General features: G+C 40.2%; 3 protein-coding genes and 1 non-coding gene across 12 annotated transcripts in view; 2 read left to right on the top strand and 2 right to left on the bottom strand.

The window, feature by feature from the left end:
• Positions 1-623: 623 nt before the first annotated feature.
• Positions 624-94,320, top strand: CTNNA1 (catenin alpha 1). The gene is made up of 13 exons (XM_011382330.2): positions 624-915; positions 3,345-3,548; positions 49,909-49,989; positions 51,093-51,245; positions 66,546-66,638; positions 77,254-77,410; positions 85,525-85,725; positions 86,383-86,534; positions 89,151-89,261; positions 90,377-90,558; positions 90,724-90,829; positions 92,277-92,411; positions 93,137-94,320. The coding sequence occupies exons 1-13, from the start codon at positions 676-678 to the stop codon at positions 93,422-93,424; spliced, it is 2,103 nt and encodes a 700-aa protein (XP_011380632.2). The 5' UTR covers positions 624-675; the 3' UTR covers positions 93,425-94,320.
• On the bottom strand, positions 34,632-42,063 carry LRRTM2 (leucine rich repeat transmembrane neuronal 2). Its single transcript, XM_011382236.2, has 2 exons — positions 39,095-42,063; positions 34,632-38,757 (listed from the first exon to the last, which is right to left on the bottom strand). Exons 1-2 carry the CDS (start codon positions 39,096-39,098, stop codon positions 37,211-37,213), a joined length of 1,551 nt encoding a protein of 516 aa, XP_011380538.1. The 5' UTR covers positions 39,099-42,063; the 3' UTR covers positions 34,632-37,210.
• Positions 85,893-85,948, top strand: LOC111732580. The gene has a single exon (XR_002777610.1). It is a non-coding gene; the product is annotated as a small nucleolar RNA SNORD52 (small nucleolar RNA).
• A 10,969-nt stretch (positions 94,321-105,289) lies between the features above and the next one.
• Positions 105,290-144,179, bottom strand: part of SIL1 (SIL1 nucleotide exchange factor) — a 169,213-nt gene continuing 130,323 nt past the window's right edge. For all 9 annotated transcript variants that reach the window (XM_011382242.2, XM_011382238.2, XM_011382239.2 and 6 more), the window contains 3 exons: positions 110,186-110,282; positions 109,574-109,738; positions 105,290-106,083 (listed from right to left, as the gene is read on the bottom strand). In XM_011382242.2, the coding sequence (XP_011380544.1) occupies positions 105,727-106,083; positions 109,574-109,738; positions 110,186-110,282 (619 nt within the window). In that variant the 3' untranslated portion in view covers positions 105,290-105,726. The remainder of the gene's footprint in view (positions 106,084-109,573; positions 109,739-110,185; positions 110,283-144,179) is intronic.

Genomic DNA, 144,179 nt, shown 5'->3' on the forward strand with positions numbered 1-144,179 from the left:
GGTAGTCTTTGGGGTAGGGGAAAGGTGGGGGACATGTTGTGTACTGAGAGAATAGCCTGCCACATCCTTACCTTACTGGTCTGCATAGTTCGTGAACACCTGTGGTTTCCCATTCCAGATTTCACAGAATTATTCTAATGAATTTTTGTAATTTAATAAAAAAGACACCCTCATAATCTTACTCTGTTTAAATGTGCCTGAATGATTTTTCTATTTTGGTTGGAATAGGTACATATGTCTTTATATAGTCATAATAAAGGTGCTAGTCAGTTTTATGTTTTGCTTTTTATTCAGTGCTGTGCTAGGTACTTGACATGCATTATCCCATTTAATCCTCAAGAAAATTATGAGAGGTATTGTTATTGATCCTACTTTACAGAAGGTGAAACTGACCATAGAGAGTTAAAATAGGATCACAATAGCGAGGAAAAAGTAGTACTGGAGATCGAAATTCAGGTCTGTGTGGTTTGGAAAATTTGATACTAAACCATACTGCCTCCTTAGCGATGAACTTTCAAGCCAGACTTAATGAAAATATTGTGTCTAATTAGTAGAAAGCCTTAACTTTTCAATATTTACCGACAAAATTTTATGTGAATTGATCCACGTAAAGACTGTTCCGATTTCTTGTTTTACTCTTTATAGGAATTGAAAGATGTGGGTCATCGTGATCAGATGGCTGCAGCCAGAGGAATCCTGCAGAAAAACGTTCCGATCCTCTATACTGCATCCCAGGCATGCCTACAGCACCCTGATGTTGCAGCCTATAAGGCCAACAGAGACCTGATATACAAGCAGCTACAACAGGCAGTCACAGGCATTTCCAATGCAGCCCAGGCCACTGCTTCAGACGATGCCTCCCAGCACCAGGGTGGAGGAGGAGGAGAATTGGCCTATGCGCTCAACAACTTTGATGTAAGTTAAGCTTGGTAAGAAACTTTAGGCTCTTGACCATCTCCCAAAGTTAACAGATTTCTGGGGAAATGTGATCAAGCTTTCTGATGAAAGCTCACTTTCTACTTAGATTTGCAATCCAAGTTTAAAGAACTTTTTTGAATCATTTGTCTACTTGACTTGGCTGAAAGCATTTATCCTTTCTTTCCTTTTTTAGTTTGAGTTAAACTTCTGAGTTCTTATGTAATTTGTGTTTCCTATGAGGTCATTCTTTATTGGGGATATATGAGTTCAGTTCATTTCAACCAAGATTTTAACCTTCTGGCAGATATAAAAGCTATGAGATACAGAGGCAAAGTACACATAGACTCACAGTCTGGTGAGAGATATAGGCATTATAAGTGTCTACAACAGAAGTGCCATCATAGTTTTACTAGTGTAGATTTACTTCTCATGACTAAATTGTAATAGACAAAACTTAATCAAGTGGAAGCAAATTTGGAATTAAAATATTTTCTTAGCATAATGCCATTATAATTACCTTTTATAGATGATGCCTATACATCCTGTGTACATGCTGTCCTTCTCATCTATTCTAATCTTAATTTTGGGGGGTTTTGCCTTAAAATTTTTTACCCACAATGCCTCATGGCTTCCAGTAGATGGCAGCAGTTTAAGAGTTTTTTTTTTTAGGGTTTTTTTTTTTTAATCAACTAATTATTGGGTTAATTTTTAAATTTTTAATTAACATAAAGGAAAATTGCTTTCCAGGGCCAGCATCTTTTCACAAGTGGATATGCTTTGAAGTAAAGAATCAGTATAATGGAGTGCATTATAGTTTTTTCTTGCCTTTACCTTTTCTTTTCTTTGTCTCATCCCTTTACTTTGGCTTGGGTCACTGATCCTTGCCAATATGCATGGCTGATTTCAGACTTCTCATAAATCGTAAAAACAGTGCAATGTTAAGCCTGAAGAATGATATTAGAACTAAATTTTTACTTTTGAACCTTAAACATTACATGACTTTATAGCAGACTGTTAAGATGCATATTGCAATTTACTAGCACTGTTGTTCCCCCACCTCTCCCCTCTACAAATTTGGCAATATTAGATATTGGCCCTTTTCAAAACAATAAGGGTTACATTTTGCTCAAAGTGAGTAATATTTATCAGAGGCTACTTAATTCATAAATGATGATGTTGGACTAAATGACCACAGGACAATTGTAACTCTATGACTCTATTAAAATTCTGTGACCATTCTCATTCCTGATTCCTATTAGTCAGAGCACATTGTATGTTCACTTTTGACCAGAGAAATCTTGCAAACTTAATCTGGTTAAAAAAAAAAAAAAAAGATGATCTAAAATGTAGGTTAGTAACAAACTCAAGGTACTGCATACTAAATTTTGAAACTGAGGGTTCTTTCGGAAGGGAAACAAGAAATGTATACTTATTAGAGAAAGGCAGGCTTTTTAAAGAAAAACCTTGGCATTTCAGTTGAAATCAATAAAATAGTCCCCATAAAGAAAAATTAAAGGCACAGTACTTGCACAGACATTTACTAGTGTAAGGATAAATTGTATCAAGTGGAGAAGTTGATGACAGGCCAATAGCTGCTGTTCTGGGTGCAGCTGTACCTATAGCTTACTTTTGACTTGCCCTCACTTATCACTGGTAAAGCTGAATTTAAATGGAGTCAGAGAATTGAAGGGGAGACAGAAAAAGGATTTATTCTTATTGGAGCTGTTACATCATAGAGTGGCTTTGTTGGATATTGCTAATATCTCTTACAGAATACCTGGAGGTTTTTGAGCAAAGAAAGTCTCAAATTTAAACATAACAGGATAAATTTGAGACTGAATTGTTCATAAAATTTGATGAGATATGTAAGGTGAGGAAAATAGATTGAAATTAATTATAAATGCATTTCTTTCTGAAACTTTGCGGCCAGAAATCCATGTTTTGTTTATTATTATTTTTTTGTGGTGAAACAGTTCTGCTAGTGTTATGTAGCAGTTTTATATTCCTAGAAAAAAAGAGTTAACTTTTATTTCCTCTATAATTCTCATTTGGTAACTCAACTTACTAATACTGTATAGTCTGTCCTTTAGATGTTCAGATTAAGTAGTTTGAACATGATTTTTATGTGACATATATGTGCTTGCATTTGGTGGTATACTTTAACCAGGCCCCATTCAGCTGGGTAGTCCTGTTTCTAGTGCCTCATTTGAGAAGTGATCCACCATGGGCCAACTTATATGGGTTGGCCCCTCATCTGCCAAAGAGTATATACAACTTTCAAGCATGATAATTTTTGTGTTAAAGCTTGATGTTTGTAATCAGTACTTTCCTCACCTCGAATAGTGGAAGCAACAGAGATTAGCACCTACTCGAATAGTGGAGGTAATAGAGATTAGTACTAACATTCAGTAATGCTTCCTCTGCAGAAACAAATCATTGTGGATCCCTTGAGCTTCAGTGAGGAGCGCTTTAGGCCTTCCCTGGAGGAGCGCCTGGAAAGCATCATTAGTGGTGCTGCCCTGATGGCTGACTCATCCTGCACTCGTGATGACCGGCGTGAGAGAATCGTGGCAGAGTGTAATGCTGTCCGCCAGGCCCTGCAGGACCTGCTCTCGGAGTACATGGGCAATGTGAGTATCAGAACTTTTCTTTGAAGAGGAGTTTTTCATAACAGATGTTGTATCTGAGATGTATTAACTATAAATGTCAAATAGGTTGTTGGCCCCTTGACTCTTTTGGGTGGGGCAAAATTTTCAAGGAATAGATACTTTCTATGGGCCCCTTTCCACCCCAACTTTTTATTTCAAAAAATTTTAAACTTACAAAAATAGTACAGTGAGCACCCATTTACCCTTTATCTAGATTTACTGAGTAACATTTAGATACCAGTGCACGTTTACATGTATAAATGTATGCCATGTGTGTTTGTACACATACATACACATCTTTTTTTTCCTATGAAATATTTGATAGTAAGTTGCAGACATTGTGTCACTTCACTTCTAAATATTTCAGCCTGCATCTCCTAAGGATAATGACCTTCAATACACCTAAAATTTTGTTATCATATCTAGGTGGCCATTTAATTTTGAGCAAAACTGAATGCTGAAAATGATATGTAATTGGTGGAAGTTTTTCCATGTACCACATAGAATGTTGTAAGAGCAGATAATTGCCAAGTAGACATGTATTAGGCAGACTGAACAATGTTTTTGAATTTTTAGGGTTTTTGTTTAAAAACCAGTGCTGTGAAATTTGATACCTGACTTTTTTTTTTGCCATAGAAAATACTGTACTTCTTGACTTTTTTCCCCTCTCTTATCATTGCCTTCCTTTTTCCTTCCCTAATTTTTCCTCTTTCATTCCAGTTATTTAATGCTAATTTAGGGTTACTATAATTTAGTCCTTGTACCCAATATTTGCCTGTGGAAAAGAAGGAATAATAATGAGATAAAAATTATATAAAGTCGTTTTAAAGGGAAGAGGGACAATACAAATTAGTTCTCACTTTTGATTTTTCCCTATTTAATACTTTTGAGGAAAAGATCTTGGTACTTTCTCATTGGTTCTTTTCCCATACATCTTTGTTTACTTATATGCCTGTATAAGTGAACAGATTAATAGTGAGTCATGACGGAATTCCTAGGGTGAAGATGAATGCTTCCCTGTGTTTATCTTGTTTCTACTATATTGTGAAATTAGTGAAGCATATTGAATTTTCTTAAGCCATTGCCATGTTTTGATTGTATGCAGTCTACCTCAGAAAAATGAGATTAGAGGCTTAGTTAAACCAAATGGAAAAATTGGTTGATAAGTCACAGTGAAAATGTAGGAGATATTTAAAAACCATATCTAAACCTGAAGAGCAGAAAATAGAAAAAATGAATAATTTGAAGACTGGGTCACAATGTTGAAGTTTTATACAGAGAAACAAAGGACTTGCGGTATGCATGTGGATCAGTTATCTGCTGTCACGTGTAGTGCTGAAGTGGTGCAAAGGTGTCCCAAAGGTGGGGAAGACTATGTGGTGAGTCTGTTCTCATTGTTCCATACTAGAGCTTCCTAACCAGTCTACAAGATATCCCTTGAGTCTTGGGATTGGTTAGATTTCAGGCTAGTCATAACCTGATTCTTTCTGAAATATCAGACAAATAGTACTTTCCGTTTGTGCCATAAATATAAAGTGGGAAACAGTCATTTATACGGAAGACATGGAGAAGACCGTAACAGCACTCTTACATAACATTTTATTATGTAAGTGAAAACTAAAACAATGATTGATGTTTGGCTGAAATTTAACGATTATAGTGGGAGTTTTAAAAGAAACTGTCTTGAGGTTCAGAAATACATTTTAAAAGATAGTGTCTGGGCATGTTTCTCCTAAAGAAAAAATATTTAGTTTGCTATATCAACTTAGTAACAGTGAGCAGGCTAGGACCTGTCAAAAAGTGATGGAGTTGAGGATAAAGGGGGAGGACAGTGAAGCATACTTGAAAGGTTAGAGCAGCGAAATGGTCTACAAGAAGCAAAAGCAACTGGGGATGTATTTTTGCTTATTAATGAAACATTAGAATCATTTAGAACCTCTGATAACAATTAGAAGAACTTGACAGTGTCTGCCTGTCACTCAGTTCATATTATATATCACTTGCAAAGTAGTATGCTGGGCACTATGTAAAAGGATTGAGGCACTGATTCTTTCCTTCTGAAACAGGTTTTCTCCAGGGCATTTATTGAGAATGTTATTGTAGGTACTACTAAAATTGCAAGGAGGATGAGATTATTTCTAGCTGGGAAACCTGAGAGGACTTCATGGAGCATTTATTTCATATTCTTTAAGGTCAATAAAGGCAAGAATCTTTAGGGTGATTTTTAAAAGATGGTTCACATTAAGTTTTGATTATTTCTCTTATGTAGAGAATTGAGACAATCTGGATTAACTAAAACTCATTCACGGCATAGAACTTTGTAGACAGTGGTAAAGTCCAGATGGGCTCACATGTTTTTACTTTTTTCATTTCCTAGATTCTCTCAGTAATGTCATTTTTATAGCTATATACTCTCAAATATTTTCCATATCATTTGAGTCTTCCTTCCTCATCCTGTGTTGCCACTTAATCAAGTATTACATTGTTTTTTACTCTAAGGCAATGATTCTTAACTTGATGCACATTAGAATCCCTGGGAAACTCTCCCAAATCCTGATGTTTAGGTATACCCCAGTTAAGTCAATTACTGGATTGAGGTCCAGGTGTCAGTATTTTTAAAAGTTTCCAAGTGATTCCAACGTGCAGTTAAGGTAGAGGAACTGCTCTGATGATCTCTTGCATTTGTCGTTTTCTGTCTCCACTGCCTTTGCCTTATTCCAGGCTCTATTCACTTTTTCCATTTTCTAATTTATTACGCCTGCTCAAGCCAGTCCAAGCTCATGCCTTCAGTAGGACATTGTTCATTATGTTTTTGAAATTCCCTTCTCACCTGTTTAAGCCTAACCTGTTCTTTCTTCAAGGTCCATGTTTTTTTCCTCCCATCTCTTTGCAGAAGGCCATTTCAAACTGCACTTTTCTATATTATTTCTACATTATTTCTTTGCTTGAAGTTTTGCAACTAATTGTTTACTTTCTTGAATTGTTGCTTAACACTGTTTCCTTTAACCATGTAATTTATGCAACTAAGTTTTAAGTGTGTAAAAGATGGGAACTGTTTTAAAAATATTCTTTTAGAGTCTAGTATAATGCTAGAAGACATACTTAGTGCTTTGCTTAATGAACTCATGCTGACCTGGGAGATGAATAACATGAATAATTTTGGATGTTCATAGTTCTAAGGATTCATTAGTGAAAAACTCTAAAGATTCTTGCCCATATTGACCTTACAATTCTAGAAGGTTATGGGAGAGGAGGCCATCATGGGTGATTTACCTCTACTTCCTGTAGCTCTTTCAGTATACATGAATTTGTACAAAATTAAACCAAGTACTCTGAAATAAGCAGTGAGTGAAAGTGATATTTTAGATTAGAGTGGAGTTAAATTTAATTGATCAGATGAGGGTCAAATTCCCTTTTAAAGGTTCTAAGGGCCAGGAGTCCAGCAGCCTTATATCTCCTGCTTGTATTGTGACTTGAAGAGTTGGAAGGTAGTCTTGGCTCTATTGCTAACTTACTTTAGGATGCTCTAAGAGATATTGATGTTAAAAGTAATGCATTTGTTCCCTACTTAACATGGAAATGCCTCAGATACATGACAGTAGAGGTTTAACCATTCAGTTGATCTTTGTAGCTGCACAAATGACTTTCAGGTTTCCTTGAAATGAAATGCGGTTATTGTGGTTAAGTTTAATTTGTTCCTGCCCTGTCAGCCTAGGGTTACTCTGCCAATTCTAGAGAAAGTAAAACAGCTTGGATGGGTGTCGTAATCTGAAAAGGTTTAAAGGTAAATGGATTGACATTAAAAGGAAATGTAATTGAATTTGAAAAAAAAGTTATTGCCACTTTGTCTATATTTTGATAATTGAAAGTCATACATGTACATTAAATTACTAAATCACTGTAACTGTTAACATTTAGGGATATGTATGTCCAGTTCTTTTCCCCTTTCTTTTATATAGCGTTTTTTAATTTTAAAATAGTTTTTGACTGTTTTAATGTTCTCTGTATATAAACAAAATATTTATATAACGGGTTCAAACTATTAGGCTAATGGATTAAAACAAACTAATGGGTTAAAATTTTTGTTCCTTAAACATGTAGCTGACGTTGGAGCCCACTTATGGGTTATAATGTTCTCCGAAGTTATTTCAGTGCCACTGAAAAACCTCCTCCTGAAGAGCGCTGTACTTTATACAGCCGAATTCTTTAACACTCTTCATTCTGCTGAGGGATATGCTGATCCTTAATAATGCTTTCTTCTTTTGTTTTTCCAGTGGTAGAATTTATTGGGACCAAACTTATTTACCTCTATTACCACATTCACCTCCAACCCCTGACCCTTCAAAAATCAAATAACTGTCCCCCCCCACCCCCCCGCAAAAAAACCCAAACTGAAAACATTTAACACTGTATCTGAAACAGAGGACCCTCAATCTTTGAAATGAATTCCGTTTATTTTTGGCCTGAGCAGTCTTGCCCAGCAGTTGGGTTTATGTTGACTGACTAGAGTTAGGGCTTGTAATGGGTAAGAAGCAGCACACACCTTGGGCTTGAGTAGCTCTAGCTTGTATCATCCTGTGTGGTAGCCAGTAACTGTATGTGGCTATCGAGTGCTTGAAATGCGACTAGTCCAAATGAAGATGTACTGTAAGAATAAACTATGCATCAGACTTCAAAGACTTAGTATATGAAAAGGATATAAAATGTCAGTGATACCTTATTGATAATATTTTGGATATACCAAGTTAAATAAAATCTATACTTACACTTAATTTTACCTTTTAAAAAAATTTGGGGCTACTAGAAAATTTAAAATTTTATATATATTTTCAATTTATATATATATAGTTTATTTCTGGCTTGCATCATATTTCTCTTGGATAGTTCTGACTATTGAGTAACCAACCAGCTAAGGTGAGTAGGTAAGAGTTTAGCATCAGCTTCTTCTTTGAATGTCCAGAATGGCACAGTAATCCATACATATAGCTTATATTTTCTATACCTAAAACTGTAGTTCTGGGCAGAATAAAATTGGAACAGCTTAGGACCCGGCGAGGATGATGGTGCGTAAGGATAAATTTTATCTTTGCTCTTGCCCCCAAACATTGGATGCAGTGTCTGAAGGATCTTAAAAGAGGAATGTAATAACTGGACATTTTTTGTATTGTACAGGGCATGTATTTGAGGGGTTTCATTATGTTAATATATCAGGTATAAAATTTTATTTGATTTGGATAATAGTTTGACGTAGAATGTATGAAGAGGATGCAGTTAATGTTCACTTTCAAAGATATATTGTTATTATAATGAAGGGAAGCACTTAATTTAGATGCTAATCTCAGTTTTGTAAATGCTTTCCTGGAATCACTTTAGGATAGCCAGAGTTTCCCAGCCTTGGAAGGGCTCCACTGAGAGCTTGTTACTGCATTATTTTCTAGCTGCATTTTCTTATTTTCAAAACTAGAATAGATTAATATTTTTCTAATTATGGGAATTCTGTGTTCATTATGTATCTCACCTGTAATTCTACCACCTATTTTTAGTGTATAGCATTACAGACTATGCTGGGTGTATATGTGTATACACACATCTTTTCTTACTGTTTCTCCTTTTTCTTTTTTTTTAACAAATATTATCTGTAGTATTACACTGCTTACCATATGCCAGCTGTTGTGATAAGACATACATTATTAACTATTTTACTCCCATAATAACCTTAATCCAGTTATTTGCTTAAAAATACATATACATATGGCTGACATTTGAACTCAGATTCCTCTGACCTGAAGGTCTGAGCTCTTACTACTTTTATCATTGAACATCCTTTCAAGTCAGCATATACAATTTTATATCATAAACTTTAATGGTCAGTTGTTTTCTACTGTATAACTTTTATAAATAACTGTTCTGAAATTAAATATTCCACACTAAGTAAGATAGACCTCTGTCTGTTATAGATGCTTGAAGTGAGCAGGACGGGAAAGCTTTTTAGTGTATCCTCTCATGCTAGACTCTCTGCAGTTAACTTGCACGTCATGGATGTTTCAGTTGGCTCTGTCATGTGCAGCTACAGTAGCTGAGTTTTGTTTTACAGTATGCTGCGATTTTCGTCTTTGTTTGAACCCTTGGTTTTCGTGCAGTAGACACCTGTATTGCTAGTCCATAGTTCTGTAGCTTTTTTTAAACAAAAAAAAACCCCTCCCCTCTACCCTTTCCCTATAGTTCTGTAGCTTTGCTTCAATATGATTTTATTGATTTGTTAGTGAAAGCTTTTCTGTGATCTGCCTGGCATATTTGGGAGATTTTATATATAAATAGATGTTGCATTGAATGCAAAATCTGAGCATATGTAGAACTTTCGTCTCCTGACAGAGCAGCATTTATTTAACTTGAAAATCTTATTTGTCAAAAATTAATGTGTGATTTTATGAGTGAAAGGTTTAAAAGACCTTCTTAACTCTGAAGAAGACATCTCACCACATATATTTTGTGCTGCTTTGTAAGAGGTACTTCCTATGTATCTAGCATTATGAATTGCAATATTTAACTGGCAAATTCTTAACCTTTTATATGCAAAAAGATGCATGTTTATGTATTAGATGAAATGGTGCTGGCCTAATGGAGCAATAATGGAGTGGTCTCTCGAAATCAGGATGATGGAGCAGACATGGAAACCTGCCCAATGTCAAGCTGCAGATGGATAGGGTTTTAGCCTCCATAAGATTGCTGTTAGACTGTTCTTGGAATTACTTTCTGTTCATTAGACGTCAGGCAGACTTGAAGATTTCATATATAAAGAATGTTTCTAGATTAAAAGGTAATAACCTCTAAATATATCATAATATTAGTAATTATCACTAGGTGGTGGTATGATAAACAATATAAATTTTCTTCTATATTTTCCCCACATTTTTGCCAGCTTATGACCATAACGATACAGAGTTTCAAAATAAACTTAGACCCTTAGTTGTATGTGTCTTGGATTTTTAAATTTTGTTTATAATCATATACTATATTTTCAGAGCTCTATTAATATGGGAAAATTGAGAATTTTTCATCTCAGTAAGGTCTTGAATCATCTTTTTGAGGTAACATTCATTCAAGGCTAGTTTGACTGAAGTGGTGAGTTGTATTTTTTTTTGTTTGTATACTGTAGTGTACATTTCTAACAAGTCTTGATCAAAACAGTTACCTCTGTGAAAGTATTTGTATTATCCTTTTCTTGAACTATATATCAAAGTGATTTTTGACCATGGAAGTATAGAATTGTAAAATTTAGAATATAGAAATGATATTAGTTATCTAGTGCAGGGGTTAACAAATATAGATCTCAGGTCAAATCTGGCCTGCCACCTATTTTGGTACATAAAAGTTTTATTGGAACACAGCCAAGGCGTTTTTGTTGACTTACCACCTATGGCTGCTTTTCTATTATAATGGAATAGTTGAGTAGTTGTGACAGAGACCAAATGGACCCCAAAACCTGAAATATTTGTTGTCTGGCCTTTTTCAGAAGTTTGTTGAGCCTAAAATCTAGTCCGGCCAACTAATTTTTTCACAGGTTTTAAATTACAAATTCAATTTCTTTAATGGCTATAAGATTGTTTAGGTTATCTGTTTCTCCTATAAAATTTGGAAGTTTGTGGTTTTTAAGGAATTGGTTCATTTTATCCAATTAGTTAAATTTTACATGCCAAGAAATGTTTGTAGCATTCACTTATTATCCTAATATTTGTGGAGGGGTCTGTAGCCATATTCTCTAATTCATCCATAATGTTAGTAATTTGTATCAGCTCTCTTTTTCCTTTGTCAATCTGGCTTCAGGTTTATCAATTCTTTTGATCTTTTGAAAGAACCAGATTTTGGTTTTATCGATTTTTTTTTTTTTTCCATTTTCAACTTCACTGATTTCTGCCCTTCGTTATTTCCTTTCTTCTGTTTCCTTTGGGTTTATTTCCTTCTTTTTCTAGTTTCTTGAAGTGGGAATTTAGGTTATTGGTTTGAGACTGTTCCTCTTTTTAAATGTAAAGATTTAGGGTGGATTTCCATATAAATCTTGCTTTGTCTGCATCTCATAAACTTTGATATATTGTATTTTCATTTTTGTCAAAATGTTTAGTGGATTATTTGGAAGTATGTTGTTTAATTTTAAAGTATTTGGAGATTTTCTTATGTCTCCATTATTGATTTCTAGTTTTAATTTGAATTCAGTATGGTCAGAGAACATACTTTGTATGATTTCACTTATTTTGTTTATTGAAGTTTGTTGTATGACCCAGTGCTACCTTTGTGAATGTTCTATCTGCACTTCAAAAGAATATATTTTTTTGTGTTGATGGAATTCTATATCTTATTTATTTATTTATGGTCTGCTTGTTTGTTTATTTATGGTCTGCTTGTTCTGGTGATTACTGAGAGACTAGTGTTGTACTTTTCAACTATAATTGTGGATTTGGCCTTTTCTTGTTTCAGTTCTGTCCATAGTTACATTCAGTGGGATAGACAGGGTGGAATATGTTTACCTCTATCTTAACCAGAGCTAAAATCTAACCACCCATTTTCCCAATAGCCTAAAACTAGAAAAGTAACTTGGCCATGATCTTAGCTAAGAACACTTGAGAAGTTCCTGATTTTCAGTCCAGAGCTACTCCTGCTGGTGCTCTTCACATGTGATGCCATGGAAGATGGAGAATAGATGATGCTTCCATAGAATAGGACTCATTAAAGCTTGACTAAGTAACCTTTCTGCTTTCTCAGTGGTGCTTTCTCAACTGTGAAATGGGGTTAGTAATAGCTGCCCCTCTACCCGACCTTGTTAAAAGGCACAGAGCACCACTCAACAAGACCAAGTAAAATAATGACAGTGAGGTAATGGTGGTGGTTTTGCAAAAAATATCAAAATACTTTGAAACAAAAGAGCAGAAAATGAAACGTAGCCAAGAACAAGGTGAATGGCGATCTGGATAGGCAGACTAAGGCTGCTTTCCTGTCTCTTGCTGCAGGTTTTTTTGGCTTTGTGTGATAGCTCCATTCCTTGTTCTGTACTTGTAGCAAAGACTCATATTGGCAGTCCCCACCACCAGTCTGCAAGATCTTGTAGTTCAAGCATCTTATCACAGCTGACAAGGGTCTTTTTCCTCATTTGGAGTTGGGGGGGATACCATGTTCGATGTGAAATTATCAATTGCTATACATGTGCAGGTTGGTATTAGGAAATATAGTTGCACTTCCTTCTTCCTCATTTATTCTTTTTGGCCCAAGGAATAGGCTTTACTTTTGGCAAGGTTGTCATGTGTTGATAAGAAATTGATTCATTTAAAATGTTGTAATTGCTTAAATGTAGCAAACTAGGTGTTTTGGGAAGTTGTTTATTTTACAATAGAATGCTCATATGAAACAAAATGTAAAAGTTTATTAATCATAACATTCTGCCCTAATATTTTATATTCGTTGATCTTAATTTTTTAATTAGGTATTTTAGAGGACTTAAGGTAATAAATAAAAAATCATCGAGTTTCCAAACTTCTTGCAAGAGACAGATAGATTGCCCTGTCTGCCAGGAAATTTCCTTTTCTCTGATTTCAAGGCTGCTCTCCTCAAAGTTACTTTTTTAAAAAATATTTCTTAGTCATAATATAAAAATAGAGGGGTGAAAATTTGTGGAATGTGATGTTTTTCTTCTCTGAATGTTCTTATTCTTTTTATTTGGGTGAATCTGTTCACATCTGATGACTGCTAAGTAAGTACTTAATAGTCACTAAATAGCTTATTTATTTTAAAGCGAGATATTGGATATTTAAAACCAAAGACTGCTGAGAACTGATTTTGTTTGGTCATTCACTGAAAATGGCATTAGGACCTTTTTGTAATGGCATGAATTAGAGAGACATACTATAAGGAAGATGTGTCCTTTATGCAGAAACAAAAGTGGGCAGTAAATTGTCTTTCGAGTATTATTTTAAGATATGTTGAAAAGATTGTCTTGTTCTGGTTTTATTCCGTTGCAGATATTCTAACTTTTGGTTTTATAATTTGCAGTTTGTAAATAGTATACCAAGTAGAATGCAGTGTGGCATCTTATTTCAAGACTTCCTTGCTAATTGTCCTCTAAATTTAACTCCAGAGCATACTTGTCCTGAGTTACTTCTCCCTGCTTTGAGAGAGAATTATTGGTTTTGTAGATTCAAATATGAAACTCATCTTCTAGGAATGAAAATAATTTTTTTTCCTTGTACTTGTGTCTATCTGTACATTGCTTTTTATTACCTGATATAAAGTAACCTGAAATCTTTTATAAGAAAAATCGTAAATATTTGACCAGTGATACTCAATTATAATCTTTAAAGCTAATAATAATAAATATATTTATTGCTGAGAAGCGGAACACTTGTTTATGTTGTGTTTCAGATTCTGTATTATTGGTGAAAAATAGATAAAGCCATTATATGTGGGAAAATTGTTTGGTTTTTAAAAGTTGGTTGTTCATATATACCCTTATTTAGTGATTTCTGTTGTGATAAATGATCCCATTGCCCCCCTCACCTTTTCAAAGCTCATTTTTCTTAGACTATTAAAATTTCTTAATTGAGGAAATGGAATCAAAGCTTTAGGAAGACAGTTGTTGGATTTTTCTTTTTCAAAGCAATATTAAATTTTGTAACATTCGGGAAAAAAATCTAATTTTAAAACTGAAATTTCTAGTCACAGTGTTTTTAAAAAACTGACTCCATTTGCTAGCTCTTATTTGGCACACTCTAGAAACTAAATCTATTCTTTTTGACTAGGTTTTCCCAGCCAGTGCAAAGTTAGCCACTTTCTTAATCAAGCCATTGTCTTAAAATCAATCAAGAATTACATTAATATTAGGGTTCTGATGATGAACATTAGTTATTATATTTTTGCTTTGAGGTTTTTAGTCTTGGTAGTTCTTTTAATCCTCGAGATTTGACAAGATTTGAACATCTAGATACAAACAGATTTATGGGGAATGGTACATAGAAGAGAATGCCTTATGATGACACAGTGTCTTAGATTTGTTTAAAAATATTCCAGCAAAAAAACTAACAGGTGATAAATGAAACAAGAAAGCAGAAAATTGATGGTTGTTAAAGCTTGGTAATGTTGCATAAGGAAATTCATATATAATTCTCGGTCCTTTTGGATATGTTTGGAAAGTCCCATAATAAAAAGTTTTAAAAAGATAATATGTATCATCATTGTGGTTATTTGAATAGGTGTCAATATGTTAGATGTTTAAAGGCAAAGTTCTTGTTATGTTTACAGCCCTTCTAGGAGGATTTGTGTCTTGCAGCTTCAGAAAGGCCTTGTTTTACCTTATCCAGCTCCCTTCTCAAACCTTTGTTCATAGGCTGACCAGTGATGTCTCTTAGGCCAATTATATTCTCTTGGGAATTTGTATAGGGGAAATAATGGGAAAATGATGCAGTTAGTAAATGGGAATTGAAGCAAGAAATTATGCCATTAAATGGAGTCAGAGTCATGAGGGGTCATGGCAAAGTGAATTTGTGGGTGAGCAGCAGCTATGCATTAGATAGGCAGCATAGAGGGTAAGAATAGGTCGGGTATTTGAGATCAGAGAATGGTGCAACTAGCTAAGGAGGGGATTCTAGGTATCCTGTTTGGCTTCTCCTAAAGTCGGTTGCCCAGCTCTGCTTGGTTTATTGTGAGCTTGTGTCCTTGAAGTAAAAAACCTTTTGTCACTAGATTGGATTTGAATTCTTTGTTTCTCCAAAAAGAGTGTAGCTAGTATAGTCATTGAATGATGCAGAGTCTTCTTAAATTCATAGTAAGTACTTTTTAAGGTCAAAAATGGTCATTGTTTGATCACCTAGGCATTCTATAGTCTAATTCCTCAAGCTTTATCACAACCCTTTCTGTCCTGAGTCATATTTTTAAAGCTCTATCATGCATATAGTAAAAACCCTTTTGCTTCTTATCTACTTGACTATTATATAATTTAGTACTGATGGTTACATTGTTGTTAACTAAACTTTGATTGAATGGAATTTAATAAATGGCAGTAATTAGGGCTTTGGTGGGGGCACAATTTGTCTTCTGCAGGTTTCCTATTGAGAAGTTGCCTAAACACAATTTTAGGTGGCTTAAACACTATTTTGTTAGCCAGCATGATTTCAGATTCTTACTCTTGCTGTTATTAAGACATGGCCTATAGCTAGAGAAGCCTTGTTTGAATATAAACATTCTATCCACTATTGTCTTTCTCTGTTTTTCTTTTTTTGGTGCTGTTTTTGTGGGCAAAAATAAGAACAAGGAGATCTGGCTTGGAAGAGAGAATACTAGTACAATGGAGATTTAAAAAAGAAAAATAAATGAAATTGTTTTATTATAAAGCACTGGAGCAAGTGTAAAACTATGTTAAATAGGATATACAAAGCCAGAAAGATAGGATTGGCATTGATTGGCATTGAGGAGTGGGCGAAGGGAGAAACTAATAGATTTAGAATAGGGAATTAATGTACTGGGATTGGCAAACCTCTTGTCTCAGTGAGAATGAAGAACCATTAAAGAACCATTTTACAAAGAAGACTGGCTAGAAATAGTCCTCTTTCCTCCTGTTACTGAGTAACTAACATTGCCAGAGGTCTTGGGAAATGTTTTCTTTTTCTTCTTTAATTTGCTTATGTGTATAAAGTTACTGCTCAGACCCTAGTGATAAGGGTTTTATAGAGAGAGGTGTTTTGATCATATTATTATTTTTATATTATAACTTCTCCAATTGGCAGCTTTCTTGTAGGGTAGATTTAGCCTTTGATACATTTCTTCAGGCCCAAGAAAACCTGCTAAAGTAGAAAGGAGTGAAACTATTCCATTTAGCCTCTAGACAGTGACACATTAAGGCTAATGACTGCCAAAAGGAAATGTCAAACACTAAGCTAGTCTACTTTCTTCGGCAGCTGAGAATCCGGTGAATCAACAGTTTTAGGCAGTATATATTTAATGTGGGTGGAGGAAGAGAGTGTCTAAGGGCCTGTTAAGTTCAGCATAGTTGGATAAAGAGCCTGTTTCTACTTTTCTAAACCCAGAAAAAGGCATGTGCCACAGAATGAGGGTTTGTATTTGCCATGTATGTAACATTAGAAACATTTAAAAAAGTGTTTATGGGCTTCGATTTTATGTATCTGAAAAAAGTGTTTTTGGGTAAGTGCTAAAAAGCGGTGCATTCATATGTGTGAGGGGGTGTACTCTAGAGTTTTGATTACCTTTGTATTCTTTTTCACAAATAGGAGTTTTCTGAAGAGCCTTCAAAGAGAATAGATAAGTTTTGTGATACTGGAGGTATAAGGAACAAATTTAGACTGAATACTGAAAATTACTTTTAAGAAGACAATAAATTTAGAGCTTTTAAACTTAAAATCAAGTATGTTCAACATGTCCTGGATATTTAGCACTTAAATATTTACGTGCAAAGATATGATAGCTAAAGAGTACAGGGTTGCTTTTTGAGACAATGGAAATGTTCTAATGGTAGTGGTTGCACATACCTATGAATATACTAAAAAACATTGAATTGTGTACTTTACTGGGTGAATTGTATATGAATTATCTTAACAAAGCTGTTTAAAAATATCACATGCTGTTTCACATGTATGTATGCTAATGATGTGCTGAGTATTTTAAATTATACTTCCTATAAGAGTCAAGGCAATTTGTTTATCTTATATGAAGTAAAGAATGCTCTCATTTTGAAATGAGGCCCATGTCCATTATTGCCATCAGAATAACTGGCTACATTAAAAGCCTACATTGTGCACAAAGTTGGCCTCTTTAATCTCCTGTCTTTGTACTTAACAGACTAATGGCCCACAATTTTCTGTGACTATTTTATTTAAATTATGACTATGTCATGTTAAGGGTTGTTGAATCAAAAGTAGTTCAAAAACTCAAGTCAAGTATAGAACTTGTATCATTTTAAGCTATTTTTCATTTTTATTTTGTCTCTGAAAAAGTGGTGGGATCTATACAATATGCATATTGTTGGTCTTTAAATTATCACATTTAAAAATACTTTTTATATGGAGATTCTGCATATGATTACCTGGAATTTGTAATAACTATGGAGGGGAATCAGCTTTTATATTAATTACATAGTCTTTTTAGATTTTATTGTGGTCGGGAATGTATTGGATTTGTGTTGAAATAATAGTGCTCATAAATATATAGTAATATCTCATAGCTATATTCTAGGCCCACTTGAATTGGAAGGAATTGCGGCATAGTAGAAATTGTAAGTGAATTGGCTTATTTTAAGCAACATTAATTTCTTTGTTTACCTACAGTAGATTTTTGCTCTTTTTACTTTTGTGATTAATACTTGTAGCTCAACAGCATGGATTTTGGTTCACCTTACACAGGCTTTTCTTTGTCTTTGTGATGCACCTACCAGACTAGCATGGCTGATGCTATAGAAGTTACTGCTGCCCAGCGGAGCTAAGCTGCAAATCTACCAATTTTTGGTGAACCCAAGGGTCTACTGGCCTTTTCTCTGGTGAAGTGTAGGCTAGAGTTGGCAGCCTCCTCACAGTTTTCAGTGATCTTGAGGTTTCGTTCAATTCCATCATAGAAGCCAGCAACAACCTTATGAGCAGAAAGTAAGTCTTACTCCAATCTGTGTACATAAAATAAAATTACAGCTACAAACAAGGGGTCACATAAACCATAATGACTTCTTTCCAGGGTTTTCCCATTAATGTTTACTTGCTGTGTAGTCAGTTCCATTTATCTACTAGTACTTACTACCAGACCAAACTGTAAAATGCACCAAAAACAAACTCATATGAGAGAAGGGATTTCTGAAATTCTTCTTAAGCTTTTTCTACAGCACGGGGGAAAACTGAAAACATTTCTTTTTTAGCTGTCATAATTTCTTAGTCAAAGTGTCAGTTGAAAAAGTCAGGTATTACTCCTTTCCTCGACTTTTTACCGTTGCTTTATTTGTGGTATTTGCATTCTTTTTTTTTTTTTTTTTTTTTTGAAAGAAAATCCTCAAAGAGAAGCCTGATGGGAAATTTTAAGTACTATGTCAGGAAGTAAGAAAGATCTGTTTTGGTAGACAGTCACATTCAGATCAGTGTGGGCAGGTGGTTGTGAAGTCTATTTTGGGGAGGGAATCTCTCTCTAAATTGATATTCTGGGTGATGGAGCATATCTTTGCTGCCCCAAGTAAATTTTCAGAGAATTATAAAAAGAAAATATTTGTTCTATTACTGCTGCTTGGAGCTTGGTACTAATGAAGTTGGTGTTTCTTTTTTGAGACTGAGGAGTTGAATGTAGAAGCTGCAAATGACAGATTTTATAGGCGGTATATCTCTCATTAGTTGTGAAGTTATCCAGGGTGGTTCCTTTTACCTACATTTCCAGAGGTAAATCAAGTGGCTCCTCTATCTTTAAAATCCTCTTTGCTTACCTGGGATATAGTGGCCCTGCTTCTGAGGTGGTAAACTCTACCTAATTTGAAGCTTTGTTTTCCCTCCAGAGAGATCTGAATTACATATTACTACTATGTATAGACAGTTGGTATTAAGATTAATTTCTCATCGAAGGGATTTTCCGTGGAATGACATTGTTCTAGCTCTTTACAGCTGTACTAAGCATGAAGAGTTACCTAAATTCCCCTAAGTCTCAGTTGCCTCAACATGGAGTTGGGGATGATGATAGTGTGTTATACGTATACGGCATGGTTGGGAGGGTAGAAAACAGCCCAAGCTGTTAATACTACTGCTACTATTACCACTTCTATTGCTAACAAATTTCAGTATTTTGAATGGTTTAAAACTTCAGGATCTCTATTTTTATATTTTAAGGTGTTCTGCTTTCCAGTGGTTTCTTAGAATAGGAGCATTTCTCATTCCACTGAGTGAAATAATTTAATTCCTTCTCTCCATCCCCTTCTCTCTCCTCTTTCAGGAATAGTCAAATACATATGGTGTACTTTCCCTTTTTTATGTGCATTCTGATAATAATGTCTAAAGACTATATTAATTTTTAGCAAGTGTGTCCCTGCTGCCTGTGCGGCCGAGGTTATTTTATTGCTCTCCATTTGTCTTAACAGTCTTGCCTGAAGTTGGTGGCCTTATTCCCAGATTCATAATATGTTCTCTTTATTGTTAAAATGTACATTTTGCTTGGGTCTGGTATATTTCTTTATGGTTAATTCTCAGTTATCTGGCGTGTGGAAGGGAGGCTCTTATCATCGATGTTCATTCTCTCAATTAAGTTTTGTGTAGGCATCTCTGTATAAAATCTCCATTATTCTTTCCCACTCATTTTGGATTTATTTGATGATTGTATTTGAAATAGATTTTTTTTTTATTTGAATACTGTAACTACCCATATAGTTTCTTTTCTCATTCATTTTCTACAAGTTGTATTTATATTTTCTCTCGAGTTATTAAAACATTTTTCTAGCACTGGAGGAAAGTAGTAGTATGAGTAAGATTTATTCTGGTCTTATTAATAAACCTAATAGCTTATTGTTTAAGAGAGTTTACATACCCTAGAGCTGGTTAATAATTAACCAAAAACAGTAAGTTTAGGCTTTGTCTATGTAATATAAAAAGACACTGGAAAATAGGTAGTGTGAGGTCTAGTAGGTTTCTGTCCCTTTCATGTTACAATCTTTCTCTTTAGAGCTCTGAAATGGCTGAAGAGAAAAATTTTATTAGGAAAAATCTTTATAGTTAAGCCTGGCAGACTTAGAAGTGAGGCATGTGGGTTGGCTGGCATCATCACTCTTCACTTAGGCACTATGAACAGAGTTACATACAGATGTTATCTGTAAACTTGCTCATTGGATTAATGGTTAGTTGCTTTCGAAATAACACTAAAGCTAGGAGTGATGGGAACATGTTTCATATGTTGGCTTTCTTCATAGGTTTGTTTTGAAATAGGTCTCTATCGTTGAGCTGAGAAGATCCTATGGCTCCTTTATTTCTTAACACCTAATAAATTTTGTAAATTCTTAAAACAGGTAATATATTTATATGGTTCAAAATTAAAAGGGCATAAAGGAGTATATAGTGAGTGTATATAAATTTCCTTCTCATTCCTATTCTCTGGCCACCCAGTTTCTCTCCTTACAGTTTGTTATAGCTCCTTCCAGAAATATTTTATGTAGATACACTCAAGCACGCACACAAACATACACATACTTGTCAAAGATTACATGTCTGTCTGTATTGAGAGTTACTTGATTGTAAAACAGGCTTTACTAAGATAATTTTCTGACTTATTCTGTTTTTCTCTTTTAAAAATATTTTCCTAAATATTATGTATACTTTGCTCTTATGGCCCAAATATCATTCTATATCCCCCTCCTTTGGCCAAAACCTTGAGCATTCACTTTTACTCTTAAGATGCTGTTTCCTGTCCGCCTTTGCTTTCCCGCTTCCTTCTTAGACATTTAATCTTAGAGACCTCTATTCTTGTTCTCTCTACTGGCATCAGGTTATATAGTACCCTATTGCAGTGAAGTCCTCACAGGTCTGGAATGTAATCATTATGTCTTGTTTCATGTCTGAATTGCTTCTTATCCAAGTGAGATTGAGTAGCCTTAGGTTACTTATTAGTTGCTCTGTTATTGACTATTCTGTATGACATTGAGGTTTCTTCTATTTAACAAATAATTATTATTAATGATAGCACTCCTTAGTGTATTATCTACATAGCCAATAGGCATGAGTGTCAGATCTCTTTACACTTCATAATTTATTACCTTTATCATAAATAGTTTAAAGTAGTCTTCATTCACTGTAATAACTTTGAAGATTTTATTATTTCACTAGTCTCTTTCACTTTTGCATATCAGACAGTTCGTACGGTCTTTAACTCTTGCCCCTGGTTCTTGTCCAGAAAACCTTCATTTGTTTTCTCAATTTTCAGTGATACTTTTCTGGTTTGAGAGTCTCACAGGTGGTACCTCTACAGATTTAAAATTTATCAATTGCTACTATAAAAATTTAGGAAAACCCCAGTAAAGCCTAATCATTTTTGGTGATTTATAGTAGTTTCTGCTTTCTAATACTGGACCTTTAACTTTAGCCATGCACAAAGAATTTTTACATTCAGTTTAGGGGCTGTTGAGCATTACCTAAAGCCATGATGGAAACTGGCATGTTATGCTCTAGGAAAAAAGAAGACTGTCTAATAAACAATAAGTACTCTTTTCTTTGGGTCAGTAAAAAAATATGCAGTGTATTGTTACCAGTGATGTTTGCTTGGGAAGTTCAGAGTTAGGATAATTTCACAAAATATTCTGTCTTAGAGCATATCATAGATAATAGTCAGGAGAGGAGAGCCCACGTTGCCTTGTTTTATTTATTGGGCTCCTGAACTTTTCTTCCAATCCTTCTGGGAACTGTTGTGCCTGATCTCTGACCCCAGGGCTTCTGTGGCCCTTGGTCTCACATCCTCTGGAGGTTGTCTCCTTGATCATGGCAGCTGATCTTCATGGCAAGTGATGTTGCATTGCCTGTGGGCAAAGGTGGACTATGATGATGTCATTGTGGGGATAAATGATTTCTGCCTATATATGCAGGAGAGCTATTCAGTATATGTACATCTGGTTAACATGGATGCTACCCAGTCAGTAGTGCTAGAGTGCTGGAACAGAATTCTGGAGGCCTCTACCAGGCTTGTCATTAACCTTTTAAACTGTGTGAGTGAGTGAGTGTGTGTGTGTGTGAGAGAGAGTAATATTTCAATATTTTTAACAGTGCTTTAGTACATTCCCATGAATATAAGCTTTGCATATGGGAATGTAGGCCAATAGCCAGATCTCCTCCATCCATATCAGCATTTCCTGCTTCCAGGCTCAGCTCAGGGAGGTACTTTATTTCACTTCTTTTTTGGGCAGCATTCCAGGACAATGATTCCAACCACTTATCCACTGTACATCCTCTTTTCCACTGCCTTCATTTTTCTTCCATTTTTTGCTTCTTTTTCTTTTTACGTGATTGTCACTTACTTTCTAAGACCCAGTAAAATTGATACCACTATAGTTCAATTATAGTTCCTTCCTAGAGCCTTTATTGCCTTTTAAAATATTGTAATCATAAGAAATTAGGCTTCACTTGTAACAAGTGCAACTATGTGATATAAAAATGTATATAGGCAAAGATAATTCTCTCTTTAAATTCACATACATACCCACAGCTTTTCCATAAGTGGGATCTATATACCCATGCTGAGTCTTCTTATTTCCTTCTTTTCCCTCTCCTTCCACTCAGAGCTTTCCCCTACCTTACATCTTCCTCTCCTAAGGAACCAGTGTTTAGCAGTCTGATATGAGTATCTCCATACTTTCCTGTGCTTATATAATAGATCACCAATCTCCATCCCCCCAATAGATTTTTTTGCATAAGTGTTTGCTTGATCAAAGTGGAATTACATTTACAAACCTGTATCTTATTTTTCCACAATACCTTATTAAAATCCTTTCAGTTCTTCTGGTTTACCTCTAATCTTTTAATTGCTGAGTAATATTTCATGATGTGCATATACTATCAATTATTCGACAACACCCCTCTTCCTGCAAGCATTTGCTTTAAAATATTTTTAAGCACCATGAACAATGTTGCAGTTACCTGTGTTTGTGCTTCAGTTCTGTGAGATAGATTCTGGATTTTATTTCTATGGAATTACAGAGTTGAATGGTACATATATATTTTTATTCGAATGGATGTTGGTAGATTATTTTCCAAAGAAGGCTAAATTAGTTGCAGTTCTACCACCAGTATAAGATAATAGCCTTTTCTTTATATCCTGACAGGTGTTAATTTTTCTAATCTGATAGATACAAAGTAATAGCTCATTATTACTTTAATTTGAATATCCCTGACCACTTTTGAATTCAAATAATCTTCCTATGTACTTGTCTAGCGATTGGATTTGCTCTTCTGTGAATTGTCTGTTCATACCCGTGCTCATTTTTCTAATGGCTTGTATATCTTTTTTGGGAGGAGGGGAGCTGGAGCTCTTTATGTATTAACCTAATATCTGCCATCTGCATTGCATGTATTCTAAATAAGTCATTTGTCTTTTGACTTTGCATATGGCTTTTCTTTTTCTTTTCACCATATCTAAGTTTTTTTAATTTTCATAAATGCGTGTTTATCTTTTGTTTTATGACTAAAGAATTTCCTATTTGGGGGTAAAAATGCCTTCTTCACCTTAGATTACTTATACGTATATCTTTGTGTCACTCAGAGTTCAATCACAGAAGCAGAGCAATTATGAAAGATACATAAGGGATTTATTTTAGCTATTTGACATTATGCGATCATAGAAACAGATTAAACAGTTTATGTGAGGCTGTTACTTTTGTATCTGGTGCTGGGGCCCCGAAGTTAGCAGGGCATGCAGTCAGTACGAGAAAATGTTTCATATGAAGGATTATTTACTCTGGAACATGAGCTGGACCCCATAAGAACAGTCTGGAATTCCTGTTGGCCTCTTAACTACAGCCAGGCCTCCAACAGTGATGATAGAAGTTTCCCGAGGAAAATGATGACTCCTTTTATCACAGATTTAAATATGCACTTGACCAAGTCAAAAGCTGAAGATTAAAATCGTATAGGAGTTGTGGTCTTAGTTGCTGCCCATGCTAACAGAGTGATCCAACAGAAAAGCAGCAACAGCATCTTGTAGCTGTACCTACCTTCCCAGAATGGAAAAGATTATTGATGACTTTATTTCTACCTTCCAAATCTCATGTGGTCCAGATTAACCTGGAAATATGCAAGGAAGGAATTCTGGGAAATAACGTTTCGGACTAGCTAAACTGATGTACACATTCATTATATCATATTCTTTCATCTGATTGGTGTGAGGTAAGTGCTACAACTTTATATTTCTTCCAATTGGATAGTGATTTACATCTGTACTATTTACTAATAAACCATCTTTTTTCCCCCCTACTGAATTGAAATACTACTTTGTCACATATTAAGTTACACTGGCAAATATTTGCTTTAGTTTAAATTGAGAAATTGATCTAAACTTTGTTGTATTTCAGCACTAATAGATTTTTTTCTTTTGACCTTAGAAATACTTATAGGTAAATGATAGAACATTTCCTGTATTCACAGTGTGCTCAATTAGTTTTATTACATTGGGAATTTCTGACAGTAATAGTGACTATTTGAATCTTAAAAGCCTCCGTTAGTTGATTATTCTTTAGAAGGGAAATCTTAACTCCTCCATACCGGTATAACACACCTGTACAACAAAGGCATACTTCCTAGTTGTTGCTTAAGAATTGAACAAAACTGTTTAAAAGGAATATGCCGTGGCTGTGTGTGTATGAAACAAATGCAAAAGTAGTACCAAAAGAAAATAAAAAAGAAGAGTGTATAACTCAGGATCTAGGAAAGAATTTTTATATTCCAAATGAGAGTTTTCATGTAAATTGACATATTCAAATACAAATTCCTTTGCAAAAATTACATGATTGAATACAAGGTAGTAATTAATTGCCTGACTTTGAGATTTTAGGTTTTATAAAAATTCTTTTCAAAAAAGCCATTTTAATTGTTTAGAATCAAAATTTATTTGATCTGGATGGGTGGAGCAAGAAGCCCAGTCATGGAGCTGATTTAGTGAAGGTTTTCAGAGCTTTTCCTTCTATAGCATTCCATAATAAACTTTCCTTTCACAATTCTCATTGACATCACATCTGCATTTCTATACTCATAAATAGTTTTAAGAATATTTGTTTTTATTTTTACCCACATCTGCAAAATTTGTATGGATATTTGCAATTTATTTATGGATATACAAGTTCCTGAATGCAAGCATTGAATGTGACTCTACACATACTGAAGCGAGAGGTTCTTTTTCTAATCAAATAAAAACGACCAGTACAAGCCAGCTTTTATAGTTTCTATATATAAATATTATTGTAGATGCAGGAAATTGCAGATTTATCAGTAGAAGCCCTTTCAAAGCAATGACAGAAAATCCAATACATACTGGGGAAAACACTTTTTTGGCCTGTTTCCTAAGAATTTTCATCTTCTTGAGTTTTCATCCCCCCGCCCGCCTTTTATTTTAAAGGTTATAATATTGTTTTACTAGTGGTTCTTAGTTGTGGACACTTGGCCTGAGGTGTGTAGGGAATCCACACTTCCATATAGTATTTGGTAGGTGAGACACGTCTCTCTCTACTGTTACTCTCAGCAGAGGTGAAAGCATGTCCCTTTTCTTCTTGTAAAAAGCTGGAAAAAGCAACAAGAGTTGATTTCTAGTCGGTTCTCCTTATTTAGGTTTTTCCTTACTTTGGTAAGGGAATAAATAAAAATAAAAATGTGAAATTCTTAAGTCTGTGGGAAAAGTTTGGGCATGTGGAAAAAATGTGGACATCTGATAATTTTCATGGTTTGCCTAAGTGGAGAAATCTATCAGCTAGTTTTGACTGTAATGAAAATGTGGAAAGAAAAGAAACGTATGTTTTTATTTGAGACATTGAGACATACCTCCAGTTAGTAAGTGGAGGTACTGTACTTTGAACCCAGTCTAGTTCCAGAATTCAAGTTCATAACTACCATGCAACACCGTATAGGTCTAGTTGAGAGGAATAGTGTGTTAGATTGCCAATACCATAAATTACAAAGTGTAATTATATTTTTTCCTTTTCTCCCAACATTTTATTGTGAAAATTTGCATACAGAGCTGAAAGAATTGTACAGTGAACACACACATATATATATACTGGATTCTGTGATTAACATTTTTTTATATTTGCTTTATCACATATTCCATCCCTGAATCTATGTTATTGTTTTGATGCATTTCAGTCAGTCAGAAACACTTGTATACTACACGTCTAAACACTGTGACATGCATGTTATTAATTAGAGTTACTTTTTAGTGGCAAATATTATATATACAGTGAAATGTACAAATTTTAAGTGTACTATTTGTTGAGTTTTGATATATGCATACACTTTGTAACCCAAATCTCTATCAAGATAGAGAAAATTACATGGTTGTCTTTTTATTGAACATTTGGCTGTTACAGTTCAAGTATGTGAGCTGTTCATTTCCTCTCAAATTAAAACCTGCTTTTCTTATTGTCCCATGATCTCTCATTGGTTCTTTAGTTTATTGACCTCATAGAGCGCAGGGCCATCTGCAGCACCTACTTGGCATGGAGAATATACTCAGAGGTGTGATGAATGATGGATTCATGGTAGTTCTCACTTCCTAAAGCAGTGTATGTGCAGACTCTTAATTGGTAACAATTCCTTTGATATATAATGTTTCAGATTATTTTTGCAAATAAATTGACCTATTCTCATTAGTTTTCTAGTGGAACATGATTTGCTGAAGTGGCTTTGATGTTGAGGGGATGCCGCCCTTGAAACTCATCCTTTTTTTTGTTGTTGTTGACTGCCATTTGATAGATATTGTTAAAAGATTCCTCAGATTGGTGTAGGAGAAAAGTGTGGTTCTGTGAGTAGATTCATTTACGCTCATTCCCTTGGTGATCTCATTCGTCTCATGACTTTAAATACCTCTATTCACTGATGATGACTTCAGAATTTATATTTCTAGCCTAGGTCTTTACCCTGGACTTGTCATCTCTGTTTGAATGGCTAACAAACATTTCAACTTTAGTATGTCAAAAAACTAAATTTAGATTTTTCTCATCCTTCCCTTTCCCAATCTGTGCCGTCAGTAGTATGCTTAATCTCAGTTTATAGCAGGTCTTGGAATTCAGTTAGTTTAAATGCTAGTTAATAACATCATAATAGTCTAGCCTTTCATAGGTTTTATCTAACCCCTAGAGGGGTCTCTCCTCCTCTATTTCCCCATTTTAAACTGAGGAGTATATATGTGTGTGTGTTTAAAATTTAACATAAAATTCTTAGAAGGTGAGATCTTTAAAATACTATTATTGTTTTGGGAAGCCGGTAGATTTGTGTTTTTAACAGAAATATATTTGTTTAATAATAAATTTTGTAATCATCGATGATGATATATTTGGTGGAATATCAACTAGACTTTAGGTAAACTATTTTACAGTTTTCCATTTCTTCACCTTCTATCTAATTTGTCTCACATCTATTCTAAGCAAGCACAAATTGGGTGTCTAGATGATGATATTGCTTATGCACTGTGATGTTTTTTGACACTTCAGGAATGCTGCATCAAAAGGAAGAAAATTCCTAACCACCTGCTATTAGGTTTTCATGTAGAGTGATAGATAAATCTTAGACTGGCAGCTTTAACACAATAATAAAATGGGCTCCAGTTGTTGGAAGATGATAGCAAGTGTCAGAGAGCAGTTTTGCACACACTGGCCTGAAGGGATTGTCAGGAGAAAAGGGAGATGTGATGTGGCATTGTGTCAGATGCCTATGGGAGTCTGCTGAGGGTAGTAGATTCTTTTCCCTTTTCATTGTCATTTTTTTTTCGCCTGTTGTATTTCGAGGGAAATTTAAGGAGGTTGTTCAGAGAGAAGTAGCACTGTTAGGGTCACTTCTTAACAGTTCTTAGTGTGTATCAGATATGGTAGTCCTAGCATGGAATTACCTGTGCCCGATGCTTGTCTTTTACTCTATTTGGAACAAAAACTGGCAGAACATAACTTTCACGTGAAAAGTTAGTGTTTTTGTGGCCAGTTCTATGGAATCCTGACAAAACTGGTGTGAAATTTTAGAATATAGACTAGGGAGACAAGGATTACTGCCTATCATTACCCCAAGAATTCAGCATTTCTGAAATTTTCACCACCATGTCCTCTATACCTGTGTTCTCTATGTCCCAAGGCACTCTCCCCAGCCCCAGATAAAACCAGCAAAATATCTGATCGAATTAAAGATGTGAAGGGTGTTGGGGATTTTATTTGGTCGGAGAGCTGGAGTAAGTGTTGGGGATTTTATTTGGTCGGAGAGCTGGAGTAATTTTTTTAATTATTAAAAGCAAAAGGATACTATTCTTAATTGACTGGTATTCCTGGTCATTTGAAAGTAAAAACAGGTGAATAAACTTCATTTGATACTTGAATCTTTATAAAGGGGAGGGTAGACTGAGAAGACAGTGCTGATGAGTGATAGTGTTTCTAGTAGTATTTCCTAAATTGCATGGACCAGTTTGCAGCTTATTGGCACTTAGTTTTGTGGAGCCGAGGATTATTTTTTAAATTATGCATATTTCTTAGAAAGTGGGTACTCAGCAGTGGATATACTGCAACTGAATGATTTTCCTTTCAGTAAGTAGTTATCTTTGGAATTCCAGGAGCCATGAGAAGCAGGTATGTGTAAAGCTTGTTCGTGTGCTAGTAAATTAGGAAAGTGAACAAGCCCAGGGTCAGAAGATGTGACAAAGTGGAGAAAAGTTGTCGGTGAAAGAGGAGATAAAGTGATCTTTTTCTTGCTCGATAAACTGGATCATGATCTTAGAAAGACAATGCCAAGAAGGAAGTTCTTGATTTGAAAAATCTGGGCCATATGATCTGTAGGTTCTGATAAGACTAAATGTGTATATTCATTCAGACAGGTTAATTCTGAGCGAGCTTTATATTTAGTAGAGATTTTGGTAATAATGGATGATCACTATCCAGCAATTACAAAACATACCCTCCTGTGTGCACTGGACTGATGAGTTATCTTTGTGTTTTTAAACCCTCATACTTCCCTTACTTTTACCCCTGAAATCTGGCAAATCTGCCTAGGAACCAAATCTGTCATAATTGGATGGGCTGCTTCCTAAATTAGATGTGGTAGACTTGAAGTACATTTTTTTCTAAGGAAAAAAAACCGAACATCATAGTGATTCTTAATTCTCAGTCATGTAATTTGTCTTAAAATAGTTTGAAGCTGAGATGTTGAGATTATTTCTTTTGAAAAATAGAATTCATTTATGATAATAGTATGTGTTGTCCTATATAATTTTATTAAACAAGGAAAAGAGATATTACTTGATTTTAAATGACTACTTTACCCAAAAGGAATTTTGGAATTAGGGATACTAAGTCTTTTAAAATTTAGTCTTGATTCATAAAGCCATACCAGAGAAATGTCATATCTAATATTATAATACATTTTAGAAAGCAGATTACTGGACTGTGAGATGATATGGTCGGTTTTATATCAATGTGAAATGCAAAACATGCATCCACATGGTTAGCTCTCACTAATTATCAGTCTTTTGGAGACTGTACATTAACTTAGTGGGGAAGGTAAGCCAGAAAGAGAATTTCAGGGAGTGACACAGGAATTTCTAACATATCTTTTATATGATTATGTTCTGTTCTTGATGGATCTGCCACATCCAGTTCTCCACATATTGCTATTAAAAATAGCAAGTATTTATTGAACATTTATTGCATGCCAGCTTATTCTCAGGACTTTATATGTATCAAATGTCCCTATGGTTGTTATTGCAGTGAATTCCATGTTAGGAATGAGAGGCCCAAGGCACAGTGAGGTTGAAGGACTTGTCTATAGGGTCACAGGCCCAAGTGTGGAGCAGGACACTCAATCACTGTGTTATATGTTCCTGTTGAAATATAGGTGGATTTTCTAATGGTGTGTAGAATGAATTTTAAATTTTAGAGAGACAGTTAAATTTCTGACAGCTAGTCAGATCAGTGAATGCTTTATCTTTTTAAATGTGTTCTTTCTTAGGAAATTAGTTACTACCGTACAGATTCTTACCCAAGGAACAGATTTACGATTATTACCAGCACAACTAGAGGTAATGCATGAAATGCGCTTCTCTTTGTTCATGACGAAGTGGAAGATTTTTAAATTTTAAATTGTACTCCTAGTCTAGAAGATTTGTAATGTAATAGAATAGGTATTTACTGGTTGTCCTTTATGTGATGAAACATTATAGTTTTGGTCTCAGGTATATGATAAGGAGTAAACATGAGCTGCTCTAAGTTGATGCATGTTCATCCTCACTGACTTCATAGGTTCCAGCCTTGAGTAACCACAAAGGTTAGATCATAACAAAGCATGCAACATGTACATGTTTGTGTAGGCTCCTTACCCTTAGCTTTTTCAGGGGTTGACATGAAGAACTAATCCGTTTGTTCTCTAAAACCCCTCTGGAGTTACTGACTGTCTGACGTGTTTCCTTACTGTTCCTACAGCTGGCTCTGTTTTATAAATAATTCACTTATTTCTACACTTAAATGGCTTTTCCCTCTAAATAAGCCAATTTGCTTCCCAGGTCAGATGAAAACTGTTGGTTTTGTTCTTTGCCTTGACCACCAGGAGGATCAAAGCCAAAACAGTATATACTCGAAATAACTATTTCATTGTTATACTAGGGCCTTGTGAGTTATCAAAAGCTTTAGGACCTGGTGAAATCTCTAGACATACTACATTTGCATTATAATTTCAAGGAGTTCTTGTATCCTATGAAAAATATTTTGAACTCTTAGTGTTAAGAATCCCTGTTTTTGACCTTTTTATAGTCTTATATCAACCATTCTATACATATGAATGTATTATGCTAAGTTTCCTTGACTTTATAGAAGTAGGGTATATGTAAATGATAAATAAATAGTTTTCTGAGTCTTTATGGACTGAGCAGTTGTTCTCTATGTATGTGGCAGCTAGGCCATGGGAAGTACTTTTATCACAAGAAGAACTGTTTGAGTTGTCATAATGATGAAACAGTTGGGTTAATATAAATGACTGTAGTATTTCTGTCTGATAATTTTTGAGAAAAAGCAATCTAGAGATTGCGCATGTGTGTACACGTACGTACAAATACCAGGGCATAGAGTTTTTGTGCACTGAACACAGTTGTGAATGGGTATTTGGTAATGTTATGACATTTTTACATCTCTGTAATGTCGTTCATGGTAAAATCTCTTGATGGAAGTTGTAAAAGGCTTTTGGGAATTGCTTCTGGGGCTGCAGTTTTAAAATCTGGTTCTCAAGTGTGGGAACAGCCTTCTCTCTTTGGGTGGCGATGGAGCCATTGGCCCTTGTGATTGCAGTTGTTATTCAGACGCTCTTTCATGTCGGGTTTCTGGTGGGAGGTCCTGAGTTGGAAATCACGGGCTAGGCTTTGCTCTTGGGCCTCCATGCATAAAGGAATGGTATATTCAGTTTGTGGGCTTCGCAGGATATAGGATGCCTCATTGTACTTGCCTTTGAAGATTTGTTGCTCTTTAAAATGTCCCCTTCGGATAGGGGAAGGGAGACTCAATGTCTGTTCCTTAAGAGTGTTCCCAAAATATTGGCAATGAGGAGGAACTCATGCTAAGGAGAACTGTTTGGAATTGCAATGCTTTTCACCTCTTTTTCCCTTCTCTCTTTGTGAAAGACAATTTGTAGTACATTTTGTTTCTCTAAGGGAGATTTGAGTACCCAGCTGGTTAGGTATATTTAAAGAAAAAAAAAAATCTCTTTCAACAGACCTTGAAGAAATCTATTATAAATTTGAGTGGGAACCTGAGAATGCTGTGGCATACAGGCAAAACTAATTAAAATAACTGATAAAGAAATCAGTTGTAGCTTTACATGGGATTTTCAAGGTTAAAATGTATGAGAACCATGTTAACAAGCTCTGCTTTTAACTCCATAAACTGTAGGATTTCGTTCCTTTGTGCAGTTTGAAACCACCATCACCTATGCTCTCTAGTGCATACCGGGTGATTTTGACAGTAAGATTTTGTGCTGTGCTTCCTGTCTCTACTTCAGTTACTGCTGAGAATTTTGGTGTGAGAGCTCTCTTATCCCTGGGTGTTGGGGAAAGGAGTAGTAGCCTTGTTTCTTCCAGCCTGTCTGGTTCTGCTGCAGTGCTCTGGGCCTGAAGAAGCCATAAGTGCATCTTGGCAAGCATGGCAGACTCCTGGCAAGTCAACTCCTCAAGGCCAGGGCAGTTTCTGCCCCTCCTGCTACAAAGACATAAGATCCTGGCCTGTGGATGTTAAATGTCAATTGGTGGACAGTAGTTAAAAATATTGCCTTCCTTTTCCCTGTGCATACTTAGCAAGCTGGCATCTGAGGTAGAATCATGGAGAGATCCTAGAAATCCCAGCATGCTTAGCACCTATGGCCCTCCCTCTCAGGAATGGTGTGCAAGGTGTTGCTGGAATGTACTCCAGTGGACCCCGAGTTACAGGCCAAGTTGCTATTTGCTGGGGATAGGTAATTGAGTATTGAGTGCCTTTTTGAAACTCCCCAGGCTGGGGCATCAGTCTACTATTAGGGAAGTTGGGAGATGGTGGCCAACCTTAGGCTCTGTGAACCCCACGGACAGCTGTTTGTCCAGTTGCTAAGGCTTGTAACAGAGAAGCTTCTTATTGCATGACTATTGTTTATTGGTATGGTGGCTTTTTAGCCAACCCTCAACTCCCTATTCCCCTTACCTTTACTTCTTAGACCAGTTTTGCCTGTCTCTGAACGAAGACAGGTAATGATTAGCTGCCCTTTTTCCAACTGGCACATTTGGTATTGTAGAAAACATAGTATGAAGCAACTGTTCATTTAAGGTTTCTATGTTACAAATGGTTTTTCAGGTTTCACATGTCAAAATTGATAGATTACCAAGGAAAAGCTAAAAAAAAAAAAGACATTCACTTTTTACAGTATACACAATTTTAATAACAAAACTTTCCTGTACACTGTACTTTGTTACTGTTTTCCCTCAGACCCCTAGTGTAATAATGTTTTCTTCCTACCTCCCTCACCGCCCCCACCCCCCCACCCCCCGCCGCCCAATGGCTCTTAAGGTGATTGAACACAATGCGTTTGGACTATACTTTTGGTTTCCAATCAAGGTGTTGATTGGAAGGTTCAACAAACATTCCATAGATCATACTTTTTTTTTAATTACCAAGGAAGAATAGGTTAGTTGAAGGAATAGCAGATTTTTCCAAACATTTGCAATAACAGTATGAAAACGTAAACCCATCATTTTCTCCTTGTTTTTTTTTTTTTTTTTTTTTTTGCCTTAAATTATTCAGGTTTGCCCTAGGTTAGGAACAGAAATAGTTAATTATCTGTGAATGGCCTTATCACCTTTATCTTTTCCTGGGTGAAGCACTTTAACCAGTAAGATATGAAAAAGCATGTTTCAAAACAGACTTTTGAGACAGGTCTGTCCCTGTATTGCTGATATGAAAATGGAAATATGTCAGCTTATAAAGAATATTCTTTCAAAATTTCATATTGATAGCCACACTTTAGAGAACAGGGCATGTACAGTTTTCTTTCTCCAATAGCTGTGTAGGAAATGTGCCTTAAGAAAATAGTATGCCTGTTTTGAATTTTAGGATTCAGACCTAGCGCAACATAGGGCTCATTTTTATTGGAAAGATGGAGTCTAGCTCTTGGTGACTAGCATCAGAATAAGCAGATGGATTTTAATAATTAGTGGAGTTGGAAAGTTCAGTCAATTTCATTCATTGAATTGGTACAGAAATTAACTTAGGCACATTAAGAAATTACATGTGTTAGTGCAGATTTTTGGCTTAAAAATTAGTATCTTTGCTATTTGATGTTGGCAGTGGATATTCTCAGAGCTGTGTGTGGATTTGCAAATTTATCAGCCCACTCTCATTTCAAAAAGGTGATTGAAATCCCTGGCAAGCTACAGAAATGAATATAAATGCTTCCAAACTAACTCTTGGTTACTAGGTGGGGTACAGGATCATAACCTTCTTTAGCTTTTCTTCATCCAGAGAGATTTAACTATTTTTCTGGTTCTTGATTAAGTGGTCATTTTCCTCTAACCTTGAAAATGAAAAAAAAAAGAGAGTAGATGCGAGAGGATGCTGAAGAGGATAAAACTAAACCACAAAACAAAAGCCCTAAAATTGCGTTAGCAGGATCTGCAGTGTAGCTGAGATGCTCTTCCACCCTAGCCAGCTGGTAAAGAGAGCACATATGACTAACAGTCTCATCTTCAAACCTGTGCTGATAATGAAACACAAATAGACCAAAATTAAATGGAATCCTGCCGTCTATAGGCAATTCAAAAGGGAAGTTTGCGCTTTAGTGAAAAAGGGAAATGCTATTTGGCATTATCACTCATTTTTCTTAGAACGTTACAAACAAAAAAATGGAGGGTAAAAAAATCAGTTATTTTTCAACTCGAAAGTGTGCCTTGGTGGCCTTGGCTATGCTGTTCTTCTGAATTACTGAATGGCTTGCTTTTCCAGTTTACTTTTCTACATACATTAAGGATTTTACCGATTGATGGTCCATTTACTACTCACAATTTCAATTAATTTTGGTTGTGGTTAAAATGGAAAATACTCCTTTGCTATCCTTTATGGCTAGTGGAATCTTGTGTGTACAGGACACTGTTGCATTGTGACAAAGCTTTCCCCTGACAAATGTTCGTGATTACCCTGATAAATGAGTTGGTAAATTTTAGCTTTGTGGAGCTCTGGTTTGTAATAGGGGTTTCTGATCCAGCTCTTCTGTAGGGAAGCAGTGAACTGTGCTCTGTGCCGTAAAATCAGCTTCTGTCCCTGCCCAGGCAGGCCCAGGGACTGGTTTAATAAGAGATGAAATGCTCCCTGCTAAAGATCAACTGAATTCCACTGGGCTGAGCCTTTGCCAAACTAATCTACCTACCCTAAAAAATGTAGGGAGCACGTTTTTACAGTAATATGTGATCTTGTCTGTTTTTTACTGAGACATTTTCTTTGAAATGTATGTAGACACCCCTCTCTTAATATTAAAAAGAAAAAAATTACAGTTAAATCTCAGAGGTTAAACTGTAGTCTTAACATGTTTTCCATTCAGTCCAGGGAAGAAAATATGCCTTGAATTAAGGATATCATGTTAATGGTCATGTTAAGAAAGATAACTTTTTTTTAATGGTAGTGGTTTTCTCTAAAGATTTGTGCCCTTTTCACATACAGTAAATGTCCATTGTAAAGATACTTATTCTTTTAAAATCAAGTCAGTCTAATTTCTTGGGTTTTGCTACTACATACACAGAATTTTGTTTATGGAAAAATTCTGTATAAATTGGTAACTCACATCTAAATCCCAAATTCGTTATAATTTCTCCATAGAGATCATAATAGAAGAAACACAATACTTGTGGCTTTTTTCTGTATGAAAAATGTGGTATTATTAGTTAATTATAGAATGTTTATATTAATACTAGAGAACCTCTCCTTCTCCCCTTTTCAGCTGCAGGTCCAGGGCCTTGCCCTGTTTGATGCAGATTGTATACAGCTACCCATTTGCCTCACTTTTAGCTGGCTGCCTTTGAACTTCAGCTAACCTGTTTCTGTGAGTCAGATTTTAAAATGCTGCCTTTCCCTTTAATCCCCTCACCTCTGTGCCATCTTCAGGTTACCACTGTGTGGCTGCATAAGCATATAGGGTGTTCTACCATGAGAAGGTTTGCCTCAGTAATATGTTGTTCCCCTCACTTAGAAGAAACTGCTCTTATAGTATGAATATGTATCTTTATTAAAAGGTCAAGTTTTACCCTATAATATTTAGAAAGTGATTTTTTAATGGTTCCTTTATGATATATTCTAATAAGAATCAGTGTTATGCCTGTTGCCAGGCTGTTATTTTTAATTTGGCTCTTTGAGATTTGAAGATTAGGAAAAGGCAGAAGAAAGAGGTTTAAACCCGTTTATCAAGGCATCTTTGATCATGACAGTTGAGGGGGGCGGGTACGAAGGGAGGGAGGAGAGAGAAAGAAAGAATTTTGTGTGTTCTTTCAAACTAGAGGGAGCAGGTCATAGGATTGTTGACTCAGTTTATCTCTTTTCTCTCCATAATAATTTTCTAAATCTTTTTTCACATATAAATGTAAATATAGGATTTAGTAAACTAATTAGTAAAATGGTAATTTAATACTAGTTTAAAATAATTGTCTAAATGCCATAAAAATCAACATGTCCATTATAAATCAAACTAGAGACGTATGATACAAAGTCTGTAATTTTTTAGTATTGATTTCATTGTAATGAGACCTTTTCACAATCAGTTGGATTCATTGTTTAAATATATTAAAAAGTCACTTAGCTTATTAGAGTTACATAAAGGGTTTTGATTTCATGATGTAGACTTTGATAATATCTCTTAACTCAGGCAAAAACTCTGGAAGAAGGGTATTTAATATTTACCAGTCTTCAGCATACATGAAATTTTACTTCCCATACTGGCAATAAATTGTAGATTTGAGGAAATGCCAAATTATCATACAAGAGAACTTTGCTAAGTCTCCTTTTAAGCAGCAAGCCAGTTTGTGGTACTTAGGATGGAAAACAATGATCAAACAAGTATTGATCTATATCTTTTTCTGCTCAGCTTCTTTCCAAACTGTTTTCAGTAGAAAAAAATAGCATATGGAGACCTTAGTGTAAATGTTTACACTCAATAGTATATAATCACATACAAGAAATGTCTTATTTTTTGAAGTAAGCATTTTTAGACTTTCCAACAGGAGTGCAAATTAATGTGAGCATTGCTTCATTTAACACTTAAAATATGGTTTCATTAAAAAAAAAATTAAAAACACTTAAACACTTTAAAAACTTAAGTCTCCACTTGGTTTTTGAAAATTAGGCTTAATGTCACCATTGGTAAAAATTAGATATTTAACCCCTACTATGTAAAATAGGTTACTTATCTGATGTAATTTTTGATGACGGGTAGATATTATACTTCACATTCTTTGTATGGCAGCTGCTGACACTTGCACTGTCCATAACCATTAATGATGATGAAGGGTCCTTCATGGGTGGGTTCATATTCATTATACGGTCCTTGGTCTGACATGTTTGACATGTGGAGTCGTGTTTGGGATCGGAGCTGCCTGTGGTTCTGAATCATTGAGCACTGCCTAATTCTTCTTAAAGTGGGTGGGCAGCACTTCCTGGAGATGAACACTATAAAAATAATAAAAAAGAAAGAAAACAATAAAGCCATTGTTCCTGTAATTACCCGCTGAGTGAAGATAGCATTGTCTGGTTCAGGAAAGTGTTCTTCAGTAGTAACTGCTATGCCTGCAGTAGTTGGGATTTCTTTGTCTCTCACATGGTAACTTGATGAGCTTATTCTTTTTGTATATTCAGTGGTTGGATCTCTATAAGTTGTAGCCATGGCTGTGACAGTGGTTGATAAATTCCAGCAGAGCTGAAATCCATGGACTGCATCTAGTATATCCTCTCCTTGGGTGTGGTCAGGACTGTGGCATAGGATGGAATGCTCCCACCGGCCTTGGAAACTGCCCAGCCAGGAGGCCAAAGCACATATTCGAGGACTGCATTCCCACAGATTGCCAGAGAGGCCAACGGTTGTGAGGGATTTCAGGGAGTTTAAGATCTTGGAATCGAGGCTGTTTAATTTGTTGTTATCCATGAGTAGTATTTTAAGATTAGGCATCGTTTCAAACACTGTCAGATCAATGGCTTTGATTTCGTTTCCAGTCAGGTCTAGCTTTTCTAAAGTACCCCAGGTCCACTCCATCCCACATGTCAAGTTGCTGATTTTGTTCCATTGTAGGAAGAGCGTGTGCAGACTGCTTAGCCGTAGGAAATGAGCAAAATTAATCTTCGTCAGCTGGTTGTGCTCTAGGTGAAGCTCTCTCAGTTTGATTAATCCCGCAAATCCATTGCGAGCCAAACTTCGCAAACGGTTTGTGCTCAAATCCAGAAACTCCAGACTACGACAGTCCCAGAACAGGCGTACTGGGATAGTCCGCAGGGAGTTGGACCGTAAATGCAAGGTCTGCAGCTTCCGAAGGCCGTAGAAGAGCTCTGGGTGCACAGATGATAGCTGATTAAAAGACAGGTCCAAATTTTGCAGGTTAATCAGTTGGGTAAAAGTTGTGTTTGGCAAGTAAAATATTTTGTTGGAACTTAAGATTAATTCCTTAAGTTTATATAGTCCTTGAAAAGCATCTTCTTTTACTGTTGAAATTTGATTATGATCTAAATGGAGCCAGGTAAGTTGACTGAAGCTGGCAAATTGATCCCTTTCGAGCTCTGTGATGTGATTGTGCCTCAGGGACAGGCCCAGAGAGCCCTTGTCAGTGGCGTTTGGCACTGAGTGGAAGCCCTGAGAGTCGCAGTAGAAGAGCAGCTTCTCGCAACGGCATTTGGGTGGACACGCCATTCCCAGGGCAGGCAGCATTTTTAAAACCATACTCATTGCATATATTGCTGCCAGCATAGGGGCCCCTAATGGCCACTTGAAATGTAAGCCTGCAGAATATAATTTAAGGAAAACAAGAAGATAGGATATTTTTCAGCATAACGTATGAGCTATAAAAACAAACAAACAAACATTATGGCGAAAGATTTCACTGCATATGGCTTATTTTTCATTTGCTGCAGAAAAACTAACCTTGTTAGTCTGACTAGAACAAAACTTAAACCATTAAGAAGATAAAACATGTCCTGTCATCAGCAATATTTGCTTTTACCTAAACCTCAGAATCCAAAAATGTGACTGATATCCCTCATAAAATATGAATTCAATGGCTTATTTTAAAAAGCATGATTCCTTGCTGACTATATGACACATAATACATGGACTTACCCATCCTTCTGAGCACTTTGGAGGCTGCATTCAGTCGCGGTTGTTAGACTCAACGCAGTGAGTCTGTAAAAGGCTCTAACATGCAGGAGCCTTTGACCAATTTCCTGTTTTCTGTGTCCCAGGCTTTCTGAATAAAATTGAATCCACCAGGGTGAGTTGTTTTTTCCTTAGGATGTTCCTCTCAAAAGCATTGGTTTCATTTTCTGTGACCACTCTGATCCCTTAAATCAGTTTTGAATATAAGTTATTAATTTCACTCTCTTCTAACTGCCCAGCTGGTTAATCAAATTGTCAGTCTCTCCTTTTTGCAGCTGTTAGTTCTCTCTGTCTTAACTTGTTGATGGCAGATGGGCAGCTTGTTGCAGAGAAGAGCTCCTGGAGCAGCATGAGTGCATTTACTGAAAAGCTTTTCTGAGAAACGGCACAAGAATGGATTTGCTTATGTGCTGTGACCGCACAGAACTGTATATAGGCTGACGTCACCGGGTGACGTGTCTTTTGTTTGGGTTTTCCAGAAGCATTACTGTTATAAAGCACTGTGCTTTGTAACAATATCGGGTCATTGTAAACCCCCTATTACAACAAAGCGAGAAAGAAGAACTCCTGACTTAAAAACATGGTGTTCCTTCAGTGTAGGAAGCAGCAGTGAGGTTGTAATAAAGGCTGCATTCAGGAAGACTGTCTGAACAGCGAGTTGGGTTAGCAGAGTGATGATTTTTAATGCCTGCAAGAGCCAGTGTTAGACTGCCGATTCTGCATAGAAAGATCATTTAAATGGGCAGGAGCCTGCACGATTTATGAAGCGCTGATGTAACTCCAGCCTAGGCAAGTTAATGCCCACTGCTATGGTAGTTTGGGAAGCTACTCAATCACCTTGTTGTTGTGCTTGGTGAAAGTGGAAGTATGACTGATTTACTTTCAGTTTGTTGGTAAATTAGAGAAGTGGATTTGGCTGCTTTGTCAATAAGAGCTTAACGTCATGCACCAAGAATTAAGAGGAAAAAAAAATCGCAAAGCATTTGGTTATTTTGCTCTTTGAGAATTTCAGGGGAATTCTAAAAGATTTCTTCTCTGTTCTGTTTTATAACAGTATTTTATCACAGTGCTGATTGAAAAATAACGCTGATTTTTTAATCAGTAGGAGAAAAGGATAGGTCGAAACAGTCATTTCATAGTGCACATCCTAGATTTTAACAATGGAACAGAAATGGTCTAGAACAAGTGATATGGCACAGCTGGATTCTAATGCAATCCCTTGTATTTACCTCAGAATCTCACTTCTTCATCTGAAAACCTCATCGATGCTGCGACTGGGGCATTGTGGCACCCACATAATAGAGCATATATTTGTACACTTAACAGCTCCTGCAGGCACACTTAAGAACTGACTTTGAGTCTCCTACTAATTGTTGTTGAACTCTAGTGAATACAAAAGGTTACCCATCCTTTGTAATGGGATTTTTTGTTTTGGCTGTTTTTACTTGACCTGTCTTCTCCCTGTTGAATAGTGTCATCACTTTTCAGAGCTTTTTTATTAATGTACAGCTTCATGTTTAGTGATGTATAAATGTGAAAGATATTTCTAGGATGAGTCAGGGTCATATTTTCAGGCCCGACAAAGGTAAGGTCTCTTACGCATTGTACCTTATTGATTTAGCCTTCCATTCTAGTTTCTCTTATACCGTTGACACTTACCTTAGTGGGTCTTATCTCACACCCGAAGGCAAAAATCTCAAAACCAACCACTCATGGCATTTGTGAAAAATCATTGGCCTATTGGCTTCCAGGGGCTTCATTCCATTGGGCAAGTCTAAGAAGTCATTATTTTAAGGGATATAGTTTCTGTGTTGGAGTGCGGTACTAGAGTGGGGACTGGAAGAATTCAAGGCCTTTCTAAGGGCTCTGTGTAAAGGCACTGTGAAACAGCAGCAGCTGCAGGTGTGTAGTTTGAGTCCTACTAGAAGCATACCCCAGGATGTGATGAGAAGTATGTGTTTTATTGAGGAAAATGCCTGGGAAGTATAAAGGAAGAGAGAAGGCAGCAGGAATACTCTGAGGGCCGATAGCCTTCAGACTCCAGGGCAGGTCTGACACCTCTGAAAGCAGAGGGGAAGGAAAGATTTGACAAGCAGAATCTTAGACTGCAGCACAGTTCTAAGATGGTTTCTCCAGGCCACAGAAAAGTCTCCAAGCCAAAGTTGCCCATGAATGGAACCCCATGTTCTCAGGAATGAGCCTGTACTAGCACTCCTAGCATTTTCCTGCTTGCTTGTTAAGAAAGGGAGGGAGAGGTCCTGTTTCAGAACTCAAGGATGCCACTCCCTCCACTGACCTTGGTCCTTTCCAGTCTACCATTCCGAGACTAGAGAAGTTCTTAACCTGGGTCCATAGGCTGAATTGTAGAATTTTGTTGCTTATGCATTTTTCTATGAATAAGATTTAATCAGATTCTTACAGGCTCTGTTACCCTAGGTTTCAGAGTTCTACAGGAACTTGCTCCCAGAACTTCCAAGGGGGGAATCTCATAAGAGTGGTCTCTTTATAATTTTTTTTTTTAAAGGAAGAGAAGCCTTTGGGATATTGTAAATGCCCTTTTGGAGTCAGCCATCCTCAGATGAGGAGGGGAAAAAAAACTACCTTTGCCAGGCAGGAAGAGCTGGATTAAATTCTCCTAAAGTAAACACTTGAATTCCATGTGGAGAAATGCATTAGAGTCAATTGAATTAGAGCAACCATGATTAGGAATGAGTTGTATGTGAAAATTTAGAAGGAAAAAGCATCTCATTGCCGTTAGACGCTTGGTTCTTTTCTGCCCTCTGGCCTGCTTGGCCTTCCTCTTATATACTAAAAATGGGAAATGCTTAAATATGTTCGCAGTACCATTGTAACAGACTTCTGGGCAGGGAAAATTGTCAAGAGAAGCACTAATACAGTCAAGAATAATTATTTTTTTTGATGCATCTGGAGACGTGGGCAATAATATAGTATCACAGAACCCAAAGAGCACAGTTCCTTCCAGGTCACCAGCTGTCTTGCTCACTTGCCCTCTCTTTGGGTTCAAAAGGTTCAGGCAGTGGAACAGAAGGCTTGGTGTTTGTCTTAAAATTAGTAGAGTATACAGTTACCATTGATGGACTTTTGTATCATTTTTTTAATCTTTAGCTAAAAGGGCTAAACAGAAACCCATGTTCTTTTTAAATTAAACTTTCTGGTTTCATTTTGGAGCAGCTTTATTCTGCATTCATATGTGAAAGTGGCAATACTTCTGGAAAGTACTATCCATATCATCTGTTTAAATTTTCACTGCTTTAGTTGTTCACGACAAGGCAAAGAAGTAAAATCTAACTCGTCCGTCTCTGTTCTCTATAAATGGGTTTAAGCAGATTGAGTCAAGTGGCAGGGCTTGTGCTGTAGTTACCAGCATTCCTCTACTATGCTTTTACTATGTGTTGCTGATTAGGGAGAATTATTTCACCACTTTGGAGAAGCAGGTGTACAGATGTATATATGGAATTTTCTGTTCTTTCGTGGTGAAGATGGAGCTTGATTTTGCTTTATACTTAAAAGTCAAATGTTTCTTTAATCATGCCCAACTCCAAAAATCATGTCCAACTCCAAAAATTGTCATACCCCAGCACCAGAGATGTCGCACAGAGGTGCTCTGGAGAAGTATGTTAAAATAAACCTTGTTGTTGCCAGTCTTGATAGCTACTAGGAATATCTCCTTACATTTATCAAAAAGTAATAGTTTTTAGGATAGAGGCCCTAGATTTTGTGGGTCTGAGTATATCCCCTGCTAAGAACCCTTTAGAATTCTTATTTAGCAGCCTCATACTAGGGCTAGGATCATGTGACAGCCTGATTCTGTTGTGCTAGCCTTGTGCTCTGTACTTTGGGGCAGGTCATTCATCAGTAAATCTTGGAGTAATGCACCTGAGTTGGAGATTCAGGGAGGGAAAGTTCCATATATATATAGATATCTATATAGATAGACAGATAGATAGATATCTATATAGACAGATATATAGACAGATATATAGATATCTATATAGATAGATAGATAGATATCTATCTGTCTATCTATATAGATATCTATATATAGATATCTATCTATCTATCTATATAGATATCTATATATCTGCCCATAGAAGTTTAGGAAGAGGTACATTTAAACCAAAGATATTTTATTTCTCCCAGAGTGACATCAAACCAAACCAAACAGAACTATCCTGAAGTCTTAATTAATGCATAGACTGATCAAAATTTATATCGCTGAGCCCTTTTCTTATGCTTGTTCTGCCAATGGCTTCATTGTGTTCGTGTTTCACTTCTCTGTGGCAGCCTTCGTTTTTTGTTATTCTGAAATACAGCCAAATTTGGATTTGTCCTTTCTGCTTCTCCCTCTCTACATTTTGAGTAGCTTTCTATATAGATGAATTTCCTTCTGCCTACATAGATGGCCACAAGCTACACAATGTCCTTTGCACGGAGTAGAATTAAGTGTAAGATACACATTCATATTTTTTTTTGAAGCATCCCCTTCAACTTTAGAGGGTACTTTGACCCAGTTGGCTAAATTAAAAGGGATGAATTTACATGTATATTGGCTAGATGCTAGCATGTCTTGGTTACTGAAGCTTAGAAATGTCATTCCCTCAGAAACCTTTTAAGGTGCTCTTGGGTAGAGGGACAGCGACATGTGCTAAGGCAAGCAAAAAAAGTTGAACATGTGATATCATCAATGCAGAGAAAATCAATAATAAAAATTTGGCCCAAAGAAAGAAAGATCATTTCTTATTGTGAAAAACTATAGCAGCATGTCACCATCATAGCAGCAGTTGAGATGTTTATCCCTTTATTACTAAAACATGGTTTGCAAAGGCTTGAGCTCCTGTGAGAGTTGGTTCTGTCCCACCAAGTTTCTTCCGTGTGTGTGTGTGTGTGTGTGTGTGTTGGGGGGAAGGGGTGGTCTGTCTGTCTGTCTAATGGTTTTATAGTTTTTTCCCCATGTGTATTTGTGGATGTGTCTATCTAATGGCTGCGTAATTTTCCCCTTATATGGCTATACTGTAATTTATGGACATATAGTTCGTTTTGAGGTTTTTAGCTTTGCAGACAGTGTAAAATGATTACTGTTTTAATATCTTTACATTCTTAGGCAAGTTAATATGTAAGTTAATATATATAAGATGGTGTATAATAGGGGTCCCTAACTCCCAGGGCAATGAACCATTACTAGTCTGTGGCCTGTTAGGAATCAGGCTGCACAGCAGGAGGCGAGCAAATGAAACTTCATCTGTCTTTGCATATGCTCCCCAGCGCTAGCATAACCACCTCAGCTCCACCTCAGATCATTGGGCATTAGGTTCTCATAGATGCACCAATCCTTGGTGCCAAAAAGGTTGGGGACCACTGTTAGCACCTTAGTAAACAAAGATTCTATGTTAGCCCATTATCGTAAGTAGCGCATAGAGGATCAGAGCCCTTTAGAACGTGTTTTTTGTTGTTGTTGTTTTTTAAATCAACACAGAAACCGAAAGAGTTCCCTGGTTTATCACAGATCTTAGCCCAATTTTACCAGTTAACTGAGCATTTAAAAATCCTAAAATATCCCCACAGTTGAGTCTTACTTTTATTTTTATTTTTCTGGATTATTAGTAGCTTCAAAATTAGTCTTATTCTATGATCATATGCTTAGTTTTTGTTTCTATTTGCTTTATATACCTTTTTGTCCTTCTGAGAACTTCTCAATTTATTATGCACAGCAGCTGTTTAACAAGTAGATGATTACTGTCCTTTTTAAGAAGAAAAAACATAGTGTCACAAAAAGAGATTGGAGTATCTCAGCTGCATGCTTCAGTTTGTGCCAGGACCCTGTTAGTATTGGCTCTGATTTTTTTTCCATCATGGATTTTGTCATTTTCTCCCCAGAAAGAGAAAAGAATAGTTCACATGCTCATTCTGTTCTCCTAGGATTTGATGGAAAGGTGCTACAAACTTATTGTGATTCATTTAATGGTAATTCTATTCTATAGCAGGCATGTAATTGGACATGGTGTAGTTACATCATGGTGGAATGTTAGCCATGGTGGAATACCTCAAAAGCCATATTCTAGCATGTGTCCCTGGCCCTTGCTGAAAGTGCCTATGCTTATTAGAACTGATAGGACATCTAGACAGATGCCTGGACATATTTTCAGGTGTAATGCAACACTGAACCGAGAAAAATCTAAAGATGCTATGCAGGGCTGGCTGCCATCTGAGAAAATATCCAGAAAAAACAGTAAAGCTCATTTCTAAGCTTCTGTTTTCTGTGAGGGAAAGAGAAGGAAAGTGGGGTGATATCTGTAATATTACAGTTACCCACTTAGTTTTAATATTTTTTAGGATGAAACAGGCAAACTAGAAACTTCTTTGCTACTTAAGGAGAGGGTACTCTTTGAAAGGAATTTGGGAATGCAGGTGTGCAGGTGTACATAACTCTTATACTCTAATATTGGGCTACTTTGCCTTTGCTTTGTCTCTTGTCAAATATTCAGCTATACAGAGCTCATCAGCCATCTATGGGCCAGGTAGAACAACCAGGATCAAATTACCTCTCATGTTATTCAGTAAACGTTTATTGCATGATAATGTATTCCCCATTCCACAGCAAACCTTTTATTTTAGTTGTACTCATGAAAGATATGGATTGACTATTTAATAAATGCTAGTCTCCCTTGGTTTTCAAACATTTTTCTTGAGAGTCTCTTTAATATTAAGCCCCCATTCTGCTCTGAAGCCTTCCAGCAGCACCTTAGGTATCACTTCCTCACTCCCTGCTTAACTTGAAGGCCTCTACTCTAGATGACAGCCTCATTTTTTTCCTTTGTACCTAGAGGTTAGGATGCTGCTCCATTCCTTTCTCTCTCTCATTGTCTTGGATGCGGGAGTAGAGGGTGCTTCAGTTGCCCATTCTGACTTGGGTTTTAAAACATATTTTGCTCTCCTCTGCTACTTTCTCTAGCTTTACTCTAGATTAAAATGAAGATAAAAAGCAGTATTTTGGGTTACTTGAAAAACCTTATATATTCTCACTAATAACATGAAATCAGGAGAAGTCATACTTAGTCCTCTGTCTTCTAAACATATCTCTAATTGGTCACTGGTTTCTCATTTCATTCTGTCCAATATAGGAGAGAGAGGTCAGGTAATTACTCCAGGGTATGATTTGAAGTACTCCAGAGGAACAGTCTAACTTGAACTTAGAATTGTGGGTGGCTATAGGAAGCTTCTACAAGGAAGCATAGTATCTTACCTAAAGGATGGGTAGTAATTAAAAAAAGTGGGGAAGAGTATTCCAGGTAGGTGAGAGAGAGCATTTCAGAGGATGTCTGAAGAATTAAAATATTTGTGGTTGGATCATAGCATGGAAGTCAACAGAGTGATCATGGTCATTGAAGTAATAGGAATGACTGGGCTCCATCCAGCAGAGAGAGTGTGCAGAATAAAAAGAGAAGGAAACCTCTGGCAAAAGAGCCCTGAAGAGACCATGTAGATCCTTCAAGGTAGAACACGTTTTTCCCCTGGAAACACTGTGGAATTTTTCTGTGTATTTTTCCACAGAAATACTGAGTTTATGTTGTGTCATTACCTTTTAGATTGAGTAGTCTTTTGTAGGCTCACCTGGGGAGTTTTGCCACATTTTAGGAACTGAAATGCATGTTGAGATGCAACTAGCAATGCCAGGGACATGTTTTTTCCCTTCCTGCTGTTGCTTATTTCATCCCTTCCCAAAGAGAAGAGTTGGAGTAGAGTCAGGGACTTGAGAGATGGGTAGGGTTTGGATGAGAAATTGGTGGACATAGTACTAGTCATGTGTGTTATCTGTGGCAAAGGTACAATTGGTTGGGGAAGTTGCAAATTTTTAATAGGAGAATGCTTACCCTTTCTTAGGCAGGAGTTAGTTATTTGGAAGAAAAAAAAATGCTTGTTCTTTCAGAAGTTGCCACTTCTGAAATGGCTCAAATTCTCTAGAAAATTCTAGTTCTTAATACTTTTTGAAAATCAATGCCTAACTTAAATGTAACCTTCTGCAAAACTTTTGCTTACTACTTTAACCTACTGTTACATCATTCAGAACTCCTGTTAGGCCTAGCAAAATACCAGGGTATTGCTGAATTAGGTGTTACTCTGAATTAATTATTTTATCTCAGATTATAAACCCTCTGAGGAAAGAATTATGGCTAGTCCTGCCTGCACCAGTGGATGCAGAGTAGGTGCTCAGCAGTGTGTGTCTAAATGAACAGAGCTTCTGTTAAAGATGAATTTTGAAAGCCCTTTCGCTATCTCAGCCAGAATTGTGTTGCTAGAGGCCATCCCAGCTAATAACCTTTGCCTCTCTTCAGCTCATCCAGTATTTAGTTGCTGAGAAGAAGCTTTACGTTAAAACCCCAAACATGCCTTACCTTTTTCTTAGCAAGCCCTTTGTCACTGCTTAGCAGGGACATGCATGTCAAAATTGAGTGAACCTAGGTGGTCTCTACCTAGTGGAATAGAGTCTCTCAGGTGGGAGCAAGAGTCACTTATTTTAAAGATTCATTGAGCAACTTTACTTTGGCCTACCTAAAACTAAAACTAAAACACCTTAACAGCTTTAATTTCAAAGGGAAGTAAAATTTTGTTTTATGGATCAACAAGCTCTCTACTGTCATCAAGCTCATTATTAAGTGTGTGTTCCGTGTATTCTCATCCCTATTGCATTTTTAAATGATTGGAACCCTAAACTTGTATTTTGTACTGTATTTTTAAAGAGACGCTTTGATTTAAAAGGTGGTGTGTCGAGTATAAACCTAAAATCTTCAGTAAATAATTGCTTCTGAACTGCCCCTTCCTGATTAATGAGGTATAAGCCTCTTATTTCCTAAAGTAACAAGAAATACAAATTGATTTTTAGGGCAGTTTTTGACAAAGATTAACAGATTCATGGTGTGTGTTGCTCTTTAAAGTGTATTATATTGTATGACTATAATTCCCTCAAAAGTCAAGTTTAGAGTTTTGCTTTTATATAACTTTTAAAGTAAATCCTTCCACCCAGATTGAGGAAATTTCTGGGCATTTGAGGTTATAGAGGATTGGGCTCTTACGAGGTTATTGAGCCCAGGCTTTGGGTTTCAGATAACAGATGTTTTCTAGAATAAATAGTCTATTAGAAATACCCTCAAAACATGGTTAGGAGCAATGACCAACTTTACTGGGTTTATTTAGAGAAATTTTCTTGGAGTGCTTGAGTGTCTAAAGAATATGCTGAGGCTTTCCTGATTAAAATATTAATTATGAGGTCAGTTTGATTTTTGTTTTTTTAATTCAGTTTTAGCTACCTTTGCCTTAGATACTGCTGTTTTGATCTTTGAGATTTTCAGTAATTATACTTGTCACTTTCTTTTCTGACTGATGGCTGTGAATAAATCAGTTTATTTCTGCAGATAGAAATTCTTATACCTGAATCAGTTTTCTTGAGACTTTTTTTTTTTTACTCATTAATCTTAGTGTGCTATTTAATTTTATTGGCAGTACAGGAATATTGGGGGAAAAGGTAAGGAATGTGACCCTGACCAGAATTGATAGTGACCATATCAACTTGTGATCTGTATTTCAACTCTTAAAATTCACATGTCCCCTTTATCTCCTTTCTGTTGTCTGCTAAATAACCTATATTCCTCAATATTCCTTTTCAGTCCATAGAAATGGGGGCAGAGAGACATATGTCATTGTTCCCACTTATCAGATGGGGTATGAGCAAGAAAGTGAGTAACCAACTAGGAAACACATAACCACGTCTCCCCATCTCCATCCAGTCATCTGCTGTGCTACTTATGTACTGATGATATATCCATACTAGAATGTCTTGAGGGCACCCAAAGCTAGAACACAGGGTTAAATTCTTTTGTCTTTCCTGTCTCTCCTGTGGTTACTACATGTTTTACAGAAAGAGCCACATTTCTTGGCTGGACAGTTTGTAAGGAAAAACTTTTAATATATTTCATAGTTTAACTCAACTGATATCTTTTTCCAAGATGGTATTTCCAAGCACATGGCTAGCCTTACCTGAGATAACTTCCTTTTTGTCCCTTTTTTCCCTTCTGCCTTCTATTTTCTGCTTAGAATGTTCTCTGGAGTAAATCTCAACTCAACTCTCTGACTGATGAAGAAAGACTGATTTACATTTCTCAGAGTGGCTAAAAGATCCTTTTATTTGCAGTACAGTTGCATTAAGCTTAGCCTAACTTTAAAAATATACATATGGCTGAAGTAATCTTACAAAGCATTCTTATTCGTGCTGCATAATATTCATTATTAACTATGACCCATCATGGTACATCTTAGTTTTAAAATTATTTTTTTCTTATTGCGTTAATACCAGGTGCCATATTTCACATTTTGGCATTCTTCAGATCTCAAGAGTTCATCCAAATCAGTTGTAACCCATTCAAGGAGAGTTGGTTCACTAATGAAATTGGTGTATGCCGAACCTTGAATTAAAATATAAGTTTAATTTTTCAAGTTGAACTTTAAGAGAAAGTCTTGTCTCTTGCTTTCTCATATTTTGGTTAAACTCCTTCAATTCTCTCATCATCAGAGGATGTGGAGCCTTAGAATTGTAAGATTATGTCACATACGGTATTCCCTCCCTCCTCCCCATTTTCTAACTGTAGGCTAAAGAAAATTGGCTTTTTTCAGTGGTAATTTGAAGATAAATAGCTATTAGCTATTATTAAATTTCCTGATAAATCACTAAAAAGTGCATCTCTTTCCTTTTTTTTTTTTTCCCCCAGGCTGGACGTAAAGAAAGAAGTGATGCGCTTAATTCTGCAATAGATAAAATGACCAAGAAGACCAGGGACTTGCGTAGACAGGTAAGGTGGAAGAAAATGCCGATTGCTTTCTCAGGTTCTCAGTTTTGTAGTTTTGGTTAAAATTCAAATAATTACTGGAACCCCTGTATGTTTTATTAATGAAAAGGATTGATTTTCACAGAAAACTTTCTGTTTTGTTGCTAATAAGCTTCTAAATGGCTAATGAAATCTCTTGGGAACTTGGCCTAATAAAGTCCCACTGGGATGGACTGAATAAATTAGGTCTAGTGTGAAAAGGATGTATAGGTAAGGGAATTCATTTAAAATGACTTGGGAACCTGTGAAAATGACTTGTCCCACTCTGATTACACACTTAAAGTTCTTTGATCCTTAATGGAGATGTGTTTCCAATATAAATATGGTGGGTATAGAGATATTTGGGGTGCTCAATTTTCCACGTTAGTAAATAGAGGAAAGAAGTTCTTCATTTAATGTTAAATAATTCCATTAATATTTTGGAATCAAATTGAGTTTTAGTCATTAAATTATAAAACAATGTATTAAGGCTTAAAAAGAAGTTGTACTAATACGATTTTCATACTTAGTGGAGAGACATTTTAGAGTTCATATCTGATATAAAGCAAAATTAAAGATGGAATGTGTCTTTATTTTCCTTTCAGTGAAGTAGTATCAGAAATGGTTATATAGATGACTTTTCAGTTTTAAGGTTCTAAGTGTGTTAACCCTGCTAACCCTGTACAGATAAGCCAGAAAATACATATTTCCTCTTTTCTCATTTTTATTTAGCTAGTTAGGCTAATTACATATATTCCAAGGCTATGTGCTAATTTAACCCAGAGCTGCTTTCTGTTTAGTTTTATGTTATTCCTTTAAGATATAAGTTTTGTAATTCCTAAGAAAAAAGGATATCTTGAAAACTGATATTCTGTCACTGAAATGCTATAACTGTAATATAAACCATTATCTCCACAATCGTATGTTTCCTATGTTGCAGATTATATAACTGCATGAATTACATGAGGAGTCCTCATGTAAGTGTAGCCAGGCTCTCATGAGCTTCCATTAAATTTAAAGGTACAAGAGAAAAAAGCAATGTAGCCTCTTGATGTAAATAAAACCAAATTTTTACATTTAATTATTAGCTCCGCAAAGCTGTCATGGACCATGTCTCAGATTCATTCCTGGAAACCAACGTTCCACTTTTAGTATTGATTGAAGCTGCAAAGAATGGAAATGAGAAAGAAGTTAAAGAGTATGCCCAAGTTTTCCGTGAACATGCCAACAAATTGATTGAGGTAAGTGTATTAGCAGTTTCATTAACTATAGGTAACTTTATGCAATGTGATTATTTTTAGTCACATTATTTAATCAGCTAAAAATGTTAGGGGCTCAACTGATACACAATATGTATAAGATGAAAGTCATTATTACTTAACATCTATTTAAAACTACCATTTTGGTCAGCTTACATTAATTATGTACATATTAAAAATTGATAGTCCTTAGCCTGGAAACGTAACATCTCCACTTAATGTTAATGCTAATAAAAATAGATTATGACATGCAAAAACTCACAAGACATTACAGAAAGGAGTAGTGGCTAGAAGCTGGAGCTCCAGAGTCACACACACTTCCTGGGCTTGCATCCTTGCAAATTACTTTTAACCCCTCTGAATAACCCATTTTCTTGTCTATAAAATAAGGATGCTATTAATACCTATCTCAGGATTATTTTGAGGTCTAAAAAGAGATGATGTATGTGAGGTGCTTAGTGCTTTGCTTGAGACAGACTCAGCCCAATCATCTTGCTTTAAAATCAAAGGAACTGAGCCCTAACATGCTGCTAATTAGATGTTTGAAGAGTAGAAATCTGTAAGTGTGGTTGGTTTGTAAGGTGATAAGAAAGATGAGTGAGTTGCTATTTAATTTCCAGGTAAGTTAGGCTCATTCTTATCTTTCGATAACTAAAATAATGTTATTGTTTAATTTATTCATTATTACTTTATTTCAAAACTTTAACACATAGTGAGCATATACTCATATTATTTGATTTTGTAACCTTAATGTAAAACATTTAATACTTTGAAAAGATATTTCATAGACCATTTGGCAGGTTGGTCATTATGTAAGAACAGAAAATGGGCCTTCTATGTAAAATGTATGTCTCGTACATTTATAGTGATATTGGACCAGGTAAATACCATAAAATAGTCCAAGGAAAACAGTAATTTTACATCTAGTTTTCTTTGAACATTATGAATTAATTATGTACAGAATACATCGGTCAGTCTACTGTTCAAGTTAATGATTCCAGCATTTGGAATTAAAATTAGAAGACATTCATTTTTTGTCTTCATTGAGCATAATCTTGTTCACAATAGTTACATGACAGCATGCGGTGTAACCTCCAAATGTACAAAGATTGTTTTCAGGAAGCCAACTTCTTTAAGTACTCTACATATTAGAAAGCATGCCTGTGAAGCAGGAAGCAAGGACACTATTAGTCCAAGGCCTTTCCTTGGGTAACAGGTATCAGTAATGGCATGGAAAGGACTCAGTGTGGCAGCTGAACGTCATAGGGCAGCCCTTGTCTCCACTGGAGCTGGAGGGCCCTTTGGGCCTGCTGTGTCATCCTCAGCCTCTCCAGCCAACAGAGCTGACAGTTGCTGAGCACCTGCTGTATACCATGTAATATGCAAATACAGTGTACTTTCTACAACAGCATTTCTCAGGTTAGGAAACTATAGCTTAGAGAGGTTAAGTGACTTGCTTGGCCTGAGGTCACCCGGCTTGCATCCTTCCAACAGTGAGAGCTATGTTTACTGGTATAGTAGACAGCCTTAGGCCCAGTGAGAAGCATTAGGTGGATCTGGTGGCTTTGGAGACCTTGCTTCAGGAACTTTGTCCATGCTTATTCTTTTTATTTCATTCTGAAATCACTAACCAAGGGCTTAGAATTTGGTGTTCCCTATCACAACTTAGTTCTGACCTCTTTCTCACTTCTCTCTCCTTTCTGTGCCCTCCACCCTCTTATCCCCCACACAGATAGATATATGTATTAAGTGGCTTTTCACTGAGTCATAACAAAGGCTTTGTAGTACCTTTCTGCAAACAGTTAATTACATTTATGGTGATAGAGATACTAGAACGTATAATTGCATATGTGCATGAAAAGGAAATGAGTTCTTAAAGTGTTATAGAAGCCTCAAATTCCTGACTCAAGGCAGAACTTTATTCTTCAGTGACAAGGCTTTTCCTCCCCACACTATTTTGTATAATAATGAAACATTGAACAAGTGAGAGACTTGTTTTAAGCAAAGATAAAGTACTTCATTGCTATTGCCTTGTTAATCTCTTGACTTCTTCCTTTCTTTTCATTAGTTCTCTCTTAAATGGAGTAAATGTCTATAGGCTAACTTTGGTTTTATGGGCGATTTGCTGTTTTTTAGGGGAAGAGAGGATGCTGTGTGAAAGTTGGGTAGGGCTAATAGGCCTCTGGCAGGAAAAGAAAGGCTCAGATTCTGCAGCCACTGAGAATCCTACCAGATATGTTCTCCTTAAATATTGCAATATTATTCTGTTGCTAACCACCTGGAGCTACCACAGCTGCAAGTTAGGGGGTCCCCAACCCACCTGCACTTCTGACCCAACTGGCTGTAAATTCAGGGGTTCTCCTGACACCCCTTTCAGGACTATACTTCAAATGCCAATTGCAAATTTGGGGGTTCCCATGGCCTACTTAGGTTCAGTAATTTGCTAGAACAACTCATAGAACTCAGGAGAGTCTATACTACTTATGATCACATTTTATTATAAAGGATACAAAAAAGTCAGGACCAGCCAAATGAAGAGATATAGAGTGAAGTGTGGAAAGGTCTTGTTAAAAACAGAATTCAACCAAGTAAATTTGAAGACCTAATTGGCTTTATTAAGTGATTCATGTGTCAGGCAGCATCTCTTCTAGCAATTAGAAGGGCACTCCAGGGGTTCTATAGAATGGAAATTTTTAATGGGAAGAAAGTGTGGGTCAAGGGAGCTAAAAAGAAAAGAAAAAGGATTATTTGTGGGTAGAAGAGAATAGTCAGATTGCTACTTCTTTGTGCGTGCATGCATGTCTGTCTGTCTCTGGGTGGGTGGGGTGGGTATGGAGAGGGCCCATTTGACAAATTACCTCATTGGTGTTGGTATTGGCCAGAAAATTCCAGAATGGTTGATTAAGATTACGTTTCTGGGAGAGGTTGAAACTGCAACTAAATCTAGGTTTCCTATCTTAGGCTTTTAGCATGAGTGACACTATTTTAGGCCTGTGATTTTCTTTTTAACAGTCTCAAAGGCAGTTTCCTGCCCTCTCTCCGTGGAATCAGAGTGGGTCACCTTCCCAGCACATTGATGGTTCACCAACTAGGAAGCCCCACTGAGTTTCAGTGTCCAGAGTTTTTATTGGCATTTCATTATGTAGACATGATTGATAGAATCATGATTTAATTGAACTCAATCTCCATTCCCCCTTCCTTCCCTGAAGCTTGGGCTCTCCTAAAGGTCCCAGTCCTCTCATCACTTGGTTGGTATGATAGTCTGCCCCATCCTCAGGTATTCATTAGTGTAACATATTTAGTGGCCTACCAGGAGTTACCTCATTAGCATAAATTATCAGTGCCAAAGATGAATAACAAAGATCATCCTATCGATACTGAAATCTTTAAGGATTTAGATAGAAGTTCCAGGAATTCAGGCCAAAGACCAAACATTCTTTATATGCAGCATCTCCACATCTTGAAGGTATGTAGAATGCCTGATTTTCAAGTAGCTTGCTATGCAGCCATAAACACTACACGGAAGAGGTAAGATAGGGCAGGTTTGTTTCTTGCATCTTTGTGTAGATCCTGTTTGTGACTGTTTAGATAGTGACTTACCACTTCTCTTATTTGATGTTCCTTGCGTTGTTTGAGTTTTCCTTTTCCCTGGAGGTTCTCTCCTTTGGAAGTCAAGTCCTCTGTCCTTTCCAGAGGATTGCGTCATCTCTTCACACCACAGAGTGTGGTTCTGTCTCATAGAATCATTGATTTTTCACTCTGGTGTATAAATCTCCTCCTGTGTAACATCCCTATATTGTCACTTATCTTTTCTTAGACTCTTGTTGTGGGAAACTCCCTCCCTCTATAGGCAGCACATTCCATGGTGGATTCTCTGGCTAAAGAAAGGGGAGCCACAGTCTCCTTTTCTGGAACTACCCATTTCCATCTTTTTACTGCTACACACATGTGAATTCTCATTAACTTTGTTGATTACATATTGAAATGTAATATCTTGGGATTAAATAAAATAAAATATTTTCACTAATTTCACCTTTTTGAAATGTGGCTACCCCAAATTTTAAACATTCTTATGTGGCTCACATTGTATTTCTGTTGGACAGTACTGGTCTAGATGATTTCCTTGGGCCTTTCAAGGGCTCTCTTCATCCTGCCTCTTCTCTGAACACTGACCACTCAAGTGCCAGCCCTTATCGAACACCTCCAGGAACAGACCGTGGAGATACAGCAACCAAGGCCTCCATCATTATGGAAGGAGGCTCCGACCAATGTGTTCCAGAATGGCTTCAGCCTTTTGGGCAGTGACCTCACTCTGTGATTCCCCCTGAACTTGTAGTCAGTCTCAGGGATTTCCCTCCTGCAGTGCTGCTCAGTCCTGTGTGCTCTATTCTCATCTGTGCGGCTATAATTGATTGTTTGGCTCTGTGATTTTGATACTCATCCAATATAAACTTCTTAGATTCAATCTATTCTGTCCTGTCACTATTGTTGCTGCCATTGCTGTTAGTAGACTGCCCTTTCGGAGGGCAGTCTCATGTCATTTTTTTTTTTTAATAAGAGTATTTTTTTCTCCTTGATCCAATCTAATGTTTTAAAAATGTTGTCTAAAGCATGGGATAGAACCTTTCAGCATGCTACTGGAAATCATTCTCTTGATTGAACAATTCTTTGTATATAGTTGGTCATTCAGCCAGTTAAGAATCCCTTTCTTTTTATCTTGTTCTCTAAGTTATCTAGGTAAAACATGTCTATACTATCTCCCTTATGTTCTTTTCAATGTCTTCCACGATTATCCCATTAAAATTGGGGTAACTAAAAGAAGCATAGTTTCTATATGCTATTTCTACGCTATACTCTAGCACCTTCTTTTAGATTCCACCTGCCTATCTGCTTCCCAGAGCAGCTTCTGTTAATGTGCTGTCCAGTAATTTCTTTGTCTTCTTCCTCGTACTCACTGTCATCTTCTTTGCCCCGCCCACCCCATTTTCCCCGTGAACACTTAGATGCTGCTTTACATCAGATAGCTAGCTGCTACATGAAGTTAGGTGAACTCCTTTCACATCTGATTCCTAAAGTGTATCATCTGATTTATTGGGTGTTAGAAAATGTACTCTTCAACACTAAGTGAAGATAGGCTTCTTTTCAGAACCATTTGAGGTTTCTTTGTGATTGTTACTGTAGGGATCTAGATGCATGTAAAACTCTCACCAGCCTGTTTACCCAGGATTGCTCTGTGACAACACTGTTAGTTTCATTTACCCAACTTCTTTATTTGAGATATTATAAGAGCCTCCGAAAGCATCCCTGTGCAGCAAGGTGCCCGGGGAGAAAAGATAAAAGTGCCCATTTAGATTAGCTATAGTTTTGGGATGCTACCATTTAATAATATAACTTTTTAAAAAAAAATTATAAAAGAAATGCAAATTTATTTTAGAAAATTTGGAAAATAAAAAAATTCATAAAGAAAAGAAAACATTTTGGAGTAGAGTCACACTTCTTTTTATCTATACGTGGGTTTTTTAACAATATACAAAGTGGATATCATACTGATTTGTTTTTTGAGACAAATGATATCATACTGTATTATGATGTAATGTATTTCCCTGCCTGCTCATATCGTGCCCATTTTACTGTGTTTTGAAATACTCATTTATAGCATTTATATTGATTACTAGTACATATATTTAACCAGTTCTCTACCATTAACCATGTAGGTTATTTAGGTTGTTTTAGTCTTTTTACTATTAAACATAATGGTCTGATAAACATTCTTTTTTATGTGCCACTGTCCCACCTAGTTGCTCAATCCAAAAACCTAGGAGTCATGTATCATTCTTTTTCTTCCTTATTCTTCATGTTCATAATTAATTTTACAAGTCCCCATATCATTCTACTTTTATTTCCATAGTCCTCACTCGATTCTTTTGCTTTCACTTTTGTCTCTCTCTAGTCTTTTATTTTTCAAAGCAGCCAACACAATCCCTTTAGATCATGTCATTCTTTTGCTTCAGGACCCATCAATATCACTCTCCCCACCTTCACTCCCACCTCCTCAATGGCTTCTAGGCACATTTGGGATATAACCCTAAAATCCAGATTTTTAACCATGGTTTGTAGAGTATCCTGCCTGCCTTTCCAACTGCATCTTGTCCTGTACCTCCCTTACCTTCTAACCTCTCATTCTTGACTACTTTCTCTTTGACCTTACCCCCACATGTTACTACCTCATGTCCTCTGCCTTCCCTGGGCCCTCTGCTTGGTATGCTGTGCCTACTTCTCATCATACAGGTCTTTGCCCAAATGTAATCTCTGCGGAGAGGCTTTCCTTGTTCCCTCATCCCCTCCATCACACCCTCCACCATTATTTCATGCTGTCATCTCTTTTACATCTCTTTTATGTAATACTTTTCACTATCTGTAATTACTGGGTTTGTTTCATTTTTCTTATTTTTCTGCTCTCTACCCTATACTTTAATAAAATGTGAGTTCTTTGAGAATATGGGCCTAGAACAGTGCCTAGAATGCAGGTGCTCAATAACTACTAGATGAGTGAATCTACTGGTTCTCAAAAGTAATGGATATTGGTTACACAGGTGCTCAACATTCAGGTTACTGGGCCTCTATCCCCAAAGATTCTGATGCAGTGGTCTGAGGACTGTACTTTGAGAAATGCGAAACTCTACATTATGGCAGGACATCATTGTTAGTGAGCTTTGTATTAGTATTTTTAATGTTTATACAAAAGAGCATCATTCTGTATATGTGTACATGAGGGGATGAATTGTAAAATCTTTTGGGATGTAGAGATGAGAAATTTTGGAGACTTTTTAAGGTTAGGTGACATTGACTTGAGCAGTATTTTTTTTGCTAGAACAAAGCTTTAAAAATTTGTATCAAACTTTCTGTAGTTTAGAGAGAAAAAAATTATAGTAGATTTTTATAAGCAATATTTATAGAGTTCTTAATATGTCCCAGTCACTGTTCTGGGCACTAAGTATACAGCAGTGAATGAAACAAAAATCTCTACCCACATGGAGATTACTTTCTACTAGAGAGAGAATCAAAATAAATTTATATACTGTGTATATTTTGTATGATGTATATAAATGATTGTGAGATAATATGTGAAAAAAAATTATTCATTTTTATCAGCATTTGAAATGGAAGTTGCAAAAGCTGTTATTTAAGTAGCATTTTAACATGTGACCAAAATAAAATTGGAGCATATGTATTGGTACTTGCTAACTTGGTTTCTGAAAGTCTTATTTATTCCTTTAAAGAAATTCTTTCCCCTCAAACTAGATAAAATAGTATAAAAAAGTTATGCTTTAATTTGGGGTATCAGGTAAAGTTGCTTCAAATAAATTAATAGTTTCTAAGTAGTATTAGGGATAACACCCACTTAGAAATGGAAACCTTTTATAGTGTCTTATTAAATGACTTGTGATTTTACTTGAAAAAGTTAACAACAATGTTTGCTGTGAGGTCGCTCTTACTTTCCCAGTCTGGCTAGGATCTCTGACTGCCTCACACCACAGTTGTCAGTAGAATCCAGTACCTCCTCATACATTGAAGGTATTGAAGCCCCTTTTGTTACGTGAAGGGTGCTTAGAAGCTGTGCGTCCCCAAGGCTAGTGAGTAGGGTAGGGGAGCAGAAGTTGAAGGTCACTGTTGGTGAGCTGGGCGACACTTCTCTTAACCATTTTCTTCTGGAGTATAGATAGCACTGAGGGTCTGCTTTCACCTGTGTATAAAAGGGCATTGCTGTGCTTCAGGAAATGATAACACTTTTTATACTTGACTCTTACCAAGTTTATGATTTCTTTCTGTTACTCTACAGTTTAAAGCATATTGAGGTGAAATTTTTATTTTCTGTCAGATATATTAACTTTTTTGTCAGTAATGCAACACTTTTGTGTCCTTTTTAATTACTTCATTCTTTGCCCACCTCCTTCGGCTGTGAGCAGCTTAATAGCTAAAGAGCAATCAGTTTTTCCTTTAATTTTGCTCTTTTCCGAGTCCTTTTTTGGTTTCACGAATTGAGAGTGAAATAGGGAAAATGGCTTTAATGAAATCTTACCTATAAAAAACTATACATCATTCAGTATCCCTTTACCCTCAGCCCCAGACATTGTATTACAATGGGCCTCTTATTATAACAAACTTGCTACAATAAGATAGTATATCTTATCCATTGCCTTGTAAATTAAGAACCAAAAAGTAAATGTAACTGGTATGCTTTTGAGCTGGATTATCATTACCTGCTGCTGTGCCCTTTCTCCCGTGCTACCCCCCACTCCCGCTGCAGTATTTCCCATTAGCCAGGACTTCATAGGGTATGGCTTTATTGGCTTGAAATGTGTATTTTAACTGCAAATTGAATGATCTACATTTTAACTTTTATTCTGTGGTATGCCGATAATGTGCAGTAAAATGGCCTTGAAGAAGGCTCTGTAAGGAACATTTGAATTAAACACTGACCTTTTATACACTCTACCTGTGACATCTGGGTATTTTCTCAGTGCCTTTGTATAATACTGTAGGCTGAAATTCTTGCAAATAGCAAATTAAGTGAAGCCTAAACTTTTTAGGACTGTAGGATGTTTGCATGAAAGCAGTTACATGTTCTTGGGGAGAATATTGACCTCGAATTTTAGAAGAGTTTTCTAAGCATATTGAGCTTGGTCTTCTCACATTTGCAAAGGTCTGTGAGTTCAAATTAATGAGGCTTTGTGAGACAAAAGTCTTCCATGTACTATTTTAACACCTTACCCCCTAAAAAGCATTTTTGTCTTAACCACCTAGTCAAATTTTGGGATGGTCAAGTGAAGGCAGTGGATGAATCTTGTTTTCAAGGAGCATCAATATTCTTTTCTCTTAGAACATTGGTAGGAATTGATTAAGGAAGCACTCTGCCCAGCCTCAGTCCTGCTCCAGAGAAGAGTGTAGCCCTATTTTTTCATCGTAGAGCAGATAGACTAATGTTTAGACAGGCACTGGCACCCTTTCTAGCTTTACTGATAGATTATTCAAATAGTTAGATAGAAATAGAGAACTTTTAAAGTGGTACATAGGATACCATGTGTAAGTAGAAATGATTACAGTAGATTTGTAGATCATCATCTGAGTGGTGATCTACAAATGGAAGCCTTTTAAAATATATCAAATAACCAAGTTGTTTAAAATAGTTTATGACGTTTTAGTAAATTCACTATTTGTAATCCTGTAGTTAGAGATGCTTATATTTATATCCTGCCTCTTCCTAAAATTAGATTTGACATGGCTTATTTTGAACAAAAACATAAAATAAGGTGGATTAGAAAATCAGAACCTAGAAAAAGAGTACTGGACAATTATGAACTATAAATAGAGTCCTCAACATTTTAATATATGACAGATTCCACATGATTTTTTTTTTTCCTTGTAAGTTCTCTCTGAAAAGGCAAGGTCATACCATTTCAGTTGCCACTGAATTGAGATCCAGACAGCTACGATCTGACGAGGGGCCTATCCAGCATGTAGCCTTCAGCATCCCAATGACAATATTAGGAGGACAGGGCTGAGTCATGTGCTTTCTCCTGATCATCCCAGTATAGCTTTCTCCTTTTTTAAAAAAATAATGTTCAACCTTTGTTTCTTTATGTTTTAGATGTATCCTGTAAAGAGTATATGTACAGTTATTACTCGGTTTAGCAGGGGCTTTTAAATTAGAGTTTCGTATGTACACATTCATTATTGTTATGACGTGTGGATTTATTTTTATCATTGCATTTTGTTTTCTCCTTAACTCTCTGCTTCTATCCCTCTTTCTCTCCTTCCTCTTTTGGATTGATCGAGTCTTCCCACCTCCTTCCTTAAATCATACACACTGTTTTATTAGTAGTAACTCTGGGTATTTACGCATGCATGTTTAACTCAGGTTAAGGTTAATCAGTATGTTTTTCTTTTTCTGAAACAATATAAGAATCTTAGAATGTTTTGACTTCAGTCATCTCCAACTTAAATACTGTCCAATATTTTGGTTCTCTTTAATTTTTAGCCCCATAAATTAGACACTGTTGGTATTGCTTTGTTCATTTTTTCCAACTTTGCATAAATTTTATCTGGTACCATATTTTCATTGCTTCCCACTTCTTGCATATTAAACCTTTCTTCTGGGATTATTTCCTTTCTTTTTGAAGCATATTCATTCATTAGAAACTCCTTTAGTCAGGAGAGGGAAGATCTGTCTGAAGTAAATGCTCTTGGGTTGTTTCTGTTTTAGTTTTGTTTTGGATTTTTCTTAATGTCTTTATTGTGCTCTAATTCTTAAAAAAAAATTTTTCATTTTATATATAGCCCTAGGATGGATAATCCCCCTGCCCCCTTCCCCTTTTCATTTAAAATAGTATTTCTGGTTTTCATCTTTGCTGTTGAGAAGTCAGCAGTCAATCTTACTGAGCTTTCTTTATAGGCAGTTTGTACTTTCTTTCTTAATTGTTCTAAAACTTCACTTCATCGTGTTGGGATATGGGTTTCTTTTATTTACCCTGCTTAGAATTTGTCTTCTCAAATCTAAATTTTATTTTTTATTGACCCTGAAAATTTTTTAGCCATTAACTCTTTCAGTATTGGCACCTATTCCATTCTCTCTCTTTGAAATTTTTCATAGTTGAATAGTAGGCCTTCTAAATCTTTCTTACATGTCTCTTAATTTTTTCATAGTTTCCATAGCATAAAAATTTCTTGGTTTTTCTGAATAATTTCTTCAGTTTGACTTTACAGGTTAGTAATTTTCAGCAGTGTTTAGTCAAGATTATTTTAAGTTTCTAGGAGTGGTAGAAGTTCTTACTTTTCTCTTGAAGTTCTTATTTTGATCTTTCTCAAATCTGCTGAGTCATTTTTGATTGTTTTTCTTTATAATTTATATGCTTTATTTTATTTCTATTAGCATAAACATTTTTTTAATATTCAATTTTTGGTCATTTAAGTATCTACAGTCATTATGGATCTCATTACACTGTTCCTTTGCTTACTCTTGCTCACAATGGCTTATTTCCTTGTGTACTTCCTGCATTTTTTATTGTGAGTTCTCACATTCTGGCATTTTGCATATGGGAAGTCTTTGAGACCTGGGATAAGATTACCTTCCATCAGAGAAAATTTCCATTTATGTTTGTCCTCTGCCGGTTGCTTAGGGATACCATTAACACATGACTTCCTAAACCTAAAAGTTTGGGGAACAATATAAATAATTTAATTTCTGTATTGAAACCCCTGTGGAGGGCCAGCTTTTGGTTAGAATTTGGGAAAGGGCAGACTTCTTTTTTCCTCCTCGAGTGAATACTTAGAGCTTACATTGGCAAGTATCCTACTATTTTCCTCTTCATGGAAACTTTAATTCACTCTGTCAAGGATGTTGCCTTTGGCTGTCCCAGCTCTGTGCAGAGCCTTTGATTTGCGGTGAAAGTCATGACATTGGCCTATTAAAAACCCACGTTCTGATCACAGAATGGTACATACCCCATTCTCTTACTCCTATCCCCACCCCAACTAAACACTTTTTCAGTGCTTGCTTACTTCTCTGAATCTCTGCTTTATCATTTCTAACCTCTGATAATTTCCTTTATTACCTACTTAGCCTCACTTTCTTTAAAAAACAACAACATAGCATTATTGAGGTATAATTTACATAACACAAAATTTATCTAAGTATACAATTTAGTGATTTTTACTAAATTTACATAACTATGCAGCCATTACCACAATTCAGTGTGGAACTTTTCTATCACCCATGAATACTTCATCTTTTGGTAAGATATCTTGTTCCTCCTGATAAGATAGCCAAACACCCTTCCCTAGAAATTAGAAAGATGGAGGCTTAACCTCTGTTTCATCATCATTTCTGTGGGTTTGGGAGTAATTATTAGAAATTTCTTGAGAGCTTTTGAAATTCATATGACATGCACTTGGGACTTTTTACTTGATAAATGACAAGTTTGGAAAAGTTGAATTACTGCTATTTTGGACTTTCTAAGAGTTCAGACTCAGTCATTTTTAAGGAAGAAAACTTAGGTGGTAGCTTGACTCAAAGCCACATGGCAAATTGTGTAGGTTTTGATCTTCAACCTTATAGCCTGCTACTTAGGTCGTGTTATCACTTAGACTTGAAAGCTGCCTTTTTCACAGTTATTCTCACTTGTTTCATTCTCATAAAACAGGTCTAAGTTGTTATGAGAGCTGGTCATTAATTTATTATCGAGAATAAAAACCTTTTCTTGTCTTCCTGCAGAGATTCAAGAGTAGGGGACAGTAGAGCACCTCAGCCAAATATAAAAGCAGAAGCAGTTTCCAAAGGCAGTTGGAACAATTTTTGTGTGACTTAAACCAATTTGAACTTTATTTAGAGTCATCAGCACATGTATAATAGAGGAAAAATAGACATCATGGGATGTTTTTCTACTACAGACTTTATTTAAGTAAAAAAAATCTAGTGTGGAGTAAAGGTAGAACTTTTCTAAATGTCTGCAAAGTTGTCTTTGCTGTCATGCACAGATGTCATATTTGTTGATCTGACGCAGCCTGGCTGTGACAGTCTTCTCCACAGCACAGATTATTACTGGGCTACTCCTTTAACTAGCAAATGCTCAGAACTTTATTTATTTTTTTTTAATTAGGGAGTTGTAAGTTTTCTGAAATGTGTTGCTCTTTAATAAGGTACAAGCTTACATGGGTTAGGCAGAAGCAGTGCAAAAGAGACCATCATGATTTCAAAGCTAGTAGTCATAATGTTAGTCTTAGACCACATCTTGGATTAGCAGGAATCAGAGACATTGTAATAACAAGTTACTGTGTTAGCAAAGATGTAATAACTTATTCCAAGAGATACTGTTCATTGCTCTGCAGTCTCAGCTCCATCGGTTTCTCTGGAAGTTAGCTTCTCACGTGTTTTTAATTAGAATTTCAGAATCTTCTTCAGACTCAATATTAATTGTCATCTCAGATTCCTAGAGCCCCAGAAGGAGGCATTTAGGAACCCCTTCCCCTAACCTGCAGCTTTCACTATAATTGATTCTAACACTAGTATATGAGGATAGCTACTCAAAGAGCTATGGTCAAGATGCTGCATTTGCACATTTGTCATCATTAGAAGTGAGTAGCCTTGTCCCTGGAGGGTAAATTGAAGCTCATTCATGTGGAAAAGACTGTCAATGACAGGTGCTGGCTACCTCCTCCCAGGCCAGGCAGGGTGCTTTTGTAGAACATCACTGCTTTGCTAGTACATCAAAAATGTTTCCAAGTAATATTTTAAAATAAAGAACAAATCTTCCATAACCTTTGTTTTGTTAGGATTTATATCAGGAAACAGGGAAGATGGTTTACAGAAGCCAGCCATTTCAGCCTCAGCCACATACCACTTTCATGTGTCTGATCTGTAGTAGATAATACTTTATACAATCTTTTGCTTCTTAATTTAAATATTTTTTCTGAGTTTTACAAATTCATAAAATTGGGAGAATATAAATTGAAATAAAATTATACTAGTAACTAGAGAGTGGAAGGCAGAAACACAGTGACAGATCTTCCTGAATCTAACATTTGGCTGGCCTCCTAAATGGAAGGAGTGGGACAGGGTAATGGGTACCCTCACCTTAGCACACTCACCTCACCAGGGATCTCTGTTAGTCCTGAACTGCTGGTTCAGTGATCAACCTCACATATTATATTTGTTTTTCAAAATTCCTTCTTAAGGCAGTGAAGCAATAGAGAATTGTGGATTCATGAACACATCTAATTTAAGCTTTCTACTTCATTATAGCATTATTAAATGTACATTTGGGGGATGTTTTTTTTTTAAGTTTTATGTTCTATAAAATTTAGCTTAGGTCATATTTTGCAGTGATTTTTAAACAAATAGAAATCTACAATCAGCTCTTAGATTGTCATCATGAAGAGAAAAACGCCTCTTGGCTCGGGTCCAGTTGATACCAGAAAGTAGAGTTGTAATCTTCAGAGAGTATAAATGTTACTTCTTTATGTGATTTTGAAAGCCCCTAAACATTAAAGTTCTGATTAATTTTCAATTTTCTTAACATTTTATTTTTAAATAGCGTGTTCTTTCTTTCTCCTTGTTTAGGCATTGCAGGATTCTAATAGTTAGCAGTCTTACAGAAAGCCGATAACCCCTAACTGTAATGCAGCAAACAACCACAATAGTATATACTTTTCTTGTGCCTGTATGTGCTTAAGTTGGGCGGAGTGAAAATCAAAGGATATTGCCATTTTCCTTGTTTCCTCTGGCATTTAAGTTCCTGGTATAAGTGCCTCTGATATTCCACTGCCTATACCTCTATCATTCATAACTCAATTTGCAACTGGGGGAAAGATGTGTCTCAGAACCACGTATTCAGTTGGTCTATAGCATTGCTAATAGAATTGGCAAGCCAATTCATTTAGAAACTTGGACAAGTGATCACACAGCCCTAGCAGTCACTACAGAGCAACATTCTCAGCATAGCCAGAACTTCGACAGAGGAAGTATGACACAACTTGGAAAGATTATTTCTGGCCGCACGAACAGTGTCATTGAGATAGTTGGATGGGAAAGTAAAGATTTTAGTTCAAATGAAGCGGCATTGTTCAGAAAAGAGTCCAGCTCTCAGTGCTTTTGAGAACCCAGTTGAAGGACAGTTTTGCTCTTAATGATGGGACATCATCCCTGTTTTGTTTTCAATTTCTGATAAGGATGGCTTATCAGATTGATTTTGTCTTAATGCTATTTTTTTATTTGAAAAATAGCCATGTTCAAATAAAACTCATCTTGATTTAAAGTAAACATCCATTCACCTGTCAAAAGGGGATAGCAACTTAGAATTTCTATTTCCTTCCTTCAAGAACAGCTGCAAAGTATGTTTTTATTTGAGGATACCAATGGTTCTTTACTGGTACCCTTGGTTCCTTAGCTTTTCTCACATGATTGCCCTCACCAGGAGAACCTCTTTCTGAATTTACTGTTCAAGCATGTTAGAGCCCATGTAAAGCCTGTGACTTACAGGCCCTGAGATTTTTCACGGTTCTGCCACCAACTTAAAATATGACCTGTGTTATGAGTCCTATAATTTCCTTAGCAAAAGCTAAAAAAATTTGTCCTTACAAGCAAGTAATCAGTCTGTGAAAAGTAAAACACCATTGGTCCTCTTGTCATTTATTCTGTGAGAGTCAGGGGTGGGGTAGCTATATATTTGTTTTTCATTGCAGTCAGAGAAAAATCTTAAAATCTTTTTATGATGTTCTTCTTCCTAGGTTGCCAACTTAGCCTGTTCCATCTCAAACAATGAAGAAGGTGTAAAGCTTGTTCGAATGTCTGCAAGCCAGCTTGAAGCCCTCTGTCCTCAGGTAAAGTATGACCAGCAATGTTTAAGGTACCACTAAACTGGATTTTGATTAGAGTGGAGATGAGGTTTATTTGTTAGTTTTGTTTTTAGGATTTTGGGTAAAAGTCTTGGAGACAAAAACACTGATGAAGCTCGGAGAAATTTACACTTCGGGTGACATTTTCTCAGGTCATCACATATTACTATTCTCTTGCCCTTCATTAAAAATGCATAGTGTCCTCCATGGCTGGCAAATGGAGGGTGGGTAGCGAACACACCGTTCAGTCTAGATCCTCCTTGAGAAAGGGCCATTGGCAACACCTGGCAGTCCTGGAATCACTATGAACCTAAAAGTATAATAGCTACCCACCTGCACACCATCTTAATGCTCAGTATTTGACTCTCATTTTTAATGGCATATTAGAAGACTGATGATGAGACTAAGCATCTGGGATACTGGAAAGACTGAAGCACATAGAAGAATGGTTGCTTTAAGTGCCTAATGTGTTGCCTGCTTCCTTTGAGGGGAACTGATCCTGTTTGTGTGGCCTAATGCTCCTTGCCACTCATGGGGATTTCTAAGCAGTGTAAATGCTGTTTCAGTGGAAGAGGTTGCCTCTCTAGGTTTCCAAGTAGAAAATGCTTATGGGTATACTCTGAAGATTTATATTTACCTCTCTCTAAATGGCTTGCCAGATGGCAGTGGCCACGAATAATGGGGCATAAAGCAAGGGAACCTGAGTGAAAGAATAGAGGTCACAGGAATGAAGTTTCTATGTTGTCTGTAACCAACTTTAAAATATACTGTGACCAGTGCTTTGGCTCTTTCATGTAATTCCTGACACTCAAGGTAGGTGACCAAAATATGTAAAGCCTGGTTACTAACATGAGATCCTAACTGGTACACAGGTTAGTTACAGCATTTGTTCTGTTCTCAACCATGTGGATTGGTTTGCCAGTGAGAGTTGCTTCATCTAAATATTAGCATGATGGGCCAATTGTGAATTCATATTATGTGAAGGACATTTGCTCAGCTTTAATCCAGTCATGAAATCTCCTAGTTATTGCTAGCTGTACAAATAATAAGCAGAATGGATTGAGTCACCTCCAGAAAGATAATGGATGACCAAGGTGTACGAAATAAATTTCAAGCAGATTTCTAAAGATTTGGCATTATTTCCTCAAGTTTGCCATTTTTCCCTATCAGCACTTGGTTTTTAATGTCTTTGGTTCTCCATTTAGTTTTGAAATGCTTGAAAAGTGACAATGCTTTCACACATCGGCTGAAACAGATGGTAACATGGAGCTGATCACACCTACCAAGAGTATTTATATAAATGATCTTAAAGCCTAGGGAAAAAAAATCACCTGGAGAATCTAGTAGATCCTTATAAAAGTGACGATTTGCATAAATCACTTGTGGCCGGGCCATGTCGCACAGGTTTGAGTTTGCCATCAGAAAGCATTCTTTTTCTCTCTTCTCTGTAGTTTCATTTTTCCTACTAGAACAGACCTCAAGGGGAGTGGGCTTAGACAGACAGTGCCCAGTCCACACTTGGCATTGGGGGTATGTCCTAAATAAAAAAGTGTTTCTCCGGGTATGATTATTTGCCCAGATTCTCACATAGGCGCATTCCTACCCTTGCTCACAAAAAGGGCCAGGCAGGTTCAGTGATGGCAAATACAATAGCCACTTGTAGGCGTGGTAATGACATTATGTGCATTACCATGTGTTATTTCTAGATGCGGCAGTTATGACTCCACTCCAGCCCATTATTGTTAGGTCTTGTCATTATTTTTAAAGAGGAGTCAACAGTTCAGACTTTTCCGTCAAGTTTCAATTTTAAATGATTAGTAACAAATTTGAAGTTTGAAATTCTTTGAGAAGGGTAAATAAACCAGACTCTTCTGGGAGCTGGATCTGACCTACCCTGACCCGTGTGTTTCGTGCTCAAAGGACTTCTTCAGAGTAGTCGATGGCCATCTCTTTGAGGAGAGGAATTTGAGCGGAACCCTCTCCTGACTCTTCATCCTGATGTGGACACTGATCTTGGGCAAGGCAGAGAGTGTGGGGGAGGGTGTCCTACCACTAAGGTGTTCCCTTCCGCAGTCACTGGCTTGTTTGATAAACAGATTCTAGACAAATTAATTAACTAGGCTGGATAGTTCACCAGGAGTTTAAGGTAGTGTTTAATATGCTGTAGCATGTAGACAGACAGTTATTATATTAAAGTATATGTTTCTTTATTGTGAGGCTACATCTGTGCAAGTGTGGAATACAAGTTAGGTTTTTCCAGGCTGTTTTGTGCCTCACATCCAGGCTGCTGCATTCAGGCAGCCCTGGCTCCTCTGCTGGGGGTGCCCTTCTGTGCAGCTTCCCTGGGGGGCCCACTTGTAGCTTGCAGTGGGCTCCTAGGCCTCATTGTTCCTTTCTGGAGGGAGGAGGGGACAGATGGAGCCTCTAGAAGATTTTCTTCCTCATTTTTCAGTTCACCCAATACCAAAATTAACTTTCAGAAATGGGAACTTCTGTTCTAAAGTACTAACTTTTTAGTAGTCAAGTGACTTTAACTCCAAATATTTGTGATTAAAGTTGAGTTGAAGAAATAACCTGAAAGTGGCTTTATTTTGTTTCGGGGGCGGGGGACACTCACGTTTTTTGATTTGTGTTTATCATGAGTAAGAAAGGAAGAGGTCAGTTCTTTCTCTGCTTGGCCTTCTGCTTTGTGGCTGCATTATATCTCACCCACTGTTCATCAGAAAGGGCATCTACCTCCATCCGAGCAGAGCCCCAGCTTTATACACTTTTACAAACATTTTAAGGGATGCTTGTGGATATACCTAATCTTAGTCCATGGTAGCTGCTTAAAATATTTCAGTTTTTCAATTCATTTGGTGCTGGCTGGGAGGAAAAAAGAAAAAAAAAATGAAAAACCTTACCAATAGCAGGTTTCTGACAATTTGAATCTTTAAAATTTGAGGACATATTGGAGATGATCTCATTTAATATTTTATTTTTCTTAGTTGATTATGCAAGAATGAGTATTGTACATTTACGTTAATACAAATATGGCACTTTAATAATTTATATAGCCTGGTTTAAAGCATGGCCTTACTTGGAAATCTATACAAGGACGAATTATTTGAAGCCACTGCTTACCTCCATATTTTGGGTACTTTTTACTAACTAAATTGAGAAATAACTTAAAGTGTACATTCTTTCTTCTGTCTCCTTAGATTTATCTTCTGTATTGTTTTTTCTTCTATTGTGCTTGTGGAACACTGATCATTTTTATGGCCGATAGGCTCGATAGGCATCAAATAAGTACAAACTCAGACAGGTTTGGCTTGTAGGTGGTGAGAAAACATACAGCGTTTAAAAGGAGCATCTAAGACATACAGGCCAGGGTAGCCTGTGGCCTCAGCTCTCACTTACCTATTATTTCACAATCATAGGACCATCTACCTTTGAATGACCTCACTTTCCCACTTCTGATATTCTCTAATCTTTTCTTACAAAGCAGTTTCACAGAAGAGCTTGAAGGAGATGCTTCTAAAAGTTTCAGCATTTTTTATATCCCCCACTCCTCCCTGAACTCCCCGCCCCAGAGGCGTGCAGATAACATGCCTCCAGAAGCACTGCAGTCTCCTTGTAAGGCTTGCATATTGATATTTGTTTTATTTTCTTTTCTTGTAAAGTTTGGTTTCCATATCATAAAAGTTGGAAAGTATTTTTTCCTCTTCTGTTTTCTTGAAAAGTCTGTATAATTGGTATGAGGCCTATTTTAAATGTTTGGGAGAATTTACCAATGGAGGCCATCTGGCCTGGAGTTTTCTTCATGGGAAGATTTTTAACAGTGGATTCATTAATAGATAGCAGGGTATTGAGATTAGTTGTTTATTCTTGAGTGAGTTTTGGTAATTTTATTTTATCAGTTGCTGCTCTGCCACTCTCTTCCTTCCACTTTGGGTTTAATTTGCCCTTTTTCTAGTTTCTAAAGTTAGAAGCTTTTAGATCATTGATTTAAGACCTTTTCTAATGAACAGTTAAACATTTAATGCTCTAAATTTCTCTCAAAGCACTGCTTTAGCTGCATCCCACAATTGTTGACATGTATGTTAAATAGTGTGCTCGGGATGGTAAGGAAGTCCTCATTGAGAAAGTGCTGTAGAAGCAGAGACTTGGAGGAGATGACAGAGCAAGTTGTACAGAATGTTTTGGGAGAGGGAACTCCAGGCAGAGGAAACAGCAAATGCAGAGGCTTTGAGGGAAGGAGGTCAGATATTAACAGGAGTTTGGGTGGTATAGCACCTTTTAGGGCCATAGTAAGGCCTTTGGCTTTTTACTCTGATTGACATAGGAAGCCATTAAAGAGCTTTGAGTAGGGAATTGACATGATGTAACTTAGGTTTTAACAAGGTCTCTCTGACTTCTGAGGTAGGATGGAAGCAGAGAGACCCCTAAGGAAGTGTGGTAAGCAGGATAATGCCCTACCCACCAAGATGTTCATTTCCTAATCTCTGAAACCTGTGGATATGTTAACTTTGTATGGCAAATGAGACCTTGTAGAGGTAAACTAAGGCTCTTGAGATGGTTAGATTATCCAGACAGGTCCCCAGTTTAATCATAAAGGTCCTTATATGAGGGAGGCAGGAGTGTCAGAGTCAGAGAAGATGTGATCATGGAAGCAGGATCTGGAGTGATGTGGCCAAAAGCCAAGAAATGTGGGCAGCCTCTAGAAGTTGGAAAAGGCAAGGGTTGGATTCTTCCCTAGACACTCCAGAATGAACAGTTCTATTGGCACTTTGCTTTTAGATCTGTAAAACCCATTTTAGACTTCTGACCTCTAGAACTGTAAGATAATACATTTGTGTTTTAAGCACAATTATGTTTGTGGTAATATGTCACAGCAGCAATAGAAAACCAAATTAGAGGCTCTGGTACTCATCCAGACAAAAGTACAGTGGAATTTGTGAGCACTGGTTAGAATCTGTATATATTTTGAAGATAGAATTTATCGAAAGATAGTATGTGATGGGGAGGGGAAAGAGAATAGTCAGAGAAATTTCAAGTTTGAGCCTAAGTAGCTGGGAAGATGGAGTTGTCATTTATTTTGATAAAGAAAAGTGGTTTGGCAGAAGAGATGAGCTCAGTTATGGACATGTTAATTTTGCAGTGTCTACTAGACATGCAAGATGCAAAGTCAAGTTGAAGGAAGAGGTCTGGACAGGATGTATAAATATGAGATTTATTAGCACATACATGGTGCTGAAAGCCGTGAGCCTGGATGAGATCACCAATAAGTATACCTGGAGTAAAACAGTCTGGTAGCTAAAACTGGATTCTCTAACATTTAGAGTTTGGGAAAAGTAGATTGAGAAAGGGTTAAGACCAGAAGAACACATCAGAAGCTGATTCTGTCTTTGAAAGACAATTGAGAAAAGTGTTCGTAGCAAGGGCGATTATTCATGTCAAAGGGTTGTTGAATGTGAGCTGAGAATTGATTCTTGGATTGAGCAGCATATATAGAGGTATGGTCCGTGGCTCCATAGTATAGCGGTTAGCACGTCTGCATTACACACAAAAGGTCCGGGGTTCACGCCCCAGGTGGAGCCACGGACCATACCCCGGGGCGCTGGGCCCCCTGGGGGTGCCAGGCCCCAGGGGCGCACCACAGGCACCTGGGAGGAGACAACCCGCCTTCAGGGATCCAGTTCTTAAAAAGGGGAGACAGTAACATCCGAAGGTCAGGGGTGGAAGTAGCAAGGGTGGAATTAAAAGGGGGGGGATAAAATGAAAAGAGGTAAGACAGAGTATGTGGCACAGATGCAGGTACAAGGGTAGATGTGGTGATAGAAATCTATAGACATTCTCTTTCAATTGAATTCACTTTCTCATTTAAATAAAATGCAGTGATAAGCTGAGAGTGAGGGTGCTGGCAGAGGTGTTACAGGTTTGAGGCAGCAATATGAAACAATTTACTTAGAGCCCAGGCTTGAGAGGAAGGGATGGACTGGACTGAGGAAATGTCGCCACCTTACTGTTCCCAACACTGTGAGTCTATCCGAAGTTGAGTGATCAAGAATTTTAAAGCAAGACTCATTCAGCATGATTGTAGCAAGAAAGCATGAGTTTTATTTTGCACATGTTTATTTTGAAATATCCAAGACATCTGTGTAGAACTATTGGGTCTGTAGCTAGGGTGTGAGTTGGTGGCTAGAATTAATAGTTTAGGAAGATGCATGAGTAGTTGGCACATGGGTGGTATGTGAAATCATGAAACTAGATGAAATTGTTCACAGGTGGGAGGAGTCTAGGAAGAGGAGAGAAAGAATTGAACCTTGAGAAACTCCAACATTAGTGGAAGACAAGACAGCAAAGGAGACAGAGAAGAAATAGCCAGGATAGTGGAAATAAAACTAAGTATTTGACAAAATCTAACATCCAGGCCTGATAAAACACTTTGCATACTAGGAGTAGAGTTTCTTCAGCCTGAAAACATCATATCTAATAGTGAAACATGATATTCAAAGGTGAAAGGCTGAGTACTCTACCCCTATAATCAGAAACCAGACAAGAATGTCCTATTCAACATTGTAATAGAGATTTTAACAAGAGTAGCTTTTTAAAAGTTGATATTCATTGTGATAGAAGTGCCTAGTTTAGGGCTCTTTGCAAATTTAATGAACAAAAATATTAACTTACATTAGTTTACATTTCTTTGTGAGTACGTTTTTCCTCTAGTTGTTTTCCTAGTTGTTTGTGGTTCACTCTAGGTAAGCTATCCGTGTCTTTTCCTCATTTTCTGCTGGTATTTGAGTGTTCTCCTTACTGATTTACCTAACTGTATATACTTCATCTGTCATATGTATGTACTTAAATAGAGAAATAATATAGTCAAATTTATAAATTGACTTCTCCCATTGTTATTTGGAAATAGAATTCTCTAAGACATAAGAAATATTTATTTCTATTTATATTTTTATTTTTGTTCATTAAATGCATAAATAAATATATTCTTCTAGTCTTGATATTTTTAAGTTAACTCGTCTATCTGGACACAGATTAGTACATAAATTTAAGTATAAAGTGAGGCTATAACTTAATTTTTCTCAAAATAGCCCATCACATGTAAAAATAATGTACCATTCACCACTGGTACGTGATGTCACTTTTATCATACACTGAGTTTTACTCTGTGATAGGATTTGTTTTTATTAGGCTATTCTGTTCTTACTTAGAACAGAATGTATTTTAACTGTCTCTCTTCCTTACTCTTGCTCTCTGTCCCCAAGTTTTGTTTTTTTTTGGGGGGGTGGGGGGACTATTCTCAGCTATTTGTTGTTCCAGATTAATTTGTTAATAAACCATTCAGTCTTCCTATGCCTAAAAATGGAATGTATTTCTATTTATTCAGAATTTTTAAATGTACCTCAGGAAAGTTTAGTCACTTTTTGTTACTTCAGTTCTTTTTTAACAAATTTAATCTTACATATTTCCTATTAATTTGCCTAATGAATATCTGACACTCCCATCATTTTATATTTTTTCTGGTATGTAGAAAAATTATTGATTTTTATATATTTATATTGTCTTTAGCTACCTTAATGAACTCTTATTCTAAGAGTTTTTTCAGTTAACTCACTTTAATATCCTAAACAAAGATCTTCTGCATTAGAAGGTATTTTTGCTATCTCCTTTCTAACAGCTTTTCCTATTTCCATTTCTTTTTTTTTTTTCATTAGCCAGAACGACCATTATGTTATTAACTAATAGTATCAACAGGTATTCCAAACAATAATATCTTAATTTCTAAGGTAAGTGATTCTAGAGTTTCACCACTAAGTGTCATCTTGGAAGATTATTTAAAGTAATATGTTAAGTATCTTTCTATTTTTAATTTACTAAAGGTCATCAGAAATGGGTATTTAATTTATCAAAGGTCCTTTATAAACAGCTTTATAATCAAAATGAGAAAATTAACCTTAAGCAAGGTACTGTTCCTCCATTATACTGTATGAGATAAGATATATTATAGAAAAAAGAGAGCAATTTTCTCTTTGTAATGGAAAATTATCTTAGTATTTAAAACATATAATTAAGTCCCTGCCCGTGTTTACTTGGCTCTCTTTAGAAACATTTTCTTCAGCCAAATTTTTTACAAGGTCTGATTCATTGATACATTAGTGAATTAATGAGTTAATTAATGAAGTGAGTAGTCCACAATGGTGAACCATGTGGTAGAAATGAATGGCAAGAAGGAAAAGAGGCAAAGAACAAGCCTTCAAATGATGAAAATATGGGAGATAACACATAACACATGAGAAAGATAGGATATCTCTTCTTCCAAATAGTTTATTGTACAAACCCATATACTTTTGAAAGTAGTTGGATATTAATAATTAATAACTGGGACAGCCTAGTACCCCTGTGCCTGTGAATCAATAATTGGTAGTCTGTCACTTCCGATTGTTAGGAGGGAAGAAGAACAGTGCACCATTCTAGTGGGTCTAATTCTTCAGTTTTTTAACTATAGTCTTTAGGGGCTAAATTGATGGCATCATTCTTGAATACCCTTCCAATATATTGGGAATTATACACATGACCCAAAGACATGTAATTCTTATATCACCTAAAAAAATGCCATCCCAAACTCCTACCGTCAGGTTTGTATGCCTCTGTGGTAACTATTTTTCTGCCTCCAGATCTCCACTCCATCACCACCAGTTTAGTTCCTCTTGTCTTTGCTTCCTGTCCAACTTGCATTATTATAAACACATTTATTTTTAATAACCCATAAGCACCTTGTACTAGAAATCTTAACTATTCTCTCAGCTCATTTTCATACTACTTTCATTTCTCTAAAGAATTTATACTAATGGACAATAGGCACATGAAAAGATGTGTAACATCATGAGCCATCATCAGGGAAATGCAAATCAAAACCACAATGAGATAGCACTTCATCCCCAGTAGGATGGCTATAATTATTTTTAAAAAGTGGAAAAACAAGTGTTGGCGAAGATGTGGGGGAAATTGGAACCTTTATATGGTGGGAATGTAAAATAGTGCAGCTGCTTTGGAAAAGAGTAAGGCGGTTCCTAAAAGTTAAAGTCAACCATATGACCCAGCAAGTCCACTCCTATTTATATACCAAAAAGTAATGAAAACACAAAAACATGTATATGAATGTTCATAGCAGCATTATTTTTTTGCTTGTATTTACATTGTCCTGTTGAATGAGTTTTTTAATTATAGTTGGCATACAATAATATATTAGTTTCGGTTATACATACAGCATAGTGATTAGAGATCTATATAATTCACAATGTGATCCTACTACTAAATTTAGTGCCCCTCTTCCCCCTTACATATTTATTACATTATTTTTTTCTTATGCTGTACTCTATATCTCCATGTCTGTTTTATAACTATCCATTTATACTTCTTAATCCCTTTGCCCTTTTTAGCATTACTCATAATGGCCAAAAAACAGAAGCAATTCAAATGTCTGTCAACCGATGATTGTATAAATAAAATGCGGTATGGCCACATAATGGTATATTATGCATCAATAAAAAGGAATGAAATACTGATACATTTTACAGCTTGGATGAACCTCAAAAACGTTATGTTAAGTGAAAGAAGCTAGTTATAAAAATCCACATTGATATGATTCCATTTATATGAAATGTTCGGATTAGGCAAATCCATAGAGACAGGAAGCTAAGTTAGTGGTTCCCAGGAGCTAGGGTGGAGTGTTTAGGAAGATGGGGAATGACTGCTAACAGAATAGGGATACTTTTTGGGATGATGAAAATGATGATTGTAGTAATGGTCGTATAACTGAATATTCTAAAAACATTAAGTTGCACAGTTTAAATGGGTGAATTCTTCAGTATGTGAATTACATCTCGATAAAGCTGTGTTTTAAAAGAAATAACTTTTTAAACTTAACATTTTACACTTTTCTGTGCAGTTATTATATGTTAAATGTGCCTATTAGGTAAATGCTTGGAACTGAAATTCAATATGTTTTTCACAAATGTGCTTCGATAATGTATCACAAACCTGGAAAGCTAAATGTTCATCACATGATTACTAAGAATGGTAGGTAACTGGAATAAACCTAGGTATCCTACAATAGGAAAATAGTTCTATACCTCCATAAGATGGAATAATAAACAGTTAATGTTTTTGACATATATTTAATGATATAGAGAAGTATTTAAAAGAAGAAATAAAAGTTTTATGTAGCAGATAATTCTAATTGTGTATTTTTTGACATGCATATTTGTATGTGTATGAAGAGAAAAAAGACTGGAATATAATGTCAAAAATTGAGTTACTATCACAGAGTGGAAAGATTTAGCGATATTTTTGTTTGTAATTGTCTGTAGTTTCAATATTAGTTTATTTCTGTATTTCATATGTGTTATTCATTCACACGTAAAAACCTATTGTTTAACGCATTTCTCTGCTCCATCTTTGTTAGTGTTATGGTGGCACACGGTATAATGTGTCCTAGTGAAGGGCATGTGAAACAAAGGCATAGCCAACTCTATAACCATATTATCTCACCTGTTTTATTTTCATGATTTTGAAGGGTACATAATGAACTTTAATATCTTTGCAGGTTATCAATGCTGCATTGGCTTTGGCAGCAAAACCACAGAGTAAACTGGCCCAAGAGAACATGGATCTTTTTAAAGAACAATGGGAAAAACAAGTCCGTGTTCTCACAGATGCTGTCGATGACATAACTTCCATCGATGACTTCTTGGCTGTGTCAGGTAATGAGCTGGTTCCCCCAGAGAAGCATGTGAGGATGTGCATAATTACTTTTGCCTAAGTTACAATAATGGACAATCAAAACGTCCCCAAGTCTGGGCAGGTAAATTATTCTAGCAATAATATTGTTCTGATTTTCATTTTACTTAAAAACAAAAACCAAAAAGCTACCACTGACTCCTGAGCAGTGGGTGGTGGAGCTGGACTTGTTTCCCTTGTGCTGGGGGTGGTCTCAGTCTTGGAAGCATACATCAGAAAGCTGGTTGGCAGAGGTTTTTTCCTGTTTATATAGAGTAAGATCTTGCAACTATGGACCTTTGGAGCACCATAACCATCTACCCCTCTTCCTGATGTTGTGTTTAGAAAGAACATTGACCTGTGTCCTAGTAGAGGTTGTGGTTATTTGTTACGAGCAAGTGAAACATAGGAGAAGGGAATCCCAGCACCATCACCTTTAGTTTTTTTTTGTAAAATATTTTTTCCCTTCTTGGAAATCTCCTTCTTTCGCCTTCACAAATGATGGTAGTTTAACTGCCTACTTTTCAAAAGACCGACTGCATGATGCACAGACAGAAAACAGAGAGGAAATATTTAAGTGCCATTTAATTATGAACTTGTAAAAAATAAATCTGTGTAATTCACCTCACAAAAACAGTTGATTTCATTATATAAACATAAACTGGTAATGACCTAGTAAATTGCATTTATGTAGAAAATGTCTGTCAACTGCAATTCACTATTTATCACACAGAGATAAATTTCAGTCCCTCTCTTTAGAGTTCAGCAAGTATAAATGCATTCTCCATTTAATGGGGCCTCTGCTGCCTTTGACTGCACTGCTTGCTCTCTGGAGGTGCCAGGCTTCCTGAGGCCAGTGGTTGTGGGCAGAGTCAGTGGCCAAGTAGTTGTAGAGCTGAAACTACCTGTCACCACAGGCTGGGACATGGGAGATGCGAGTGGCAATGGGGCTTGGAAACAGAAGCAGGGTTTAAGTACATGCACACCACAGTCCTCCAGCAGTGACCTATATAAGGTGATAGTGTGTTCTACATACCAGTGTTCCCCTGTCTCTGCCTGCTTTTCTTGGGATCGGTGGCTCTATTTGATAGAGTGGGGAGCAGGCGGTCATTAAACTGCAGATAGAGGGGGTAAACCATGCTGCTGCAGGACCGCCAAATTGCAGGTACTGGTACTTTAAAACAAAAACCCATTTGCAAGCACATCTTTGCAGGTGCCAAAAATGCAGCAATGGCTTTTTTGGGAAATCTTGGCCTTCTGTTGTTTTTCCCAATGAAGTACTGAATTATTCTTTTTCATAGATTTAGAGAAAAACATTCCACCTTCACAGCACACTTTTAGTCAAACAACAAATTTTGAACTCTTAATGCAAAACCCCCGTCCAGAGACAGCTATTCCATTCTTAACTTCCTATCTTGTGATTAGTGTGGGTGTATCTCAGGTTTGGTCTGAAGGGATTTTTAGTCCTCCTTACAGCAAAATAAAATATAAGAATCATTACTTGAAATGAATTTAAATAAATAAATTTATTAAAAAAATATATATGGCTCCTAAAATCAGACCTAGGTTTGGATCATGGGTTGGCCACTCCCTCTCTGTGAGATTTGGGGACACACAGCTCTTTGAGCCTTGATTTTCTCATCAATAAAATCGGATAAATAATAGTCCTGACATCACAGAATCATTGTGAGAATTCAGGGAGTCAGTGCATAGAAAGCACTTAGCATAGCAAATGGTGGGTAGACACTGCTCAGTTCACACTGGCTTTTATTATTAATAAGCCCTATTTTACATGATTCTTACAGAATTCATCTGTGTCTTTAATAAAACTTTGAAAAATGAAAAAAAAAAATGTAAGAATCAGGTATCCCTCATGCAGCATTCTTCAAATCTGAGAACAAAAGGGTTTCTGCAGTAGCATTTAGTGGGATCCAGATGGTATCTTTAGGGTATGTGACATAAAACAGAAGAATGGTAAAGAAAGATCAAATTCTTTAACAGATACACTTTTGCCTGGTGAGTTTGCTCAATTTTTATGCAAATGTGGAAAGTATAAGGGTTGACTTGATGGAAAAGAGTTTAGACAGTTATTAGTTAGCATATAAAAACACAGAACAGTTCTCTTAGTCAGAAAGTGGTGGTGGTTTCAGAGCACCTGCATCTTAGAGGTCAGCCTTGGTGTGTTTCTCTAATGTTTTGTCACAGACTTGCTTAGCAATGTCAAGTAATAATCAGCAGGGCAAAGCTGTTATTCACAATTCCTCTGATTTTTTATGATGTCCTTTTTAGGGGTATGGGATGAAGGGAGGAGACAAGCAGATGCCTGTGTAGAGTTCTACTGGAATAGCCAGTTAATGTTTAACAGTCAGACTCCTTTATACCTTCACGTACTTACTCACCCATGGCAGCTTTAGTGCTTTCTTTGTTGGAGGATGACAGATGTCTCCCCGTCTCACCTTACAGCCTCAGTAGGGAAATGGCTGGTTCTCATTGAGAGGGACCTTACTTTTAACTTGGCAGGCCCTCATTGGTCCCCAGTCCTTTGTTCTTGTAGAGTTCACAGCATCTCTAGACGTGCAGCATGGATTGGAGAGCAGGTGTCATCTACAGCAGTCATGGGTAGTCTTTAGGTAAGAAGTCATGTCTTGGCCTTACTCTGATCTGTCCCCTTGGCCAGTTTCCCCTTGCCTTTACACACATTGGTGCTTCAGTAGACCCATTAGTGAGGTAGATGTGTTTCTAAGTAGGGGACCTGCCAGGCAAGTGCCCAGCATAGAGTCTGGCCTAAGGTTGGTGGGCCTCATAAAATTTTGCCAAATGAAAAGTAAGGAAGCTGGCTGCTTGGCTCATTGAGTGGTTGTTCTCTGCTGTATTCTGGGGCCTTGTAGCCCTTCAGCAGTGTGAGTTTTTGTGTATTTCCACTGATGATTTCCCACCATCACATTCCGTCTTGGAATCCACAGGGCCTAGATGTTTGCTGCTCGCTCACTGGGACCCACCAAAAGGGAAGTTATTTAGGCATAAGATTGAGAGGGCCCTCTGCCACTTAGTCTTTATTGTTCCTGGATATCCATTCCATTGGTTCCAGAAGTTCCCTCATACTTCTTACAATGCCATATCCTAAGTTTGTGGCTCAAAAAGTAATGATAATCTTGTATATAATCTGGTGAAGCCACCAATATGATTCTGATGCCAGTTTTATGAGGCTTCAGGACAGGGGGAACTTGAGCCACTGCATATCATATATGAGAGTGGCATTTGAAAATAGAGGGACATGCATGCCACCCTCAGGAAACAGGAAGTGGGGACTCCTTTCCCCCAAGCTGCTCTATTCAAAATGGTGCCTTATAACTATTGGAGATGGTTTAGGATGCTGGAGAGCATTAAGCTAACCATGAGTATATTTATATTGACTGATCTCTTAAGGATGGTGGTTTCAAATTTATCGAAGTGATAAAGACTGAATTTCATTTGAATTGTATTTGATACATGTTTTCCATGGATATGCAGTTCACTTTCTGATTTACTTACTCTGCTTATCTGTGAAAGTTTTGGTTCCCCCTTTTTTTTTTTTTTTAATTTTTATTTTCAAAAGATGTGAGTGGTTCTAATTGGTTTATTACATTTCTTTATTGAATGCTCTTGGAAACAAACAATATATTGCATTAAATACTTTGGGGAACTCATGAGTGGTAATTTGTAGTCTTTCTTCTTCATTAAGTATCAGTATGCCCAAAGATATTAGTCTGACTGGGAGGACATTAAATAAGATTATTATGCCTAATTTTTGTTTTTGTGTTTAATAGCAAAAATGCAAAACTAAAGGTGTTTCTTTTGAGGAAGTGGTATAGGTAGTGGTAAAGTTAGGTTTGATTTCTGACTCCCATACCCACATGCTGTGTGACCTCAGGCAAGTTACTCAAAACTTCTTTGACACAGTTTCCTCAATAATTATGATTTTTTAAAGAAGAAATGGCTACCCTCTATTAAAATGTCAAGCACTCAGACTATTTCCTGTTATATATTAAACGTTCTTTATATCAACAGTCTCCAGTCTTTATGGCACCAGGGACCAGTGCTCCTATGAGAATCTGATGCCTCATGATCTGAGGTGATGCTAGTATTGGGGAGCGCCTACAAATACAGATGAAGCTTTGCTTGCTTGCTTGCCCGCCGTTCACCTCCTACTGTGTGTCCTGGTTCCTAACAGGCCATGGACCCATACAGGGGTTTGGGGCCCTTGTTTTATATAATATCTTCTATGTGTGTACAGGGATGCACCAATAAAGATATCCAGAGCAAAGGGTATGCAAAATGAGCCCTGTTCTAGATTGTGGACTACAGTATAAGTTTATGCATTCTTTCTGGAGAATGCCAGTTGGCTTGGTTCCTGCATGGCAATTGGGCACCATACACGTACTTTAAACATATATGCCTTTGATTTAGTAATCCCATTGCTAGAAATTTTCTCCAGGGAAATGTACACAAATATTTGCCAAAATACCTGTACAAGGATGTTCACTTCAACTAAAATGTGTAAGAGAAGACTGGATAAGTGAATTATGGCCCCTCCATCTATTCAATAGGGTACTACGCAGCCATTAAAATGGATGAGGTGTGGGTCTGTAGAGACAGACCTAGAAAGGTTTTCAGATGAAAAACAGATTAATGTCAATAATATGATCCCCTGTAGACTGTGGTATGATTTTTTTATTAGCCCTCCAAAACTGTATTGAAAAATCAGTCTTTAATGGGGTACAGTCTTTAATTGATATGTCTACTCATAATGAACCCATGCTGAGTTTTCTTGGGATTTTGATTAAAATAAGTTATGGTTTAAATTAGTGTGGTTACCTCCAACCCTCCTGTGTTTGCACTTGTCCAATGGAAATTCACTTCTCCCCTCAGGCTTCACTGTAAAGAGCAAGGTTGATGCTCTCTGCTCTAGGTGTGTGGTGGCCTTAGCTCGCTGGGGCTTTCCTAGAGACAGCTATTCAGTGAAGGTAGAGTATGTTACTTTAGTAGCTTCCTGAAACAGAAGGCTTCCATTGTCATTAAAGAATGGCAAACCCTTCCCTGGTTTGGGTTCATTTGGAAGAAAGTCAGTATGAATTCAAGAAGGTCTAAATTGAATTTTAAAAACATAGATGAAGGTTAACAGCCCTGGTGGAAGTTTGGGCCACTTTGTTTGATGAACAAAAAGAATGCCTGTGCTTCTCCCTACCCTCTAAATATGAATAATCGTGAAACAGGGATGAGTGTAAAAAAATCAATAATATGAGAAAACACCGGTTCACAGTTTAGTAAGCAGCATCTTTTCTTCCTTTCCTTTCCTTTTCTTAGTGATATAAAACAAGTGTAAAATATGTTAGATTCAGTAAAAAGAACAGTTTTTAACTCAAGACCTAGTACGATAAGCAGGCTCAGTACCATTCTGTTTAGTTTGAGTTAATATTTAGAGTGAGTGTACGTAAAAGATGCTTCTGATGGGCTCCAGATCCATTTATTCTTATAATTGGTTCTATATTTTCCCTAAAATTTGTTCATGCAAAAAGTTTAATATTTTATCTTTCAGTAGTACAGCGGTGTAAACCCTAACAAGTCTTCTCTAACTTTTTAATTAGTAGTAACTTTTTAATTAGCTATATTGTGGTAATTCATTTTTCCCTTCTGTAATAAGAATTCTTACTATATTATGGCTTCCCTTGAAAAGATGTTTTATTTTATCGATTGATATTTAAAGATTTTTGAGCACTTTTAGGTTCACATCAAAATTAAAAGTTACAGAGATTTCCTATCTAATCCCTGCTCACATGTGCACAGCCTCCCTCATTTTCAACATCTCCCACTATAGCGGTAGATTGGTTAGAATTGACACATCATTATTACCCCAAATCCATAATGTACATTATCATTCATTCTTGGTGGTTTACATTTTATGGTTTGGGCCAAATGTACCCATCATTGTAGGATCATATAGAGTATTCATCCCTCTTCTTTCCACCCCCTAATCTTTTTACTATCTTCATAGTTTTGCCTTTTCCAGAATGCCATATAGCAGGAATCATGATAGTATGTAGCCTTTTCAGACTGGCTTCTTCCACTTAGTAATATGCATGTAAGAGTTTCCATGTCTTTTCATGGCTTGATAACTCATTTCTTTTCAGTGCTGAATAATATTCCATTGTTGGATGTACCAGTTTATCTGCTCACCTACTGAAAAGACATCTTGGTTGCTTTCGAGTTTTGGCAGTTATGAAAAAGCTGCTTAAACATCTCTGTAGGTTTTTATGTGGACTTAAGTTTTTATCTCCTTTGGATAAACACCAAGGAGTGTGATTGCTGGATCATTTGCTGAGGTCACTATTTCTTTCTCATTGTGATTTTTTCCCATCTTATTTCATTTACCAGTGGTTTTAGAACAGAGAGATCCTTATAGAGTCCCTGCCTGCAGTCTCTTGGGAACTACTAAGAGAAGAGGAGGGCCTTCATTAGTTCTTGGGGCCTACAGGGGATCCTGAAACCCGAAGGCAGGACATTGTGGTGGCTCTATTCTTTGCTAGATTTGCTGGGTACCACTTGCCTCTGTTTCCCCTTAAAATGAGAGGAAATAGCATATTGTGACCACTTTTTTTGTTTTGAGTATCCTAAGAGGTCAAGCTTATTGTTATATACAATGTGACTTGACTATGTTAGCAGAGGCTGTGAAGGAAAGGTAATGGCTTTTGGAAATGGATTAAATCAGGAACCAGTCCTGGATAATGACATGTCAAAGCATAAGGCAGCCAGGGCTCACAAAGAAATTACCAGGTATGTTTCTCAAACAGATTACAGTTGCCCTAATTGTTCTGGCTCTTCCAGAAGAACTGTGGCCATTAGTCTTTGACTTGTTGTACCAGATGCTCTCTTGGTTTAAGGGAGTAAGCATGTTTATGACATTGCTTCTAAGAGTTCTTTTATGTCTTGAAAAAAACCTTTCAGAGCAGGAAGGAAATGGTCAGGTTTCTTTGGCGTTGCTCATCCACTCACCCCATTGAGTCTGGGCAGCCCTGTCATTCAGGCTGTCTGCTGGTGGTCTCTGTGAGAATATCCCCTTTCCCATTCTGGGTCTATCCCTCTAGATGGACCTCATTCATCCATTCTGTGCCCATAGTGCCCATATTTATTGCCCACTCTGCTCTTGGACATTGGGTTGCTTCCACTTTGCTATGTTAGATGAAGTTGAAGCAAACTCCTCCTTCTGGGGTTCCCAAGATCCAGTGTCAAGCTTTTGCTTTGAGGAAAAATAGTTTTTATGGGTCTTCCAATTCTAGTTCTATGACTGGTAGGGGCCACTGATCAGCTTAACAGGATTCAAGAGTTTCCTCAAATACCATAGCAGGCCTACCTGCAACCCATGAGAGGGTTAGAGTCTCCCCTCAGGCTCCCTCAGTGCTCTCCAGAGAAGGCTTCAGCCTGCTTTCCAGCACTTTCTCCTATCCCAGGGCTGTGCTAGCTTCTCGGTTGATTGGCATCTATTAGAGGAAGGGGCATGAAACTGGAAGGATAAAGCCTTACCATGAACCTTTTCTTCACTTTTAGACTTTGGGATGTAAGGTCAGTGAAATTATATAAGGGAAAGAGAAATTAAGGTTTTTGCGATCTGAGAACATCTACCTTAAAGATGGGCATCTCTCACTCTCTTTTAAACCCTGGAATAATGATTGCTATTTTTGGAGGTGATTGCAGGTTGAGTTTCTGTGGGACAGTTAATGCAACAGTTAATCTGTTGTCTTCAGTGATACATAAAGCTTTTGGCACTGTAGCTGGCACAAAGCGAGCACTCAGTGAATGATAGATGCCAACTTAACAACTGTCCTCTCCTCAGCATAGAGAATATAGTCAGCAATATTGTAAATAACTGTATGGTGTCAGATGGATATTAGATTTACCAAGGTGATCACTTTGTAAGTTATATAAATGTCTAATAATTATGTTGTACACCCGAAACTAATATTTACTATATGTTAATTATAATTGAAAAATAAAAAGGCAAAAAAAATTGTCCCCTTTTTGTGGAAGTCCTCCTCCCTCATTTGGCTTTTTGCTTTTTCCTCAGAGAATCACATTTTGGAAGATGTGAACAAATGTGTTATTGCTCTTCAAGAGAAAGATGTGGATGGGCTGGACCGCACAGCTGGTGCAATCCGAGGCCGGGCAGCCCGAGTCATTCATGTGGTCACCTCAGAGATGGACAACTATGAGCCAGGGGTCTACACAGAGAAGGTGTTGGAAGCCACCAAGCTGCTCTCCAACACAGGTGTGGGAACTCCTTCCCTCCCTTATGCTCCCTGCACACAGACAGTCTGGGTAGACCAGGCCATCCTTAGTGCAGGCCCTGTGGTTAGAAAGGAGATTAGGACTCAGGTCTTAAGAGTTCTGGGTGGCACATCAGACTTGTGAGAAGTTAGCAAAATTAAGGCCTCTGAGAATGATGATTTCTCAGACTAGAGTCTGACACTGGTCCTGATGTCAAAAGGCTTTTAAATTTAAAAAAATATTTAACTAAAAAATATATTAGGGCCTCACAAACACATTTCTTATGTGTGTCCCATGACTAACGATGAAAATAATTGTGAACATACTACTTAAGATGAACTTCTGAATTAAGTCTCCTATTAAATACTAAATTAAAGAGGGTCCTATTCTTAAGCAAGCCCTCAAATTAATCTTGCTTCAAATTCTCAGCCGTCCAAATCCTATATTGTAGAATCTGGTCAGAGACAAATGATGATTCGAGTCTTTGTAAAATATGGCATTTAATTTATTTCAGTTGTAAATATTTCTCATATAGGTAGAAACAGAGGCTCTTCATCATACACCTTGTTTCTTCCTGTCTGAATGAGGGATTTAGGGAAGGCTGGTAGAATGATGTCTACTGGGCCAGGAGGATTTGCCATGCCTCTTTTTTCTGCAGTTATGCCACGTTTTACTGAGCAAGTAGAAGCTGCCGTGGAAGCCCTCAGCTCAGACCCTGCGCAGCCCATGGATGAGAACGAGTTTATCGATGCCTCCCGCCTGGTGTATGATGGCATCCGGGACATCAGGAAAGCGGTGTTGATGATAAGGGTGAGTAACTGCATTTCATATGTTTTAACAGCTCTTTCTTATCACTTGCTAAACTTAAGCAATGCATCATTCTGGATCTCAGCAGATGCATTGCCAGTATATAAAAACCATGAATCTAAAAGCTGTAAGAATGAGATATATTTAATTACATTGTCTAAAATGACTTCGAGTTGCAAGTTAGAGCCTGAACATGGGCCGAGAACAGGAACCAATATGAGTTGGCTTTGATGATTTAATTTAAGGCAGATAGCCACCCCAAATATGAGGCTGCCGTTTGAGTTAGAGAGAAACTACAGAAAATTAAGGCTCTTCAGTGAATTTCAGAGATAGGAGTATTTTCTTTATACAGATTGAAGTTATTCTTCACATGGAGCCACCCCTCTCTTAGAAAGGGTGGCAGGCAGGATGCTAGATCTCCATTGTGTCCAGGGTGAGGATGAGGAACTGTTGTAGCCCCTGGTAATGTCCTTTAGCTTATAGCCAAGTATGGAGCTGAAAGGAAGTGCCATCTGCTCTGGGCCACATGTGACCCATCTCAGAGAGAGCAGCAATCCTTACTGTCTGAGAAAAAGTTCAGGGCCCTTCCTAGATTGGCATGAACAGGTCTTGAGAAGTTACCAGCCTCTCTGTAATGCATTCCTAGGGTGTTGGGCCTGGGTCTCAAAGCTACCTTTCTCATAGCAGTTAATCCTGCACATGCTAATCTGAGCACAAGCGTGTGGCTCTGAGAGCTGGGCCTGTGCATAACGCTCCTAGAGCCACCTGGGCCAGACCCTGCCCTAGCTGCAGAGCAGGCATTTGGGAGTGCAGTGCCTGCCTGCAGCATAGGGCTGCTCTGCTGAGCTCTCTAGTCAGGTCAGGAGTTTCATTTATATCTTCGTGGTTTGCTAGTCAAACCTCCCAAGGTTGGCAGGGATTCAGACCCACTTTTTATCTCTAAGCCTGCAGAGCCTGGCTAGATTGTCAGCTGGAAACAGAGGCCATTTCTAAGGCAGTTGCATCAGGCTGGACCCATTTGTAGGCAGTGTAGAAACTCTTGGGCAAGACCACACTGCTCTCTAGGGTGAGAAGGAAAGAAAACTGGGGATTGCCTGGTTGGCTGCTGGATGTTCTCGCAGGCCCCGGGTCACCTGGACATGTTGGCAGGGAGCTGGTGGAGCCCTTTGCTATGTTCATCCCTGCTGCTGTACGAGGAACAACTCATGTTCAGCAGAGCCCTGGCCTGTCTGAAGGGTAAAAACCAGCAGCCATATCCCAGAAGTGTGATAGGCTCCTTAGGTCACATATGCCACTGTTAATGAACGTAGCCCCTTTTCTCCAGAGTTCTTTCTATGCTGACAGAAACCTACAAATAGAATGAAAGAAACCTTAATGATAAAGAGGAAATTAATGCCTTTCGGGACTTAACTGGGCTAAAACTGAAATGCATCTGCTTCAGGAGATGCTTGCAAATTCCAGAGTCCCACTGTGAGGAAGTAGGTAGGGTTGTGGGAACCACACCCCAGGAGCAGGGAGGCAGTTTGGATTTCTCTTCCAGTCCTGGAAGGATTAAAATGGGCAGTGGGGTGGCATGGTATTTTGTGCTGCCCAGACTCTAGGATCTTTCTTGGATTTGGTGGTCTCTGTAGCTCACTAGTGTCTCATGTGACGTCTGCTGTCCTTACTTCATCTGAGAGACAGAGCTGGCCTTTGCACATGTATAAACCCAAGATACTCTTGGTGGTTTCAGATGCTTTCTCACATGGCTTTTCATTTGAGCTTCACAGCAAGGCCTGGGGCTGGGCTTGGATTAGGTCCTGGTACAGATGAGGGACTTGCCTCACTGCCCTCCTGTCATAAGCAGGCTGGGCCAAGAGCCAACCCCAGCTGTTCTGCCTGCTGCTCCATTACGGATAACTTCAAGAAGACAACATTATGTTTCAAGTCAGCAGCTAATCATGACAGGCTGGAGGTTGTACAAAATAAGAATTTTATTTCATAATTAAAGGAAAGGGACCACTAATCAGTCCCTTTGGTATTTACTCAGACCTTACCTGCCACATCCTCTTTTCTTTTTATCAAAGGTAAAAAAAAAAACCCAAACATGAAAATACATTGCCTATTTTTACTCCTCAAAGCATCCTTTGGTACCCTGAGAGCAGACCCAGTACTATTTCATTTAATTTTCTTTTTGTCACCAAGTCGGAAAGTTATAAAAATCTGCTTAATGTTGTATTAAATACCTCTATTTTTAATACAGTACCTTTTCTACCCAGGACAGTTCTTATCTTTGTCTTAAGGTGCAGCTGTTGGGGTACATTTCAAAAAAAAAAAATTACAGCAAAGAAAGAGTGGTGGAAGTTGAAACCTTAACCCCCAGAAAGAAACCCACTGCCCTTTGAGATGTGCTGCTGTGGTGCCTCGCCTGTTTGTTGGACGAGCCACCCTGCATATGTGTCAGTGAGGCAAACAAACAATGATTTTAGCTTTATTGTCCATACCTATTAGGAGCACTGCACATGAAAATCTAGAATTCTGGCTGTCCATACACAGGCCCAGAGGTGTGAGCCCAGAGGCTTGGGACAGCTGGAGGCCTAGGGGTGTGTCTGACTCATGGTCTCTCTCTCTCTGTGGCAGACCCCTGAGGAGTTGGATGACTCCGACTTTGAGACGGAAGACTTTGATGTGAGAAGTAGGACAAGTGTCCAGACAGAAGATGATCAGCTGATAGCTGGCCAGAGTGCCCGGGTAAGGAATCAGTTAATCTTGTTCTGCTGACTCTCCCTGTCCCTCTCAGGTCTTACCTTTTTCTTTTACAGGAAAACACGCATTATTGAGAATCCCTCTTTTTCTCTGGCAGTAGGATGAAAACTAACCTAGGTTGTGGCACCTCCAAAGTGTCTCACTTGGGGACAGGAACATGGGCTCCTCAGCTGTGCCCTGGGGCTTTGGTTCATGATAGAGTTCTAGGATCTAATCAATGCAATGTTTGTTAAAAGGATTGTGAAATCGAAAAAGATTGCTGTCTTTGCCCATCTCAATGATACCATGGGTATGAACTATTTAATTATTCATGGGTTAAAAAAATAACAGTGGTACATTCAAGAAAAGTCAGAGCCCTTGCATTCATTTGAGTCATTAAATCTTGAATCAACAGCATTTATGTTTTGGGGAGGACGCCAAGAAATATTTCTAAGGAGTCTTTTTTTCACTCCTCAGAAATCATTTTGAACAGCAAATGCATCCCTTCTTTAGGCCCCACTTGGTCATGAGCACTGTGGGAAGCTGAATGGTGAGGAGCAGGAGGAGACTCAGAGTTTGGGGAGCTTGAGGTGGGCAACAGGCCTCCAGGTGATGCTTTGATAAGGTTTAAATGCCACTGAAATATTCAAAATGTATATTACTTAGCAGGTTCTCTGCCTTCTTTAAATTTTACATTCTAAAGCCACTTCTTGTTCACCTTGAGAAGCTAGAGATGTAATGCGGCCAGAGGAAATGCTCATAAAGGAAAGGGCTCCATGATTAACCCTTCTCTCATCCCTGCGCCCGCCCCCCGCCGCCTTCTGGTGGCAGGAGACAGAAGATGACACTTTTAAATAATCAAAATAAGCAGGTTCTGTTCCTGCGCAAATGTGATCACAAAGCTTTCACATTAAAACTTGTTCTTGAAAGTGGGTCGGGAATTCGGGCTGCCATAAACTTCTATGCAAAATGAGAAGAAATGGCCCTTCAGGCAAAATGAAACCTATTAAAGCATTATCCTACCTATGCCATATATTGCTCAGTGGAAATGTTCTTGGCTAATGCACTGTGAGAATGTCATATTCCCTAAATGTAAGAGCTTTCTGTGCTTCTGATTTTAGGCGATCATGGCTCAGCTTCCCCAAGAGCAAAAAGCAAAGATTGCAGAACAGGTGGCCAGCTTCCAGGAAGAAAAGAGCAAGCTGGATGCTGAAGTGTCCAAATGGGATGACAGTGGTAACGACATCATTGTGTTGGCCAAGCAGATGTGCATGATCATGATGGAGATGACTGACTTCACCCGGTGAGCAGTGCTCAGCCCCACCAAGTGCACGAGGGCCGTCCTCCTCTCTCCAGGTCACCTCGGACAGGCACAGCCGTGCTGCTCTGTAGCCACCTTCTCTTTTCCACCCACCTCCAATTATGAGGGGCTTCATCTGCAATGATCTTTGTTCTCTTTTTTTTTCAGAGGCAAAGGACCACTCAAAAATACATCAGATGTAATCAGTGCCGCCAAGAAAATTGCTGAGGCAGGATCCAGGATGGATAAGCTCGGCCGCACCATCGCAGACCACGTAAGTGACAGACTTGCCGTGTGGGTGTAAGTTCATCCTGGGATACAACACTCTCTTCATCTCAAAAAATTTTCTTAATTCACCAACTTGCTTGATTAATACCAACATAGATTTTTAAGGATATCTGAATTCCAGTTTCTTCTTTGACAGTTTGCATTAGAGTACATCTCTGGAATAGGTGTGTCTGTCCTGAAATACTCCCATAGTTGACAGCTAAAACCAGCCTCTACTGGTGACTTCTTATCTCTCAGTTCTCTTTAGAACTTCAGGCCTGGGCAGGTGCTGCTTCTATAAGCTCTGACAAACTGACACCGGCTGTATGAGGGCCTCATCTTATGGATTTATTTCACAGAATTAGGACAGGCTAGTGTTTTGGAAGGCTGTTGTATCCATTTGGGGACAGAGGTCTATCTATGTCTTTGGCACTGTAGATTTATCAGCCACCCAGCCTTCGATAAACCCTATTCCCTCACTTGATACATCAGAAAATATGGTTCCTACCTCCTAGAAAGTTTACATTTTCCTTGATCCTCCAAGACTTATTGGAAATGGTATCTCTTAGTTATAGTTTTCTCTGCAGTTCTAACCCCTTTCCATGGAGTATCAAGCCTGTATCTGGGCCGCAAGATGAGTGACAGCAGTTCCTCATCCCTCAAGCGAAAGATTCATAAGTCATCTAGACTCCCCCTCTTTCACAGAATCCAGTACTAAGTCCTAGATCTTCTACTGAATCTTGACATGATCCAGTCTTCCACTCTTCTACCACCAGTGTAGGCCAGACCTCCACAGCCCCACGCCCGGACTACTGTGGCCTCTCCACACCACCGCCAACACAGTTGTCTTATGTAATCATTTTAAAATGCACATCAGATATGGCTCTGCTGCGTTCCTGTAGCTTCTTAAAATTCAAAATCTCCAGCATGGTCTACAGGCCTCAGTTTATACCAGCCTTATAGAGGGAAATATTTGCTGTAAACACCTGAGAGGTGCTTTTTATTTCCCTCTTTGGGTAAAGTCTCCTCAGCCAGCCCTGAGCTTTAGTAGCAAGACAGAAATTGGGCAGCAGCTGCCCTTTAATTTCCTTGTGATTAGTCAAGACCTCATGGTCCCCAAGTGTTCTTTTTCTTGTTTTGATTTACTCATCCTCCGTCTTTGCCTAAAGTGAACCACTCTTTTCATCAGCTATTTGCAGTGTGTCATAATTGAGCAGATAAAGCTCTGAGCAGAAGAGCTATTGGAAGGGTTATCGCTTAGCTCAAAGCACTTCTGACTTTCTTCTAGAACCAGGCTCTTGCTTCCTGAGTCTTTTTCTCTCCTTCAGGGCTTGGGCCCAAGGAGAGAGGAAGCTTGTTGGTGGCACACTGGGAGGTTCAGAAATAGCCCCTGGGGGTGGGTGTGTTTAGGCCAGGCTTGGACAGGGCTCAGTGCTAAGCCGCTCTCCCATCAGTGCCCAGACTCCGCCTGCAAGCAGGACCTGCTGGCCTACCTGCAGCGCATCGCCCTCTACTGCCACCAGCTCAACATCTGCAGCAAAGTCAAGGCTGAGGTACAGAACCTCGGCGGGGAGCTTGTCGTCTCTGGGGTAAGTTTCATCTGTGAAAAGAAGTGGTTGGGAATGTGCTGGCCTTTGTCCACGTACACTCCTTACTGCCTCGAACTGGGAAGGTGTGCTACGGAAAGCCCCAAATTGAGCCTGTCCGAAAATTGCAAAAATGACATAGCAAGACTTTCTCAAATCTCCATCCATCCAAGCACCTGAGTAGTAGCTCTTCCCTTTTGACTTTACGATGTCAGTTCTGGACTCCTTGGCACTTGGGCAGTACAAAGAGGTGGTCTCACTTGGTGTACTGAGCTCTACTAATTCCCTGTGGCTTCTGCTAATCCTACAGAATTTCCTTTCAAAGAAACTTTGTATATTGTACATACTGATGTTATTTGCTCACCTGCTACAATGTAAATGCACCTGGGCATGACTGAAAGCCTTGGGTTAGCTGTCTAGGACAGCTGACTCAAGGCCCCCTCCTGTGTCTGCTGACAGTCCTTGTGGTTCTAACTCTGCATTCACTCGGGGGCAGCCAAGGTGATGTCTTGTTTTTGTTACTGGACTCTTCTTCAGAAGACCTTTTCAGGGTATTTGGATAAGAGCAGCAGCTATTGGCAAAGCTAATTAGTAACGGAGCTGCTGCCCAGCCCAGCCCTGTCCTGGACGGGGAGGATTTGGGACCCCCTCCAGCTGCTGCACCTCCCTAACCATGGGGCTAGAGGTCTGGCCTGTGCTCCTTAACACCCCATGTCTATGCCTCTTAGGTGGACAGTGCCATGTCCCTGATCCAGGCCGCCAAGAACCTGATGAATGCCGTGGTGCAGACAGTGAAGGCTTCCTATGTGGCCTCCACTAAATATCAGAAGTCCCAGGGTATGGCTTCCCTCAACCTCCCAGCTGTGTCGTGGAAGATGAAGGCACCTGAGAAAAAGCCCTTAGTGAAGAGAGAGAAACAGGACGAGACACAGACCAAGATTAAACGGGCATCTCAGAAGAAGCATGTGAACCCTGTGCAGGCCCTCAGTGAGTTCAAGGCCATGGACAGCATCTAAGGCTGCCCTCAACCCACAGGCTGTTAAAAATCAATGACTGTTCTTCATTCAAATGCATTTCCTAGATCACTGATGTTAGACTCCACAGGGAAATAGGCACATTTTAAACCTAGCCAGGTGGCAAATTTTGCAAGGACATATTTAAGCCATTCACAAATGCTTTTAGAATTCAGGAGCATCTTCCTAGCTCTATTTTTTTATAAGCTTAATTCCATAACCAAAGAGAATCCCACATTAACTTGTTAGTAACACTCTTGACCAAGTTGTGACACCTGTTCTCTTGGTGTGGCATTAGAGTTTGAGAGAAGGGTATCTGACTTACTCTTTGTTCAGTCAGGGAGGGGGCTTCTACTAGCCGTAGATCCTGGCAGGTTGGCTAGACCAAAGATGACCCAGAGTAAGCCACCTGGGTGTCTTAGGAAGCTGGCCCCAAAAAAGGAACGTTCCCAGAAGGGTCCTAAGAGGGATAAACCACATGAATCTCAGTAAAGCATAATGTATCATGAGGAAAACTGATTACTCTCTTTATAACATGAAATGAGAATTTAAATGCATGGTTACAATTACTAATGTACTCTGCTGCAGGACATATTAATAAAGTTGCTTTTCTCAGGCTAGAATGTTGTGATGCCGTCATCAGAACATGGTCTTTTTTCCTTTCTTCAGTTTCAAATGCAAATTCATCATTGAGCTCAAATCTAATAATTGCAATTGTTCCTGCCTTGGGCTTGTAACAGAAGCCTGACAGAATAGTGTTTGCTTAGGCAATAATTTAGACTTTACCTTATTTGTGATTACTATACCAATTACCATAGCTACAAGGTATACTATCTTATTTAAATTTTATGAATGTTTTTTACACTAACTTTTCCCAATAAAGTCCACCATGAAACTAAGTCCCAGAAGCCAAAGTCGTTTTTCTTTGCCTTCCAGTAGAGTCCAGTTTTACACAAAACATCTCCTGGATTTACCCACAGCATCTGCTGTGCTCTGAATGCTACAGTGTCCCCCTTCCTCTGGTATGGTGTTCCCCAACAAGGGAACAATGCCTGTGGCTCTAGGCCAAAAGCTACACAGCCTAGCCTTGTAGCTTTTGTGCCAGTCCACCAGGGAGGACCAGGCCTACCCCAGGAATGTCCACACTTCAAGGAGAAAGTCAAAACCTTGGAGACATCCTTGAGGTCTCCATGGCTCTCACCCCCGAGTTATCCCATTAGCTTACAACCATACCATGACAGCTGCCTCCAAAAAAATCCCCTCCTAACCCACATCCCTTCCTAGCAGAAATCCACACCTTAAGCAAAACTCTCTAAGGAAATGTGTGTAGTCACTTTCTTCCTCACTTCCATTATCTGCCATTCCAGTCAGCTCTCATCCTGTCCTGGCCACTCTACTACTCCGTTAAGGGGTCATCCTCCACACCGTCAGATTGGCTCTTTCTTAGTCTCCATCTTGCTAACCTCATGGTGTCCCTCCTGGAAGCTCTTCAACTCGACTTCCAGGACACCTCACTTGAGCTCTATCTTCTCTACTGGGCGATTCCTCCAGCTCCTTTTTCTTGTTAGAAGTTGTGCTGCCCTTGGGCTCAGTACCTGGGCCTCTTCACTGGTCTACTCATTCTTCTGATCGTAGATTCCCAGTTTTCAGTACTGTCCAAATACCTTCTCCTGGAACTCTTATAATTGCCTGCCTCCTAACCTCTCTACATGGATGTCTTAACAAATATCTCAAACTTGTCCAAATTCTTATCTTTAAAATATATGCCAGGTCCAACTACTCACCACTTCTGTTTATGATCACTTGGTCTTCATCATATTAGTTACCTATTGCTGTGTAATGAATTGCCCCCAAAATTAGCAGCTAAAACGATAAACATTTATTACCTCTGTTTCTGAAGGTTGGGAATCCAGGAGCAACTTAGTGGGAGTTTCTGCATCAGGGTCTCTGGTGAGGCCACAGTCTTAAGTCATGCAGCCTGGAGGATCTGCTTCCAGGCTCCCTTGCATGGCTGTTGGAAGAGGCCTTGGTACCGTGCCACAAGAGTCAAACATCTGCATGAAGCCCTCTGTCTGGGGCTGCCCAGTGCCCATCTGACAATGCTGGCAGCCTTGTGCATCTTTGCAGTGTGTCTGGCACTGTGACCCTGCCCTCTGCACCCACACTGCCTCCTGGAGGTGGTTCCTCAGATCCCGTGCTTTCCCTGTGAGCCCATTACTTGCATGTCCAGGTCATCACCTTTTGCCACACTGTCATCCCAACCTTAACACCATTATTTACTTAAAAAGACTTTTAACTTGGCTGTCTCCTAAGTGATATCTATCTGAAATCATTTGATGTGCCAGTTACATTTTTTCTAAAATACATCAAAACAACATTTTGATAAATGTTCAGTATCACCTAAAATCATCCTTGCACCACTGCTGTAAACACTGGCCCACTTGGCCCTCAGCTGCGGCATGTCACTACAGCAGCAACCCTCCTTCCCTGGGGGGATAGGCAGTGTTGGTCTTGCTCACCCTATCACCCAGCAATGTGCATATGTAACATGTGCTTGAGAAATAGTTGTTGAACCATTTGAACCGTTCATTGATTTAAATGAATATCAAAAGAAACAAAGGCAAAATGCAAGCAACTTAGGAGGCACCAGAGGCCCTATCCAGAAATCTTGAGATCTCTATCATCAGAGACAACCATCTAAAGCAGCAGGGCCTGGGCTGAGCACCAGATGACTTGCCACACCGTGACATTGGGTTATTCAATCCTGCCCCTTTGCTACCTACTAAAAAAATCATCTCCCCTTGGCATCCTCAGGTTTCTTGCTTCCCAGCCTGGGCAGATGCTACCCTCAGCCACTTTACCAGCCTGGCACTCTGGGCTTAGCCACTCTTCACACCTGCTCTGGCTACTACCTGCACACAGGGGCTGTAGAGCCCCGATCTTTTTGCTGGCCGCAGCTGCCCTCCCTGCCTTTGCTAACCATACTGCAGTCCTCCCATGTCTTTCCCCCCACCTCACTGCAGACACTTCAAAGGCCCCACCTCACCTCTGCAACCTTAATCCTCACAGCTTCCACCTCTACCCAGGCCAGGGTCACCTCTCCACTGAAGAGAGGAGTTGCCGCCATGAGCTGGGCACACCCAGAGCCCATGTCAGGCCTTTACCCATGACCCCCTACCTCATCTTTACAACCTGTGAGGTGTCGGCACTATTAACTACCCCTTAGACTTTACAGATGAGGGGACTCAGAGAGATGAAGCCCCTCAAGTCACACAGCATCCCATCAAGTGACCCAACATGCCCAGCTTCAAGATCCAGCCCCTCTAAAGCCCCCAGGTTATGACCATCCCTTCTGGAGCCCCAGAGAGCAGTGCAGGGGCCTGTGTCCCGCTCCTCCCAAAAGACTAGACTCTCTGGGAACTCACTTGTGCCCTCATCTACCACCTGCCCCACCCTGCAACTGGTCCTCAGGACCCTGCCTGTTAGAATGCAGGAACTCTCCAGGTCCCCGGCTAAGGCCAGCCCTTGGCTTGTCACTGGATCCCGGCCTATGTAAGAATTCGGTCCCACAATTCTCCCCTCTCTTTTCTGCCTCATCAGCATAGGAAACATATTCTGATAGATCCCATAGTTAAGACAATACAAAAAACTTCCCTTGAGTCCATGTCTCCACTCCTTCAACACAGAAGGCGTCAAATGAATGTTCAGACCCTGAGTCTCCACCTCCCTCCTTCACTCTCCCCAGCTCACACCTTCTGTCAAGTCCTCTTGTAAGTAGCATGTGAAGTTGGTGGCCACTCCCTCCCCGCTCAGCACAGCTCTAGATTTCCACATATCCCACCCTTCACTGATCTCTGCTCATCTCCTTACCAGTTCATCCTCCTCCTGACCTCTGTTGAAGTGGTTGGGGCCTCAGACCTTGGTCCTCTTCTGTCTCCGATGATTCCTAAGCCTTGATGGTAGGCTGGTAAATGCATATAAGTGGCCTTCCAGGGCAAGGAAGCGGGGGAAGGGGTATATGTGTACGTGTGTGGGTGTATACCCACACACATTATACACATTTGTTTATTATACATTTTAGTCCTATAAACGAATTATAGTATGCAATTCACAAATAACAAAATACACAGTACTCTTTACATGTAAATTCCACCTAACTGATTCTTAACAGGCTTTCATTGATTTTTGCTGAGATCATGCATCCACAGCCAATCTATGATTGCAATGGACAAACTAGTCTGGTTCAGACAAGAATGCTGGTTGATACTTTGTTTACCTTAAAAAATAAGATGAAACAACAAAAACATCTGTTGGAATTTCACTTATTCCTCAAGGGGTGACTTCTTTGCTAAATTAGATAGTAGTCAAATGCTGTAAAACAATTCCCTCAATTTTCTGTGCTATTGATAGATGGCACACTTTTAAGTTTATATGGCATTAACACTTTCTTCATCACTTTCTTAAGTCTAGACAATCAACAAAACAATTAAGCCCTTGGTTTGTAGCATTTCCCAGCTTCCATGGTGTAAATGCTCCCACCACATCAGATACCCAGCCACCAACGTGAAGTCCCAAGGGTGGAGTTGGAAGAGAAGCATGGGCGCGCAGTCAGTGTTTCCACTACACAGAAACGACCAACATGAGTCATCTAGCAGCAGATAGTGGTCAACTGTAAAGCAATTAGGAAGGGATGAGTTTTGAGTGTTATTACCTTAAAATTTTTTAGTTTTAAAATTACGTACAGTAAAATTCATTCTTTTTGATGTACAATTCTGTGTGTTGACAAATACAGAGTTGTGCAATCACCTCAATTGAGATACAGAACAGTTCCATCACCACCACTGAAGATTCCCTTGCAATGTCCCCCTGCCCTCAGTCCCAGCAAAACCTTTCCCCTATATTTTGCCTTTTCCAAAATGACATATTAAAGGAATCAATCATACAGCATGTAGCCTTTTGAGTCTGGTTTCTTCTCATCAGCATAACGTCTTGGAGATGTATGCATGCGGCTGTGTGCAGTGAGTTTGTTCCTCTGTGGAGTGCTGCGCTGGATGATGGACCACAGTTTGTCCATTCCCCAGACGAGGGGAATGTGAACTGTTTCCAAGTGGGGTTTTTTGTTTTGGGGGGCAGTTTTTTGGTAACAAAGTCAACATAAGCAGTCAAACATAGATTTTCATTTATCTTGGGTAAATACCCAGGAGTAAGATTGGTATGTTGTACAGTATATGTTGAACTTTAAAAGAAACTATTAAACTGTTTTCCATAGTGACTGCGTCATTTTGCATTCCCACCAGCAGTGTATGAGAGTTCCTATCGCTCTGCATCCTCATCAGCACATGATATTGTCAGGTTTTTTGTTTGATTAGGTTTAAAATTTTTTCAGCCACTTTAAGTAGGTGTGTAGTAGTGTCTTGCTGTGGTTTTAATTTGCATTTCCCTAACTAATGATGTTGAGCAACTTTTCACATGCTTATCTGTCCTCTGTATTTCTTCTTTGGTGAAATGTCTTCATATCTTTTGCCTTTGGAGGGGGGAGGTTTGACTATGTCCTTATCAATGAGTTTTGAAGATTCTTTATATGTTCTAGGGACTAATCTTTTGTCAGATGTGATCTGCAAATATTATCTCCCTGTTTGTGGCTTATCTTTTATAGTCTTAATTTCTTTCACAGAACAAGTTTCTAATTTTGATATAGTCAAATTTATCAAATTTTTACTTTATGAATCGTGTTTTTAGTTGCTGTACCTAAGAATTCTTTGTCTAACTCAAGGTCACAAAGACTTCTCTGTTTTCTTCTGAAAGTTTCTAAATTTTTCATTTAAGTCTATGATTGATTCTGAGTTAAATTTTATATGACAGATATAGGTTTATTTTTTAAAATATAGCTGTCCAGTTGTTGTACCACCAATTATTGAAAAGATGATTTCTCCACTGAAGTGCCTTTGCACATAAGTCAAAAATCAATTAACTATATTTGTATACAAGGGTCTATTTCTGACCTATTGCAATTCATTGATCTGTGTCTATTCTTTGACCAATATGACATCTTGATTACTAGTCTTTGCAGTAAGTCTTAAAATCAGATAGTGTGAGTTCTCCAACTTTGTTCTTTTTCAAGATTGTTTTAGCTATTTCAGTTCCTTTGCATTTCCATATAAATTTTCAAATCAGACTCTTGATAGCTCAAAGATTCCTACTGGAATTGCACCGAATATATAGGTCAATTTTGGGGGGACTGGCATCTTAACAATATCAAGTCCTCCAACCCATGAATGCAGTGTTATGTCTCCATTTATTTAGATCTTTTTTCTTTCAATAGTGTTTTGTACTTTTCAGCATTAAAATCCTGCACATATTTTACCAGATGTATATTTAATTTGTTTCGATGCTATATTTTTTAAAATTTCATTTCCAATTGTTCATTGCTAGTATAAACACAATGATTTTTGTATACTGATCTTGTATCTCATGACTTTGATAAACTGTTAGATTTTTAAAACATATTTCATGGGATTTTCTACACTGACAATCATGTTACCTGTGAATATAGACAGTTTTATTTCTTCTCTTTTGATCGGTATGCCTTTTATTTCATTTCCTTGCTTCGCTGTGCTGCCTAGGCTTTCCAGCACAATACTGGAGAGGAGAGGTAAGAGTGGGCGTTCCTGCCTTGTTTCCAATCTTAGGGAGAAAGCAATCAGTCTTTGACCACTAAGCTTGATGTCTGTGATAGGTTTTTATGTGGCTTCCCTTCATCAGGTTAAGAAAGTTTCCTTCTATTCCCAATATGCTGAGATTTTATTATGGATGGACATTGAATTTTGTTAAATGATTTTTCTGCATCTATTAAGATGATTCTGTTTTTCTTCTTTATTCTGTTAATATTAGAATTGAGTTGAATTAGCTTTGCATTCCCAGGATAACCCCATTTGGTGATGATGTAGCACCCTTTTCTATATTGCTACATTTGATTTGCTAATATTCTGTTGAGTTCTGCATTTTGGTATGGACCTTCGAAAAATTTAAAGTCCTTTCCATAGCCTCCAAGATCTTTCCTCCTCAAAACCTTGTCCTTGTCACTTATGAGGGGGGTATTGGTCTATAGAGTTTTTTCTTTTAATGTCTTTGGTATTAGTATCAGAATAATGCTGGTCTCATCAGATGAATTTGGGAGTATTTTATTCTATTTTCAAGAAGAGATTGTATAAAATAAAATTGATATTATTTGGTAGAATCTGTCAGTGAAACCTCTAGGTTTGGAGTTTTCCTTGTGCGAAGGTTTTAAACTATGAATTCAATGTCTATACTAGATATAGGATGATACAGGTTATCTATCTATTCTTGAGTTTTGGTAGATTGTGTTTGTGAGAGGCAGAATGGCTCCCCAAAGATGTCCACATCCTACTCTCTAGAACCTGTGAATATATTATGCTATATGGCAAAGGAGAATTAGGTTTTTCATCAACTGATTTTAAAATAGGGAGATTATTCTGGGTTATACAGGTGGGCCCAATGTTATCACAAGGGGCCTTAAAGTGGAAAAGGTAGGCCAAAGAGTCAGAGTGTTGTCCATGAGCATTTGACTTGCTTTTGTGGTCACTGAAGGTGGAGGAAGGGCCTATAAGCCAAGGAACACGGGAAACCTCTAGGAGCTGGAAAAGGCAAGGAAATGGATCCTCTCAGAGTAGCCCCTTTGAAGGCTTCGATTTTTGCACTGTGAAAACTGTGTCAGATTTCTGACCTACAATTTGAATTGTTTTAAGGCACTAAGCTCATACTAATTTGTTAGAGCAGTGAGTGTTTTTTTCAAGGAATTGAACCATCATTTCTTCTAAGTTGTCAAATTTGTGGACCTAGAGTTGTTCGTAGTATTCATTATTCTTTTAATGCCTGTAGTGTCTATAATGATATCCTCTATTTAATTCCTGATATTGGTAATCTGTGTCTTCTTTTTTCAAAGAACCATCTTTTTATTTCATTGATTTTCTCCAGTTTTTATGTCTTCAATTTTATTGTTTTCTGCTCTTATTATTTCCTTTCCTTCTGCTTTCTTTGGGTTTAATTTGCTCTTCTTTTACCAGTTTTTAAAAATGACCATTGCTTTTTAAATATATTAATTGTAAGTTTATATAATTTGATTTTTAATAATGACTGCTTAATAACCAGCTTGCAATGTTTCTGAGACCCACATGGCTCATGGGCTGCTATGAGCCAGCTGTAGCACACACTTCTTCCATGTTTCCCTCTTCACTTGTGACCTCTTCCCTAGGCTGCCTATTCAACATCCTCACTTGAATATCCGACTGACATCTCAATAAAACACGCCTAAAACAATGTCCACCATAACGTCTCAATCTTTTTTCCCACTTTTGTAAATAGTACCTCCAAATGCCCATTTGCTCAAGCCCCCTAATGAGGCTTCATCCTTGACTCTTCCTTCCTCACATGCCACATGCAGTGAGTCTGCACGTCCTCTCAGCTCCATCTTCAAAACATATCTGTAGTCTGAGCACTTGGCACCACGTCTCTATCACCATCACCCTGGTTCAAACCTCATGGACGCTCACCTGGATGCTGCGGACCCTGCACTGGGCTCCTGCTTCCATCTTTGCCCCTGTCTCGTCTCTTCTTGCCACAGCAACCAGAGTGATCCTGTTAAAATGTCAGTCATATCATCTCTCCTTTGCTCACAACTGTCCAATGGCTCCCATCTCAAAGAAAAAACTTCCGTCCTTATGAGAGTTGCCAAGATCCGACCTCCTCTTGCTGCTTACTACTTACTCTCCCTTCCATTGACTCTTGCTTTCTTCCAACACTCCAGCCATGTTCCTGCCTTGGGACTTTTCCCTCTACTATCCGCTTGGTCTCCAAAGCACTTCCGCAGATCTCCACATGGCTCAGTGCTTCGCTCTCTTTCTGTTCACACTGTACCTCCTCAGGGGGGCCTTCCCTAACACTCAACCTCTTCTCGTGCCTTATTTTTCCTCATAACTCTTAGCACTCCCTGCCTAGCATCATATTACATACTTATTTGTCATGGTCTACACTCCCGGTACTTACCACTTCATGCCCTGGAACAGCCTGGCTCCTAGTTAGTCCTAAATTAGATGTGTTTTGTGAATGAATGACTAAGCGGCAGCCAGAATAATCAAAACCCTCCCCTTGGTTCCCCACTCCACCAGGATTAGGGCATGCTCCTTGCAAGGCTGACAAAGTGTTAGAGTGTGGTCCCCTTGACCCCTGCAGCTCCACCTTGGGCCACTTGGCCTTCTCACCCCCATCACTTCCTCCAGCTACACTGAACTTGTGGGTTCCTCAAATGGACCACTCTCTCTCACCTCAGGACTTTCCATAGCTTTCTGGGGCTGAAACCCTTTCCCCATTTCACCTGGCTTGTTTTAGAGCATCCTTCGGGTCTCAGCTTGGCTACCACCGGCTGAGGCCTTCCCCATCCTCCTCAACTATGTCAGGGACCTTCTAGGCTCCAAGAGACCAGGGCTCGCCCATTAAAGTACAGCTCACACCAGACTGACTTACGAATCTCAGAACCCTGGGGCCTGACGCTGAGTAAAGTGCTCAGTAAAAACAATTTGAATGAAAGAATGCGTGAATAAAAACCAAGCCTGCTGAGGGATGGAGTGGGGACCTAGGACCACTACCCCACTCCCCATCCCTGTCATCCTCCCACATAGAGGGCCTGGTTTAACCTAGTCAAGGAGTGGGTAACCAAGGGCCTATGAGGTATCAGCCAGTCATAGCTCTCAGCCAGTCCTTGCCAGAAGGCCAAGAGCCCTGTGGCACTCTACCAAGTGACAGGGGTGGGAGGAGAGGAGAGCAGCCCTTGTAGGAAGAAGTCACATCACCTCAAGTTCTGGGGGCTTTGGCCCCCCATTACCATTTCCTGCCTAACTTCGAGCCCAGGTCATACTCCTTGGCCACAGTTCCCAGGATGGCACCCAAGGGGAGACAGAGAAGGGTTCCTTCTAGACCTGCAGACAACAACCAAAGATGAACTGAGTGATGGAACCAGAACCAACACCCAAGCAGCCTGAGCCCCAGCCCTGGGTCACATTGCTGCCTGTCTCCTAGGAGAGTCTGCTACAGGGCCCAGAACCAGACAGTCAAAGTCCCAGGATGAACCCAGATGAGGCCAAACAGAAAAGGCTATAGCCCAAACTTAATCGTCCCTGAGACCTCGTCTGTATGTGGAGAAGGAGGGTAGCAGCAGCCCCATAGCCTGACCTGTGGCTCAGCAGCCTGGCACTAGTCTAGCTTCTCTTACCACAGCCCCCAGTTACTCTGACCTTGGCCCCAGGGACCCTCCACAAGAACTTGTGGCCCAAAGTCCCCTTTCTACAGCATGCCAGAGGGTAGAAAAGGTATTCAATTAGGCTCCTACTAGCATAACTCCTTCCCACAACCCAGATCAGATCCTGGTAGTTATAGAGACCTCAAGGGCTCTAGGCTTCCCTAGCCTGATGATTAATGCATAAGACCTCACGAGGTGTCCTTCCACAGCTCCCCACACCCTGGCTCCTTGCTCAGAGTGCACTTGCTCCCGCAGCCTCGGTGCTTACCTCTGCCAGAACCCAAGCTCTCTTCTCCCCCAGCATGTGCTGAGGCAGCCCTATCCCCCCATGCCTCATCTTCCCCCTTTCTCAAATCCACTTGCAGAATCTGATGACCCCATCTTTAAAGTGACTTGACCTTGGCCTTAGCCAGGCCCTAGCACCTCTTTTCTCAACCGTAGCCTGCTGTGCAGTCTCTCCTGGGTCTCTCACCAATGCCTGTCAAATTCAACACTATCCCCTTATGAGCTGCACATTCAAGCCTTCCATGGCATGGTCAGCCCAGCAAATCCTACTTCTGCCACTTGCAAGCTCTGTGACCTCAGGTGGATCATTTAGCCTCTCCGAGTCATGATTTTCTCATCTGTAAAATGTACTTTGAAGGCTTCTGAGAGATGTTAAAGGCAGTGAAGCAGTACCCAACACTTGATAGACTTTGGGTTTGATTCCCCACTCTGCCTGAGCTCTGAGGCTTCCTACTCTGGTGAAACAGGTTCCTGCTTCCTCCTGCCCTCCTGGGAGAGCTCTGTGCAGGCAAAAGCTCTCTCCCAAGCTTCTTGTGTGTTGTGGCGTGAGGTGGGCGGGAGAGAGTCTGAGGCTGAGCAAAGAGACTGCAGGGAAGTAAGCCACCCACTACCCCATGTTTCTTTGGGCCTCAGTTTCCTCTCAGCTCAGTGAAGCTGAGATTTCTATATGCAAGTCCAGGAAGAGATTTCTACATGGAGGCTGGGAGGGGCTGCCTGAGCAGCAGGAGTGAGCCTCTGGTGCATTGGGAAAGGCTGATAAACAAACGCACCAGAATCCAAATCAGGAAGGCCCAGAGCTGGGGTTGCCATGGCAACCTGCAGCAGGCTCCCAGTCTCACCAGGGTGGGGGCCAGGACTTGCCAGGCTCGGCTGCCCCCACCTCTGAGTCCTCCTCCTTGGGCTCTGTTCAGCTCAGCATGAACACAGGAGAGGGGCAAGGGCACAGAGAGGCAGGTCTGGGCTCCCACTACCAGCTTCAGTGAGATGTCTCTTCTCCCAGAGTGAGGACTACACCCAAGGGCCTCCAGAGTGCAGCAAGCCATCCCGGCATCTTTCTACAACCCAGGCGCCAGCACCAATTACTCCAGCCCAGCCCATTAGCTGCCCGGGCTGACACAGCATCCCTACATGTGGTAATGCCCTCAGGCTTCTGCCAGGGCCAGTGGCCTCAAAGCTATTACTTGGGCACAAGGTAGTGGGGACAGGGATACAATCCCCGGACCTCCTCTCATAGCAGGGTGGAGGAATGGACAAGCACAGGTGACAGGTGGTAGTGTAGTCCTTTATAGGCCTTTATTTTCTCTCATTTAATGGCATTCCCCTTTGACAGATGAGGAAAGAGGCTCAGGGAAGTTAAGCGACTTCCCAAGGTCATAGAACTACTGGTCCCAGTCAAGGTTTCCCAACCTTTGAGCCCAGACCCTTCCCATAGGGTCTGTTACTTGCTGGCTGTTCTGGGCTGACCATGCAGCATGTCACTAGCGGCGCTTAGGGACCTATCACCCAATAACCCATCTGACTACCACAGGGCTGCAGACATACTGTAGACAAACAATGGCATTCATGTCTCCATTTAATGGCCAGGCCAGCACTGCCCAGATAATGCTCAGGCCTCCCTCCTGCCTGCTGTCCCCTGAAGAACCCACCCAAGCAAGTTCCTCTCAGCCTTACTAGCAGCGTTCCAGACCATTCTCCCACTGGGGCAGCCTCATCTCAGCTCCTTCAGCAAGCTGTTGATGGAGCCCAGCAGCTCCCGGAAGTAGCCCTCGTCCTCGCCACCTTGAAGCTCCAGGGTAGCCAGCGCCTGGTATTCAGCCTGCAGGCTGGCCAGCATCCTGCTGAGCTGTGGGTCCTTATGGTAGTGGTCCCGGCAGGTGGCAAGGAGGGCGCCCAGCGTCTGCAGCACCTTTTCACGGGCATCATGCTCAGGCAGTGCCAGGAGGTGGGCAGTGATCTCGCACCAGCCCTGTTCTCGCAGGCCTGGCAAGAGGTGCACCTGGCGATATTGCTGCAGCTTCTCTGGGGATGTCTCCTGGGTTAGCTCGGCCTCCTCTTCGGCAAACATCTGCCATCCGCATGGCCAGGTGCCAAGAGTGGGCAGGGAGGAGAGAACACACAGAGAACAGTTAGCTCTGCCCTTCAGATGTGAAGGCATGTGGCTGACCTGGGAATTCACCCCCTCTTCCTTCATCCCCTTGGGCATCAAAGGCCCCTCAGGGGAGAAGGCCAGTGGGATTCATGACTTTACACATGCTCTCCCAACCACCCATCCGCTCATCAAACTGTGCAGTGTGCCAGACACTGGAGAAACCAAGACAGAGACATGGTCACAGCCCTCAAGGAGCTCAGGGTCTAGCAGGAGAATAAAAATTAACTGAATAATTCCTAAACAGCATAATAAATTTAGTCTAGCAGTATAGTGTGGAGGCAGATGGTCTAGGTTCAAATTCCTTCTCCCCCACTGATAGCTGAATGATCTTGGGCTGGCAATTAGCCTCCCTAAGACCCAATGTCATTGTCTCTTATGTAGAGATGACAAAACCCCTCAGAACTGTTGGAGGGACTCACTGTGATAGTGAACACACAGCCAGTGACTGGCACACAGAGCACACCCAACAATGTGGGCTTCAACGCCAGTCATCACAATGTCATCTGTACCTTCACAAATATTAGCTAGGTCAGCAACAAAGGCATCACTGCCACCACTACAGATCCACTCCCTCAGAGGATGAGGGACAGAGGAGGATGGCATTTCCCTGAGTGCTGAGGGGTAAGTGGGAGTTGTCCAAGAGGATAAGGGTGGAGGGTCCACACACAGAAGGATCGCAACTGGCCTGGGCCTATCTCACGTTTGGAGAATGGCAGGCTGTGCTGGTCAATAGGACACAGAACAGAGCCTGGGGGATCCAAAGAGGGCGGACTTTATGTTGAGGGTCTGGGGAGTTGAGGAAAGTTTAGGCAGGAAGTCATATGCTTGGCCTGTGTCTACAAAGTACAAAAACCCAGCCCCTTCAGAATGCGGTGGGAACCCATCCTGCCAGGCTGCCAGAGGCAGGAAAGGAAACACCTGAAATCTGCAGTTAGCAGCTTATTTCAAATGTCAGAGGAAGGCTATGCAGAGGTCGAGGGTTGGCAGAGGTGGGGTTGTACTAAATATACCTGTGAGAAGAGTCTTTGCCCTAACTCCAGAGGAGGATAAGGCATGCAGGGGACAGAGAAGGCAAGAGGGATGCCCAGGAAAAGATCAGGGGCCACAGTGGACCACCTGATGGCCTTGGGGCCCACTGGGGCTGATGGAGGAAGCAGGGGGTGGGTGGAGGTCACCGTCCTGGGACAGAAAAAGCTGAGAGGGATATGGTAGTCCTTTCTTGCCCTACCTCGAGTCCTGCCAGCTCCACCTCCAAAACATATCCCAGGGCCCTCAGTTCTCTGCCTCCTTCAGCCCTCTGCCCAGTTCCAAACCTTTCACAACATAGCATTTCTGATGATAAACACTAATCTCTTCCCTGGGACTTTGAGGTCCTGCAGGACCTGCCCCTGCCTGCACTTGGCCTCGTCCCTACACATGCCCTCACTCTGGCCCCTGTCACACTACCTCTCCACCATGGCCTTTGTAGGTATAGCTCCCACTTCAAGGTGTACTCTCACCCACCAAACTCTTCAGTTAACTTAACTCACCCGTCAGATCTCAGCACCTCCCTTGACTTGGTTGAGGAGAAAGGCTGGGGCTCTGATCATAAGCCTCCAAGGCCTACATGACATGCTCTAGGTGATTCTCTGATAAGTATCTGCCTCAAAGTACCAGGAGGGCAGGGACCATAGACCTGGCACAGCATCAGACAGAGCAGACACCCAGTCAACACTTGTGGAAGGAACCAGGGGGCAGGTCACTCTGTGGCCTTTCAGCTCCATGAGGCATGAGAGGACGTGGGCTGCCGACCACACTCTCCGTGTGAATCCTGCAGTTCAGCTCCTGCTTCCCCACACCTAACATGTGCTCCCAATGAGAACCTGACACGCTTCCACTTTCAGGTGGCTTGGGACACATCCCCAGTCTGGCTAGTTCTTTACTCCCTCTGAGGAACCAAAGGAACAGAGAAGACCCAACTCCTCTAGTCCTAAAGCCCCCTAGCTGCAGGAGCCTGGCTGCCTCTGTACTGCTACAGAGACACCAGGCCCTCCCTGATCCTCACAGTGCTCCAAAGCCTCAAAGGCAGGATCCTGGGACAGCTGACAGGGCAGACTTGGTGAGACTACCCAGTGGTTGCTCTCTGGGGTTGCTCACTGGGTTGCTACCCAGTGGTTGCACATCAGGGCTGGGAGCAGCAAAGAGACACCCAAGACACCAGAGGAGAGAGATCAGTTTCTCCTGGGAAATTCCAGCCAACGTACATGTCCTTCTCCAGCCTTGCTGGCCCAATCCCAGGATGTCAGCTGTGCCCAGGGCCTTATTAATTGGATGTGAGCACCACATGGCTGCCTGCTGTTTTGAGAAACCGGGTTTCTGCAGCTTAAAGGAGGTGGTAGGGGGTGGGAGACTGAACAGAGAGAGAGAGAGAAACAGACTGAGAGACAAGACAGGCAGAGAGAGATAGGCAGAGGGAGGGAGCAAGCACACAAAAAAGCAATAGCTGACAGAAGCAGCAACGGACAACATTGACCCTCAGCCTGAAGCAGGGGTACACGGAACAGGGGAGAGGCAGAGAAGAGGGCTGAGCCCTCAGCCTCCAACACTCAGCAGTGGTTCCAGTGGGTGCCCAGCCCTGATTCACCAATCTGCAATCTGATTATTCTACGGAGAGTGTGGCCTTAGACAGGCAGCTGAGAAAGCCTTGCCAATGCGCTCTGCAGCAGCTGAATGCAGAATCCAGGCCTAGCTTGTTTTACTCTCTCCTTAATTACGACACTTTTTAGGCTCACAAAAACCATAGTGGGCTAGGCACCAAGTCTCCTCCCAGGTGGCAAGCGCCTGGGGTCCCCAGGGCCTTCCAGGGCAGCCATCCTGAGCCTGTGCTCCTAGCCAAAGCTCCCAGAGGAGTCAACTCCAGGTTTCCAGGATCTTAAGATTCAGCATCATCCCAGCTTTTGGCTCCTTGGTCTCCTGGCTGCTGTGATGGCTCACAGAGTTGCTCCATCCTTACCTGCTCATCACCCCATCCTATGCTTCAGCCCAATGACCTTCCATTCCATGAAGGGCAGATCCTGGCTATTTCTGGACTTCAATCCCTCTGACCCCTGGGCTTGCACACTTTGCCCTGACCATGGCCAGCACCCCTCCCTTTTCTCTGTCCTTATCAGCCCGTGTGTTTCAAAGTTTTGCAGTCATTTCCCACAGGCTATCCTCTCTGATGTCTCAGAAATCCTGGGTTCAGGGCCTGGAGGAGAGGCTCCCAAAGCATACCTGTTTGCCCAGCTCAGAGCGGGCATGTCTGATCAGAAACACTCACTAATGAAGATGGAGAGGTGAATGGAAGAGACATGGGAGAGGGCCAGGGTCAAATGGCCAGTAGCAAACACAAAGCAAAGGGGTAGGCAAGGCAGGCCTAGGCACTCACCTTCTCAGTGACCAGATCATAGAGCAGGGTGACCACACGCACGGCCAGCACCTCCGTGCCCTTCTCTTGCACTAGGCTCCTTAGGACTTGTAGCCCCCCCAGCTTCAGGAACTGTTGCTGGGCATAGGGAAAGTGTCGTAGCAGGGAGCACAGTGCAAACAGGACCTGGGGAGGCAGATCCAGACGGGTGAGGGGTCAGAGGCCACGCAGAGCTGGCCCTGCCCCAAGGCCCAGAAAAAGCAGCAGGAAGTACATCGACTACCCCAGCCCAGCCCTCTTTCTTCCTGGCACCATGCACTACCCTCAGGTATTGCTACACCCCAAAACCCAGGTCTGGGAGAGCCGCCTTCATCATCACCCAGTGGACAAAGAGAAGGCCGTGGCAGGATGCCAGGGTGTGGAACCTGAGACCACACTGTGAGAACTGCACCCAGGCCTCCAGATGCCTCAGCATGCTGCTGTGCTGCTTTAGATAAGAAGGATCACTCCCCCTACACCACCCAGCAGATGACCACTCAGGCTCCCAAAGGTGACGTGAACAGCCTGGAAAGGGACGCTTGCCTTTCAGCTTCTACAGGTGGGCTGGGCAGGAGGAAGGGAGCAGAAACCCACCTTCTTCTTTACAGTAAGAGGCTGCTCCGTGGCCAGGATTACTAGCAGCTTCTGCAGAGCTCCCCCCTCAATGGCCTCCACCTGGACCTTTGGGTTGCTGGGAGGAAAGCACAGAAAAGCAAGACTTTGCACCTGTTTACCAACTTGGAAGTACATTGCTGTGTCTAGCCCAGGGATCTTTGTGGTTAGAAAGCTGACACCACACCAGCCATATCCAAGGAGAAATGGTGCACAGACTGAACAAGCTAGAACTTAGATGGGGAAAGAGACTACTTAGTGTGGATCCACCTCGGTACAATGACTTGTGGCACAGACAACAAGGCCAAGGGCCCCCATGCCAGTCTCCCACTCTTCAACAGCCAATGGGCTGGGGTGATTTGAGAAAGGAAATCACCAATACCATTTTAAGATCCTTCTGATACTAAAAGTGTTACTTCAGTGTCCCTCCTATGAAAAGCCTTCCTCCCTACACCCAAGTCAGTGTTCGGTGTTCTTCCTTCCATGATCCTAGGCATATCGCACACTGGCAGGAAATTACTAGTGGGTCCTAGGAGCAGGGACCCATTCTTCTTCTCTCTTTTCCTGGGTGGAGCACACACACAGCACATAGTAAACTCTTGAGGTAAAAAGACAGGAAGAAAGCACAAGATCCAGGAAACCCAGTGCCTCCCCACCACTCTATGAGAGCAGCTACTGTGATTTTCACCATCCCTGTATTCTCAGTGCTCAGCACAGAGCCTGCCATGTCACAGCACCCTGGACAATAGGGAATGAATGAATAAACACATGTATACAACCCTGATTGTGCCAACCAACAAACAGGCAATGCTGAAACATTCAAAACCCAGAGCTGCCCTTGGGAATTCTCTCCCTGTTCTGGGCTGGATAAAAAGTGATGAGATTCAGGACACCCTTTTGTAGGATCCTTGCTTTCTCAGATCAAATTAGCGATCAATTAAAGAGCAAGTGCCAAGCACAGGGATTCTTTGTAGTTTGGCTCTTGAGGAAGGTCAAGGCTCCCTCACCAGCCACTTACAAGGCTTCAGAGAAGAAAGGCAGCAGGCACTTAAAAAGCCTGAAGCCAGCAGCATGGGGAGGGGAAAGGCCAGAGGTCAGACAGCCCACAAAGGGCACCAAGTCTCCACTAGACTCTGGCTGCCTAACCTTAGCATGGCTACCAGCTCCCTAGAGACCCCAAAAGCACCTGCTCATCCCTTCAACCTTGGCAGGTAGCCCCCATGACATCCTGGAGAATGAAGCAGGGTATAGACAATCAAAGGGAGTTGGCTCCTGGTCCGAAATCCAGAGAAAAGGGGAGGCAGGTAATAAGAGACCATGTACGCTGCTGCTTGGGAGGGACTGGCACATAGCAGGTACTCCATAAAAGCTGGCCAAAGGGCATGTTGGTAGGGCCCGAGTGAGTCCTAGATGGCCCACCATTCTACTCCTACCAGGCACCCCAGCTTCAAGGTTCACAGCAGACTTAGCACGCTGAGCTAGTTTTCTTGCTATAAAATGGGAGACACCTTCATCACTCTGAGTCCCTTGGCATCGTCTCAGCCAGAAAGGACATGCAGGGTGGGTGCCGGCCTATCATACTACACCTCCACTTGTGTCTGAGGAGCAGCCTGGAGGTGGGCTGTGGTCTCTAGGGAAGGGAGGGCTGACAGCTCCTCTTCACAGACAGGTGGGCACCAATGCATGGGGGCCTAGGAGCTGAGCCTCTCCCCTGCCCCTGGTCCCCCAACTTGAGAAAGGCAGCTGCTTCATCAAATTGTGAACTAATTAGGGCTGTCTCTCTCATCATGTACATGAGGAATGCTCACCCACAACAGGAGGGTCTAGAAAAAGACAACAACCACGCAAACATCAAATGCCATCTCCCAGGGAAGGGGGGCTGCAAGGCCCGACATCACATCAGCCTCAGGGAGTGCCATGGAGGAGCCCCACCCTCAAGGGCCTACAGGGCAGCGGGGACAAGGCCCTCCAAAGACAATGCATGAAGCTTTGTTCTTGTCTACCGATCTGCTAAGAAAAAGACCTAGAGACGAGACAATCATCCAGCTGACTGGGAGACAAGCTCAGAGCCCAGGCACAGAGCAGGTGGCTAATAAGACAGCCTGAACGCACTGGGCTCAAGGATGGGCCTGGGCATCTCGCAGGGCAGTGGCCCTGTCACCAACAGCAAGAATAGTGTTGGGGGAAGGGAGAGACAATATGCATAAGACTTGAACTCTGCCCACCCATGTCTCACCTGGTAGAAGAGAAGACTCAAACCCCTAAAGGAAACCAAAGCACAAACAAGAAACAAGCTCTCAGGGACAAAGGGGCCACATACTGTGTAGGCAAATTCCTGGGATCCTCCAGATAAAGAATAAACTGATGAGGCGTGAAGAAAAGATGCAGAAAGCCCATAAGAGATATGGCTTCCCTGGTACGTCTTGCCCACAGGAGCCCCAGTGTGGGTTAGAGGGGGCCTGACTGTGTCCTAGGAAAGATGGAGAGACAAGCCACTGCTCAGAGAAGTCTACATGCAGGATAGATCCTTAGGGAAGCTCAGCCAGCTCTCTGCCACTCAACACTGCACAAGTCAGGATCTACATATATGAGAGGCCCACCATCAGATTCTAATTACAGGTTTCAGAGTGAATGAACGAATGAATGGGCTAGGTAACTTTAGGCCAGACCAGGTGGCTCTGAACCTAAGGTCTGTGGGGTTCAGAGAGAAAACAGGAAGTCTGGGCTAGAAGAACCAAGAGGGCTACATGGGAGAGATGAGAGTGCAAGAAGCTGAAGTAGAGGTGAGGAAGACAGCCTGTGGAGAGGAGAAAGTGCAGGTGCTCGAGGAACAACATACGCATGTGCAGAGAGGCAAAGACACTGTTTGGTGGAAGGCCGCTCTGGAGAGTCATGAAAAATGGGGCTGAGAAGTAGAGTCATCTTGATACCAGGAGGCCAGTCTAGTAGCGCCAAGGAAGTCTGTTGGCTGGGATGAAAAAGGGGTGATGCTGAACCCAGACACTGCCCAGTAAATGGACTTTGCTCCTGCTTCTCCTTCCTCAGCCCACACCCAAAATAAAATGGGGAGTCGAAAATAAGTGCCTCCAGGGCACACAGACACCAGAGAGAGCCCAAGAGTAGGTCCTGCCTCAGGACAGTGACCCTGGGGACAGGAGATGTGCTGGAGGGACACTCTAAGCCAAGCATAGCCCACTACTCCCAGGTCAGGTCAGCTCCGGCTATGTGGTGTGTGCCTATATCTGCCTAGCCTCCCGGCACTGACACCCTTTCCTTCCTCCCTTTGAGACACTGCTGCCTCTCTCCCTCCTTGTAGACCTGATGGGGCGGGTCCCAATTCCCCAGGCTACAGGGGAGGGCTTGTGGTCCAATGCTGGCCCATCAAGCACCCCCATCATCATGGCCTCGGTGGATCACCTAGGACTGGGCAATCAGAGCCCTTCAGTCTTCTACACTGGAGTCAGGACAGAGAAAAGTTCTCTTCTACACAAGGTAGGTGGCTATAAGCCAGGAGCACCTATTGCCGGGCCAGCAGTGGCCAAGTCCCATGCATCCCCACGGGGGATGCCCACTTAGAGTATGAGAGAATAGAGCTCATACACAGGAGATAGAAGCCAGAGAGAAAAACAGAAAGCCTGATACTTTCTGTCACTTGCTGAAATCACTTTCTTAAGTCAATAAATCTACTGTTTCACCTGCAGCAATCCTGAAGGACCTGAGTGAGTAGGGAAGGACCATGGGCCAAATGTGGGCCTGTGGCCAAGTGGCCTCAGCAGCCCTGGGCCCAGGCCCTGCCTGACCTTTTTCCTTGACCAACTGAAATGAGAGCCCCCACTTAACCCTGGGCCCTACCCCAGGCTTCAGTGGCTCAGCAGACACTTCAGGAGTTCCTTTTAATGCTACTCACTCAAGAGGCTGAGAAAACACAGCAGAGGGGGAGGGTAGGGTAGGAAGGACCAAGCTTGTATTTCCACATGGCGCTCAATCCATCCAGGCAGGGACAACACAGCCCAGCATTTTGTGAGCAATCTGCCCCGGAGGGGCAAACGCCAACATGCTCTCAGAACCTCTCCCCGCAAGGCAGCTCTGTCTTGGGCTCTGAATGCCCACTGCTGTATGCTTTTGGGGAGGAAATAGCCAAAGAAGTTCAGTGAGGTGCCAGAACCTGGGAAACCCTTGGTGAGAATTTGTGAATAGCTGATGGCCTTGGGCAAGTCTCACCTCAGCTAAAACTATCTTGTGTTAAAGATAGAATAGGTAGTAATGCCAAAATGCTAGCCAATGAATTGTGACTGAAAGAGTATGATCATAGTGGGTTTGCTACACAAGGAGGCCAGACCATACCCTTTAAGAACGCAGCTTTATTCAGCCCAGATGCCTCGGGCACATATAAACTGGCATTATCCGCCTCCCCGCCTATAGACTCAAGACCAGAGCTGAGGCCCATGCCTGAGGGTGGGGAGTCTTGCTCCTGGAAGATGGGGTATCCTGACAGTTGTAGATTTGAGTTAAAAGGGCAGGGGCCTGGCATGCCTCTTAGTGACATCAGTGGTGCCGGTGTGTTCAAAGTCAACAGAAGGATATTAAGGATATAGCTCGTCTCTGATGAGATAAATGAGAATAGACCTTGTTCAGGGCTAAGCCGGCTGCACTGCATAAACACCATCAGCAGTGGATCATCGGGACACTCACAATCAGCAGGCAAACCAGCTGCCTGTGAGCAGAAGGACAGCAGCAGCTGCTGCTTTGTGAATCTTGGGGGCAGGAGGATGAGGGGAGTGACTGCAGAAATGGAAGTGGCTGCATTTGCAGAAACCAAACGTTTGGGTCAGGGTGACCAATGTGGGCAATCTGCCAAGGGTCAGAAGTCATGCTTTAGCTAACCAAAGCTGAGCAAGTATCTGGGAGTGAGGGGTTTCTGGGAGTGGGGGGTAAAGCTAATCGGGGGCCCATGAGAATGTTGCCCAGGAACATTCAGATCCAGGAGCTGCCCTTCTTATCCCTGGCACTCAGGGCTGGCTACATAATTTTCAGGCCCAGTAAAAAGTGGAAATGTGGGGCCCTTGTTCAAAACCTATAAGGAATTTCAAGATGTCAAGGGCAGAGCATTAAATCAAGCACAGGTCATTCTCAGCGCGGGGTCCCTTCTGCACAGCTGTACAGGTCACGCAGCCACAAAGCAGGTGCCGCTGGCACTAGGGGTATGTGAACAGAAAATGCACAAAAATCTTGCTGGAGCGAATGGGAACAAGGGCTGGGGGTGGGGGTGGGGGCGGAGAAAAACTGGAAAAGGCAGAGTTACAGAATGAGAAATAAGGATTAGGTCGACAGGTTAGATGGGGGCTGAGGAAGCACTAAGTAAGGTGAAACCCCTAAAGCAGAGCCTGTGTCTGGAGACCCAGTCCAAACCTAGACTTGTCCACAGGACACTGGGGACATACCAGGGTATGTGCCCTCTCGTAAGCCCTCAATATTTCTAAGTAGGATGATATTATTTATTTTTGTTCTCTTAATAACAGGAAAAAACTGCTATTTTTTTCTGAAATGCTTCTGGAAAAGATGCTGAGCAGTGGAGAAGGGGGGCATACCTCAGGGGATATGTGGTTAGGCTTAATCATTTGCGATCCTGCCTTATGAAGTAGTGTAGGCTCACTGTCTTGCCCACAGAGAAAGATTCTTTCTCTGGTGGCTTCACCTTGTCTATGCCCTAGCGTGTGGCCTTTGTGAAGCACAAAGGATTTGCAGAATGTGTAATCCTGAAATAGGTAGGTTCATTAGGCATCTATACTAGCCTGCCACCTAGGGATTAATAGAGTTAAGAAATCAATTAATCAAGATATAGACAATTACCAACTTGAATAAAAACAGATAGGTTCACAAAAATAAATAAATAAAAGCCATGTACAACTCCTCCACAGGAACCTGAAGCCCCCAAAAGAAACAAAACATCCAGCCTATAATGAGCCTTATACCACCTAAGTGTGAAGGGAACCACAATGGGCTCCTGAGAAGTTCATCTGATACTGGAGAAGGGGAGGAGTGTCATTGGATCCATTCAATATAGTTCCCAACTAGAAGCCAGTCATGTAAACAAATGTGGCTGCCTAAAATTCACTACAATGATAGCTCTCACAAGAGTATCCCTAGGATCTCCTTCCAGACACACACACACACACACACACACAAAATCTATCCACCTTTGGAGAGATAAGGGGGCTTTGGAGAGATAAGAGGGAGAGGCACCAAAGAATCTTCCTGACAGACATCTGGTAGCTCTCAAACATAGCTCTGTATCACAATCCCCTGGGGCACTTTCCCCCTTAAATCATTTCAGACGGGGCACTTAGGAAATTACAGAAAATTACACAGGAAAAATAATTTACAGAAAAGTTGCAAAATAGTAAAAGAACCCCCATCAAGATTCATCAATTGTTAACATTTTACCACATTTGTCTTTTCATTTTCTCTCTCTATATTAATACAGTTATTCTTTTCTGAAACATTTGAGAATAAGTTGCACATATGATGCCCTTTTATTCCTAAATATACCACAATACAATGATCGAAATCAGGAAATTAACACTGATACATAATCTATAACCAGATTTTGTCAACTTTTTAGAATATCCTTTAAAATATCCTTTTTAGAAAAATAATTTTGGTCCAAGGTCCAAACCAGGACTACATGACGCATTTTATTAATGTCTCTTAAGTCTCCTTTAACCCTGACACTTCCTTCCTTAGCCTATCTTTGTCTTTCACAACATTGACAGTTTTAAGGAGCACAGGCCAATTGTAGAATGCCCCTCAGTTGGAATTAGTCTGATGGTTTTTTCATAATTAGATTAAGGTTATGCACATTGGCAGGAATACCATAAAAGCAATGTTACGTCTCAGTGCATCATATCAGAAGGCACGTGATATCAGACAGGCCCAGAACTAGTCCCTTTGATTACTTGGTCATGGTGGTATCTGCCAGATTTCTCCACTATAAAGATACTATTTGCCTCTTTGAAATTAATAAATATTTTCTGTGGGAAGACACTTTGAGATATAAAGACAGCCTATTCCTCATCAAACTTTCACTCATTAGTTCTAGCATTCATCAATAATTCTTGCTTAAAATAATTATTACTATGATGCTTGTCAAATGATATTCAAATTCCATCATTTCTATCTGTCTTTGTTGGTAATTGAAAGAGGTTTTCCTTCTTCCTCATTCATTCATTTATATCAGTATGGATTCATAGATTCTAATTTAATCTACGGGTTATGATCCATTTCTATTATTATTTATTTTAATGCTCCAATTATCCCGGATTTAATCACTGAGCCTTTTCATACTGGCTTCTGTGTCTTTTGACATATTTCCATCGTTCTTTGAGCACTTCCTTACTTTCTGGCACAAGATGTTCTTGAACAAGATATTGTATTTTTCCTGCACCAGCCACGGAATCAGCCATTTCTCCAAGGAGCACGTGGGGTACTTCTTGAAAATTCTAACAGATTCTAAACCTTATCCTACATATACTAAATCATAATCTCAGAAAATGGGGCTCAAAAAACTGATTTTTCATAAATTCCCCTCATGATTCTTATCAGTAATCCTGGCACTGATGTGAAGACTAGTATTTGAGATAGCTAGAGCAAATGGCCAACCTTTTATCTGGCACAGCATCTCGAATAACTAGCTGCCCAGTACTTGAAGACTAGAGTGGTAAGGAGCTAACCATTGAACAAGGCAGCCTTAACATTAGTTATAAACTTCCAATTGCTAGGGAAATGTCTTCTGATACTGAGCTGAAATCTGCTTTCATGAAGCTTATATCCCCACTAGTCCCAAGTATACCCTCTCAAAGTAGAAAGAGCTACCTGACCCTGCCCTGCCAGGTCAGCCCTTCTGAAGCTTAGGAGCAGCCAATTGTCCAAAGACAGCTCCCCTCTCACAATCTGGCATCATGGGATCCTGCAGTCATTCTTTGACTCTGGAAATCTTCTGCCTTCCTGACAATGTTCTATGGGACACTGCTCCATGTACCAACAAATCCCCACCAAAGCCTAGCTCCACAGGGCTCCGGCCTGGCTAACTCCTACACAGTCCAGTGGGCCCAGGTGGCTCTGTCCCAGGGCCACTCTTCGGCTACTGCCTCAGGCCACATTTAGCTTTTTGGTTGTAGTGTCACAGAACTGACTTGCACTGGGCCTGCCTATGTCAAATCCCTGGAAGCTATTCACGTGATCCATTGATGAGCCAAGCGTTCCCCAACATAGCCCTAAACACAAGCCAGCAGGCAAAAAGCAAGTTAGTAACAGTATGGGTGGTAATAACACCATATATTTGCTTCTGGGTGGTAAGAACTCTTTTTTTAAGCATATATATAGGTTATTTATAAAATTAAAAATTTAATAACAAAATTTAAAATGTCACTTTGCTACCTAGGCTCTTCATCCTAGCCTGTCACTATTCTTTTGGATTTTCATTCTGTCACTTATCCAACATGTTCATCATCCCTTTGTGTTCTGTGTTGTCTGCCCCCATGTCCTCAGAGAAGAATGTGAATGTAAGTTGGACAGGACAAAGTCTGACACGAGCTTTCTGACACACTGCTAGAGTGAAGGCTCTGTTGACACTGAGCCATTTATAAATATCTTTTAGGTCTGATTGTTCAAGTAGCTACAAATCCACATGTCATTATCATCATTTGTCTACCTGACCTATTAAGAGTATCATAAAATTCTGCTGAATACTTTCCTGAACTGTAGGCTCCCTCTGTGTCTATAACATATTGGTCTAATCTCCCTGGCTGGAAAGTCTTTCTGAAAAAGGAAATTAGAATTGGGAGGGAGCATGAGAGAATCTTCTGGGATGAAGTTCTATTTCTTGACCTGGGTGGTGGTTATATGGGTATATTTACTCTTAATAACTTATCAAGTGGTATGTTTTAGACTGATGCACTGTTTTGCTGAAGAAAGGTAGAAGGAAGTGGGGGGTGGGGGAGGGAGGGAGGAATTAAGCATTAAACTAGTCTGGCAAGACATGTTTTTACCAAACTCACGCTAGCTCCAAGAGACTACCTCTTCTCTTTAGAAATGCTCATAAATCATGTCTCAAAAACTTGCCGTTATTTTGCAAACCAAAACTATTACCTATCCTGTCTCCTTGCCTCTCTCTCAATCCCCATGAAGCCATAAAGATTCATATACACAGGTCTCATAATGATGTCTGTAAATTTCCATTTAATTTTTCAGATTCTAACTAATTTGGAGAAGCCAGTGGCTCTTTTCCTTCTTCCTCACGCTCTTCGGCTCAAGTTCCTCTTAACCATGCTTGTTTTACTTTTTCTAGAGGAAGGCCATTCTCCTTAAAAGAGAAGTCGAAGGTGAAATAGAAATAGAACAGAGGATGGAGATGCACTCTCTTTCATCTACTACACTAAATCATCTCACTGAAGCAGGCAGCCGAGGCCTTCCTTATCATTCCTCTCACTCTGAACACTAACTGCTCAGGCAGATCCTTTACTCTTAGCATCCCAGGTATCATCTACCTGGTATTCCTGACAGAGTTCTTCTCTATTTGTTATTGGTCATAGGACTCTTTTTCATCTCTTAGACAACAGCTCAACTCTAAGTTTCCCTTGCAGCCATGCTGGTTTCTTTAGGTGTCTCCTCTCTTCTCCCTTACAGTAATCACTTGTCACTATATTAAGCACATTTCATTTAGCAAATTATGAGTCATCCTTCTTTTCAAAGCTCTTGCCCAGACATTATCTCTACTTTTCCCTGGACCTTCTAAAATCTGCTTTCCTCCAAACTCAGCGAATTTTGCATTTCCCTTGGCCACTTTCTCCTAAGGTTTCCAGCACTTTCACTTCACCAAACTAATCCTTCCTGTTGCTCAGAATATAATTTCAGTGAGACCCTTTTCTTTATGCCTTCCTAAACCTTCTGAGAGATAAAACTGTCAGAAAAGTGAGTTAAGAATTAAAGTCAAGAACTGATCAGAATATTTATTGAGGAAGGAGATTTCCAGTTGCTCAGACCCATATTGCCCCACCAAATTGCTTCTGTGCCAGTTTTACCATCTCAGCCGGAAAGCCTCTTCTACACTGAGAGTAAATAGCTGACATCTTATTCCAGGGTTAGTTTGTTTGATTTTTGATGGACTAAGAGCCAATGGTCTGGACTTTTGTTTCACCAAAAAGCTCAAACTCACTAAGCAAACTAGTGAATGAGAGCTGCTCTGGAGTCAGAGAGGAGACCTGAGTTCAAGTCCTAGCTCCAGCATTTTCTAGCTGTGTTACTGGGATAAGTTACTAAACCTCTTTGGATCTCTGTTTCTTCATCTGTAAAATGGAAATTAAAAATATTTCTCTCATGGGACTGTTGTAGAAATGAAATGTGATAATGAAATGTGATAATGAAATGTGAGCATTCAAATAATTGTTTTTATCACATTATACTATTTCTTGAAAACCACTGTTTTTACTTTTCTGCTAAGAAAGAGTACCTAGGTTTTCAGGCTTCTCAGAAGTGGGAGGAGCTACCTGTGGTCGGGGGACAAAAAAGAATGTACCACCTCTCACTGAGTGGCCCTAGATTCTCATTCTCAGGTCCTCTGGTTTGACAAACAAAGCCAGTACAGAAAGAACTGATGGGGGAGAAATGTAATTAATAAGCTAGGGGGAGAGACTGGGAGGAAGGATCAAAGAAGCTACTTAGAACTGGCTAAAGGGAGACTACAGGGTGGGGAACATGGAAGAGAGAGGGCTAAAGAGAAACTACCTGTGGTCTATAATTATTCAAAGAATGTCTCTCAGTAATTGTCTCAGGCAGTTTGAGGAAGGCAAGGTAAAAGTAACAAGGTTAAACAGAAGAAAATTTAGGCTAAAACATATGAGAGATTTTTCACATAGTGAGATTTATCAAATGTATTAGCGAATTACAGAGTGTTCTAAGGTCATCTAGTATAACTGTCCTCCTAGGTGCTGGGGGATGAGGGAGAGCAGAGCAGGCCAGATTCCACAGGGTAAGAGGACTCCAGGGAAAATCACCTGGCCAATCCTTGTTCAAAGCTGCAGGCAATACAGACCCTTCTCAACAGACCCTTCATGGCTCAGGAAGAACTTTCTTACTCACCCAGATCTTGCTCTCAAGAGTTCTAAGATGTGTGCTGGGAAATCAATCTCTCCAACCTCCTCATCTCCTCAATCAGAGCCAATGGAATCAAGCGAGGCCTATTTTGCCTTTGTTACACAACTGCAGAAATGTTTATGAATGAGCCATTTCTTGATAGCAAAAGAAAAGGCAATGATCGTGGGATGATCTATAGCTGAAAAAGACAACACTGAAATGCTTCAATTACAAGATTTGGAAATCATATAGACTACAAATCTCGCTGCTATACAACATACATAACAAGTCCCTAAAATATCCTTTGTTTGATGAGGTTTTGCTCAGATATTTAAGGTTTCTGACAGTTTAAATATGGTGAACAATATGGTAAACCATCCAAATATTTTGCATCACTGGCATTTGGAAAGATTTTATGAACAATTAGTTCTGAGGCAAGTGCAGTACCCAGCCTCCTGGATTTCCACGGAGGTGGCGTGACATGGCCTCCATTTCACGTGACCGGTCTCACAGCCCGAGTGAGCATGGGTTTCCTGTCTGTAACCATGTCTCTCACGTTGTAATAGAGGAGAAAAAGTAGGTGGAGTGGGTCTGCTGACTCCCGGGCCAGGTTCTGGCCTCACCAGGTCTCCCCCAGGTTAAGAAGGACACAGAGTTTCCTCTAATATAGAACAAAACTGAAAGGCCTGATGCTGCCCGAGGCCTTTAAGCCTGACTCACCAGACAATGGAATAGGAGGCCTAAAAGGAAAGTGAAGACTTCCCACTCCGTGGAGATCTTTAAGAACTAGAGAAAAGCCCCAATTACTCACAGCTTCCGGAGACAGAATGATGGATGGTTTTGTTTGTTAGCATGCTATTTGTCTGAGGCTCTTTTCCCAGTCAGCTGGTCAACAAATCTTGATTGGGCCCAGAGTACAGAGTCCTCAGCTAAGCATCTTGGGGCCGGAACAAAGAATGAAAATAGTTCCTGCCCCTACTAGACAAAATGAACAGCCAACAGAGACATGCAGAGAGGTACTCTATTAGACAAGTCACTATGCAAGTGGGGTAACTTCAAGATGTCCTAGAACAATGACCTTGGAAAGATCAAAAGTCATTAAGATGGGAGGAGAAAGGCTAAAAATCTGTATGTACTACCCAACTGAAGTCAGTTAAAATTTTACTTTTTTTTTTTCAAAGAAAATGTTAAGAATCACCTTCCACAAACCCTTTTAATTCTTTTTCTAATAAATGATTAAAAAGGCTTTCTGCTGGAATCATTCTAATGCCAATGAAAAAGTTACACTCATAAAATGGTTAATGTCAAAATGTAAATGGTTTGTTTAAGATTCAGCAATTGTTGCTGAATCAAACAAAATCTCTATGGCTTGAATAGCAAGGGAAACAAAAGGCTTGACGATTTAGTGCTCTTTAAAGCCTGTCTGGCTGAATTTTAGATTGCAACTTAAAAAAAAACATTAAACCAGTTCAAGTGTAAACTGACATATGCACAGCAGTTTTCAGCTGCCTGCAAATGGGACAAGGACACAGCCTAGGATGTGACTTGCACACATCAAGTCTGGGGGTATATGTGGCCCCATATCCAGGGTATAGGAGTAGAGCCCAAGGTGAGCAGAATGCCAGACAAGAAAGCACTTGAGTTCCGCTAAGGCTTGAGTTCAGCACTGTGAAGAGGACCAACTCCAGTTTGTCTTTGCTGCAAGAAGGCTAGGGGAGTAGAGCACAGTCAAAGCCAAAGAAAGGGCTTGCTTCTGCCTGGGAGAGGTGGGAAAACAAAAGCTTTTTGCACTCCTCTCTCCTTTTCTGGCCTTGCTTGTCAGACACTTCCATGAAGCTACAGTGGGACTCCTGCCTTGGTGAATCTGAGACCGGCTGGTAACTCTCACTGGCCTCAAATCTGGTCTTAGAAATAGTCCTTTGTGGTAGGCTTGTGAGATGCTGAGCAGAACATTTGTCTAAATCCTCTTGCCCCACTGGTCTATAAAAGTGCTTAAAATTTCACCATCTGGGGTTTATTTCTTTGAGTCTTAAAGATAATTCTGTCTTTCAGGGTCCCCTATTAAAATATCACTGCCCCGGGCTAGGAGAACCAGTCATGTGTAAGTAGGGTGACCACATAATTTATTGTCTAAACTGACACACTTTTAAAAGTGAAAAGGAAGAACTGGGACAAGAGGCATAAACTGAACATATGGTAAGCCTCTTTATAAGGCTTTGTGTTAGGTTCTATAGAAGATACAAAGGTGAATAAAACACTTTCACAGTCCTGTAGCCTGGAAACTGAGCTGAGAGACAAAGGATCTTGGGAACGGGCCAAGGCTAGGCACCCATGGGGGTCGGGGAGAAAGATGGCACCCCACAGGGAAACATCATGGTAGAGTCCAAGTAGGCAGTGTCACAGTGGTAAAGACCATGGGCTCTGGAGCCAGAGAGACCAAAGATTGAATACTGGACTTTCTTTCTGCATGACTTAATTAATCTGTCTTTGCCCAAGCTTCCTCATCTGTGAAATGAGGGTTATTTCATAAGGTTGTTGCGATTATTAAGTGAGATATTGAATATAACAGTGCCCAGCACATAATGTTCAATAGGTTCAATTAGTAGCATTATTAGGATTGGCCTCCTGCTTAAAACTCCAGCTATTTCTATAAATGCCGAAGTCAGATGGTGGATGGGAGGCAGGGAAAAAAAAAAAAAAACACCAAAAGGGCAGATTTAGCTTCTCCTCCCTCCAAATTAACAGCACCCTGCCCCCCCACTCAGGGCTGAGTGCTAAAGGACCTTGACTGCAGCACCTCCAGTGGAGTGCACCAGATGACTTGGGCTGCCTTGCTCTCCTGGAGGCCATCTCTTGCTCTTAGCCTTCACGCACTAACTTTGCCTATCAGCTACAGCTCCAACTTCAACTCCTGGGAATAAATGCCATCCACCTGGCTTTCTCTGCACTAGTGCCCTTAGGAGGGACCACAGATAGAAGCCCTTTCTAAGTGACTAAGTCCTGTTCTGTTGGCGCTGGGTAGTACATTCTCCTGAGCCTCTTATGACAACAGTAATGCAAAAATAAGGGCAGTCCCAACAGTCTTTAGGAGAATGAATTCTGGAGTGCCATTATTTAATAGTTTTTAAATGCTTTCAAATGTTAAGTCATGTTTTCCTCATGACAACTCTATGAGGCCGATACTATAATTACCCTACTTTACTAATCAATAAACTGAGTCACAGAAAGTTAAGTAATTTTCCCCAATCTCACATAATAAGTGGCAGAGTTCTGAAAGCTCTAGAATAAGAGCTAAGAAACCTGGATTCCACTAGAGTCACATCACAAACAACTAGCTGAATGGCCTGGAAAGAGTCCTTAACTTATCTAAACTTTACTTCTACTATCTGTCAGGAAGCTGCTCTACTTCACCAAAGGATTACTCACATTACTGTGAGTATCAAATGATACAGGGCAAGGGAAATCACTGTAAAAGTGTTTGAATATTACGGTGCCACTGCCAACATCTGCCATCATTTAGTTTTGAAGAACTGGACACAGTATGGAAAAGAGGAAAGTTGATCCTCTGCTTTTCTCCCCTCACCCGACATACCCCCTGTAAGGCCCTGAACACTCTGCTTCAAGATACAGGAGGAATTACACTACAACAGTGGTTTTCAAAGTGTGGCCTCTGGGCCAGTAGTACCAGCATCGCCTGGGAACTAGTGTGAAATAAAAATTCTCAGGCCCCAACCCAAACTTACTCGGAAACTTTAGGGCAGGGGCCTGGCAATCTGTATTTTAACAAGCCTTCCAGGTACTTCTGATGCATGCTTAACTTTGAGAACTACTAGGCTATAGAGTCCCTGGACAGATGACAGGCTGGGCTCTATCTAGCCCTGGCCAGGAAAGGTCTGCCTCAGGGGCCTCAGGCAGAGCCCACCTTTTGCTAGAAGACCCAGTCCCTGAGGGCCACTGCCAAGAAGATGAAAAGCTCTCAATAAAACCCAGACCTACATAGCTGCACTGATCAAAATACAATAAAGAAGAAAGTGAGAAATCTGACAAAAGGAAAACGCAGCTTCGGTGGGGACAAAATACAACAATCTTCTGTGGAAGATGAGAAGCATAAAAGGGATGTTAGATGTTCAAAGAACTAAATGTCAAAACGACAAAAAAATACAAGAATAAAGACAAAGTGTGGACATCAATGCCACACAGGCCTCAGTCTAATGATGGCAGTAGCAGGAAACAGCAGCTCCCCCTCCCCAAGACTGAAGCCTGCTCACCCTCACCCACAACATGACAGCCTATATAAATAGAGCCTTGAGGAAAAAAATACCAGCAATTAGTCACTGAATCCTGCTTCTTGGAATGAGGAAAAGCTTGTGAAAAGTCACCAAAGGCTCTGGTGAGAAAAGCTCAGCTAAGGAGGCCATGCAGACTGAGGGCGGGAGCAAGATCATTAAGGCAGAAGGCCTGGGGGTTGTTCCTGGCAGACTCTGATGCCTGCCAAGTCTTAACCTAGAAGGGGGAATGAAGCGCCTGGCCACACGGCTATAATGAGCTCCAACCTGAACCCACATCCAAGTGGGAAGGCCTTTAATATGGGCTTGGGCCAGGGGTAAAGTAGGGGTGAGAAGGAGGAGTCTGTAGCGGAGCAGCACACCCTGCCTTGGGCTGTGGGCACCTTGGAGGATAAGGCAGAATACAGAGCCTCTGATCAAAGTGCCTCCACCACCCAAAGCCTATAGGCCACATACAGATCCTCTCCTGGCCCCTGGGGGTACATAATTTGGAAGCAGTAACAGTAGTAGCCTCAATGCTTCCGTTCAGAAATCTGATGAAAATGACCTTATGTCACAACTCAAATGTGCTGTGCTCTCTACTGTCTCTGCCTGGAGTGTCCTTCTCTCACCCTTTTCCATCCCTGTCCTATCTTCATCTGTCTAGTTCCTATTCCTCCAAGTCTCACTCCAAACACTTCCTCTGAGAAACATTTGTTGACCACCTGGCCTGCAAAGGGCCCCTGCTATGCATTCCTGAGGACCCCATCGGCCTTCACTATGCTCAACAGGCTTGGTCAAAGTCTGCTTCCCCTGCTAAACCATCAACTCCCTCAAGGATGTGGACTTTGCCTTGTTATCTGTTCACCTGTAACCTCACTCTCTAGATGTTCTAGCCCAATGCTTGGTACTCAATTAGCAGGAGCTGCCTCATGGGATGAGGCTGCCTCAGTGCTGCTCCCCTCCTGGAACACCAAAGCCTAGACTGCCCCACCCCAACTGGGTGTGTGGAAGAGTTGGGCACGGGCACGGGCACGGGCCCTCTCAATTTTTGAGCAGCTTACCGACTCCAAGAACTCACACAGGGTAGACCCCAGCCAGTGTTCTAAATTTTGCCTCTTTCCTTCCCTTAACCAATTCTCTCATGTGTCCCCGTCACCACACATCCCTGTCTGCCTGAGAAAGGGATATCACAGAGGTATTCAATGACTCCTGGGGTACCCCTCCTGGGAGTATTTGCATCTTCTCACAAAGAAAGGTAATAAATGTATAAAAAAAAATCTCCAATGGTATTAATAGAATTTTAGGCAATAACAGGAGAAAAAAAAGATTTGGGGGCCAGGATCCTCCACATGGTTCCTGAAGTCAGCCTTCCTGAAGTTACCTCCCAGAGGTAACTTCTACCTCTGCTGGGTCTAAGATCAGCCCTGACTCAATCCTAATGTTAGGTACTGCTCACCAGCCAGAGCAAGGCAGTCATGACATGTCCACAGGTAGCCACTGTCATCTCCTTTCAGCCTGACCTCTCCTGGCAGTCCTTGACACCAAGCCTCTGGCTAAAGACCAGAAACCATAGGCTAGAACTTCTGCTTTCTTTTCTGGCACTCTAATATCAATTCAACTTTCCAGACCTAAGGTCAGCACGGCATCATGATGGCTCCTTGGCTACTCTCCTTCTCCTACAATACTCCAAACTCTGTTCCAAGAGTCACTTGCAGTCAGCTCTGCATGGAGACCCTGGATAAGCTGACATGCTGGAGATATCCATTGAGGAGGTGGCACAGAACTATGCAGAGGAGCATGAACACTGGAAGAGGGAAGGTCAAGTTGACAAATATCATACAATGAGATAGAACTGCATGAACTGCAGTGGCATAACGTAACATAACAGATGGATAATTAGATTTATTCTAAAAGCTGTAAAAGTAGGTAATTAAATAAAATATGGAACAATGAATCTGCCACAGAGAGACACTTAACAGCCTCATGAGGGCCCTGCAGCTGGCACAAGCAGCCTGGGAAAGAAGGAGTAGGCAAGGAACCTCTAACACTGACCTGATGTTTTAGGCACCAATAAATTCAGTACCAGCTCAAGCTAGGCACTATGAGACACGCTGATTTCAGAGGGAGATAATCAAACTCACGACTGCAAACAGTGTTATACCATGGGAGTACAGTCTCCTGTCTACATCTGAAAGACAGCAGCAGCCTGAGGTAGACCGATAAACTCCCCACCACTGGCATGTTTAGCAAGGCCCCTGTAAAGCAAGATTGACAGATTGTATTTATCTCTGCAGAAGCAGAGATGAAAAATGCATGCACGGATGACAAGGTTCACTGACATCGAGAGGCAGGCTGGGAGATCCAGGCTCAGTCCCTCATTCTCCTCCCAAAGGTTGGTGGCAGATGGTGAGGGTACAGTTACCCAGATTAAGAAACATGAAGTGAGTATCCAATGTGTGTAAAGTACAGTGTTGAGCTCAAGGTTCCACCAAGGAAGCAGCTTTCCTGAATATGATATTAGCAATTTGGAAGCAAATAGTTAGATCAGCTGGAAGCTGTTTCATATTAAGACTGTTTTTAAGGAACAAAATGGAATTCAGACTCATCTAAGGGAAAAAGAAAATTTGTTGGGTCCCACCATGAAGAATAACAAAAGTAAAAGCACAATTGAGTCCAGAGGCTCAAGCAATGTGCTAGGCTCTCTCAGGCTGCATCTCTTGACTTTCTCTCTCTAGATGAGGCTGCTTTCTTCAGACAGGGATTAGTCTGTTGGCCACTGGCAGCCCCTATATACATCAATCCCAGCATAAAGAGTTCTCCCTTTAAAATGTTATAGAACTCCAGGGCAGGACTTTGGCCCTGCTTGTGTCACATGCCCACCCTGGACTAATCACTGAACAAACGGAGGAGACACTATAAAGGGTTAGTCTAGATCATATGACCAGCCCTAACTAAAAAGGGAAGAGATGAGACACAAAGGTTAACAGCCTTACCTGACCACATGGTCAGAAAGAGAGATTATCAAGGAAAGGAAGTGCTTTTCAAAGGAGGAAGATAGAGGAATGTGTCAAGAGACCAAAAACGACATATGTCAAGTGCCTTTACTGCTCACCACACTGTTTTACACCACCCTGAGCCATGATCGTGGATAACAATTGGTTGTTTAGGGCTAGGCTAGGAGTCAGTGCAGGGATGTAACAGTCTGGCTGAGTCTCAACTCACAGAGATCTAGTTTGCCCCCACCAACTTTGAGTGCTACAAAGGCCCTGCTGCTAGTCCCTTTAACAGCAGCCCATCTTTGTAGCCCTGTCCCCAAAGCCCAAGCATAAGACTGTGCAAATACCGAACAGCTCCACAGTTAGGAAACTTACACAGTACTAAAACATAAAGCCCCCAGGCATCCAATTCCCTGGAGGCTTTCCACACCCACTAACTTGAATCTTCTTCTCTTAGCACCAACCATGGAAAATAAGCTTCCCCAAGCTGGAAACCTCAGCTTAACACCTCTTATAAAGAATCAAGAATAGGGATGAGGCTCAGCCCATAGACATCAATGGCTCCACAGGGTCACTCTCTATTTCAAGATACTCCTACCTCTTGGAGAGGGGAAGCAGGTATTTTAGGTACAGAAACAGAAAATCCACCATATCCCCAGTGCCACAAAAGCCACCACTTGCTCAATGCCTAGCACAGAAAGCTCATAGTGGGGCCCTTGCCCTCATGTGGCTTGGGGGAAGAGAGGTCCCTGGTCTCCCTCACCTCCAGGGCCCACTGCACACTCTTCTAATTCCCTCATCAGGCTCTAGCCAATAACCTCAGTCATCTCTCTAGCTATTCATCAAAGCAGCTTCCCTTCTCAAAGGACTCTGGGAACTCAGACCTCCTTCAGGCCACAAAGATCACACTCTTCCTCCAAAAGCCCAGAAGGAGCTCTGCTGAGGTCTTTAGGGAGAGCTGAGACATACTCAGGAGGCCTCTTCATTCCAAGCCAGCTGAGAACAGATTATGGGGACCCTCAGGAGCAAGACCCAGCAGAGCCATCTCTAGGCTTCAGCTCCCAAACTCTGCACATTCTTAAGTGATTCTGTCAGCTTTACCACTGAGCGAGGGCCTGCCCTAAGCAGTAATTCTAGCCAACGTGTGGCTACCAAATTCTTTCTGCCACTGAGGCATTCTCTAGAAATGCAGGAAAATTAAACTTGGTTACCATGTGGAGTAGCTAAATGCTCTGTCTACGCCTGATATTCCAGAGCCATGTCTGAAGGTCTGGTTCAGCATAGCCATGCTGGGCCCAGATGTCAGAACCTCCAGCCAGGCTGAAAATCAGTTTGCCAGGGGATGGGCCCTCTTTGAGCTGGCTCTGTTCTTGCTCCACAACATCACAATTTATTGCTGCTATTAGGAGCCCCAGGGACAAGACAGCTTCCACCTCTCACTCTGCCTCTGCCTTTCCTGAGCATATGCTGGAACCAATCACCAGTCAAAATTTGGAGTGAACCTCAGTGACTATGAATCCCAAACTGAGCTTAACCAACTTTTCTTGAGCCACAAACTAACCCAGAGAAACAGTTCGAACAGCAACTAACCTTTTCCCCCATTCTAAACTACTGAACCTGGATAAACTACATTCATCAAAATGGTACCGGAATCAAAAATTTAATCCTTCTCCCTAGAGGCAAAGAGGTGACTATTTTGATAACTGCGGGAATCCAGGTCCAGTAGACCCATGGCAAATGATTCCTGAGTCCTCATGAAAGGAGAAGAAAGACGGGTCATAAAAGCAGTAGGGAAGATTAGCAACCTCGGGGACAAGGTACCAGTGACTAGGGGTAGACGAGTACTTGTTTAGCCTCCAATAAGGAGAACATGACTCTAAGAGCCTGGGCCCCAGGATTCATAAATAATGCCTCACTGGTCACCTGCCTGAAGGATCCGATCAAACTGTTGAATACGCCTCAAAACTGAAGTCAAGTATGTGCCATGAAGGTTCGAAGGGCTGATGCCAGAAAATCCAATAGCAAGTTCTCTTACACGTCTTCATTTTCTATCTTTTAAGTAGAAAATAAATAAACTCATGGTAAGGAAAAAAAAACTTCAAATAGCACAGAAGGTACAAAATAGAAAGGAAAAGTCCCTCATGCTTCATACTCTTAAACAACTGATTTTTATATTACATATTAAAAATATATATATGCACTATACATTTATACATAAATCTTCACTCCTTTGCTTTTTATATGAATGGATCATTACTACATATGCTATTTTCAATGCAGAGACCCTACTTTACAGACAAGAGAAGTTGCTCAGGTCTCCTAGTGTAGTCCCCTGGTGCCAAGTAGTACAGCAGCAAATGGAAAGAAAAAGGGTGGTCAATCATATTTTAAAAATCTGCAGGAAGATCTAACATTCCAGAGTCTAATTTAAATCCAAAAATTCCTCAGAGAAGTGTGACCCTTGGCTCCAAGAGGACCTCTCCCTCTAACCCAGGGAAGAGAGAATGCCACCTGTGTAAAGCATTCCTCCTGGATTCTCCTGCTTTGAAGTTGGCAGCTTGACCTCCCCCAGAATGTTATTCCAGAGCTCTCATTTTTCACCCTCGTGCCTATTACCACTCCTTGGGCTCTGATCTACCGCCTCCATGCTCCTCTGAAACATCAGCACTGACAGGGCGGAACAACTGAGAACAACAGGAGATGGCCTCACAGCGTTCACATTGTAATGTCAGCTCCCAATTATCTGTACTGTTGAAAAATTGAAAGAGGAGAATAATCCACTCAGCTGATTTGGGAAGCTAGCCAGGCACACAGATTATCTCAGAGTGAATTATTCACAAAGGGATAATTGGGAGTTGCCCAAACTTCTATTTGTGGTACAGGCATCACGTGGAAGAATATTCATCATGAAAAATGTAACTGCTAGAAAAAGGAAGGAGACTGGCTCCCAAGGCCAGGTTCCCTTTGTATTGCTTGGTGAGTCACTGCCCCTCTCTTGGTCTCTCTGAGAGTCGATGAGCATAATGATGATGGTAGTGGTAGGATTGAAATTAATAATATTAGTCGTAACAGCTCTTATTATATTTCTTTACCATGTGCTGTGCTCTGTACTATGAGCTTTACTTATACTATACATATATTATCTCATTTAATCCTCATAGGGAGTCTGTGAAGCACTACTGTCTTCTCAATTTCTAGTTGAGGAAGCTGAGGCTTAGATAGGTTAAGTAACTTGCTCAGGATACATAGTATCAAGCTGTCTGTCTATCCAACACACAGGCTCTTACCAAAGAAGCTCTTTACCTCTCTCATTTTGTAAGGGAGAGTCTTCCTTACAGAACATGAAACTATAAGGAATGGAATTAGCCCCTTTTTAATATAATATCATCCACCTTCATCTAAGAATGACTGGATTTCAAGGTACCAAAAATGGCTTCCTCCTCTGAAAGCAAGAAGCCTGTAGGAAGAGGCTAGTCAGCTGGTCGGCCCATTTCAAGAAGTCCAGAGTCTGGATGCACAAGCCTTTAGACGACTTGCAAGATAGCATAGTCTTCTATCACGCACTTCATCTATCAACATGATCAAAGACTCACAAATGAAACCACTGTCTTCCCGTGACATATCACTTCAGCCAAGAGGCAGTTACTGAGCTGGGCAGCTCAGCATCATGAGGCCAGGGCGTAGAGGAGGGATGTGGGCTCTCACAATGAGCACTGCCCACCTCAGAGACGAATTATCTATAAAGTGACTGGGGCAGGCCCTGGATGTCTGGGGCAGGCCCTGGATGTCTGGGGACCCCTCCCACAGTGCCTAGGACAGAGTCCTTGGATACTAAGTGTGGTAGCCAGTCTCCAAAATAGCCACCAATGATCTTTGCCTTCTGGTATTTATGCCTTTGCACAGTTCCCTCCCACAATGAATCATGGCTGATCTGTGTGACCAAAAGAATAGAGAGGAGGTACTGGTGTTGATTTCCAAGGCTAGGTCATAGGAAAAATGAACACTTCTGCCTTTTCTTACATTGCTCACTCTGGAGGGAGCCACGGGGATATCTGAATAGCCCTGTGAAGATGTTCGCATGGAGAGAAACTGAGACCTCCCTCCAACCACCAGCACCAACTTGCCAGGCTTGTGAGTTGGAAGCAAACCCTGAAGGCCCAGTCCCAGCCAACACATTGACTACACTTCCAAATTCTTGGCCCACAGAAACTGTGAGAAATAATAAATAATGACTGTTGTTTTAACCTACTAGGTTTGGAAGTAACTGGTTATACAGTAATAAAAAGCTAATAAATGACAAGAAGAAAAGGAGAGAGATGTTTCACAACATTCTGTTTCCAGCGAATGAAGTATTAATGGAAGAATTGGGTCTGATATTAGGGCTACAGGCACCAAAAGCCCTAAGACCCTAAGGTCCAGAACACTATACCAGAGAGAACAATGACCTTCATGGCTCAGATGTCCCAACTCTCCAATCGAGAAAAAGCTTGCAGAAAATACAATGCCCACACGTCTGCATCTAGTCAGGATGACAATGACAACAATAATAGAAACTACCATTATTGAACACTTACTGGGTGCCTGGCATGAGTTTGCAACTGTTGTTACATTATCTCCCTTACTCTTCATAATAATCTTCAGAGGATGCACATAACAGGTAACCGATAAACATTTGTTGCATGAGAAAATAAACTACCATTAGGCAGTTCTTCTCTGCAACTAATCTAGATCCTTTTGATATAATTTCAACTTTCTATATTACATATTACTTTAATGTTTGGAAAGCTTACACTGAGCACATATAACTTTTAGAGTCAGAGGGAACAACACACATGAAATTTTTAAAAAATATCTGCAGAGCAAGTAAAGCTCTAATGACTATGTGCCATCCACTGCCCTCCCCAGATAAGTACACCTCTGTCCTGAGCTGACTCTGAGATAAAGTTTGGGTGAAGGAAGAGAAGATAATAGCAGTTAACACTCTCTGAGCACTATTTGCCAGGGACTCTTCTAAATGCTTTACATCAATTAACATATCTAATCCTCCACAACAACCAACTCTAGGTAGGTGCTGTTATCCCCATTTTACGGATGAGTAGACTGCTTGTGAGATTAAATAACTTTCCCAAGATTAGAAAGCTAATGAGTAGTGGAATCCAGATTCAAATCCAGGCCATATAGTTCATCTTATATTCTAATTCACCGTATCACACAGCCTCTCAGGAGCTACCTGGAACTGTAAAAAAGTTCATTCTCACTCTGCTGCTGGGTTGTGGGAATCCCACACAGGACCCTGTGGTGCTCTCAACCTCTGGGGAAGGGAGTGGGTGTGTTGCCAGCCAGTGGAGGTAGCCAGACTGTCCTACTCCTCTTGGGATCAGGGTACCATAGCCAGAGCCAGCTCTAATATTGGAAAACCAGGTAGATAGCATGGTCTCGAGTCTGAAAAGGCACAACCTCGTGATGAAAGTAGCCACATCCATGGAGAGACACAGAGGCTGACTCCATTTCCTAGTCCAGAAAACAACAATCTTCCCAGTTATGAGAGGCTATCACGGCCATCAGATCTACCACCCAGAATCCTGATAAGAAGGGATGACTTGAATGAGACACCCAGAACTTTCTACCATTAGAGGTATAAAATAAAAAGGTAGTAAGCTCTATATTCTGAAAACATGAAGAATTCCTTCACACAAAGCAACCAGAAGAATCATTCAAAAATATAAATCAGAATTTGTTACTTCTCTCATTAAAAGCCACCAGTGGCTTACCGTTACCCTTAGAGTAAAATCCAAACATATCTTACTTTGGTCTCTCTGTGCGCGTTGCCAACTTGCCCAGCCTCACTTCTTGGTCTCCCTCTGGCTCACTCCACTCTGGCAACACTGGCCTTCTGGCTGCTTCACTGACTAGTCAGGCTTGTCTCTGCCTCAGGGCCCTTGCACTGGCTATTTATTCCCCCTGCCTGGAAAACTCTTAGCCTAATGTGTGCATGGCTAACTCCATCTTGACATTTGAGTTGAGGCCAGAATGACAGCTCTTCGGAAAGTCCTCTCTAACTAACCGATCTAAAAATTCCCTACATCATCCTATTTTATTTTCTTCATTAACACCACTGACTTTTAAAAACAGCTTTGTTGAGATATAATTCACATACCATACAATTCACCATACAATCCAATAGCTTTCAGTATATTTACAGAGTTGTGCAACCATTACTACAATCATTTAAAACATTTCTCCACCCACCCTCCCCTGAAAAGCCATAGCAATCACTCTCCATTTCTCTCTAATCCCGTCTCTCTCCCAGGATTTGGCAAAGCACTAATTTACTTTTTGGTTCTATAAATTTGCCTCATCTAGACATTTTATATAAACGAAATCATATTATATGTAATCCTTTGTGGCTTTTTTTCATGTAGCATGTTTTAAAATTTCATCCATGTGTAGCATTTAACAGTACTTCATTTCTTTTGTCAAATAATACTCCATTATACGGATAAAACACATTGTATTTATCCATTTATCAGATGAACATTTGGGTTGTTTCTGCTGTTTGGATATTATGAATGCTAATGCTACTGCTACGCATATTCACGTATAAGTTTTTGTGTGGACATATGTTTTCATTTGTCTTAGGTATACACCTAAGAGTGGAACTACTGGGTCATATGGTAACACTGTGTTTAACCACTGGAGGAACTGACACGCTGTTTTCCACTGTGACTGAATCATTTTAAATTCCCTCTAGCAGTGTATGAGGGTTCCAATTTCTCTACATTCTCACCGAACACTTGTTATTATCTGTCTTTTTGATTAATAGTTATTCTAGTGAGGGTAAAGTGTTACCTCATTGTGGCTGTGATTTGCATTTCCCTGGTGATAGTAATGTTAAACGTCTTTTCATGTGCTTATTAGCCAGTGTGTATCTTCCTTGGACAGCTGTCTATTCAGATCATTTACCTATATTTTTAATTGGGTAGTTTTTTTATTATTGAATTGTAAGAGTTCTTTACATATTCTAGATACAAGTCTCTTATTAGAGATATGATTTGTAAAATTTTTCTCTCATTCTGTGGTTTGTCATAAAACTTTCTTATGGTAATGTAACTGACTTAATTTTTTTTTTTTTACTAAAAGATAAACTATTTAAGAAGCAAGACCAATCTGTCATGTTTACCACCATATTCCCAGTACAGCAGGGTACCTAGCACATACTCGGTACTCAATACATATTTTTCAAATGAATAAAATTTTAAGGTCAGAAGAGGTTAAGTGTTGAGATGCACTATGAGAAAGGGCTTCCTTGCTAGGAGACAGAGGTAAAAATAAGATGACATGTGGAATCATTTTTGGTCTAGAGAAGATATTGAGAGAGAGAGAATGTCATCTTCCACAGGAGTACGGGGAAAGGGCATCGAGAGGTCCTAGATGCAACACAGCTGAGAAGTGCACATCAACAATAACCAACTCCCTCATTTGAATGCTCACACAGTCATCCTGTCCTTTCAGCCACTCTGGAGAGCCAAAAGACAGAACGATGGCTGAGGAATGGTAACATACCAGGCAGAGGGGCTCAGCTACAAGCGGGAGAGGTTTTTTCCAGAGTCTTCAGCTCAGCTTAACATCCCTGAGGTGGGCTCCAAGCTCCTTTGTTGTTCAGAATTGCTAGGGCTTTTGTCTCAGTGTGGCTGACAAGCAAAGTTTTACTAGGAAAATAGGAGGTAAAAGCTGGCTCCCTACTCCTCTCACCTACTCTGTGCCAAGAACAACAAAAAATCTGAAGAGTTGAACATCCAAGCCACAGAACCTCATCAAAGCACTGCAGGGATCATGGACTTGATTGCCAGGGGGAGGTGTTTCACCAGCCAAGCAAAGAGGGTAGAAGTATGGTATGGGACCTCAAGGTTGGCTGAGTTCTGAAAAAGGCAGATAGTTTGGACAACCAGGGCAAGGGGAGAGGTAATCTCGCAGACAAGCAGGAATATTAACAGAGGCATGTGAACTCATCATATGTAGCATCAAAGGTTCAAAGTCAAGGGCCCCTGCTTTCTTTCTATTTCCTGCCTTCCACTATTTTCCACTATGTTACCTTTCATGATAGGAAAGGAAGGGCAGGATGAGTTGGAGAGAGAGGTGTGCACATAGAGTTGCCTCTAGGAGGGTAAATATTCATGAACCATTCAGTATGTGAAAAGCAAAGAGAGAAGATGACAAATGGTGCAAATTAGAAAGAAAGGGTGGTATCTATTTTTTAAATGGCTAAAGAAATGGCAAAGGATTACTTGCTAAAAATACTGTGCTTGACCCTCTCTCCCCAATGGCAGGGTCTCCTTCTTGTGCTTGGTGACAGACAACAGGCAAACTCTACTCCCTGTGTGGTAGGTCTAATACTATCTATCATGGCAGGCTCACATTTGCATCAAAAGTTCATCCTGGGTGCCTGTCTCCAGTAATAAGGAGAGGATCTCTTCTGAGAAGTATTCAGGGCCCAATACCACAAGCTGAGATGCACAGTCTTTGACTTCAAAAGGATGCCTTGGTGAGGAGGGGCAAGTGAATGAAGGACCCCAGTATAGAATTCAACTACCAGAATCCAATTTATCAAAAAAAGAGGGAAGAAACCCCAAACTATGTTCCCCAAGGGATAAAGTCCACCTCAGGAGTGTTTGATAAGAGTTATTTTATGGGATTGGTGAGCATCTAAATCAAGTTTCTTATCTACTGCCCACTCCTGAAACATATCCTACTGGGTTTGGATCTGCCCTATGGCACATGGAAATAAAGAATAAGCTTGATTATCATTCATGGGCAGAGAAAACAATAGGAACGCAGATATTTAGCTAGCCATCTCTCTCAACTTCTCTCTCCATCCTGCTCCCATCACTATTCTTTTCTCCTCCCCCACTTATCTCTCAGTATCTCTGTCTCTATGCATTTATCATCACTTGGTATGTCACAATGCCTAAATTATGTCTTAGATCAAACCACAGTCTAGCTATGTGACCCTAAGGAAGTACTTGACCTCCCTAGACCTCAGTTTCCTCATGTGTAAAATGGAAAAGATAATTATACTTATTCATAATATTATGTACTTGGACAGATTAAATGATAAAAATGCATATAAACCTCTTAGCTCAGTGTCTGGACTATTGTAGGTACTCCGGTAATTTCTAAACATTCTTCATGCCTTTGTCTAAACTCTAAACATATTGAAGGTAATAAATATGGCAAATACATCTTTTTAGCCCCATAGAATCTAACAGAGTTGAAATTCAATAAACACTTGCCAAATGACCTGGCCTCTCTGAGCCTGTTCACCATGGGTGACAATCTCTGCTGCCAAATGTCTTTGCCTAGTTCACGGCTATACTTATTATCTTTTGGTCAATCCTCCTACCATCGGTGAGGTGTACAGGGCAAACAGCATCTCCCCCTCCCTTCTTTAGGAAAAGGTGATAATAAATTGGAAAACAAACAGGCGTGGGCGGTATTTGCAGCTCCTCAGAGTGATGCCCTATCGGTTTTCAAGTGTCACTATTTACAACAACTTGAACTGGCGGAGATAAAGTATTTTCCTTCCAAGACAATCAGAGCATTTTATAGGGGTAGTTTCACCTCTCTCCATGGCACCAGGAGGTATAGGAGAATATTCCCCCTCTTCTAGTTAAGAGTACAGAGAGGCCAAGGGCTTTGGCCAGTCACTGTGCCAGTCAGTGGGCTTCTGCTAATTCTGGCCTCTGGGTCTCTCTGTATCCCTGGATGGCATCTCTGCTTCCTGTTGGGCTTCCCAGCATGGTTCTTTTGGGATGTATAGGAGACAAAGTTACTTATCAACACACCCATGAGGGGCAGGGGAGAGAAGCATCAAGCACTATTCCAAAAAGCATCCCTCTTGGTAGGAAGCCCTTAGCCATGACTGCTACCTGGCTTAGTCCTCCCCTTCCAGCTCGTCACTGAGAATCACATTTGCCTAGCAGTCCAGAGGCTGGGGTGCCAGAAAGAAAGGGGAGCAGGGCAAGGACAGGTCCTTTCGTACTACATGAGACGTACAGAGGATATGTGTCCAAGTATATGTGTGTCCTACCACCACCCATTCCACCCTAATGTGTCTCCCATGTTCCACCAGCTCTTCCCAATAGAGCTTGTCCACTTACCTGGTCACAATCGAGAACACTGCTCCCAAGAAAAGAAGAGGGACAGAGAGGCTGGCAATAACTGTGAATGTGAACAACACTGATGCCCAAGCAGAAAGAAACAGTCTCTGTGAGATAGAAGCCTAGTTGGCACACCTCCTCCTAGAGATGGATCCTAAGCTACTCCCAGACAAGAGATTCCTCTGCTGGGAACAGCTCATTCAGACAGCTCTCTGATACATACCCTGTGACAGCACTAGGCATTAGACAGATAGCTGAGACACAAGAGCCACAAGTAGTGTCATCCTGGAGGCTAAAATAAGAGCTTCCTGTCATATTGGGCCTTGTTGGGAGATTAGAAAGGTGGCTAGAATTTTCTCCTGCTCCAGAGGACAGGTTCCAAGCAAAGTCTAGAGAATCAAAGGCTAAGGTAGACATTGCTAAGTTCCTCTTCCACCTTATATAATAACCAGCAGGCTTACATGTGTAGCCTATCCTTTTGTCACCGAATAGAGCAGCTGTATTTCCAAGACTCCAGAAGTATTGCTTTGGGCAGATGGGAAGTAAGAGCCAGACTCAAGGGCAAAAAAAGAGGAATGAGCTCTCAGTCCCTGGATGCCAAGGGTTACTTAGTCCCAGGCAAGACTGACAGTGTTCAGCCAACTCCTCCCTTCTCATATATGGTTGAGCCTTTCAGGTCAAGGGAATCAGGCATGGTTGCCTAACCAGGACTGTCACTCCTCCATCCGTCCCCAAGTACCCAAACAAAAGCAAGTAGAAAAATCTGCTGAGTACAGCTTGCTCTTGGGGTCCAGGCTAGGGAGGCGGGGGAAGGGTTCAGCTGAGGCTGAGCTGGAAAAGCAGAAGATGCCTCTGATAAGAACAAAGGCTGTATGGGACACAGGGGAATTAGATACTTGTCAAGCGCTATTCTTCACATAGGGGACTCCAAAAAAATAAGCAAATTAAACTCCTTTGTGCCTAAGACAATGACAGCAGTGGAAGTATGGGCTAGAGTAGCTAAGTGGGGCCAAGGTAACAGCAGGACATGGCAGTGCGAAATGAGAAGAAGAGAAGCAGGGCTCAGTTCTGAGCTCTACAATGGTCCAAGGGTGTGGCATGAGCCTTGGTTTCACATTCTCTGATGTGGGACCAAGAAACCTCACCTCTTTCCCTTGGTGATAGTACCTTTATAGGTATGTTCAATTAGGAGCATGCTAGAATTAAGAAATGTCATCAAGATTTTTTTCACCCCTTTCTGAGGTGCTTTGCTGTGTTCATTTTCATCTAGGGACAATCAAGATCCCTTATGATTCCCTCTGACCTGCCTGGTTAGCAATTCAAGAGGAAAACATCTCTGGCAGCAAAACAAAAGTAGACTTCAAGCAGCTTTCCCTCTGGTTGGCTCCCACGTAAATGAGCTGCCTACAGCCTGACTCGCAGCTCAAAATGGAAAAAAGGGAGGGAAAAAAAAGCACAGTTCAAAGGTAAGGGTGAAGCTTGCCTATTTGGGGGACTTCTATGGACATGAACTCAGCATGCTGCCAGGGACTTGGCACAAGCACCGACACCTAGAAGAAAACTCAGGAAGGAAAAGGACAGTGGTACACTTTTCCAGTCATAAAGTACCTCAGATTTCTAGTCCTCTCATTTTCATAAAAGTAAAATGATTACTCAAATGTCAGTCAGCTGGCTGTAGACCTGAGGCTGTGACTCATGTGTCCAGACTCCTGAGTTCAAGACTAGATCACCCCCACTCCTCCCACCCCAAGCCCATGGCTAGAGTTAGTGGTGGGAGAGGGTTGAGAGGGAACTTGGGCTTCCTCCCTCAGCTCCTGGCCCAAGAAGGGTAGCCAGTCCATGAAGGCAAACCCAAGGTCTCTAGCTCCACAGCCGATGTTCTGCACTAACAGGCGTCCTAGCAAGGTACCAAGGCTCCCATCATCCTCATGGACCTGATTAATGTGGCTGCAGTGCCCCACAATACCAGGCCTTTTCTTTCCCACTCCCTGGATTGCAGGGTCTCCACAGGCAGCAGCTGCCATTTGATCCAAACATTAAAAAAGAACACATCCATCTATTCACTGTGGAGAATAGGCAGTCATTTCAAACCTATACATTATGCATCCCTGCTGAAAAGGAAAAAGAGCAAAATTAAAATTCTCTCGTAACATTTCTGCTTAAAAAGACAGAAAACCACTTTACAGTTGTACTAGTCCCAAGCCCAAGCAGCTCTAGGCTCCCCCTGCTTCCTCTTCCCCTTCTTGCTGGACAGCTCCAGATGTGTCGCTGAGTTTCAATGATTCATTCTAATGATAACGCATGCTCAGACCAAATCATGGACTCTGATTGATTAAGGAGGCAACTTGCACAAATACCTGTAATCTAGTTCTAATCTTGTTTGTTTCCATTCCAATTATCCTGCATCAATGGTTTAAAAATGGGAACCGTCTGGCGCATACATCCAATCCATTTTAATAGAGGATAAATCTGGGTTATTGTGACCCTTTCCTCTCTCTCAAACCCAGGACAGCACAAGCTGTCTCAAGGCACTGATTGGGCCGAATCAGCTCTCTGTTCAGCTCTTCAAGGATTCAATTAATCATAAAGCCAATTCCATTCTGGGCTCCATCTGTCTTGTCTCCTTCGGGGACTAATAATCACTCACTGTGTGTTTTTACACACCAGTTGAACTGAAATTAAGACTGATTTCATCATGGAGCACTCAGGAAGAAAATGCACTTCTTGAAGGAAAATTTCAGAGCTATTTTAATGTTTAGTTTGGGTAAAAATATTTATATTAAATAAAAGAAAACTTTTTTAAAAACTTAAAAATTCTTGACATTGTAAAATAATTTCTACCACTCGAATCCTAGAAAGAGGGCAGCTCTTCAAAACTAGAATCTCTTGATGTTGGATCATAAAATAGACAACTTGTCCTTGGGCTACAGCAAAGCATGCATACCCAAAAAACAAAAAAAAATTTGAGTCAATTTGATATGTGATATACTCTTTTTAAAAATCTAGTCATCCATCCTGAAGACAGTGGACAATTTAAATTTCCAAATTATTTTTATTTTGAATTATCTATTTGTGGGGAGGGAGGATGTGAGAGGACAGGTACCATATTCTTTTCATTATTTAGGACCTCTGGGTGTCTTAAGCTGATCCTGAGGATTTTAAGCCCTCACACCCCTCTAAAGGGAAAGAAAGGACTTCCACCTTCTGCAAATAGCCTGGCTCTCCCAGAAGCATTAAAGTGGCTGCCCTGGCAAACACTCAAGATGGGCCCTCTTACCCATACCCAACTCATCACCCCCATCCCTCTGGGGATTGTCTCTTTACCAGGAACATGACCATTAAAGGGCCACAGTCCAATCAGTCAGCAACCTGGGTCTGAAAGCATTCTCAACTTGTCAGCAGGTTTCAGTGAGAAAAATGCAAATAGCTAAGCTTTTTATTTTTCATTTTTCACAGTTACAAAGACAAAGCATCTTGGCATTTCCAGAGTCCAAACTGCATAGTGGCCATGGTATATCTAGCACAGCCCCTTACATCTGATTGTTACGAAACACTCCCAACACAGTGGATGAGAAACAATGCGGCCAAGGAAACCTAGTATGTGGCTGCTTTATTGTCTTAACAGGTTTTAAACTAAACTTCTGAATTGCACAAACTCTCAATCAAAACTAACCACACATTGACTCCAGACTTATCGAAGATGCTCTATGAGTCATACTGGCTCTAAAAAGCCATCGTAATCACTTCTTAGACACGACCAATCAAATATATCCTTCGTTTAAACAATAAATTTTGCCTAGTAATAAGTCTAATTAATTGGAGCGCTGTCATTTTTAAACATCAGTCAATTAACACATTTTCCCAAAAGCTTCCACTTGAGTCATTCTACATTTATCAAAAACAAAAGCCACCTCCTAAGAAGCTCTTTAGATACTAACAAAAAATGATAACCAAGATATGTTGTTAAATGAAAAAGGCAAATTGTAGAATCATGTATATGTAGTAACCTACCTTTTGTGTAAAAATGGGAAAAATACTATATGGGTGTTATGTGCCTGAATATGCATAAAACTCTAGAAGACACTGGCAACACTGGTTGCCTTGAGGAAGGGATGCTGGAAAGCACAGAAGTGAAGTGGGAGGAAGTGTTTTCACCACGGCCCTTTGGTGTCCTTTGATTTTTTAACCATGCAAATACATTACCAAATCAGAGTTGGACATTAAATTTTAATTTATGTAAGTCACCTCACAGACACTAATCTGAGAATATACCAAAACACTACAGAGAAGTAAGACTACATTCCATGGAGGAAACAAAAATTTTACACTTCCTTAGCCATGCAGTTTTAGTGAACATTTGGGTTCAGACTTCAAGAACACAGGGCCAAGTTTAACCATAGCAAGAGAGATGTGGGGACCTAATTGGCCATTATGAATATCTGAAGACAAGTGGTAGTCAACAATGAAGGGAGGGGAAAGTAGAAGGTGGGAGGGCAAGCAGGCTGGACAATTTTGTATAAGACACCCATTTCTCCATGTAGCACCAAGGCACCATCTAGCTTGAAAGCCCCCAATAGTTTCTCACCTTTGCAAAAAGAGAGATTGCAACTCATTTAAGGCAAAGTTCACTTTGAGTTACAGGACTGGAGAGGGGACTTTATCTCAATTTTGCAGGAACTCATTGTTCCAGATCCCAGGAGTTCTCTGACTGGAATGATACTTAAAAGCCCTCTTACTTAGCCTAAAAAATCAGAGCTTCTGACTCATTTTCTCATTCTGGCTGCCAGCTGGCTCTGTGGTCGAACAAATCAACTGATAGAGGTACTGAGGGGGATCTGAAGTTCTTCTCCATTCAGCTACTGATCACTGTACACAACTCTTTGGCAAAAGCGTCTGGGCAACAGGAATTTCATGTTAAATGTCACAGGTACACTCCAGTGCTTGCCTATTCCTGTTCTCTTTGGCTGGCTGAGAACTGCCCAGCAAGTTTAGTCCTGGGCCCACTTTCTGCTTGGCCTTTGCTTCTCTTTGAATCTTAGTGCCCACCTTAATGTGGGTCCACACACCCCCAAAAAGAGTTTTCCACCAAGACAATGAGGACTGTGAAAATTCACTCGTTCAGAGTGAAGGTACCAGAGCAACTGTGAGGTAAAGTCCCTCAGAATGCCCCCAGAACTCCCAATCTAATGTTAACCAAAAACCTACTGAGGCAGCCTCTGTCCTCAAGTTCTTGCCATGAGAATCTAAATGACCTAATCACAAAAAATGACTTGGGGAGGATACCTGGGAATTCAGCAGGTGGCTTGCATTTTATTTTTCATACACTTTCCAGTTGGCTTTTAAAAAGAGCCTTCAGTTCCCTTTAGCCTTCCCATTTTCTGGGTGCTCTGCAAAAGGAAGGCTCCATGACAGCCTAAAACCACCT

The sequence above is a fragment of the Pteropus vampyrus genome, unplaced genomic scaffold (assembly GCF_000151845.1).
Source record: "Pteropus vampyrus isolate Shadow unplaced genomic scaffold, Pvam_2.0 Scaffold470, whole genome shotgun sequence".
In the NCBI taxonomy this organism is placed as follows: domain Eukaryota; kingdom Metazoa; phylum Chordata; class Mammalia; order Chiroptera; family Pteropodidae; genus Pteropus; species Pteropus vampyrus.

What these genes read in the sequence shown, in the direction of transcription:
- CTNNA1 (XM_011382330.2), top strand. Translation starts at nt 676, where the DNA reads ATGGCTGCAGCCAGAGGAATCCTGCAGAAAAACGTTCCGATCCTCTAT. An exon ending in GAGATGACTGACTTCACCCG is followed by an intron (nt 90,559 to 90,723) that starts GTGAGCAGTGCT and finishes TTTTTTTTTCAG; the next exon opens with AGGCAAAGGACCACTCAAAA. An exon ending in GGGAGCTTGTCGTCTCTGGG is followed by an intron (nt 92,412 to 93,136) that starts GTAAGTTTCATC and finishes TATGCCTCTTAG; the next exon opens with GTGGACAGTGCCATGTCCCT.